The sequence below is a fragment of the Bos indicus x Bos taurus genome, chromosome 3, assembly GCF_003369695.1.
Source record: "Bos indicus x Bos taurus breed Angus x Brahman F1 hybrid chromosome 3, Bos_hybrid_MaternalHap_v2.0, whole genome shotgun sequence".
In the NCBI taxonomy this organism is placed as follows: Eukaryota; Metazoa; Chordata; class Mammalia; order Artiodactyla; family Bovidae; genus Bos; species Bos indicus x Bos taurus.
This window is the reverse complement of record NC_040078.1, coordinates 6,116,671-6,260,849: the sequence shown is the minus strand read 5'-3', so window position 1 is coordinate 6,260,849 and position 144,179 is coordinate 6,116,671. Positions and strand designations below refer to the sequence as shown.

The following is a 144,179-nucleotide window of genomic DNA, read 5'->3' as shown; positions in this document are numbered from 1 at the left end:
GTCTTCTGACACCCCACACTATGTTTCTTTAAAATCCTACTCCCATGACATACTCAAGGTATTCCTATCCTTGGAGTGACAGTCAGGACTGCTAAAACCAAACTAAATCTAGTGTTGGCATCACCAGCTTAGTCAGCTCACTCAGCTGCCTCCTTCATTGCAACATCCCCATTGACATTTGGACTCAGTCTGTAGAATAATTATAGGTGGCAGGTGGGGCAGTCTCCACACCTGCCTCTAATTCTATTCCCCTAATTGAAGGCTCTTCAGCACTGATGATTGAGAAATAAGTTGCGTATTCAGTGACCTCATCACTAAAAATAAATGTTCAAAATAGGCTCCCAGCACTATTAATTCCTTAGCATGAAATCTTACAGAAAATTTGAATCAGATGAACAACCCTAAGTATAAATGAAAAGATTCATGCAAAGCAAAGGAATAGTTAAAGCAAACAGGGAAATAAAGGTAAATGTTTAAGGCCATATTTTAAAAATAATAATAACTTTAACTTACTCAGGGCTTGTATTTAACTTCATACTGGAATTTTGTGTTAAAAAGCAGTGACATTACTTTGCCAACAAAGATCCTTATAGTCAAAGCTATAATTTTTTCAGTAGTCATGTACAGATATGAGAGTTGGAACATAAAGAAGGCTGAGTGCCAAAGAATTAATGCTTTTGAATTGTGGTGTTGGAGAAGACTCTTGAGAGTCCCTTGGTCAACAAGGAGATCAAACCAATCAATCCTAAAGGAAATCAATCCTGAATAGTCATTGGAAGGACTGATGTTGAAGCTGAAGCTCCAATATTTGGCCACCTGATGCAAAGAGCCAACTCATTAGAAAAGACCCTGATGCTGGGAAAGATTGAAAGCAGGAGAAGAAGGGGATGACAGGATGAGATGGTTGGATGGCATCATCAACTCAATGGACATGAGTTTGAGCAAGCTCCGGGAGATGGTGATGGACAGGGAAGGTTGGCATGCTACAGTCCATGAGGTTGCAAAGAGTCAGACACGACTGAGTGACTGAACAACAACATCAACATTGGAATTTCTGTTTTACGTATGTTATCCCATTCAATTCTTCCAATATTTCCACTTTGCAGATTAATAAAGCTTATTATATTTGAGTGAGGTTGAGTCATTTGCCCAAAATCTCATGATTTATTAATAGCAGAATTGAGATTAAAGTAAGGCCAGTTTGAAATTTGAACTCAGAGCTCTTCTGGTGTTAATGAGTCCTAATGGCTGTTCCCTCAAATTATACTGCTTTTAATAATCACTTCAAAACCTCTCTAATAAAGAGATATCAGTATTCTGGGACCTTATGTGAACTTTTAGTCAGTCCTATGTAACTGGCCTGGGACAAAAGAAAATTCTTGACTGAAGCAGAAATTGGGGAAGCCTTACATAAATGACAGATTCCCAGGCTCCAACTCCAAAGATTTGATAGTCTAAGGATGGATACTATGAAAAATCTATATTTAAAAATCTCTCTAAATAGTCAGTTTGGAAACCACTGATGTAGGGTAATTAGCTTAGAATCAGGAAACTAAAATTAAACAATCCAATCAAAAAAATAAGTTCCTACCACTCTCTATATCTTAGTTTCCCCATTGGTAAAATGAACTTAATAATTTATTATGGAGAACAGTATGGAGGTCCCTTAAAAAGCTAAAAATAGAGTTACCATATGATCCTGCAACCCCACTCCTGGGCACATACTCAGCCAAAGCTGTAATTTGTAAAGATACATCCAGGGATTCCTTGGCTGTCCAGTGTTTAGGGCTCTGTGTTTCCACTGCAGGGAGTACAAGTTTGATTCCTGGTTGGGGAATTAAGATCCCAAATGCCACACAGCACAACCAAAAAATAAAAATAAAAAAGATATACGCACCTAAATGTTCACTGCAGCACTATTTATAGCCGCTAGGACACAGAAGCAACCCAAATGTCTATCAACAGAGAAATGGATAAAGTAGATGTGGTATATACATACAATAGAATATTACTCAGTCACAAAAAAAAAGAATGAAACAATGCCATTTGCAGCAACCTGGATCAATCTAAAGATTATCATATAAAGTGAAGTCAGGCAAATATCATATAATATCACTTGTGTGTGGAATCTTAAAAACTGATATGAATGAACTTATTTACAAAATAGACTCAGGCATAGAAAATAAATTTGTGGTTTCAAAAGGTGAGAGTGGGGGAGTGGGTGAGAAAGAAATTCAGAGTTTGAGGTTAATATATATACAGTACTGTATATAAAATAGATGAACAACAAGGATCAACTGGTAGCACAGTAAAATATACTCAGTGCCTTGTAATAACCTATAATGGAAAAGAATCTGAAAAAATATATGTATGATTGAATATCCATCTATCTATATACATATATATATATATCTGAGTCACTTTGCAGTATACCTGAAAGTAATACAACATGGTAAACCAATTATATTTCAATTAAAAAAATGATTTAAAAAGATCAAAAGAACATAAAACAAAATATTGAATTAAACTATAATAAACTGTTTATTTATATGCAAATATTTATAGCACTTTTATTTTAATAGGAAAAGAATATTTTTTTTAAAAAAGTGGTGGTGTTACACCTGGCTGCTTATTCTTTTATTTATATTACAATCAAAATGAAAACACTGATTCTTAAGAATTTTCTCAAAAATAAGTGAGTTGAAATTCAATACCTGGTGATATTTCTCTAAATTCACACTTTCACTTTATTGGCTTTTAAGAATTTATTTTTCTTTTTAATGCCAACATTCTTATGCATTTTGTAAAATTTCTATATTATTCAGCACTTGTTCCTTTGGAGTTTGTTTAGTATATCTGGTACACCATAGGAGAATACAGGACTTTCCTTGTAGCTCAGCTGGTGAAGAATCTGCCTGCAATGCAGGAGACCCTGGGTTGGGAAGATCCCCTGAAGAAGAGATAGGCTACACACTCCAGTATTCTTGTGCTTCCCTGGTGGCTCAGATGGCAAATAATTCACTTGCAATTTGGGGGACCTGGGTTTGATCCCTGGGTTGGGAAGATTCCCTGGAGAAAGGAACAGCTAGCCACTCCAGTGTTCTTGTCTAGAGAATTCCATGGACAGAGAGGCCTGACAGGTTATAATCCATGAGGTCACAAAGAACCGGACATAACTGAGTGACTTTCACTTTATAGCAACTTTTCACTATTTCCTTCCAAGAAGCAAGCGTCTTTTAATTTCATGGCTGCAGTCACCATCAGCAGTGATTTTGGAACCCAAGAAAAGAAAATATTTCACTGTTCTCATTTCTTCCTTTTCTATTTGCTATGATGTGATGGGAGCAGATGGCATGCTCTTAGTTTTTTGAATGTTGAGTTTTAAACCAGCCTTTTTACTCTCTTCTTTCACCCTCATCAAGAGGTTCTTTAGTTCCTCTTCTCTTTCTGTCATTAGAGTGGTGTCATCTGCCTATCTGACATTGTTGTTATTCCTCTCAGCAATCTTGATTTCAGCTTGCAATTCATCTAGCCCAGCATTTCCTGTGATGTACTCTGCATAGAAGTTAAATAAACACAATGATAATATACAGCCTTTTCATACTCCTTGCCCAACTTTGAACCAGTCTGTTGTTCCATATAGGTTCTAACTGTTGCTTCTTGACCTGCATACAGATTTCTCAGGAGACAGGTAAGATGATCTGGTATTCTCATCTCTTTAAGAATTTTCCACAATTTTGTTGTGATCCACACAGTAAAAGGCTTTAGTGTAGTCAATGAAGTAGAAGTAGATATTTTTCTGGAATTCTCTTGCTTTTTCCATGATCCAAAGAATGTTGGCAATTTTATTTCTGGTTCTTCTGTCTTTTCTAAACCCAGCTGTATGTCTTGAAGTTCTAGGTTCAAGTACTGTTGAAGCTTAGCTTGAAGGATTTTGAGCATAACCTTACTAGCATGTGAAATGAGCACAAATGTATGGTAATTTGAGTGTTTTTGGCATTGAACTTCTTTGGGATTGGAATGAAAACTGAGCTTTTCCAGTCCTGTGGCCACTACTGAGTTTTCCAAATTTGCTGTCATACTAAGTGCAGCACTTTCACAGCACCATCTTTTAGGGTTTTAAATTGCTCAGCTGGAATACCATAACCTCCACTAGCTTTGTATATAGTAATGGTTCCTAAGGTCTGCTTGACTTCACACTCCAGGATGTCTGGGTCTGGGAGAGTGACCATACCCTTGTGGTTATCTGGGTCATGAAGATATTTTTTTGGATAGTTCTTCAGTGTATTCTTGTCACCTCTTCTTATTCTCTTCTGCTTCTGTTCTATGCTGCCTGTGTCATTCTTTGATGTTTTCCTAAATTCTTGTTCATATTCTCTTTAAAAAAAGAGTAAAGCTTTTGAAAGCAGATCACCCATGAAAGTTTCTTCTGTATGCTCCTTAGCTCTAAAACAGTGGTACGTATATAGAGTAGTGCTCAGCAAATGCTTTAGTGTCATTTATTCACAAATAGAATACTTTAAAATATGATGCTAATTAAGGTGTGTCTCATGCAAGCAGCAGAATTCATCTGAGGTGTATTCCCTTCACTGCAGAACTCTAATGTCTTGGAGCTCAGTTATATTATTCTCTGGGAAATATAACACAAGAGCCGTGCAGATGTTCAATAAATGTTTGCTTGTCAAACAAAGGGAAATTGAATGCAAAGATAAGAGAGAGAAATATGAAAAGAGAGAGAGAAAGAAAAGATACATAAAGAAGAAAAGAAAGGAAGAAAGAAGGAAGGAAAGTCAGTTGATTTAATCCCTTATTGACTTGTGAAAATAGAATTTCAGAGGGAAAGTGTGTTCTTGGTTCCCAAGGAGGAGGGAAGGGATGGAGCTGGCATTTGGGAGTAGCAGATGCAAACTAGTATACATAGGATGGGTAAGCAAAAAGATTCTACTGTATAGCAGAGGGAACTATATTCACTACCTTGTGATAAACCAAATGGAAAAGACTATGACAAAGAATGTATATATATATATATATATATATATATATATATATATATATATAACTGAATCAATTTGTTGTATAGTGGAAGTTAAAATCAGTTCAGTTCAGTTCAGTCTCTCAGTCATGTCCGACTGTGATTCCATGGACTGAAGCACGCCAGGCCTCCCTGTCCATCACCAACTCCTGGAGTTCACTCAAACTCATGTCCATTGAATCAGTGATGCCATTCAACCATCTCATCTTCTGCCGTCCCCTTCTCCTGCTGCCTTCATCTTTCTCAATGTCAGGGTCTTTTCAAATGAGTCAGCTCTTAGCATCAGGTGGCCAAAGTATTGGAGTTTCAGCTTCAACATCATTCCTTCCAATGAACACCCAGGACTGATCTCCTTTAGGATGGACTGGTTGGATCTCCTTGCAGTCCAAGGGAGTCTCAAGAGTCTTCTCCAACACCACAGTTCAAAAGCACCAATTCTTCAGCACTTAGCTTTTTTTATGACCCAACTCTCACATCCATACATGACTACTGGAAAAACCATAGCCTTGACTAGATGGACCTTTGTTGGCAATGTCTCTGCTTTTTAATATGGAAGTTAACACACAACATTGTAAATCAAATCTACTTCAATAGGGACACGTATGCTGCTACTGCTAAGTCACTTCGGTAGTGGCCGACTCTGTGCGACCCCATAGATGGCAGCCCACAAGGCTCCCCCGTCCCTGGGATTCTCCAGGCAAAAACTCTGGAGTGGGTTGCCATTTCCTTCTCCAATGCATGAAAGTGAAAAGTGAAAGTCAAGTCACTCAGTCATATCCGACTCTTCGCGACCCCATGGACTGCAGCCTACCAGGCTTCTCCGTCCATAGGATTTTCCAGGCAAAAGTACTGGAGTGGGGTGCCATTGCCTTCTCCAAGGGACACACATACAGGTTGCCAATTCATGTTGATGTATGGCAAAACCATCACAATGTTATAAAGTAATTATCCTCCAATTAAAATAAATAAATTTATTTTATTTCATTTATTTATTTATTTTTTTACTTTACAATATTGTATTGGAGCGGGGTTCAGGATGGGGAACACGTGTACACCCGTGGTGGATGCATGTTGATGTATGGCAAAACCAATAAATTGATTTTTAAAAAGCCAAAGAGAAGAAGCAGGATATAAAAGAATTTCAGAGGGTAAAAAAAAGGCAAATTAAGGAAATGTAAGGAGGGTACATCTAAGTCAGAAATGTTGATATAATGTGCTTGTCAATCATTTGGTATTCAAATGAAACACACTGCTTAAATATACATTAGAGAGGTTCGTAAAGAGGTGTTGTCAGATAGCCTGCTTTACTGAAAAAGGTGAATTGGTTTTCTGAATTTTGTTTTCTCAGATCACTGGGAAAAAAAGTTTTTCCAAAGATTCCAATCAAGCAGATGTACTTTGGTATACAAGATTCTCTCTTGTATTTAGTTATTCTTTGCCTGAATTAACTTATTCCAGGAACTGGACTATTCTTTTAGGCACATTGTGAGGTTACATGGATTCTTTTAGGTGATAGATTGCCCTTTAATCAGTTATTTTTCTCACTGAGGTCTGCTGACTGCAAAGTAGGGAGAAACCCACTCAGGAGAATTGTCTTTATCAGCAAAACACACAAGCAAACTAACAAACAAAATCAACCAAACAAAAAAGTGCAAAAACTCTTGAATTCATTCTGATGGTTTTTCACTATCAGCGAGGGACAATGATGAAGACAGTATTGCTACCATAAAGATGTAGGTATGTTTATTACACAAGATGTCTCTTGTGTCTCTTGAGACATTGGAATGATGTTTTCCTCCCCAAACATCAATGTTCAAAATGAAATAAGAACCAAAAAAATAAAAAAAAGAAAGGAGAGAAAGAGAGCTTGGAGCTTGTTATCTTTATAAGCAGAAACAGGAACTATCATGAATCCTTTTTATTGCTTATAATTCATCAGTTTTAGTTTGGAATGGAATGGTGCAAGTAATGGAATAAAGATAGGCAGAACTTTAATCTACAATGAGTCATGAAGATGAAAAATGCTTGCTACCTAGGTCATTTAATGATGGCCAAATCATAATCCTTATTAGTTAGAAACATTTCTCAATTTCACTTCTTTAAATAGGCCCAGAACGTTCTTGATATTCATATCCACAAATTAATCATTGACGTGAAGGTAATGTTATAGAGGCACAAGGTGGAGATTTAGATTCTTGTCCCCATAATACAAAGAACTCCTTACCTGCAGCCCAAGAGAACAGGCAGAAAAAGAGAATAGATAACGCAATCCATACTTTGCAGAGACTAGTCACAATTTATTTAGAAAAAGATCAGAGATGGGCAGAGAAAATAGTTTTAAGAAATCTTTCAAAAATATCCATGTATACTGGAATCAAAGAAGGTAACTGAAACTTTCTAGAGTTCCCTGAGAATGAAAATATTTAATTCTTTGAAAGGTATAGGGTGATATACTTACATAAGGTGCTATTGATAAGGTTATAAAGAATGGCTAAGTACTGGATGACCTTAAGTGGAGACATCCTGAAGTTGAAGTATAAAATCTAGTGCTATTTCTAAACTAGACACTAAGAAACTCAACTCACAGTGTACTAATGGAACCATCAGTCATATAACAGCATGGCCCCTCCTCCCCTCCATGCAACAGGACACATCAAATAAACAAAGCCAATCAGACTCTGTCACTTGAATTTTGAGCATGAAAATGTCCATGACCTCTGCTGCTAGGAGCTGTGAATTTTCTCTGGTCCTGAACTTCTTTTTAAATTAATTTTTATAGAAGTATACTTGCTTTACAATGTTGTGTTAATTTCTACTGTACAGCAAAATGAATCCATCATATATATCCATATATTTCCTCCCACTTGGACTTCCTTCCCAATCAGGTCATCAGAGTGCATTTAGTAGAGTTCCTTGTGTTATACAGCATGTTCTCATGAGTTATCTATTTTAAACACAGTATCAGTTGTATACATGCGTCAATCCCAATCTTCCATTCCCTCCCACCCCCACATTCTCCTTGGTATCCAAATATTTGGTCTCTATGTCTGTGTTTGTATTTCTGTTTTGCAAATAAGATCATTTATACCATTTTTCCATATTCCATATATATATATACATATATATATGCACATATAAATATACATACATATATATATATACATTAACATACTATATTTTTCTCTTTCTTACTTCACTCTGTATGTCACTGTTAGGTCCTTCCACATCTCTATATATAACCCAATTTTGTTCCTTCTTATGGCTGCATAATCAAAGCTTAGTTATTCAAAGTACTCAAAGCTCTTCGATTCTATAAACAGTATAGTATTTCTGATACATTCTCTCTGAATCTCAAGTTTGCCGAAGTTGATTTCTAATCTTTAAAGCCAAAGGCCACCGCTGGTGATGATACTGTCACTGGCAGAAATGTGTTCTGGCAGTGGAAATGCATAAAAAGTTTGCAAACTCTTTACTTAGTTTTCGTATGTGTACTTGAAGTAAACTCTGGCAATGTAGTTTCCTTGTTTCTTGCACCAGGGAGGCAGTTCTTGGAACTTTTAAATTGCTCATTTATTTCTAGATCGGTTAACTTTTTCTGTGTGACAACCCACTTCAATATTTGAGAATCAGTGATTTAAAACAACAATTATAGGCATATCTTGTTCAGTTGTTCTTTATTGCACTTCACCAGAGAAGACAATGGCACCCCACTCCAGTACTCTTGTCTGGAAAATCCCATGGATGGAGAAGCCTGGTAGGCTGCAGTCCATGGGGTCGCTAAGAGTTGGACACGACTTAATGACTTCATTTTTACTTTTCACTTTCATGCACTGGAGAAGGAAATGGCAACCCACTCCCGTGTTCCTGCCTGGAGAATTCCAGGGACGGGAGAGCCTGGTGGGCTGCCATCTATGGGGTCGCACAGAGTCGGACACGACTGAAGCGACTTAGCAGCAGCAGCAGCACTTCACAGATACTGTTTTTTCTTTCTTTCTTTTTTAACAAATTGGAGGTTTGTAGCAACCCTATGCCAAACGAGTCTATCAGAGTCATATTTCCAACAGTGTCTTTTCACTACTTTTGTATTTCTGCTTTGCAAATAAGATCCTTTATACCATTTTTCCAGATTCCACATATATACATTAATATATGATATTTGTTTTTCTCTTTGTCACATTTCAGTAATCCTCACATTTCAAACTTTTTCAATATTGCTTTATTTGTTACGGTGATTTGTGATCAGTGATCTTTGATATTACTACTACAGCTTTCTAAAGGTTCAGATGATGGTTAACATTTTTAGTAATAAAATATTTTAGGCATACACATTTTTAGACATAAGCTATTGCCTACTCAGTAGACTACAGAGTAGTGTAAACATAACTTTTATATGCACTTAAGGTGAAGCAGATCTTAAGGTGAAAGTGAAAGTTGCTCACTCGTGTCTGACTCTTTGTGACCCTATGGCCTATACAGTCTGTGGAATTCTCTAGGCCAGAATACTAGAGTGGGTAGCCCTTCCCTTCTCCAGGAGATCTTCCTATCCCAGGAATTGAACCCAGGTCTCCTGCCTTGCAGGTGGATTCTTTACCAGTTGAGCCACAAGTGAAGCCCAATAATACTGGAGTGGGTAGCCTATCCCTTCTCCAGCGCTGGGAAACCAAAAAACCGTGTGACTCCCTTTGTCAAATATTTTCTTTATTGCAGTAGTCTGGAACCAAATCCGCACTGTCTCTGTGGCCGGCCTGTATTTTTTCTCACCTGATGCTGGTGGAATTGCTGGGGGTCCTCTGGTCTAAACCAGGCAGTTTTACTTGTCCTCAGGTTGCATATTATGTCTAGGTCTTCTCTGCGTACCTTCCTCCTTCTTGAGAAGTAGGCACTCCACCTGATGTTCTTCTCATGGAGATGGCAGAAGTGTAAAGTGACAAGATCCACTTTACAAATACATTTCAAGCCTTTTCCAACATCTTATACACTAACATCACATTGGTCAAAAAGTCACATGACCAAAGCCATGTCAGGAAGCCAGGCAGGGAAGTATACTTTGTCTATAGTGGAAGGAAGAAGGGGACAAATATTTGCTGTAGAGCAATCCAAATCATCACATTACACCTTTCGCTCATATTTATCTTCCACACGTAAAATATGCTCACTCCATCCTAAAATCTTAAAAGTCTTGTGTAATTCTAGCCCCAAGCTTGAAGGTCAGAATCTCTTGATCTACTTCATGTTAAGATAAGGTTCATCTGATTCCATAGGTCTATAAATTCTTGGACAACCTGCTCTCCACACATATCAGTATACAATGAGATATGGATATAATAACTGTAATAAATACTCCGATTTGGAAAGAGAGAGAATAAAAGGTCTACAGTAGTGGCTGGCCAGGAGAAATTCTGAGATTATACTAAGCAAACAGCCCATGTCCCTCTCCACTGAGGGTAGGCAAGTTCCTTTATTCGATACTAGGTCACTGTTTTCCACAGCTCTTGGGTACAGCCTCTGAGGCTTTTTTTTTTTTTTTTTTCTTTTCCAACAGCTCTTTGGTTATTTCTAAAAGAAGGTGTAAGTTAATCTGCCCTGCCACTGAGTAACTTTCTCTGCCTGTTTTCCATCTGTAGAAAATTCGGAACATGGAGATCTGTTTACTTATTAAACAGCATCAACCTGTTTTCATTCTAGGTCAGCAGCACTTTTAGCAATACCACTGTATTAAAATTATATGGGTTTTCTAAGTTGGAGTTGGGCACCAACTCCATGATGCCCAAAGCACACCTACAGCTACTTTTAGATATGGCCCATTACTAGGCAGAATTACTGCCACTTCAGGTGCGTTAAACTGGTGTGGCAGCATGTCATTAAGCCTTGTATTACCTACTTGTTTCAATGATGGAAACCTAATTTCCAGAGTTTTAGGGGGAATAATAAAAATCCACAAGTAAATACCTTCTACAGTGCCTGCCACACAGTAAATGTTCCGTAAATGTTACTTAGCAGTCCATTCTTATTTAATTTGATTTTTAAGTCCATCTCTTATGAATTTGGTATAATATTAGCAGACATGCCCTTAGTAAAATATTGCCTATTAGTCTATCATCCAAAAAGAATTGATAAAAATGAAAAATTTGTATCCGCAGAGCTGAGAACTAGACCACTATTATGGAAGTACACCAAGATGCCACCTTTACAGGAGCAAAGTCCCAAACTACCTCACTCATACTTTGCAACACTGCTGAAAGTCAGCAAGACACTTCTAAAGGAAGTTCATAAATTTGCATTTTTGTACCCTCTTGGGCTTTACATTTTTAAAACAGTGTCATAGTCTGATTTTTAACTCTAAAGGATTAAATCATAAACAAAACAAAAATTGCCAATTTGTGCAACTGAAAAGAGGATGCTGATAAACTCCAGAAGGAAGACACAAGAGTCTCTCATCAGATGACTTCATTAATGTGGGCATAAATGTTGGTCACTTTCAGTGTGAATGATGGTACTTGCCTTACAGTGTTTTTGCAGAGATTGAATAAGTTATAAACTAACACGTGCCTAACATAGGACACCTGGGAACACCTTACAACTTACCTTCTAGTCATGATACCTTGAAAAGTGAAAGAACTATGTTTCTCACTTCCCTTTGCAGTAAGTCTAAATGTGATTTGAGCTCCACCAGTGAGATGTATTTGTATAAGTCTTTGATACAGAACGGAGTTACAAAGAGAAAAAGGATACAGGGCAGTCATGTTGCTGGCAAGGATCATGGTAACGGTGGTATAATTATGCATCTAGGACCGCTGGTGTGACTTTCCTGATTCGGCAGTTTTCTGTTCATGGCAGAGATAGGCCGTGAATCTAGAGGCCATGTCAACCAATGTCATGCTTCTCTAATTCCCTAAAAGTGGGAGACGTAGCAACTGTTCCTTGGCAGGCCAGTTCTCTGGTGTGGGATTCATAGCTGTTTTTGGAAGCTCAGCTCGAGTTTGTGTCTTCAGCTCTGCCAATGTTTCTGTGAAATATTTGTGACCATTTGCAAGTCCAGTTTTGCTTAAACCAGTCATCAGTTCAGTTCAGTTTAGTCGCTCAGATGTATCTGACTCTTTGTAACCCCATGGACTGCAGCACGCCAGGCCTCCCTGTCCATCACCAATTCCTGGAGTTTACCCAAACTAATGTCCATTGAGTCAGTGATGCCATCCAACCATCTCATCCTCTGTCATCCTCTTCTCCTCCTGCCCTCAATCTTTCCCAGCATCAGGGTCTTTTCCAATGAATCAGCTCTTCACATCAAGTGGCCAAAGTATTGGAGTTTCAGCTTCAGCATCATTCCTTCCAATGAACACCCAGGACTGATCTCCTTTAGGATGGATCGGTTTGATCTCCTTGCAGTCCAAGGGACTCTCAAGAGTCTTCTCCAACAGCACAGTTCAAAAGCATCAATTCTTTGGCACTCATCATTCTTTATAATCCAACTCTCACATCCATACATGACTACTGGAAAAACCATAGCTTTGACTAGATGGACCTTTGCTGGCAAAGTAATGTCTCTACTTTTGAATATGCTGTCTAGGTTGGTCATAACTTTCCTTCCAAGGAGCAAGCATCTTTTAATTTCATGGCTGCAGTCACCATCTGCAATGATCTTGGAGCCCCCCAAAATAAAGTCTGTCACTGTTTCCACTGTTTCCCCATCTATTTGCCATGAAGTGATGGGACCGGATGCCATGATCTTAGTTTTCTGAATGTTGAGTTTGAAACCAACTTTTTCACTCTCCTGTTTTACTTTCTTCAAGAGGCTCTTTAGTTCCTGTTTGATTTCTGCCATAAAGGTGGTGTCATCTGCATATCTGCAGTTATTGACATTTCTCCCAGCAATCCTGATTCCAGCTTGTGCTTCATCCAGCCCAGTGTTTCTCTTGATGTACTCTGCATATAAGTTAAATAAGCAGGGTAACAATAAACAGCCTTGACATGCTCCTTTTCCTATTTGGAACCAGTCTGTGGTCCCATGTCCAGTTCTAACTGTTGCTTCTTGACCTGTATACAGATTTCTCAAGAGGCAGGTCAGGTGGTCTGGTATTCCCATCTCTTTCATAATTTTCCACAGTTTATTGTGATCCACACAGTCAAAGGCTTTGGCATAGTCAATAAAGCAGAAATAGATGTTTTTTTTCTGGAACTTTCATGCTTTTGTGATGATCCAGTGGATGTTGGCAATTTGATCTCTGGTTTCTCTGCCTTTTCTAAATCCAGCTTAAACATCTGTAAGTTCATTGTTCATGTATTGCTGAAGCCTGGCTTGGAGAATTTTGAGCATTACTTTGTTAGCGTGTGAGATGAGTGAAGAAGAACTAAAGAGACTTTTGATGAAAGTGAAAGAGGAGAGTGAAAAAATTGGCTTAAAGCTCAACATTCAGAAAACTAAGATCATGGCATCTGGTCTCATCACTTCATGGCAAATAGATGGGGAAACAGTGGAAACAGTGGCTGACTTTATTTTTCTGGGCTCCAAGATCACTGCAGATGATGATTGCAGCCATGTAACTAAAAGATGCTTACTCCTTGGAAGGAAAGTTATGACCAATCTAGACAGCATATTAAAAAACAGAGACATTACTTTGCCAGCAAAGGTCCATCTAGTCAAGGCTATGGTTTTTCCAGTAGTCATGTATGGATGTGAGAGTTGGACTATAAAGAAAGCTGAGCACAGAAGAATTATGCTTTTGAACTGTGGTGTTGGAGAAGGCTCTTGAGAGTCCCTTGAACTGCAAGGAGATCCAACCAGTCTATCTTAAAGGAGATCAGTCCTGGGTGTTCATTGGAAGGACTGATGTTGAAGCTGAAACTCCAATACTTTGGCCACCTGAAGAGCTGATTCATTGGAAAAGACCCTTATGCTGGGAAAGATTGAAGGCAGGAGGAGAAGGGGATGACAGAGGATGAGATTGGATGGCATCACCGACTCAGTGGACATGGGTTTGGGTGTACTCTGGGAGTTGGTGGTGGACAGGGAGGCCTGGAGTGCTGCGGTTCATGGGGTCGCAAAGAGTTGGACACAACTGAGCGACTGAATTGAACAGAACTGAACTGACTGAGATGAGTGCAACTGTGTGGTAGTTATGAGCATTCTTTGCCATTGCCTTTCATTTTTTTCTTTTAACCATTTATCATTTATTTATTATTATTTTTTACTTTACAATATTGTATTGGTTTTGTCATTGCCTTTCTTCGTGATTGGAATGAAAACTGACCTTTTCCAGCCCTGTGGCCACTGCTGAATTTTCCAAATTTGTTGGCATATTGAGTGCAGCACTATCACAGCATTATATCTTAGGATTTAGTGGTTTTGAAAACCCTGATAAATATACTGCACATTATAATGCTAGTTATATCTGAAGATATGTTTCTTGGAAAGCATCTTTTTAGGGAAAAAAAAAATCCATGATTTTCCATTATACCAAACACCTCAAATCATGAGATATTGAATACTCAAATCCAGATGACCTATAAATCATGGAATATCTGACAAATGATTTCATTTTTCTGAAATTTAAGCTATTTATCTATGGAATGTTGCTAATAATGTCAATATAAAGTGTTTTCCATTATTCAAAGTCTATAATTAACTATTTACTGTCAAGTGTTTTAGACACTTCATTTGAACAAGATAGGCCAATACCTTTTCTTATAGTTGCTTAAGCTTTAATGTTAAAAAGGATACAGTTAAAAAAATAGCAATTAAAATGAAAATAAGTGTTTAGAGAATAAAAATAAGTCAGAGAAGTAGTTACCGTATGACAGGGAAGGGGCATGTGGATCTTGTTTTATAGACTGTGATCAAGGAAGGCTTCTTTGAGCTAAGACCTGAAGGATGCGAGGAAGGAAGAATGAAGCTTTCTGAGAGTGCTTTGGCAGAAAGAAAGCAAGCTTTGCCCATTTAAGGATCAGCTAGAGGGCCAGTCTGACAGGAATATGATGAGTGATGGGAAGAATGATTAGCAATGAGACTAGATTGATTGGTAACTCTAGGCCAGATCACAGTTCCCAGGCCATTGAAAGGTTTAAATTTTACTGGGATGGAAAATCAGATATAATATGTACATCCCCTTGCCTGGCACATTGGAATTCCTTGTTTGTTTTCCCTCCACAAAATATCTTAGTTAAATCTCTATGGTGTAAGGATACATCATAGAGAGTAGGCTTCCAGGTTTGAAGACAGGACTTTTTGTCTTTCTTTGTATTCTTCTCCTTGCTCTCAGAAACTATAAAAAAGTTGCTCATTTTCATTGACTACCAAATCTTTTTTCTTAAAACAGACCATTCTTTAATAACTGAATGAATATGAGAAAGAAAAGTAGATGAAATCAACTTACATGAAATTAAAAGAAGTTGATGTCATGCTCTAGGCTTGCAATAAGCGACACTTCACAAAAGAACAACCTTGATAAATGTTTGTAGCATGAGAGAAAAGTGATTTATCAGCCTTCTGGCTAAGTAAACAGACTTCTGGAACTGCATCTCGGACACAGAGCAGACCCAGCTATCTCCTTGCCTACCCTCCCTCGTGGACCTCTCCATGAAGCCGTTCTTTCCCTCTCGCTGCTCCTTCTTTCTGGATTGAATGTCCCCCATTTTATCTGGCAAAGCCTTTACATTTTGTTTTTTAAATAATTATGATCTACCTTCAGTGCCTCCTTCTCTGTGAAGCCTCTTCTGATTCCCAGGGAAGAGTTCATTAGTCCCTCTATCTGTTCTCATAACATTTCCTACATATCTTTATTTAAACACTTAATTGTCTTTCCTGTCTCTCATGAGCCTATGTGCTCCTCATGACAAATTTATGTCTCATTCTTATGTATTTTCCAATCATTAGTCCAGTGTTTGACAAATATATATGGAAGGAAGGAAAGAAGGACAGAAAGTTATATTTTTGTTGCATGATTTTCCAATGTTTTTGAAAGAGTTACAATATATAAAACTTTTAATAAAAGATAAAATGTAAAGAAAGCCATAAACATAAGTGGATATTTTGATGATAATGAAATATTGGAGATAGAACATTCTTAGTAAGAATCACATTTTTATAAGAAGTAATATTTATTTTAGAAGATCTTATTCTTAGCTCACTCTGCTTAACCTTATGCTAAATTCCCTAAGATGGAAGTGGATAGCATATCTGTATGTTTTTTTAATGATAAACAGGAATATTTTACTTATCTTTATTCAAATAAAACATTGATTTGAAGAATCTGATTTGCCTATTGAGAAACTGAGTCCTGGTTATCTAATCAACTGATATACTGGCAAAGGTAATAGAAACAATATCCACTGAAGTACAGCTTTCTTTTCTCAAGTTGTTTTGTCTGTTCTGAGCTTTATCTCAACTAAACAAAACCAAAGATCTGAAGAGAGCCAGAACAGTGCTAATAATAGCACAAGTCACATTTATATTGACTTCTTTCTGGAATATTAGTAGATCAGATATACTAACCTAACATTTTTTGAAAAGAGGAAGCAGATTCATAAAGATTACTCTGTCTAAATTATATAGAATAATTCTGTTCTAGAATAGTACAGATAAGCATTTGTAGAGCATTACTATGCGCCTAAATTTTTCATTAACTTTTCATTGTTAGTTTTATAGTAAATACATTCCTCATTTTAAACATACTGCTTTTAGCAACACATTTTCTCCATTTCTAGCTATTAGGCAGGGTTTAAATTGGCTCTGGTGATAGTCTTAAAGAAAAAAGACTGCATAAGATTGAAAGAAAAAGTAGGTGTGGTAAGATAAATGGAAATGACTCAAAAAAGATGGGAAGTTCTAAAAATGAGTACTAATAACGTGGTCATTTAGTAATATCAGACACATGGCAGAGTTTTCTGGGAAAGAATGACTAAATCCTAAGAAGTTTCATACAACTAAATTTCAAAAGGTTCCTTATAGTGGCATTTGTCATGGCAAATTCAACATAATTTAAGTAAGTTAAATCCTGTGTAATATCTAGAAATCAGTAAGGTGTCATTACCAAGCTGATAGTTCTATTTTATCCAGCCCCTTCTGGCTTGCTGACACACATAGCCAAGTGTGAATGTCGGTCAACCATTTTCTACAGCCTCATCCTTTACAAACTGTAAAATGGAAGAATACAATTTTTCCCTTCTGGATACTTATGATTCCTACTTACTGTAATTAATGGGCTATGAGAATTTTGTAAAGAACTAACTTGTTATTTGAACCAGGAATCATAAAAGTAGAAATTGGCAGAGAGTTGTCATTCAGTGAGCAGCAGGGAGTGTAATGTCTCATTTTGGCTTGGTAGCAATCCCACTGCAGAGAAAAATGTTATCCTGAAGCTAAGAAAGAGCTCACTGATGATAAATCCTTAAGTGGTAAAATGATCTGGAATGACTAAGCAGTTCCCATGTAATTACAAGAGTGCTAAGCACTTTGGCAAGTATGATATTTCATGATTCCTGTGTTAATGAGGTTAATATTATTTTCTCCAAATTATAGAAATTCGAACTGAGGTTCAGAAAGACTAATAACTTGATGGAGGTCACAGGCAAGAGGGCAACCCTGGGTATAGTCAGATGTATGGTGTACACTTGAGGAGAGATGATTTTATATGCACCAAAGGAAAAGTTGCTATGGTCTGATAATCCAAAAATTTTCCATGAAAAATGACTCAGGAGAGAAAGGAAGCAAATGAAAGGTAGCAGTGTAGAAGTTTATATAAGGCATATGAAAGGATTCTCTGGAGAAGCTGCTAAGTCGCTTCAGTCGAGTCCGACTCTGTGCCTCCCCATAGACAGCAGCCCACCAGGCTCCCCTGTCCCTGGAATTCTCCAGGCAAGAACACTGGAGTGTGTTGCCATTTCCTTTTCCAATGCAGGAAAGTGAAAAAATAAAGTGAAGTTACTCAGTTGTGTCCGACTCCTAGCAACCCCATGGACTGCAGCCTACCAGGCTCCTCCATCCATGGGATTTTCCAGGCAAGAGTACTGGAGTGGGGTGCCATCGTCTTCTCCGTCTCTGGAGAAGAATGACTGAAAACTATGAAGTTCCATGGTGAACTCAACATGATTCTGGAGATGAACCTTAGTTATATAGATTCTGAATAGACTGGTCAATGACCTGAGTGAGTTCAAGTCAAAAAAGGGCTAACTTGCATTAACAGAATTAACATAAGACCTGGAGAATTCCACTGGACTGCACAGTCCATGGGATGCAAAGAGTGAGACATGACTGAGCGACTTTCACTTATCCTTACTTATCCTTATCACTTATGTTTATAAATCGAATGCCTACCAACTTATTGCAAGGTTTATTAGAATAAGGCTTTCATTCTTGCCTGATTGGAATATTTCCTCTCAAAGACAAGGAAAAATAAAAATGCCAGAAAACTCAAAGAGCAGCTAAAATTTTCTGTTGCTCTCACCTCCACTTTTCTGTATGTTCTATTAGGCTTACGTTTTATAGTCAGTTCTGTCTCACAGTTTATTCTTTCAACAGTTAATTACATAAAATATTATTAATGCTATTGTTGTATTCTCCTGTACACCCCAGCCAGAAGGAAACACAATCACTTGTTATTGAATTCTATAAAATCAAAGTGAAACAAAAAGATAAACAAGCCTAAAGGACAAAAATGTGTACTTGAGAACTTACTGAAGGAAAAAGCAGAGACATTACCTTGCCAACAAAAGCCCATTTAGTGAAAGCTATGGTTTTTCCAGTAGTCACGTATGGATGTGAGAGTTGGACTATAAAGAATGCTGAGCACTGAAGAATTGATACTATCGAGCTGTGATGTTGGAGAAGACTCTTGAAAGTCCCTTGGACTACAAGGAGATAAAACCAGTCAATCTTAAAGGAAATCAGTCCTGAATATTCATCAGAAGGATTGATTCTGAAGCTGAAACTCCAATACTTTGGCCAACTGATGTGAAGAACTGACTCATTGGAAAAGACCCTGATGCTGGGAAAGATTGAAAGCAGGAGAAAGGGATGACAGAGGATGAGATGGTTAGATGGCATCACTGACTTCATGGACATGAGTTTGAGCAAGCTCTGGGAGTTGGTGATGGACGGGGAATCCTGGCCTGCTGCAGTCCATGGGGTCACAAAGAGTTGGGCATGACTGAGTGACTGAACTGAAATGAGGAGGCAGATGGGGTTTTCAATTCAAGATTATATAAAATTGAAAGTCTATATATCACTATACTTAAAACACTTTGGCCACTCCACTAAACATCCCAATAGTCCCCTTTCTTCTCTACTCTCTTTTCTTCTTATTACCCTAGTAATCAAACTTTGCTCTCTGTTGATGCTAATTTTTATTAATTTTTTAAAATTACACAGATGGTATATTCATATAGCCATCCTTAAAAATCACAACACAGAACATTAGCATAAAAATATCCACACCCCAAGTCACTGTTTCTTTTTTTAAAATTTGTATGTGTTTTTCATCTTTGCCAGTGACTTACAATTTCATATACCTTCATATTACTAATTAATATTGTGTCATTTCAGTTTCAAGAACTCCCTTTTGACTTTAACTTTTAACTTCCCTTTAACTTTTCTTGTGGGGCTAGACTAGTGGATGAAGACAAAAGTCTTCAGCTTTTATTTGTCTGAAGAACTCTTTATTTCTTCAATTCTAAAGTAAAACTTTGCCAGGATGAGCATTCTTGGTTGGCTTTTGTTTTCTTTCTTTCAATACTTTGAATATATCTTCCCACACTCTTCTTGCTTACAAGGTTTCTGCTTTAAAAGTCTGCCAGTTTCCTTATGGCAGGGAGAGTGGGTCCCTTGTAAGTAACAAGTTGCTTTTTTCTCAATGCTTTTAAGATTCTTCCTTTGTCTTTAAATTTTGACAGTTTAATTATAATATGTCTCTGTGTGGGTCTCTCTAAATTCATCTCACTTGGTACTTTTTGGATTCTTGGATCTGCATGTCTTTTCTTTCCCCAGGTTAGGTAAGTTTTCAGCCGTTACTTCTCTGAATAAGCCTTCTGGCCCTTTATCTCTCTTCTCTCCTTCTGATATCTCTATAAAGTACACATTGATCCATTTGATGGTGTCCCATAATTTCTTGAAGGTATATTCATTCTTTTTTTATTCCCTCTTCTGTTTGCTTCTCTGACTTGATGAATCCCCTAGCCCTGTTGTGGAATTCAGTGATCCAGTCTTCTAATTTTTCTAATCTGCTGAATTTTTCAGTTCAGTTATTGTACTCTTCAGCTCTGTGACTTCTGTTTGGTACTTTTAAAATAGTCTTTATTTCTTTGTTTATGCATTATTCTCCTGATCTCAGTGAGCAACTTTATGACTATTATTTCAAACTCTGCATTAGGTAAATCACCGATCTCTGTGTTATTAACATCAGTTTCTGGAGATTTATCTTGCTCTTTTGTTTGGAACACATCCCTCTGTTCTTCATTTTCCTTGACTCTCTGTGTTGGTTTCTGAGCATTAGGTAAAAAGCCACCTCTCCCAGATTTGATAGACTGGTCTCATCTAGAAGATGATCCTTGTTAATCAGACTGGCTCAAGCTCTGCTGCCTCTCAGAACTTAGAGATTGTCCAGGCCATCCATTGTCTTTCTTTTTAGTTGGCCCCCAGCGGTTGAAGGTATGTCAGGATGTGTCAATATCACAAGAGAAGGATCATAGCCATGGCCTAGATGTAGGTCAATTAGAAGGCAGATCTTCGGACAGCATCTGGGAAAATATGCAGTTAAGACCCTTCCGTGGGAAAATTAGGAAATGAATGTTTCTGACTTCTTCTTCTGGTGAGATCAGGAATATAGCCACAGAGATGGCTCTTGCAGAGAAAAACAGAGTTAAAAGATGAGTCTAAGGTTTTGGTGTAAGTAAAAGGGTAAGTAGCAATATCACTCATTAAAATGGGAACACTTAAGGAGGGGTACATTTGAGAAAAAAATGTCTGACATATGATTTTGGCTTTATTAATTTTAGACATCAGTTTTTATATGTAAAAGCAGCATCTTCTATCAGTTGAAGAAAGTTGATGGTTGAATAATTAGGGGGACAACCAAGCCACATGGCAAAAGACAAAGTCTATATTGTACCTTATACCTGGATAAAATCCAAATGAATCAGAGTTTAATAGAAAAAAAGTGAAATCATAAAAGCATGAGAAGAAATGATTGGATAATTAGATCATATTTTAAGTTAGAGAAAGTCTTTCTAAATGTGACAGATTTTATCTTTAAATTTCCAACACTGTCAACATTTCTGCTTTAGCAGATGCATTCAGCTTGGCTTCTAAACCTCCATTCCATACTTGACTTGTGCAGCTTAGGGATCCTTCACTGATTTGGGAAAAATTGAATTCAAAATTTTAGGCTCATTTGGCTGAAGTCCATGGCATCATAAAGAGTGGAGCATGACTGAGTGACTGAACTGACTGAAGCTTAGAACATTAAAGCCTAAAATTAGAGAGTACGTATTCTTTTCAAGCATCTTGGAAAATCGCAAAAATGTACTATATGTTAGGATATAAAATGAATACTAATACATTTCATTGAATTATTTTTATGAACACTGCCACTGTGGAGTACAACATCTGTTCCCACGTGACCCAGGAGCCCAAACTGTGACCCCAGACAGCCTGGGAGTTCAGGTTATGGCATTTCTGATACATGTAACTTTGTTTACAGCCCGTTCAGCAGCTGGATAGTCACAAGCAAAAAAATAAACCTGGACATCTTACACCACAAACAAAAAGTTGACTCTGAGTGGATTAAAAACTTAAATGTAAGACTTAATAAAACTCCTAGAAGAAGACAGAGGAAAGGCACCTTGGCAATGGTCTTGACAATGATTTTTTGGATATGATACCAAATGCACAAGTAACAAAAGCAAGGATAAAGAAATTGTACTACATCAAACTAAAAAGTTTCTGCACAGTAAACAGTCAGCAAAAGAAAAATGCAACTTTTTCCCCTAATAAAACATTAATATACATTTTAAAAGATGCTCAAACTCAATAACACTTAAGGAAATAGAAATTAAAACCACAAATAGCAATTCCTACCCTAAAGATAGGAGGAGGGAATGGCAAACCACCCCAGTATACTTGCTGTGAGAATCTCATGAACTGTATAAAAAGACAAAAGGATATGACACTGAAAGATGAGTCCCCTAGGTCAGAATCTGTCCAGTTTGCTACTGGGGAAGAGTGGAGGACAACCACCAATAGCAGCAGAAAGAATGAAGCTTCTGGGCCAAAGCGGAAAACGATGTTCAGTTGTGGATGTGGCTGGTGATAAAAGTAAAATCCGATGCTGTAAAGAACAGTATTGCATAGGAACTTGGAATGTAGGTCCCTGAATCAAGGTAAACTGCACATGGACAAGCAGGAGATGGTAAGAATAAACATCAACATCTTAGAAATCAGTGAACTAAAATGGACAGGAATAGGTGAATTTAATTGAGATGATCATTATATCTACTACTTTGGGCAAAAATCCCTTAGAAGAAATGGGAAAGAAAGAAAGAAATAGAAAGAAAGAAATAGGAGAAAGCCCTCACAATCAACAAAGAGTCTGAAATGCAATACTTGGGTGCAACCTCAAAAATGACAGAATGATCTCAATTCATTTCCAAGGCAAGCCATTCAACATCACAGTAATTCAAGTCTATGCCTCTACCACTGATGCTGGAGAAGCTGATCAGTTCTATGAAGACCTGGAAGACCTCCTAGAACTAACACAAAACAGGATGTTCTACTCATCACTGGGGACTGCAATGCAAAAGTAGGAAATCAAGAGATACCCGGAGTAACAGACAAGTTTTACCTTGGAGAACAAAATGAAGCAGGGGAAAGGCTGACTGAATTGTGATGAGAGAATGCACTGGTCATAGTAAACACCCTTTTTCAACAACACAAGAGACAACTTTACACATGGACATCACCAACTGGTCAATATGAAAATCAAGTTGATTACATTGTAGATGAAGCTGGAGAAGCAGTATATACAGTCACCAAAAACAACACCTGGAGCTGACTGTGACACAGATCATCAGCTCCTCACAGCAAAATTCGGTCTTAAATTAAAGAGACAGGGGAAAACCACTAGGCCAGCCACTGTTTGACTTAAATCAAATCCCCTATGAATATTCAGTGGAAGTGATGAATAGATTCAAGGCATTAGATCTAGAAAACAGTGTGCCTGAAGAACTATGGATAGAGGTCTGTAATATTGTACAGGAAGCCGCATACAAAACCATCCCAAAGAAAAAGAAAAGCAAGAAGGCAAAGTTGTTATCTGAGGAGGCTTTACAAATAGCTGAAGAGAGAAGAGAAGTAAAAGCAAGGAAGGGAAAGGTACATCCAACTAAATGCAGAATTCCCAAAAATATCAAAGAGAGACAAGGGCTTCTTCAATGAACAGTGCATAAAAATAGAGGAAAACAAAAGAAGGGGAAAGACTAGAAATCTCTTCATGAAATTTGAAAATATCAAGGGAACATCTTTCCCAAAGAGGAGAACAATAAAGGACAGAAATGGTAGAGATCTAGTAGATGCTGAGGAGATGAAGAAGAGATGGAAGGAATACACAGAAGAACTGTACAAAAAAACATCTTAGTGAACTGGATAACTATGATGGTGTGGTCCGTCACCCGGAGCCAGACATTCAGGAGTGTGAAGTCAAGTGGACCTTAGGAAACACTGCTGTTAGTAAAGCTAGTGGTTGCAATGGAATTCCAGCAGAGCTATTCAAAACACTAAAGGATGATGCTATCAAAATATTCCATTCAATACATCAGCAAATCTGGAAGACCACTGGACTGGAAAAGGTCAATCCTCATCTCAATTCCTAAGAAGGGTAGTACTAAAGAATGTGCTAACCATCAGACAATTGCATTCATCTCCCATGCTAGTAAGGTCATGATTCAAATCTTGCATTCTAAATGTCAGCATTATGTGAACCAAGAACTTCCAGACATCCAATTTGGGTTTAGAAAAGGCAGACACACCAGAGATCAAGTTGCTAACATTTGCTGGATCATAGAGAAAGCAAGGGAAACTCAGAAGAACATCTACCTCTGTTTCACCGACTATACTAAAGCTTTTGAGAGTGTTCAGTTCAGTTGGTTAGTCATGTCTGACTCTTTGGGACCCAAGGACTGCAGCAGGCCAGGATTCCCTGTCCATCACCAACTCCCATAACTTCCTCAAACTCATGTCCATTGATGACAACTAATCATCTCATCCTGTGTTGACCCCTTCTTTTCCTGCTTTCAATCTTTCGCAGTATCAGGGTCTTTTCCAATAAGTCAGTTCTTCATATCAAGTGGTCAAAGTTTTGGAGTTTCAGCTTCAGCATCAGTCCTTCCAAAGGATATCCAAGATTGATTTCCTTTAGGATTGACTTGTTTGATCTCCTTTCAGTGCAAAAGACTCTCAAGAGTCTTCTCCAACACCACAGTTCAAAAGCATCAATTCTCTGGTGCTTAGGTTTCTATATAGTCCAACTCTCACATCTATATATGACTAATGGAAAAACAAGTTAAGTAAGCAGGGTGACAATATACAGCCTTGATATGCTCCTTGCCCAATTTGGAACCAGTCTGTTGTTCCATGTCCGGTTCTAACTGTTACTTCTTGACCTGCATATAGATTTCTCAGGAGGCAGGTCAGGTGGTCTGGTATTCCCATCTCTTTAAGAATTTTCCACAGTTTGTTGTGATTAACACAGTCAAAAGCTTTGGCATAGTCAATAAAGCAGAAGTAGATGTTTCTCTGCAACTCTCTTGCTTTTTTGATTATCCAATGGATGTTGGCAATTTGATCTCTGGTTCCTCTGCCTTTTCTAAACCCAGCTTGAACATCTGGAAATTCACTAGTTCATGTACTGTTGAAGCTTGACTTGGAGAATTTTGTGCTTTATTTTGCTAGCATGTGAGATAAGTGCAATTGTGTGGTAGTCTGAACATTCTTTGGCATTGCCTTTCTTTGGGATTGGAATGAAAACTGACTTTTTCCAGTCCTGTGGCCACTGCTGAGTTTTACATATGTGCTGCCATATTGAGTGCAGCACTTTTGCAGCATCTTCTTTTAGGATTTGAAATAGCTCAACTGGAATTCCATCACCTCCACTAGCTTTATTCATAGTGATGCTTCCTAAGCGCACTTAACTTTACATTCCAGAATGTCTGGCTCTAGGTGAGTGATCACACCACCATAATTATCTGGGTTATGAAGATCTTTTTTGTATAGTTCTTCTGTGTATTCTTGCGATCTCTTCTTAATATCTTCTGCTTCTTTTAGGTCCATACTATTTCTGTCCTTTATTGTGCCCATCTTTGCATGAAATGTTCCCTTGGTATCTCTAATTTTCTTGAAGAGATCTCTAGTATTTCCCGTTCTTTTGCTTTCCTCTATTTTTTTGTGTTGATCACTTAGGAAGGCTTTCATATTGCTCCTTGTTATTCTTTGGAACTCTGCATTCAGATAGCTATATCTTTCTTTTTCTCCTTTGCCTTTCACTTCTCTTCTTTTCTCAACTATTTGTAAGGTCTCCTCAGACAACCATTTTGCTTTTTTGCATTTCTTTTCTTGGGGTTGGTCTTGATCACTGCCTCCTGTACAATGGTTCTTTAGGCACTCTATCAGATCTTATCCCTTGAATCTGTTTGTCATTTGCACTGTACAATCATAAGGGACTTAATTTAAGTCATACCTGAATGGTCTAATCGTTTTCCATATTTTCTTCAATTTAAGTCTGAATTTTGCAATAAGGAGTTCATAAACTGAGCCACAGTTATTTCTTGGTCATGTTTTGCTGACTTTATACAGCTTCTCCATTTTTTGACTGAAAAGAATATAATCAATCTGATTTCTTTTTTTTTTTCCTTCACAATACCTTTCTTTTTTAAAAAAAATTTATTTATTTATTTTAATTGGAGGCTAACTACTTTACAATATTGTGATGGTTTTTGCCATATATTGACATGAATCAGCCATGGGTGCACATGTGTTCCTTATCCTGAACCCATCTCCCTCCCCATCCCATCCCTCAGGGTCATCCCAGTGCTCCGGCCCTGAGCACCCTGTCTCATGCATTGAACCTGGACTGGCAATCTATTTCACATATGATAATATACATCTTTCAATGCTATTCTCTCAAATCATCCCACCCTCGACTTCTTTCACAGAGTCCAAAAGTCTGTTCCTTACACCTGTGTCTCTTTTGCTGTCTTCAATATAGGGTCATTGTTACCATCTTTCTAAATTTCGTATTTATGCATAATATACTGTATTGGTGTTTTTCTTTTTGACTTACTTTGCTCCATATAATAGGCTCCAGTTTCATCCACCTCATTAGAACAGATTAGAATGCATTATTTTTACCTGCTGAGTAACATTCCATTGTGAATATGTTCTATGGCTCTCTTATCTGTTCATTTGCTGATGGACATCTAGGTTGCTTCCATGTCCTGGCTATTGTAAACAGTGCTGTGATGAACATAGGGGTACATGTGTCTCTTTCAATTCTGGTTTCCTGGGTCAGTATGCCCAGCAGTGGGATTTCTGGTCATATGGCAGTTCTATTTCCAGTTTTTTTAAGGAATCTCCACACTGTTCTCCATAGTGGCTATTCTAGTTTGCATTCCCACCAACAGTGTAAGAGGGTTCCCTTTTCTCTGCACCCTCTCCAGTATTTATTGTTTGTAGATTTTTGGATAGCAGCCATTCTGACCGGCGTGAGATGGTGCCTCATTGTGGTTTTGATTTGCATTTCTCTGATAATAAGTGATGTTGAGCATCTTTTCATGTGTTTCTTGGCCATCTGTATGTCTTCTTTGGAGAAATGTCTGTTTAGTTCTTTGGCCCAGTTTTTGATCGGGTTGCTTATTTCTCTGGAATTGAGCTGCATGAGATGCTTTTATATTTTTGAGATAAATTCTTTCTCAGTTGCTTCATTTGCTATTATTTTCTCTCATTCTGAAGGCTGTCTTTTCACCTTGCTTAGTTTCCTTCATTGTGCAAAAGCTTTCAAGTTTAATTAGGTCCCATTTGTTTACTTTTGCTTTTATTTCCATTACTCTGGGAGGTGGGTCATAGAGGATCCTGCTGTGATTTATGTCAGAGAATGTTTTGCCTATGTTTTCCTCTAGGAGTTTTATAGTTTCTGATCTTACATTTAGATCTTTAATCCATTTGAGTTTATTTTTGTGTATGGTGTTAGAATGTGTTTGAGTTTCATTCTTTTCCAAGTGGTTGACCAGTTTTCCCAGCACCACTTGTTAAAGAGATTGTCTTTTCTCCATTGTATATTCTTGTTTCCGTTGTCAAAGATAAGGTGCCTGTAGATGCATGGATTTATCTCTGGGCTTTCTATTTTGTTCCATTGATCCATATTTCTGTCTTTGTGTCAGTACCATACTTTCTTGATGACTGTAGCTTTGTAGTATAGTCTGACATCAGGCAGGTTGATTCCTCCAGTTCCATTCTTCTTTCTCAAGAGTGCTTTGGCTATTCGAGTTTTTTTGTATTTCCATACGAACTATGAAATTATTTGTTCTAGTTCTCTGAAAAATACCATTGGTAGCTTAATAGGGATTGCATTGAATCTATAGATTGCTTTGGATAGTATACTCATTTTCACTATATTGATTCTTCCGACCCACAAACATGGTATATTTCTCCAACTATTAGTGTCCTCTTTGATTTCTTTCACCAGTGTTTTATAGTTTTCTATATATAGGTCTTTTGTTTCTTTAGGAAGATTTATTCCTAAGTATTTTCTTCTTTTCATTGCAATGGTGAGTGGAATTGTTTCCTTAATTTTTCTATTTTCTCATTGTTACTATATAGGAATGCAAGGGATTTTTGTGTGTTAATTTTATATCCTGTAACTTTACTCTATTCATTGATTAGCTCTAGTAATTTTCTGGTGGAGTCTTTAGGGTTTCCTATGTAGAGGATCATGTCATCTGCAAACAGTGAGAATTTTACTTCTTCTTTTCCAATCTGGATTCCTTTTATTTCTTTTTATTCTCTTATTGCTGTGGCTAAAACTCCCAAAACTATGTTGAATAGTAGTGGTGAGAGTGGGCACCCTTGTCTTGTTCCTGACTTTAGGGAAAATGCTCTCATTTTTTTCACCATTGAGGATAATGTTTGTTGTGGGTTTATCATATGTGGCTTTTATTATGTTGAGGTATGTTCCTTCTATTCCTGCTTTCTGGAGGGTTTTTATCATAAATCGATGTTGAATTTTGTCAAAGGCTTTCTCTACATCTGTTGAGATAATCATATGGATTATATCTTTCAATTTGTTAATGTGGTGTATTGCACTGATTGATTTATAAATATTGAAGAATCCTTGCATCCTTGGGATAAAACCTGCTTGGCCATGATGTATGGTCTTTCTTATATGTTTTTGGATTCTGTTTGCTAGAATTTTGTTAAGGATTTTTGCATCTATGTTCATCAGTGATATTGGCCTGTAGTTTCCTTTTTTTGTGGCATCATTGTCTGGTTTTGGTATTAGGGTGATTGTGGCCTCATAGAATGAGTTTGGAAGCTTACCTTCCTCTGCAATTTTCTGGAAGAGTTTGAGTAGGATACGTGTTAGCTCTTCTCTAAATTCTTCACGGGTAGATTTCACCTGTGAAGCCATCTGGTCCTGGGCTTTTGTTTATTGGAAGATTTCTGATTACAGTTTCACTTTCCATGCTTGTGATGGGTCTGTTAAAATTTTCTATTTCTTCCTGGTTCAGTTTTGGAAAGTTGCACTTTTCTAAGAATTTGTCCATTTCTTCCACGTTGTCCATTTTATTGGCATATAATTGCTGATAGTAGTCTCTTATGATCCTTTGTGTTTCTGTGTTGTCAGTTGTGATCTCTCCATTTTCATTTCTAATTTTATTGATTTGATTTTTCTTCCTTTGTTTCTTGATGAATCTGACTAATGGTTTGTCAATTTTATTTATCCTCTCAAAGAATCAGCTTTTGGCTTTGTTGATTTTTACTATGGTCTCTTTTGTTTCTTTTGCATTTATTTCTGCCCTAATTTTTAAGATTTCTTTCCTTCTACTAAGCCTGGGGTTCTTCATTTCTTTCTTTTCTAGTTGCTTTAGGTGTAGAGTTAAGTTATTTATTTGACTTTTTTCTTGTTTCTTGAGATATGCCTGTATTGCTATGAACTTTTCCCTTAGCACTGTTTTTACAGTGTCCCACAGGTTTTGGGTTGTTGTGTTTTCATTTTCTTTCATTTCTATGCATATTTTGATTTCTTTTTTGATTTCTTCTGTGATTTGTTGATTATTCAGAAGTGTGTTGTTCAGCATCCATATGTTTGTATTTTTCATAGTTTTTTTTTTTTTTCCTATAGTAGACATCCTATCTTACCACATTGTGATCAAAAAAGGTACTTGAGATGATTTCAATTTTTTTGAATTTACCAAGAGAAGATTTATGGCCCAGGATGTGATCTATCCTGGAGAAAGTTCCGTGTGCACTTGAGAAAAAAGGTGAAATTCATTGTTTGGGGGTAAAATGTCCTATAGATATCAATTAGATCTAACTGGTCCATTGTATCATTTAAAGGTTCTGTTTCCTTGCTAATTTTCTGTTTAGTTGATCTATCCATAGGTGTGAGTGGGGTATTAAAGCCTCCCATTATTATTGTGTTACTGTTAATTTACCTTTTCATACTTGTTAGCATTTGCCTTACAAATTGCAGTGCTCCTATGTTGGGTGCATATAGATTTATAATTGTTATATCTTTTTCTTGCATTGATCCTTTGATCATTATGTACTGTCCTTCTTTGTCTCTTTTCACAGCCTTTGTTTCAAAATCTATTTTATCTGATATGAATATTGCTACTCCTGCTTTCTTTTGGTCTCTATTTGCATGGAATATCTTTTTCCAGCCCTTCACTTTCCGTCTGTATGTGTCCCTTGTTTTGAGGTGGGTCTCTTGTAGACAGCGTATATAGGGGTCTTGTTTTTGTATCCATTCAGCCCATCTTTGTCTTTTGGTTGGGGCATTCAACCCATTTACATTTAAGGTAATTATTGATAAGTATGATCCTGTTGCCATCTACTTCATTTGTTTGGTTTTGAGTCTAAAGAAGATCCTTTAGCATTTGTTGAAGAGCTGATTTATTGGTGCTGAATTCTCTCAGCTTTTGCTTATCTGTAAAGCTTTTGATTTCTCCTTCATATATGAATGAGATCCTTGCTGGGTACAGTAATCTGGGTTATAGATTTTCTCTTTTATCACTTTAAGTATGCCCTGTCATTCCCTTCTGGCTTGAAGAGTTTTTATTGAAAGATCAGCTGTTATCCTTAAGGGAATCTCCTTGTGCGTTATTTGTTGCTTTTCCCTTGCTGCTTTTAATATTTGTTCTTTGTGTTTGATCTTCATTAATTTGATTAATATGTGTCTTGGGGTGTTTCGTCTTGGGTTTATCCTTTTTGGGACTCTCTGGGTTTCTTGGACTTGGGTGGCTATTTCCTTCTGTATTTTAGGGAAGTTTTAATCTATTATCTCCTCAAGTATTTTCTCATGGCCTTTCTTTTTGTCTTCTTCTTCTGAACTCCTATGATTCAAATGTTGGGGCGTTTGACATTGTCCCCAGAGGTCTCTGAGGTTGTCCTCATTTATTTTAATTCATTTTTCTTTTTTCCTCTCTGCTTCATTTATTTCCACCATTTATCTTCCACCTCACTTATCCCATATTCTGCCTCAGTTATTCTACTGTTGGTTCCCTCCAGAGTGCTTTTGATCTCAGCATAATTATTGCATTATTCATTATTGATTGACTCTTTTTTAATTTCTTCTAGGTCGTTGTTAAACTTTTCTTGCATCTTCTCAATCCTTGTCTCCAGACTATTTATCTGTAACTCCATTTTGTTTTCAAGATTTTGGATCATTTTTACTATCATTATTCTCAGTTCTTTTTCAGGTAGACTCCCTATCTCCTCCTCTTTTGTTTGATTTGGTGGGCTTTTGTCATGTTCCTTTACCTGCTGAGTATTTCTCTGCCTTTTCATCTTGTTGAGATTGATGTGTTTGGGGTGGCCTTTCTGTATGCTGTAAGTTTGTGGTTCCTCTTTATTGTGGAGGTTCCTCCCTGTGGGTGGGGTTGAACAAGTGGCTTGTCAAGGTTTCCTGCTTAGGGAAGCTTGCCTCTGTGTTCTGTGGGTGGAGCTGGATCTCTTCTCTCTGGAGTGCAATGAAGTGTCCAGTAGTGAGTTTTGAGGTGTCTGTGGGTTTGGTGTGACTTTTGGCCGCCTGTATTTTAATGCTCAGGGTTATGTTCCTACGTTTTTGGAGAATTAGCTTGCTATGTCTTGCTCTGAAACTTGTTGGCTCTTGGGTGGAGCTTGGTTTCAGTGAGGTATGGTGGTTTTTGGATGAGCTCTTGTCGATTAATTTTCCCTGGAGTCAGGAGTTTTCTGGTGTTCTCAAGTTTTGGATTTAAGCCTCCTGCCTCTGGCTTTCAGTGTTATTTTACAGTAGCCTCAAGACTCCTCAATCCGTAAAATACTGATGATAAAACATCTAGGTTAATAGTGTAAAGATTCTCCACAGTGAGGGACACCCAGAGAGGTTCTCAGAATTACATGGAGAAGAGAAGAGGGAGCAGGGAGATATAGGTGACTAGGAGGAGAAAGGGGGAATCAAAAGAGGAGAGAGCAATCTAGCCAGTAATCAATTTCCTATTTGCTCTCTATACTCTGAGCACTCAGAGAGGTTCACAGAATTACACAGAGAAGAGAAGAGGGAGAAAGAAGATAGAGGTGACCAGGAGGAGAGGAAGGGTAGTCAAAAAGAGAGAGACAGATCTAGCCAGTAATCAGTTCCCTAAGTGTTCTCTACAGCCTGGAACACCCAAAGAGATTCACAGAGTTGAGTAGAGAAGAGAAGGGGGAGGGAGGAGATAGAGGTGACATGGCGGAGAAAAAAGGAGAGTAAAAGGTGAGAGAGCAATCAAGCCAATAATCACACTGCTAAGTAAAAATAGGTACTGAAGGTTGGATTCTTAAAGGTACAAAATTGATAACAAATACCAAACAGCAAAGATTAAAAATCTTAAGTAGAGGTTAGACTCTCAAAAAGACAATATTCAAAAAAAAATTGCAAAAATTATTTTAAAAATATATGAAATTTGCTTTAAAAATAGGGTCTTTTTTTTGCAAGGTGATAGTAGATTTTAAAAATGAAAATTAAAGGAGTAAAAAGAACTTAAAAATTAAAAAATTTAAAACTAAAACAATGATAATAGTAAAATATATCTAGGAATTTCTCTGTAGCTGTTGAGGGCAGTGTGGGGTCAGTTCAGTTTCAGACATTTCTTTATTCCAGCTTATACTTCTTCTCCAGGTCTATAGCCCCTTCCAATGTAGTCAATACTAACTACAGGGTTTTAATCTGTTGCACCTGTCACTTCCAAGGCGGTTCCCTCTTCTTTGTTTATTTTGGCTTCCTCTATTTGCAAGTCTCTTCAGTGTCTAATTTCTGCCCTGACACAAGGAGGTGAAGGTGGTCATTTATTTAGGCTTGCTTGTTCAATTGTACTGTGGGGAGAGACGGACACTGCAAACAAATATCACTGGCGTTGTGTCAGGTGTTCTCACAGTGTCTGGGCCACACTGGGCTTGCCCCCACTCATGGTGTGTGTGCTTTCCTGGTCTACACTGCTCAGGCTCCAGGTTGCTCTGCTGGGAACTGTCTAAAGCCGGCCCTGGTCTAAGCCACTCAGGTTCAGGTTCTTGGGTATTCCACAAAGGCACAGATTTGGTTGGGCCTGCGTTTTATGCCCTTCCCAGGTCCAAGCAGCTCAGGCAACCAGGTGCTTGGTGAGCGCACACTCCCCAGGTATGTGGTGCATCTTATCACCTCCCCCACCCCAGCTGCTAGGTTTCCTGGGTGCGCAGTGGGAGTGCCGTCTCAGGTCTGCTGTGTGTCTCCTCTGGGGTACTGATCTCTAGCTGCAGCCTGCCTGGTGGATGTCAACCGTCCAGGATCCCAGGAAGACTTGGTTAGCAACTGGGAGCCTGCTTGCAGTTTGGTGGAGGATGCCATCTCTGGGCAGAGTTTGCCCCTTGACTTCCAGCTCTGGCTGTTGCCCACCTGCCTCCCTGCCTCCAGCGGCAGATGGGCTGGTCCACAGCTGGCTAGCTCTCCTCTGGTATTCACTCAGTCCATTGTTTTATGAGAGGGCCAGCAGTGCCTTAAGTTAGAGCTTTTTGTGGGAAAGTTCTCTCTCTCTCTCCTCTTTTTTTCCCCCCTCTCTGGCTATCTCACAGTCTGGGTTGCTGTCTCACGTTAGTTCCCTCAGATTGTCCTCAGGGCATTCAGTCCCAGTCTTTACCCTAAGCAATGCAGCCCGCACCTCCCTGTTCAGCCCCCACTTGCTGGTGGCAGATGCGAGTGTCTGGGCTACTTCTCTGGGAGTTGTGGTTAGGTGCATAATCTGTGGGGTTTATTAATTTATTTTTCCTCCCGGTTACATTGCCCTCTGAGATTCCAAAACTCCCCACAGACTGGCCAGTGAGAGGTTTCCTGGTGTTTGGAAACTTCTCTTTTACGACTCCCTCCCTGGGACAGGTCTCCCTCCCTAACTCTTTTGTCTCTCTTTTGATCTTTTATATTTTGTCCTACCTCCTTTTGAAGACAATGGGCTGCCTTTCTAGATGCCTGGTGTCCTCCGCCAGCGTTCAGAAGTTGTTTTGTGGTATTTGCTCAGCATTCAAATGATCTTTCAATGAATTTGTTGGGGGAGAAAGTGGTCTCCCCATCCTATTTCTCTGCCATGTTCTCAATCTGATTTCTGTATTGACCATTTGGTGATGTTCATGTGTGGTGTTCTTTTGGATCGTTGGAAGAGGATGTTGCCATGACCAGTGTGTTCTCTAGGCAAAACTCTGTTAGCCTTTGCCCTGCTTCTTCTTGTACTCCAAGGCTAAATTTGCCTATTACTCTAGGTATCTCTTGGCTTCTTACTTTTGCATTCCAGTCCCCTCTGATGAAAAATAAATCTTTTTGGGGTGTTAGTTCCATAAGGTCTTGTAGGTCTTCATAGAACTCTTCAACTTCAGCTTCTTCAGCAATACTGGTTAGGAAATAGACTTGGATTACTGTGATATTGAATGGTTTGCCTTGGAAAAGAACAGAGATCATTCTATTGTTTTTGAGATTGGACCCAAGTACTGCATTTCAGACTCTTTTCTTGACTATGAGGGGTACTCCATTTCTTCTAAGTGATTCTTGCCCACAGTAATAGATATGGTCATCTGAATTAAATTCACCCATTCCAGTCCATTTTAGTTCCCTGATTCCTAAAATGTCAATGTTCACTCTTTTCATCTCTGTTTGACCACTTTCAATTTACTTTCATTCATGGACCTAACATTTCAGGTTGCTATGCAATATTGTTCTTTACAGCATTGGACTTTGCTTCTGTCACCAGTCACATCCACAACCGGGTGTTGTTTTTGCTTTGGTTCTGTCTCCTCATTCTTCCTGGAGTTATTTCTCCACTCTTCTCCAGTAGTATATTGGACACCTACTGGCCTGGGCCATTGTTTTTGACTTTTCATACTATTGATGGGACTCTCAAGACAAGAATATTGAAGTGGTTTGCCATTCCCTTCCCCAGTGGACCACGTTTTGTCTGAACTCTCCACCATGACTCATCCATATTGGGTAGCCCTATATGATGTGGTTCAGTTTTATTGAGTTAGACAAAACTGTAGTCCATCTGATCAGTTTGCTTAGTTTTCTGTGACTGTGGTTTCATTCTGTCTGATGGATAAGGTTAAGAGGCTTATGGAAGCTTCCTGATGGGAGAGACTGTGGGGGAAACTGGGTCTTGTTCTGATGGGCGGAGCCATGCTCATTAAATCTTTAATCCAATTTTCTTTTGATGGATGGAGCTATGCTTCCTCCCTGTTTTTTGACCTGAGCCCAAACTATGGTGGAGTTAATGAAGATATTGGCCACCTCCTTCAAAAGGTCCCATGCATGCACTGTCTCACTCAGTCCCCCTGACCCTGCAGCAGGATACCACCAACCATGCCTCTGCTGGAGACTCCTGGATGCTCACAGGCAAGTCTGGGTCAGTCTCTTGTGGGGTCAATGCTCTTTTCTCCCGGGCCCTGGTGCGCACAAAGTTTTGTTTGTGCCCTCCAAGAATCTGTTTCCCCAGTCCTGTGTAAGTTCTGTGATCATATCCCACTGGCCTCCAAAGTCAAATTCCTTGGGGATTCTCAGTCCCTTTTCTAGATTCCCAGGTTGGGAAATCCTTTGTGGGTCCTAGAACTTCTTAACAATGTGAGAATTTATTTGGTATAATTAAATTCTTGCAATGTCATAAACATCAGATGGCAGAGTAGAAGGATGTGCAATCATCTTCTCCCATGAGAACTTCAAAATTACAACTCACTGCTGAAAAACCGTCAACAAGAGAATGTTGGATCCCTCCAAGAAAAGATACCCGATGTTCAAGGACAAACGAGAAGCCCCAACAAGATGGTAGGAGGGGAAAAACTGTATTGAAATCAAACCCCATACCTGCCAGAGATGCCCAGGGGGCTCAAACAAAAACTTGTGCACATCAGGACTCAGAGGCCCCACAGAGGCTGAGTCAGACCTGCCTTTGAGTGTCTGAGTGTCTTCTGCGGAGGTATGGGTCAGCAGTGGCCTGCCTCAGGGACAGGGGCTACGGGTACAGCAGACCTGGGTCACATAGTGTGTGGCATAAGCCCTCTTGGAGGAAACCTCACCACAGAGTCACCGAGCAGATGACCAACAAACGGTAGAATAATTATACTGAGTAAATTGACTGTGTGGATCATAACAAACTGGGAAGCTCTGAAAGAGATGGGGATACCAGACCGTCTTACCTATCTCCCGAGAAACCTGTATGTGAATCAAAAAGCAACAGTTAGAGCCCTATGTGGAACAACTGATTGGTGCAGGATTGAGAAAGGAGTACAACAGGGCTGTCTGCTGTCACCGTTTGCTTAAATTATACACTGAGCATATCATGAGAAATGCCAGGCTCGATGACTTACAAGCTGAAATCAAGATAGGTGGGGAAAATATCAACAACCTCAGATACACGGATAATACCACTAGAATGGCAGAAAGCAAAGAGGAGCTAAAGAGTCTGTTGATGAGGGTGAAGGAAGAGAGTGAAAGAGCCAGGTTAAAGCCAAATATTAATAAAACTAAGATCATGGCATATCCAGCCCCATTACTTTATGGCAAACAGAAAGGGAAAAGTGGAAGCAGTGACAGATTTCCTTTTCTTAGGCTCTAAAATCACTGTGAATGGTGACTGCAGCCATGAAATCAGAAGATGATTGCTTCTTGGCAGGAAAGCAGTGACAAACCTGGACTGCCAGAGACATCACTCTGCCAAAAAAGGTCCATATAGTCAAGGCTATGGTCCTGCCAGTGACCACCTACAGTTGTGAGAGCTGGACTGTAAGAAGGCAGAGCACCAAAAAATCGATGCCTTTGAACTGTGGTGCTGGAGAAGACTTTTGACTGTCCCTTGGATGGCAAGGAGATGAAACCAATCAATCTTAAGGGAAATCAACCCTGAATACTCATGGAAGGACTGATGCTGAAGCTGAAACTCCAGTATTTTGGTACCCTGATGGGAACAGCCAGCTCATTGGAAAAGTCCCTGATTCTGGGAATGATTGAGGGCAGAAGGAGAAGAAGGCATCAGAGGATGATGGCTGAATGGCATCACTGATGCAATGGACATGAACTTGGGCAAACTCCAGGAGATGGTGAGGGACAGGGAGGCCTGGTGTGCTGCAGTCCATGGAGTTGCAGAGTCAAACATGATTGGGAGACTGAATAACAACAACAAAAACCCTAAAGATTAGCAAGACTTAACTCACCCAATATCAAGGATTAGCAATAATTATCAAGGGGAAAAGAAACACATACATTGCTTTTTTTGGATTATAATCTGGGACAACCACTTTGGGAAACAATTTTGCATCATTTATGAAATTTTAACATTTCCATAACCAAACCGCTGGTTATAAACTTTCAGTTTCAGCGTTAGGCAAGTTACTGTGCATGTGAATCAAGATGTGTAAACAAATATTACTATAGCATTATTCATAGATGCAAAATAAGTAAATGCACAGAATGATAATAAGAGAAACAACTCAAATGTCTATCCAGATTCAAATGGATAAACAAATTATAGTACTTTCCTTGTAATATAATATTATATAGCTGCTGCTGCTGCTAAGTCGCTTCAGTTGTGTCTGACTCTGTGCGACCCCATAGACGGCAGCCCACCAGGCTCCCCTATCCCTGGGATTCTCCAGGCAAGAACACTGGAGTGGGTCGCCATTTCCTTCTCCAATGCATGAAAGTGAAAAGTGAAAGTGAAGCCACTCAGTCGTGTCTGACCCTCAGCGACCCCGTGGACTGCAGCCTTCCAGGTTCCTCCATCCATGGGATTTTCCAGGCAAGAGTACTGGAGTGGGGTGCCATTGCCTTCTCTGTATTATACAGCAGTCAAAATCAATAAAACAAAGCTATATGTACCAGCACATTCTCAAAAGTATCATTTAAGCAATGGAAAAACAAAACATATTATTCCATTTATATACATTTCAATAACATAAAACTAAACAGTGTTTTATTCATATATCCATAAGTGATAAGCTTGTGAGAAAAGCAAAGAGTAATTAACAAAATTTTGTGTTATGATCATTTTCCTTCTAACTTATTTCTGTTCCAATTATTATATACTTTCAGATCAATTTCTAATTAGAAATTTTTTTCTGTAATTTTAAACTTAGTATATAATAGAGGTTCCCAGATGGCACCAATTGCAAAAAAAATTGCCTGACAATGAAAGAGATGTAAGAGATGTGGGTTTTATCTTGGGTCAGGAAGATCCCCTGGAGGAGGAAATGGCAACCCACTCCAGTATTCTTGCCTAGAGAATCCCACGGACAGAGGAGCCTGGAGGGCTACAGTCCTTAGGGTTGTAAAGAGCTGCCCAACTGAAGCGACTTAGCACACACATATACAATAGAAGTTATAAACTGTATAAAGTTTATTTGTTACCCCTCTTTTCCCAAAAATAAGGTTTAAAATAAGATGTAAAATAATCAAAAAATCAAATTATAGGGAGGATAACTGAGCCTGGAAGAACGAAAACTTGGATGAAAACATAAAATTAACCCTTGGGCAGATGTCATATGGCAGAGAAGGCAATGGCAACCCACTCCAGTACTCTTGCCTGGAAAATCCCATGGACGGAGGAGCCTGGTGGGCTGCAGTCCATGGGGTCTCGAAGAGTCCGACACCACTGAGCGACTTCACTTTCACTTTTCACTTTCATGCACTGGAGAAGGAAATGGCAACGCACACCAGTGTTCTTGCCTGGAGGATCCCAGGGACGGGGGAGCCTGGTGGGCTGCCGTCTATGGGGTTGCACAGGGTCGGACACAACTGAAGCGACTTAGCAGCAGCAGCACCAGATGCCATATAGAGGAATGAGTGCTCTGATTTTCCAAACATAGTGCCTTAGAAGAGAATTAGAATGAAAATCACAGAGTCATAGTAGGTAGATAGTGGCTATTTTTTAAAGTGTGTTTGTATATGTTGAACATGTATGTATTTTTAACAACAATAGATTTCAATATTTACAAATTATAAATACAATTTAAAATATAGAGATATAGTCTGATATTGTTTTCCATTTTTTAATTGAGCTATTCATTCTCTTGCTGTTGTTTTTCAGTGTTCTTTATATATTCTGGATACAGTCCTCTATCAGATATATGATTTGCAAATATTTTCTCCCAGTCTGTGACTTGTCATTTCATTCTCTTATGTGGTTTTAAACATTTGTGTGATCTGCCTTGGTGTCTCTTTATTACTTTTTAATACTGGCAATTTCCTAACCCTTCCTTACTGGTAGTTTCAGTTTTCTCAAATTCTTTTGGTATAGTTTCATTTGCGTGCATAGTCGCTCAGTCATGTCCAACGCTTTGCAACTTCTCCAGGCTCCTCTATCCATAGAATTTCCATGCAAGAATACTGGACTTCCTTCTCCTGGGGATCTTTCTAAACCAGGGAGCAAATCCATGTCTCCTGTATCTCCTGCATTGGCAGGCAGACTCTTTACCACTTGAGCCATCTAGGAAGCCCTAGTTTTTATGAAAAACAACCTATTAGCTTTTTTGATTCTAGAAAGAATTTTTGTTTCCTGTTATTTCCTGTTCCAAAATTCATTTTACTTACTTCTGTCTACATTCATTAAGTTTACTATGCTTTTCTACTTTTTTTTTTCTTTTTTGAGATACATGCTTAGACCATGATTATTTGTCTTTTGGACATTCTTTCTGCCATACTAGTATAAGCACCTTAAGTTGTCAATTATTCCATGAGCACAGAATTGGCTATATTCCACAAACTTTTATATCATAATTTTGTAACTATTCACTTAAAATTCATTCTAATTTGCACTTGACTCTTTTTTTTTTAACTTTTGAAAAGAAGACAACATATTTCAGGCTATCAAAAATGTGATATTCATATTTGTCCTTTGTGTTTGATCTTTGTTAATTTGATTAATATGTGTCTTGGGGTGTTTCGCCTTGGGTTTATCCTGTTTGGGACTCTCTGGGTTTCTTGGACTTGGATGATTATTCCTTCCCCATTTTAGGGAATTTTTCAAATATTATCTCCTCAAGTATTTTCTCATGGTCTTTCTTTTTCTCTTCTTCTTCTGGAACCCTGTGATTTGAATGTTGTAGCATTTAATATTGTCCTGGAGGTCTCCGAGATTGTCCTCATTTTTTAATTCATTTTTCTTTTATCCTCTCTGATTCATTTATTTCTACCATTCTATCTTCTAATTCACTAATCCTATCTTCTGCCTGTTATTCTACTATTTGTTGCCTCCAAAGTGTTTTTAATTTCATTTATTGCATTATTCATTATATATTGACTCTTTTTTATTTCTTCTAGGTCCTTGTTAAACCTTTCTTGCATCTTCTCAATCCTTGTCTTCAGGTTGTTTATCTGTGATTCCATTTTGATTTCAAGATTTTGGATCAATTTCACTATCATTATTCAGAATTCTTTATCAGGTAGATTCCCTATTTCTTCCTCTTTTGTTTGGTTTGGTGGGCATCTATGCTGTTCCTTTACCTGCTGGGTATTCCTCTGTCTCTTCATCTTGTTTAAATTGCTGAGTTTGGGGTGTCCTTCCTGTATTCTGGCAGTTTGTGGAGTTCTCTTTATTGTGGCATTTCCTCACTGTGTGTGGGTTTGTACAGGTGGCTTGTCAATATTTCCTGGTTAGGGAAGCTTGTGTCGGTGTGTTCTGGTGGGTGCAGCAGAAAAAGAAATAAAAGGAATCCAAATTGGAAAAGAAGAAGTAAAACTCTCACTATTTGCAGATGACATGATCCTCTACATAGAAAACCCTAAAGACTCCACCAGAAAATTACTAGAACTAATCAATGATTATAGTAAAGTTGCAGGATATAAAATCAACACACAGAAATCCCTTGCATTCCTATACACTAATAATGAGAAAACAGAAAGAGAAATTAAGGAAACAATTCCATTCACCATTGCAACGGAAAGAATAGAATACTTAGGAATATATCTACCTAAAGAAACTAAAGACCTATATATAGAAAACTATAAAACCCTGGTGAAAGAAATCAAAGAGGACACTAATAGATGGAGAAATATACCATGTTCATGGATTGGAAGAATCAATATAGTGAAAATGAGTATACTACCCAAAGCAATCTATAGATTCAACGCAATCCCTATCAAGCTACCAACGGTATTCTTCACAGAGCTAGAACAAATAATTTCACAATTTGTATGGAAATACAAAAAACCTCAAATAGCCAAAGCTATCTTGAGAAAGAAGACTGGAACTGGAGGAATCAACCTACCTGACTTCAGGCTCTATTACAAAGCCACAGTTATCAAGACAGTATGGTACTGGCACAAAGACAGAAATATAGATCAGTGGAACAAATAGAAAGCCCAGAGATAAATCCACGCACATATGGACACCTTATCTTTGACAAAGGAGGCAAGAATATACAATGGAAAAAGACAATCTCTTTAACAAGTGGTGCTGGGAAATCTGGTCAACCACTTGTAAAAGAATGAAACTAGAACACTTTCTAACACCATACACAAAAATAAACTCAAAATGGATTAAAGATCTCAACATAAGACCAGAAACTATAAACCCCTCGAGGAGAACATAGGCAAAACACTCTCTGACATACATCACAGCAGGATCCTCTATGACCCACCTCCCAGAATATTGGAAATAAAAGCAAAAATAAACAAATGGGACCTAATTAAACTTAAAAGCTTCTGCACAACAAAGGAAACTATTAGCAAGGTGAAAAGGCAATCTTCAGAATGGGAGAAAATAATAGCAAATGAAGCAACTGACAAACAACTAATCTCAAAAATATACAAGCAACTCCTACAGCTCAACTCCAGAAAAATAAATGACCCAATCAAAAAATGGGCCAAAGAACTAAATAGACATTTCTCCAAAGAAGACATACAGATGGCTAACAAACACATGAAAAGATGCTCAACGCCACTCATTATCAGAGAAATGCAAATCAAAACCACTATGAGGTACCATTTCACACCAGTCAGAATGGCTGCGATCCAAAAGTCTACAAGCAATAAATGCTGGAGAGGGTGTGGAGAAAAGGGAACTCTCTTACACTGTTGGTGGGAATGCAAACTAGTACAGCCACTATGGAGAACAGTGTGGAGATTCCTTAAAAAACTGGAAATAGAACTGCCTTATGATCCAGCAATCCCACTGCTGGGCATACACACTGAGGAAACCAGAAAGGAAAGAGACACGGGTACCCCAGTGTTCATCGCAGCACTGTTTATAATAGCCAGGACATGGAAGCAACCTAGATGTCCATCAGCAGATGAATGGATAAGAAAGCTGTGGTACATATACACAATGGAGTATTACTCAGCCATTAAAAAGAATACATTTGAATCAGTTCTAATGAGGTGGATGAAACTGGAGCCTATTATACAGAGTGAAGTAAGCCAGAAAGAAAAACACCAATACAGTATACTAATGCATATATATGGAATTTAGAAAGATGGTAACAATAACCCGGTGTACGAGACAGCAAAAGAGACACTGATGTATAGATCAGTCTTATGGACTCTGTGGGAGACGGAGAGGGTGGGAAGATTTTGGAGAATGGCATTGAAACATGTATAATATCATGTATGAAACGAGTCGCCAGTCCAGGTTCGATGCATGATACTGGATGCTTGGGGCTGGTGCACTGGGACGACCCAGAGGGAGGGTATGGGGAGGGAGGAGGGAGGAGGGTTCAGGATGGGGAACACATGTATACCTGTGGCGGATTCATTTCGATATTTGGCAAAACTAATACAATATTGTAAAGTTTAAAAATTAAAAAAAAAAATGCCAGCAAAAAAAAAAATGTGATATTCACAAGGATACAAGTGAATATTAAAAATAAAAAATAAAGTAATATCATTTGTCCATTTCAGTTTTGCTTGACTGTATATGCTTTGGTATGAGGTGTTTTTTTCCCTAATACCTTAGTAAATGGTGTACTTAGTCCATTTTGTTCCAAGAGTTATTGTACATTGTCGTTTCTTAATTTCTAAGCAGGTAAGACTATGTTGGTAGGGTTTTTGTAATTCATTTCCAATTTCATGTGTTTTATGATAAAAATGTAATATGTACACATATTTCTTTCTCTTAAGTGTATATCATATATAAATGTGTATTGAAAAAAAAGATACTTTATGTATAGGAGAACAAAGGTAAAGTTGATTGTTGCTTTTTTATAAGAAGCTAAGTAACCAAAAGACAATGAAAAAAAAATTCAACCTAGAATTCTCTTTCAAAAGAAAATGTCTATCAAAAATTAAGGTATTTCTCTAATAATGAGCAATGTTGAGCATCTTTTCATGTGTTTGTTAGCCATCTGTTTGTGTTCTTTGGATAAATGTCTGTTTAGGTCTTTTCCCCACTTTTTAATTGGGTTGTTTGCTTTTCTGATATTGAGTTGTATGAGATACTTGTATATTTTGGAAATTAATTCTTTGTCAGTTGTTTCCTTTGCTATTGTTTTATCCCATTCTGAGGTTTGTCTTTTCACCTTGCTTGTAGTTTCCTTTGCTGTGCAAAAGATGTAAGTTTAATTAGGTCTCATTTGTTTAGTTTACATTTATATGCATTACTTTAGGAGGTGGGCCATATAAGATCTGCTTTGATTTATGTCATTGAGTGTTCTGCCTGTTTTCTCAAAGAGTTTTATAGTTTTTGGTCTAACATTTAGGTATTTAATTCATTTGAGATACCACTCACACCAGTCAGGATGGCCATCATCAAAATGTCTACAAACAGTAAATGCTGGAAAGGGTGTGGAGAAAAGGGAACCCTCTTGCATTGCTAGTGGGAGGGTAAATTGATATAGCATTATGGAGATTCCTTAAAAGACAGTATGGAGATTCCTTAAAAAACTAGGAATAAAACCACCATATGACCCAGAGATTTCACTCATAGGTATATATCCTGAGGAAACCAAAGTTTAAAAAGACACACATAACCCAGTGTTCATTGCACCACTGTTTACAATAGCTAGAACACGGAAGCAACCTAAATGTCCATTGACAGATGAATGGATAAATAAATTGTGGTACATATGTACAATGGAATACTACTCAGCCATAAAAAGGAATGAATTTGAGTCATTTCCAATGAGGTAAATGAACCTAGAGCCTATTATACCAAGTGAAGTAAGTCAGAAAGAGAAATATAAATATCATATACTGATGCATATATATGGACTCTCAAAAGATGGTACTGATGAATTAATTTTCAGGGCAGCAGGGGAGAAACAGACATAGAGAAGAGACCTATGGACACTGGCATAGGGGAGGGGGGAGAGGGTGAGATGTATGGATTGGGTAACATGGAAATTTACAATACCATCTGTAAGATAGATCGCCAATGGGAACTTGCTGTATAACTCAGGGAACTCAAACAGGGGCTCTGTAACAATCTAGAAGGCTGGGATGGGGAAGGAGGCTTGGGAGAGAGGGGACGTGGATGTCCCTATAGCTGATTCTTGTTGATGTATGACAGAAAAGCACAAAATCTGTTAAACAATTATTTTTCAATTAAAAAAATAAATAAATTGGTTTCAAAAAAGGTTAAAAAAAGAGAACACATGTATACCTGTGGCGGATTCATTTTGATATTTGGCAAAACTAATACAATTATGTAAAGTTTAAAAAAAAAAAAAGCTGACAGACTTAAAATCTTCAAATACTTACTACAAGAAATGCAAATAGATTTCCTCAGACAACTCTTCTAAACAAAGGAATAAAGACCACCAAAAATAAGAAATAAGTGGGCAAATATAAAAGTGAAAGGAGATACTAGGTCCATCCATGTCTCTACAAGTGACACAATTTTATTCCTTTTATGGCTGAGTAATATCCCATGGTATATATGTACCACATCTTATTTATTCATTCATCTATCAATGGACATTTAAATTTCTTCCATGTCCTGGTTATTGTAAATAGTGCTGCAATGAACATTACAGAGACATGGATGAGCCTAGAGTCTCATACAGAGTGAAGTAAATCAGAAAGAGAAAAACAAATATCATATGTTAATGCACATATATGGAATCTAGAAAAGTGTTACAGATGGACCTATCTGCAGGGCAGGAATAGAGACTCAGATGTAGAGAATTAACATATGAACAATGCAGGGAGCAAAGAGGGTGGGATGAATTAGGAGATTGGGATTAACATATATACATTATCACATGTAAAATAGATAGCTAGTAGGAAGCTGTTGTATAGCACAGAGAGCTCAGCTTGGTGCTCTGTGATGACCTGGACAAGTGGTATGAGAGTTGGGAGGGAGGTCCAAGAAGGAAGGGATATATGTAATCACTGCAGATGGTGACAGCAGCCATGGAATTAAAAGACACTTACTCCTTAGAAGAAAAGTTATGACCAACCTAGATAGCATATTGAAAAGCAGAGACGTTACTTTCCAACAAAAGTCCTTCTAGTTAAGGCTATGGTTTTCCCAGTGGTCATGTATGGATGCGAGAGTTGGACTGTAAAGAAAGCTGAGCGCTGAAGAATTGATGCTTTTGAACTATGGTATTGGAAAAGACTCTTGAGAGTTCCTTGGACTGCAAGGAGATCCAACCAGTCCATTCTGAAGGAGATCAGCCCTGGGATTTCTTTGGAAGGAATGATGCTGAAGCTGAAACTCCAGTACTTTGGCCACCTCATGTGAAGAGTTGACTCATTGGAAAAGACTCTGATGCTGGGAGGGATTGGGGGAAGGAGGAGAAGGGGATGACAGAGGATGAGATGGCTGGATGGCATCACAGACTTGATGGACGTGAGTTTGAGTGAACTCTGGGAGATGGTGATGGACAGGGAGGCCTGGCGTGCTGCGATTCATGGGGTCGCAGAGTTGAACATGACTGAGCGACTGATCTGATCTGATCTGATACCTAATTCACCTTCTTGTACAGCAGAAACTAGCATATTATAAAGCAACTCTATCCCAACTAAAATATATACATAAATAAATAAAGTTAATCTTTATTGAATTAAAAAAAAAAGGGAAAGTAAGAGAAAGAAAACAAAATGGAAACTTTAATCATAAGAAACCTGGAGTGGATATGATACAAAGTATACTATAAGACACCCACTCCTGAGTTCTTGCCTGGAGAATCCCAGGGACGGGGGAGCCTGGTGGGCTGCCATCTCTGGGGTCGCACAGAGTCAGACACGACTGAAGTGACTTAGCAGCAGCAGCAGCAGCATACTCTAAGGCAAAGAATAATACTGGATATAAATAGAAACATTTTACAGTGATAAAAATGTCAATTTTTCAAGAAGACATAGCATTCCTAAATATATGTATACCTAATAATAAAGGTTTAAATCATGAAGCCAGCAATAACAGACTCAAAGTTAATAATATAGTCTAATACTCATCACTCAATAATTAGAATAAGTATACAAAACAGTAAAGGTATAGAAAGTTTGGACAATATTATCAATAAAATGTCTTCTCAGAAAAATATATTGTCAGTGAAATAAAAGGGCAAGACTATATCCCAGGAGAAAATATTTGAAATAATTATAACTGACAAATAAGTTACATACAAAATATAAAAAGAACTCCTATATTTCAATAATAAAGAGCAAACAGCTCAATAAAAGCAAGCAAATGTTTTGGTACGTGGTACCATGTCTGTCACCAAGGAAGATAAGCAAAAGGCTAATAATTATATGAAAAAAGTACCCATCACTATTAGTCATCAGCTAAATAGCTAAAATCACAATTCACCCATTAGAACGGCTAAAATTAAAAAATAGTGATACTAATTATTGATGAGAATCTGGAGCAATGGGATCTCTCATAGGTTGCTGATGCACATCTTGCAACATTTTAGTGAAAGTAAGTGTCATCCTGGGGTTAGATTTTTGCAAGTGGTGGTTTGGTGGCTTAGTCACTAACTTGTGTCCAACTCTTGTGATTCCATGGACTCTAGCCCATCAGGCTCCTCCACCCTCAGCATTTCCCAGGCAAGAATACTGGAGTGGTTTTCCATTTCCTTTTCCAGTCAATCTTCCTGACCCAGGGATTGAACTCAGGTCTCCTGCACTGCAGGCAGATTCTTTACTGACTGAGCTACCAGTGAAGGCCTTAACTGTGCAAAAGAATCTGGGAAAATAAAATGAGCTCAGAATTTTTAACTCCTAACTTAATATTCACATGCAAGATCTAAAAATTATATAACTTCTCAGACTGGCTTTTACCTCCTATAATCACAGATCCTAAAATTCTGAAAATCAAACCATATCTAACACTGTAGATGGTTGAATTACAATGCAAACTGAATCTTCAACTTCACAAGTCTTAGCTGTTAAAGCTAAGGCATTTATTGGGAAGGAATGGAATTCTGAAAATTGAGATGGGGATATAAGGGCAGATCCAGATGAAGCCACAGCTCAGTTCAGTTCAGGTGCTCAGCTGTGTCTGAGCCTTTGCAACTGCATGGACCGCAGCACACCAGGCCTCCCTGTCCATCACCAAATTCTGGAGTTTACTCAAACTCATGTCCATTGAGTTGGTGATGCCATCCTCTGTTATCCCCTTCTTCTCCTGCCTACAATCTTTCCAAACATCAGGGTCTTTTCAAATGAGTCAGCTGCTTGCATCAGGTGGCCAAAGTACTAGAGTTTCAGCTTCAACATCAGTCCTTCCAATGAACAGTCAGGACTAATCTCCTTTAGGATGGACTTGTTGGATCTCCTTGCAGGCCAAGGGACTCACAAGAGTCTTCTCCAACACCACAGTTCAAAAGCATCAATTCTTTGGCACTCAGCTTTCTTTATAGTCCAACTCTCACATCCATACATGACTACTGAAAAAACCATAGCTCTGACTAGACGGACATTTGTTGGCAAAGTAATGTCTCTGCTTTTTAATATGCTGTCTAGATAGGTCATAACTTTCCTTCCAAGGAGTAAGCGTCTTTTAATTTCATGGCTGCAGTCACCATCTCCAGAGACTTTGGAACCCCAAAATATAAAGTCTGCCACTGTTTCCACTGTTTCCCCATCTATTTGCCATGAAGTGATGGGACTGGGTGCCATGATCTTGGTTTTCTGAACGTTGAGCTTTAAGCCAACTTTTTCACTCTCCTCTTTCACTTTCATCAAGAGGCTCTTTAATTCTTCTTCACTTTCTGAAATAATGGTGGTGTCAGCAGCATATCTGAAGTTATTGATATTTCTTCCAGCAATCTTGATTCTAGCTTCTGCTTCATCCAGCCCAGCATCTCTCATGATGTACTCTGCATTTAAGTTAAATAAGCAGGGTGACAATACACAGCCTTGATGTACTTTTTTCCTATTTGGAACCAGTCTATTGTCCCATGTCCAGTTCTAACTGTTGCTTCCTGACCTGCACACAAGTCTCTCAAAAAGCAGGTCAGGTGGTCTGGTATTCCCATCTCCTGAAGAATTTTCCACAGTTTATTGTGATCCACACAGTCAAAGGCTTTGGCATAGTCAATAAAGCAGAAGTAAATGCTTTTCTGAAACTCTCTTGCTTTTTTAATGATCCAGTGGATGTTGGCAATTTGATCGTTGGTTCTTCTGCCTTTTGTAAAACCAGCTTGAATATCTGGAAGTTCATGGTTTACGTACGGTTGAAGCCTGGCTTGGAGAATTTTGAGCATTACTTTACTAGTGTGTGTGATGAGTGCAATTGTGCAGTAGTTTGAGCATTCTTTTGCATTGCCTTTCTTTGGGATTGGAATGCAAACTGACCTTTTCCAGTCCTGTGTCCACTGCTGAATTTTCCAAATTTTCTGGCATATTGAGTGCAGCACTTTCACAGCATCATCTTTTAGGATTTGAAATAGCTCAGCTGGAATTCCATCATCTCCACTAGTTTTTTTTTCTAGTTATGCTTCCGAAGCCCCACTTGACTTCATATTCCAGGATGTCTGGCTCTAAGTGAGTGATAACACCATTGTGATTATCTGGGTCATGAAGATATTTTGTACAGTTCTTCTGTGTATTCTTACCATCTCTTCTTAATATCTTCTGTTTCTGTTAGGTCCATCCCATTTCTGTTCTTTATTGAGCCCATCTTTGCATGAAATGTTCCCTTGGTATCTCTAATTTTCTTGAAGAGATTGCTCATCTTTCCCATTCTATTGTTTTCCTCTATTTCTTTTTTTTTAAGATTTATTTTATTTTATTGTTTAACTTTACAATATTGTATTGGTTTTGCCATATATCAAAATGAATCTGCCACAGGTATACATGTGTTCCCCATCCCGAACCCTCCTCCCTCCCCATACCATCCCTCTGGGTCGTCCCAGTGCACCAGCCCCAAGCATCCAGTATTGTGCATCAAACCTGGACTGGCGACTCGTTTCATATATGATATTATACATGATTCAATGCCATTCTCCCAAATCATCCCACCCTCTCTGAGGAGGGCTTTCTTATCTATCCTTGCTATTCTTTGGAATTCTGCATTCAAATGGGTATACCTTTCCTTTTCTCCTTTGCTTTTCACCTCTCTTTTTTTCTCAGCTATTTGTAAGGCCTCCTCAGACAGCCATTTTGCTTTTTTGCATTTCTTTTTCCTGGGGATGGTCTTGATCCCTGTCTCCTGTACAATGTCATGAACCTCTGTCCATAGTTCATCAGGCACTCTGTCTATCAGATCTAGTCCCTTAAATCACTTCCATTGTATAGTTGTTAGGAATTTGATTTAGGTCATACCTGAATGGTCTAGTGGTTTTCCCTACTTTCTTCAATTTAAGTGTGAATTTGGCAATAAGGAGTTCATGATCTGAGCCACAGTCAGCTCCCGGTCTTGTTTTTGCTGACTGTAAAGAGTTTCTCCATCTTTGGCTGCAAACGATATAATCAATCTGATTTTGGTGTTGGCCATCTGGTGATGTCCATGGGTAGAGACTTCTTCGAGGCATGTAATTTCAAGTACTGTGTATCTTCCATTTTCTCTTCCTACCACACCCAATTTTTGTTAATATCCCACCCCCCTGTAGAATCTCACTGACTTCTACTCCCCTCCAGTTTTCTTTATCAACCACAGACTATCACCTATGCGTCCCTGGGTAGTTTACATATTCTCTTTAAAAACACTTTTTTTTAAAAAAATTTGAGGGTAATTGCTTTACAGTGTTGTGTTGGTTTCTGCTGTAGAGCAATGTGAATCAGCTATATGTATACATATATCCCCTTCCTCTTGAACGTCCCTTGTACCCCCGTATCCCACCCCTCTAGGTCATCACAGAGCAGCAAGCCTAGCTCCCTAGTTTCATAAACACAAAGAAGTCATAGGCTATGCGTATTAGGCAACCAGAGGTTACAGAGATTTTCCAAGACAGTTGCCATTTCAAGTATCCTGTTCTATTTCCCAAAGTACACTTGTCAGACTACGTGTTCTGGTTTAGGGGTTAGAAAGTACATTTAGTCCAGCTAAGATGTAATTCAGCCCAGACAGACCAGGTTTGTATAACCTTGGTAATGTTAACAAATCAGCAGCTGTAGAACCTTTCATTCCTAAGCTTCAGAGGACAAACTGCTGATCCGGAGGCATCATGGATCAAATCACATACTGCCTAAGAAAACTTCTCTGAAAATGGTGGCCTAGTAGGATAAAAACAAAAATCCTGGTCTGATCCTTATGGACATTTCAGCTTATGAAGCCTTTGACAGCACTCCCAGCAGTGACTGTGGCTCCCTGCTTCTCTGGACGTTAACATTGTTCTGAATGAGATTATAGCACTTACTGCAGATGTTTTAGCTCAGTTCAGTTGCTCAGTTGTGTCCAACTCTTTGCAGCCCCATGGACCATAACACACCAGGCTTCCCTGTCCATCACCAACTCCCAGAGCTGCAGTTGTTTAATATACACTTATTTACTGAATTCTATGTGCCAGGTCCTATGCTAGTTAGGAATACAGATATGGGTTAAACCTAGCCCCTGTTCTCCTAAGGGCCTGGGATCTAGACGGGGGGTATATGCATTAATAGAGTTCCCAAAGGTAACAAGTGACATGGTAGAGATCATGAATGTAGAATCCTAGAAGAAGGAGTCCCCAGCTTGGTATGGTAGAGCACAGTGGGTGAATTTGATCATGTATCCATACCACATGGTCACTACCTTTTATCTTCTACATGAATGAGCTCATCAAAGAGGTCTACACTGCACACAACCACATCCATCCTCTTCATTCCTAATGCCTTCTCCCCAGCTTTACCCAACTGAGCCATTTTTAAAAGACTCAGCTTGAGGGCCACTTACGAGTGGTGTTATTCTGACCACACCTTCTACAAAATAAGACTAATTCCCTTTGCTTAATATTTTCTTTCTAAAACATTGATATTGATAATAAAATAATTTTTGATAGGCATTTTGCCCAGCTCTTTCTGTCCATTATCATAATAGCCTCAAGAAATAAACAAGAGATATCTGTTAGCATTCCAGTTTTGAAAATGAGACAAGAGACTTAGTAACTTGCCCAAGAGTGTAGTGTTTCTTATATTCATATAAACTATGAACTCTATGACTTATTTAATTGTGTAACCCAAGGAACATAGAATAGGACTGTGCCTATGATAAATTATAATCGTAACAGATTTTTGTGGAAAGAAATTAATGATTGGATGCTAGACAAAAGTGAAGCTCAATTCACCTTCATGGTAACTTTGTGAGGTGGGTGTGGGGAAATTGACAGGATGGTGCCAGTCAGGTTCTCTCACCCCATGCTCTCATGTCCTCTTGCCCCATGGTCTGTAAACAGTGATTTTGCACAGTGATGTAATGACTGAGATCATCTGGAGCCCTAGGCATGTGCATCACAAGGTACTCGCTTGGCCGTGGACTGCTGTGTGCAGTTCACCCTTGTGAGCTTCACCATGAAAGCCCTGGCTGCTGCTGCTTTGGGGCTACATTGGAGTGACATCATGTTTATGTTATATGAAGTTATGTTATGGCTCCATCATGATTATGTTGTGACTGCTGCTATGGTTGCTGAGTCAGCCAGGAGAGATACTGTGTTATGGCTGCCATGCCAGCCAGGAGAGAATAAATGTGTCTGAAGTTCCTATTGCTCCTTGAGTCTCCTTCCAGTCTCTTAGCTCATGCCTTGCTTACCCTGGGTTCAGGGAAGAGTGCGGACAGCGAGAACAGGGAGACAATTGGTCCTGTGAGCAGGATCAGCAGTGCAGTAGGGAAAGCACATGCCATTATCCCCACTTTACAGTTGACGGAGATTAAGTAATCTGCCCAAGTCCCACAAGCAGAAAAGGCCAGACGTCCATCTCAGGACTCCTAGCCCAAGACCTGTATCCCACCATTCCTTCATCCTGTTAAAGCAGCAGATGCCTTCTCATTATGTCTTCACATGTCCAAAAGCAGAGTAAAGTTATGCCAACACTAAAAAATCAAGCTGAGTTCCAGGGTTTCATTATCTGTGATCTCCTACCCCCAGAATTTTGAATGTTATATTAATTAATCACAAATATTCATCAGTCACTCACTGCTCTCAGTTTTGGGCTGTTAAGAAATAGTCCTGGCTGAAAAAGACTTCCCTGGTGTAGAGCAAATGGCATCTGACCAAAACTCCTTTTGGTCCCTATATGTGTGAGTCTGCTTCTTTTTCGTTATATTCACTAGTTGTATTTTTTAGATTCTACATATAAATGATATCATACAGCATTTGTCTTTGTTTGACTTATTTCTCTTAATGCAAGGTCCATCAAGTCTGTTCGTGTTGCTGAAAATGGCAAAGTTTCATTGATTTTTATGTCTGAATAGTATTCCATTGTCTATAACACATCTTTATTCCTGTACCTGTTGATAAACACTAAAAATACTGTAAACTAGTGAGTATAACAAAAAAGAAGCAGAGTCACAGATATAGAGAGCAAACTAGTTGTCACCAGGGGGAAGGGGGGAGGGGGAGGGGAAGAGAGGTAGGGGGAGGGGCAATATAAGAACAGAGGATTTAGAAGGTACAAGCTATTTGGTGTAAAATAAGCTACAAGGATATATTGTACACCATAGGGAATGTAACAAGTATTTTATAATAACTATAATTGGAGTATTTCCTTTAAAAATTGTGAATCACTGTATTGTACACCTGTAATATATTATACATCAACTCCATTTCAGTGTAAAAAAACTCATTTTGGGTTTTTCAGTTCTTGATAGGTCATCACTAAAGGATTCTTTAGAAAATAAGTTTTTACCACTTTTAATAGACTTTTAATAAGTAATAATTGATTACTGCTTCCTTAAGTTAGAGAGATCAAACTCTTCAAGCAGGGGTGGAAGAACATTTTTTACTAGCGAAAAAGCTCAAGCAAATTTTGATGTTCAAGGTCTGTGACTTCATCATTCGTGATGATGGGGAAACAGTGGAAACAGTGACAGACTTTATTTGGGGGGGCTCCAAAATCACTGGAGATGGTGACTGCAGCCATGAAATTAAAAGACGCTTACTCCATGGAAGAAAAGTTATGACTAACCTAGACAGCATATTAAAAAGCATAGAAATTATTTTGCCAACAAAAGTCCATCTAGTTAAGGCTATGGTTTTTCCAGTAGTCATGTACGGATGCGAGAGTTGGACTATAAAGAAAGTTGAGCGCTGAAGAATTGATGCTTTTGAACTGTGGTGTTGGAGAAGACTTGAGAGTCTCTTGGCCTGCAAGGAGATCCAACCAGTCCATCCTAAAGGAAATCAGTCCTGACTGTTCATTGGAAGGACTGATGTTGAAGCTGAAACTCCAATAATTTGGCCACCTGATGCGAAGAGCTGACTCATTTGAAAAGACCCTTATGCTGATAAAGATTGAAGGGGGGAGGAGAAGGGGACAACAGAGGGTGAGGTTGTTGGATGGCATCACCAACTCAATGGACATGAGTTTGAGTAAACTCTGGGAGTTGGTGATGGACAGGGAGGCCTGGCATGCTGTAGTTCATGGGGTCGCAAAGAGTCGGACATGACTGAGCAACTAAACTGAAGAAGGCAAAGAGAAAATCTAGGCATTCTTCAGGATAAATCAACCTGATTTGAAGTTAAAAGGAGGGAGAATAAAACTAAAGAAGAAAGGAAAAGGGAAACACCAAGCTTGGTATTGACAGCTATCATCTATCCCAGTGTGGTCCCTTTCTAGCTGTGTGACCACAAACTTATCACTGACTTGCCTTGAGTATTACTAGTTCCTCAGAGAAAAAATTGGAGTAAAAGTTCTGATATCATAAAATCATATATATAATCACCAAGAATATAAGCAAATTAAATTTGATGTAAGATGAAAGTTGTATTCTATTGTATTTTTCAAACATTTTATTTAAATATATTTTATTTACAAAGGTGTGTTAGTTTTAGGTGTATAGCAAAATGATTTATTATATTCTTTTCCCTTATGGGATATTACAAAATACAGAGTATAGTTCCTTGTGCTATACAATAATTCCTGTTGGTGATCTACCTTATACATAGTAGCGTCAACCTTCTAATTTCTCCTTGCCCACCCCTTTCCCCTTTGGTAACCATAAGTTTGGTTTCTATGTCTATGGGTCTATTTATGCTTTGTAAATAAGTTCAGTTGTATCATTTTTTTTTAACAATTCCACATATAAGTGATATCATATGATATTTGTCTTTCTCTGTCTGGCTTACTTCACATAGTATGATAATCTCTAGGTCCATCCATGTAGCTGCAAATGGCATTCTTTCATTTGTTTCATGGCTGAGTAATATTCCATTATGTGTGTGTATATATATATATCACACACAATGAAATATGTATATTAACATATATATCATATGCTCTGTATACATTCATCTGTTGATGGACATTTAGTTTGGAAAGCTGCGTGATAGAAATTAAAAAGTAGAAAGGAGTCAAAGAAGAGGGAAAAAAGAGCAAGGTCAAAAAAGACAAGAAGAAATGAATCCCAAAAATGATGTAATCTGACCTCAAATGATATAATCTGACCTCAAAACAGAATTGCTCATGCCAGAGATACCTACAAAGACTCTAAGGAAGGAGAAATTGGAAGTAGGAAGCTATGTAATCTCATATGTAGAAATGATTTGAGAAGTTAAAGAATACATCCAGATGTGAGCAGTGACTACACACTAAAGCAATATAACCCATCACTCAATATCAGGTTTACGCAAATGGTCATAAAAGTATAATATCAGATATCAGTCTAGAGGTCCAGGTTTAGGGAAATTTGACAGATGGCCCAGCTGGCTGAAATCTAAGAACACCTTTTTAAAAAAAGGGACCAGGCAGAGGCATTATAAATAAACCTGACCACAGACTACAGAAAAATATTCACTCCTGTATCCTTCTCTTTTTCTTATCCACTTACAAAAACTATGACTTTATTAATGTTAACCTCCAAAGAGGAAGATTGAAAACGAAAAATTGTATTTTTTACATGCATACACATTCACCCATGAATCTTCAATAAAGATCACAAAGACATTATTCAAGATTTTCATTCTATTACCAAACCCCAAAATATGCTTTAATGCTGAGTTTGTTAACTCCACCCTATGGAGTCTGGCATAAAAAATGAGCTCCAAAATAGAACCAGAAGATTCCTACTCTAGGCTCAGCTATGCTGATGCTAACTGTGTGACCTTGCTAAGCCCTTTAGATTTTATGAGCCTCAGATATCTCATATGTAATGTGACCATTTAAATTTTACCTACTTTAACCACTTCATAGAGTTATGATGACAATCCAGTGAAATAAGGTTGAGAAAATCTGTACAACAGCATTTATTATTAGGTCGTTGAGTAGAATATTGAGTAGAATATAGTACTGAAGAGGCTAAAGTATCTCATGTATTTGGTGGGCCTGATTAAATTATATTCTAGACTCTCAAGACACACAGATGCTAAGGAATAAGATATGGCCCCAGCCTTTATTCAGGTCCCAGGGATTGGCTGGAAGAAGGGAGTAATGCGGCTGAGATAAGGACATATTCTTGATTTTTCTTCTGGCTATCCTACAGAACTGCTTACTTTCTCTGCTCATGCCTCTGATGATTGGCATTAGCGAGACATATCAAGGAGCCAACTAACCTGAATGAGACCAGGAGAAAAGAGCCTTAGTTTACAGATTTCAAAATCTTTTCATGCATAATATTTTATTTACTCCTCACCACCTCTTTGTGTTATAGAAAATCTAGGTAGTCCTGCTTTTGCACACAAGAGCCTCAGGGAGTTACTTCTGCTGCCCAAGATGGTATAAAGGAAGAACCTAGCCTACAGCTCAAATTTCCTGATTCTAAACCATATATATTGAGCCAACAAGAAAGAAATGATGGTTGTAACTAGAAAAGCCATTTTTTTTCATTTCTAAAACCTAATACTATCTACACAAAATTTTCTGAAGTTTGCACTCATAGTTCAAAAAAGGCATTGATTTAGTTTTTACCAAAATATGCCATCTGTATCTTTAAAAACCTCTTGAAGTCTATTGCCTATCTTGAGGAGCTAAGATCAGAGTAAACACTTTCATTTGAATTTCAGATGCCTTTATCTTCACCATGCAGACACTCAAGAGGTAGCCAATAAATAAAACAGAAGGTCCCTCACACAAGCTAAAAATATATACTCTTTTGCGTCTTCTACCTATTTTTGTTCATTCTCAAAGGACTCAGTTGAGAATATTTGTCAAGATAAGACACATGCAACCCTCAAATGCCAAAAGGGTGAGATTAGCCTGCTCTTCCAGTTTCTCTCTTAAAGTGAAACAGAAATGTTATTAGAATGAAAAGTCGCAATAGCTATCCACCATTAAAAACTCAATAATTACCCATTTCTTTTCTCTGTTTTTATTTTTTTTTTTAACTGTTAGCAAATTGTCTGGGATTGTGCAGGAATAAAGAACCTAAGAGATGTCTGACCTGCTTACACGGAAAATGAGCAAAGCCAGAGAGCCAAGGAAATTCAGTGCATAGCTGCCTTGAAAGAGATGAGTAGGCGGCCACCTATCTGGAAGGGTCTAAGGCAACAGGTCCCAGAGACTTCCTGTCTGTCTTGGTGCCAGCCTCCCTTCCTCTCAGACTTGGTGTTTATCACATTGGACACCAAATGTGATGGGTTGTGGGAGGAATACTGTTTCTGGAGGGCATAATTAAAAGCCAAATCATTTCCTTTCATGGATTGTCCAAGGAATTTGGGGAGAAAGGGGCATCAGAAGTTTTCATGTCCATACTTTTTCAGAAGTTAAAATACGAGACCTTTGCTTTTCCAACACTTGTCAAAGAAGAGAACCTCCTAACTGTTCCACATAATTATCCTATCCAGTCTTTAGGGACATGTCTTTGATGGGTGTAAAGGAAGTTTCCCAGGGAAGATGATATCTCTACTCTAATTCTTTAAAAACATGTAGGAGTTAACTAGGTGATACAGAGAGAATCTGAGGAACGTACTGTCCCATAAGCCTACAGCATATGGAAGCATGATGAACTGGAGTTCTGCAAGATGTCACCCAAGATTGACTAGTCTGGAGAATTTTGTGTATTAGGCTAAGGATTCAGGATACTCTTCTCTAAGGCAGTGGCAAGCCAAATTTTAGAGTTACAACACATTTTTAAGAGTAAAAGCAATGTGTAAGGCATCCATATGAGAGGATGTAATACCATTACCTATTAATTTAAAATATTTGAAATGACAAGCTAGGAAACTCAGGTGTGTTTCTAAGTGAACTTGTATTTGCTTTTAAAACTTGAGTATTTGAAACAGCTCAGCAGATAAAGAATCTGACTATAATACAAGACACATAGGAAACATGGGTTCAATCCTTGGGCTAGGAAGATTCCCCTAGAAGAGGAAATGATAATCTACTCCAGTATTCTTGCCTGAAAAATCTCATAGACAGAGGAGTCTGGCGGACTCCCTTAAGGGTAGTGTCATCTGCATTTCTGAGATTACTGGTATTTCTCTCCCAGCAATCTTGACTCCAGCTTGTGCTTCATTCAGCCTGGCATTTCACATGATGTGCTCTGCATATAAGTTAAATAAGCAGGTGACAACATATAGCCTTGATGCACTCCTTTCTCATTTTGGAACCAGTCTGTTGTTCCATGTCCAGTTCTAACTGTTGCTTCTTGACCTGCATGCAGGTTTCTCAGGAGGCAGGTCAGGTGGTCTGGTAGTCCCATCTCTTGAATAATTTTCCACAGTTTGTTGTGGTCCACACAGTCAAAGTCTTTAGCGTAGTCAATGAAGCAGATGTAGATGTTTTTCTGGAACTCTCTTGCATTTTCTATGATCCAACAGATGTTGGCAATTTGGTTCTTCTCTCTTTTCTAAATCAAAATGAAACATCTGGAAGTTTTCAGTTCACATACTGTTGAAGCCTAACGTGGAGAATTTTGAGCATTACTTTGTTAGTGTGTGAAATGACTGCAATTGTGTGGTAGCTTGAACATTCTTTGGCATTGCTTTTCTTTGGGATTGGAATGAAAACTGACCTTTTCCAGTGCTGAGTTTTCCACATTTGCTGGCATATTGAGTACAGCAGTTTAATAGCATCATCTTTAGGATTTGAAATACCTCAGCTGTAATTCCACCACTTCCACTAGTTTTGTTCAGAGTGATGTCTCCTAAGGCCCAGTTAACATCGCACTACAGGATGTCTGTCTCTAGGTGAGTGATCACCCCATCGTGATTATCTGGGTCATGAAGATATTTTTTGCATAGTTTTTCTGTGTATTCTTGCAATCTCTTCTTAATATCTTCTGCTTCTCTTAGGTCCATACCATTTCTGTCCTTTATTGTGCCCATCTTTGCATGAAATATTCTCTTCGTATCTCTCATTTTCTTGAAGAGTTCTTTAGTCTTTCCCATTCTGTTGTTTTCCTCTATTTCTTTGCATTGATTACTTAGGAAGGCTTTCTTATCTCTCCTTGCTATTCTTTGGAGCTCTGCATTCAGATGTTAAAGGAGTAGTTGTTAAGCATGAAGGATATCTGTTTGGGAAAATTATTATAGGGATAATGGAAAGGAGTATAGTGGCTCATATGATAAAGAATCCGCCTGCAATGCATGAGACCCAGGTTCAGTCCCTGGATTGGGAAGATCCCCTAGAGAAGGGAATGGCTACAACTCCAGTATTCTTGTCTGGAGAATCCCATGGACAAAGGAGCCCGACAGTCTATAGGCCCATAGGGTCACAAGAGTCAGATATGACAGAGCAATTAACATTTTCACTCTTTATAATTTTGAGAAGTTTTTCTGGACTAACCCTACCCTACCATTTCTCTAGTATCTTGCAGTTCTTTGATAGTAACTTTAAGAACACCTATTATTATAGACATGTGAATAAGGCATAACATGAATATTGTTTCAAAGGAAAAACACCGCAGGATGCGAACCAGATCCTCTGTAAGTAGTATGTCGTTATCCAGACACATAACTTTGGACTAATCATTTCAGCTTAATGGGCCTCAGTTTTCTCATCTTTAACACAAAGATGGAGAAGAATAATTTCTGAGGACAGCAGAGTGGCTTTTAGTGTGTGTGACCTATGTTACTGGACTGGTTATCCCAGGCAGTTCATCGATCTGACTGACGAGGCAAGAGGATGCCCCCTCTGCTCCCAGAGCTTCAAGTGCTTTTGCTCCCAGCCCCCTAGCTGCTGGTATCTCTGCTGAAAGGAAGCTTTGTGGAGAGAGGAGGACTGGACATTTATAAATTAATTTATTTTAATTGGAGGATAATTGCCTTACAATATTATGATGGTGTTTGCCATGCATCACCATGAGTCAGCCATAGGTATAAGGTGTCCCCTCCATCCTGAACACCCCTCCCATCTCCCAGCCCACCCTATTCCTCCAGGTTGTCACAGAGCACCAGCTGTGTGTGCACTGCATCATACATGGAACTCACACTGGCTCTCTATTTTACATATGGTAATGCACATGTTTCAATGTTACTCTCTCAAATCATCCCACCCTCTTCTCCCACTGAGTCCAAAATCTGTTCTTTACATCTGTGTCTCCTTTGCTGCCCTGCACATAGGACTGTTGGCACTATCCTTCTAGATTCCATATATATATATATATATATTAATATATGGTATTTGTCTTCTTCTCTCTGACTTACTTTATTCTGGATAATAGGCTCTAGGTTCATCCACCTCCTTAGAACTGACTCAAATGTGTTCCTTTTTATGGGGACTGGACTTTCATCCTGAGCATAAGAGAAGATTTGTAATGTCTGTTCCAGTTCTGACATTTTCTGAACCTGAATTTTTCTTGTCACCCTGAAACCATGCCTCATAGACATGACAGAATCTGATGGTTAACAGGCATTCTTGAGCTGGTCTTGCAGAGCAACTGATACTTGTTAAAATTCCTCTGTGTGAGGTGGATGAATCTAGAGCCTGTTATACAGAGTGAAGTTAAGAAAGAAAAAGACAAATATTGTGTATTAATGTTTATATACCAGCTTCCCAAATGGCTCAGCAGGTAAAGAATTTGCCTGCCAGTTCAGGAGATACAAAAGAGGCAAATTTGCTCCCTACGTCAGGAAGATCCCTAGAGGAGGAAATGGCAACCCGCTCCAGTTTTCTTACCTGGAAAATTCCAAGGACAGAGGAGCCTGGTGGGCTATAGTCCATGGGGTTGAAAAGAGTCCAAAACTCACATATAGAAATCTAGAAAAATAATACTGATGAATCCACTTGCAGGGAAGGAATGAAAATGCAGAATGAACTTGTGGACCCAGTGGGGGAAGGAGAGGGAGTGATAAATGGAGAGAGTAGCACTGACGTATGTACACTATCGAGTGTAAAACAGGTGACTGGTGGGAAGCTGCTTTATAACCCAGGGAGCCCAGCCTAGTGTTCTGTGAGGACCTAGAGGGACGGGACTGGGAGAGGGGAGGGAGACCCACGAGGGAGGGGATGTATGTATAATGATGACTGATTCACGCTGTTGTATTGCAGAAACCAACACAATATTGTAAACCAATTTTCCTCCAATTAAAAAGTAAATTAAAAAAATCCTTCTGCTTGTAAACTGCCTTTAAGCTCACCTTAGGTTATTTTTTCCTTCTTTTGCTTCCCCTGCCCCTTGTCTTTTTTTTTTTTTTAAGTTTATTTTTAGCCACACCAAGAAGCATGTGGGATCTTAGTTCTGCAACCAAGGATGGAACCCATGCCCCCTGCAGTGGAAGGGCCAAGTCTTAACCATTGGACTACCAGGGAGTGGAAGTCCCACCATCCCACCCCAGTCACCACAGCCTTTAAATTGTATGCTTTCACAACTTCATATAGCCTCGGGAATTTGGAGTCAGCTCTTGTCCAGTGCAACTCAGTTAAGGGTAGTTGGGGGCCACTGACCCTAAAACTGGGCCTGTGCAGTTGTCTGATGAATGTCATTGTGACATCAGAGGGCTGGAAAACTCCAGCCTCAGATCATGAGAAGCACCTCCATCTTGAATATGCAGAAGTACATAAATAAGATATGCTGTGCAGAACACTGATTACTTCATCTTTTCCATAGGTCCAGCCACCTTTCCCCATGCCTAAGATCACCCTGCTTATCCCATAAATATCCCAACTCTCTCCCTTTCAAGGAGATAGATCTGCAACTTCTTTTCTCATTTCATTGCTTAGTTGCCTTGAGAATAAACTCCTTGGCCACAAACTTTGGAATCCAATGTTTGGCTTGCAGAGTGTTTGATAAAGAGAACTAGTTGGGTAACAATCCCTGTTCTTGTGGTCAGTAGAATTGTGAATGAAGCTCAAGTAGATACTATGGCTTTCACTGCTAAATTAAAAAGTAATAAAAATATATTCAGTTAAAAGAAATAAGCAAATATCAACCTCTGTTCATCTTTATGCATTGAATCCCCTAGGCTCTAATTCCTCTTTAAGTGTCTGTGATGTTTTCAATGGTACAATCTGAGGTAGGAATCTATTTCTCATAGGTCACAGACAGGTCCTTCCTGTGGCAGACAAGGCACCACTTCTTCAAAATATAATGAAGTCTTCCAAAGTCACCTGCAGGAGGTGACTGCCTGTCTCACCCCTGCCTATCTGTCTCACACCTAGGATTCTCTCAAGCTGAGAGTACTTTGAAAATGTGACCTCGTTAAATAAGAGACCTGGCAGCCTGGCCATGTGGGGCTGGCTGCCAAGAACTGAGCAAAGACTGCCTCCTCAGAAGCTTGATGGTTTAATACAATTTCAATCCATGTTTTTAATTGTTTCAATACATTTAAACACTTGAGAAAGTAGAAATTGACTGAAAAGTGGAAAAGCATGGAATTTGAACTAGGAATTTGCCAAATAAAAACTAATTTAAGTGTAGAATGCACTGAGGCACTGGGGAGCCATCTGAAGAGTTAAAGGTGTTTGGAAAGTGGTTTGTGAGCAAAATAATTTTCAAGATACTCCTGATTCAGAAAATGTAAACTTAGCAAAAGATTTTGGAGACCACATAGCTTGGGGAATATGGCTTACATCACTAATAGGTGATAGAATGGACTACCACTAGGGCAGGGGTGAATTTATCCAGTTTTATTCAAATTAGAATCAGCGATCTTAATGTTCTGAGGGGTGACATGTGGGTCCTTTGGTCTAGTGAACTGACAGGTATCTGAGAGGCAATCTGACCTCTAAACTTTATTCTGCCACTGATTCACATACTGACCTGAGACATCACTTAATCTTTGTGGGGGAGACTAAAGTATTAGTGATCTTTGCTCTAATAATGCTTCTCAGAAAATCATCCAAGATAATGACAATAAAAAACGGAGAATAGATGGTACTGAAATGATTCAGAGTGATAATATTTACATTCAAGCATCTACATTAAATATACCTGCTATATTGGAATTGTTAATGAGAACTTACCAAGCAGGCATTCTCTAACCTCTCAACTCCTCTCTCCCACTCTCCCTTCACATGAATTCTCATCAGTTTCTTTCTGTAAACTCATTTTATTTATGCCCCTTTTCTGCATACAAATTTCCCCTTTCACCCAGTCCAGTCCCGCTAGTTGTATAATCTGAACCCATTACCTAAACTATCTGAGCACCAAATCTAAGGTCATAGAATTGAGCTGTTTGCAGTGGCTCATGGATTTTAGATCTTTCACAAGTTCAGGAAGAGAAAGGAATAAATATACTCACTATTTCAGGATCCAAATGATATAATGAGCTGAGTCAGTGCTAACAGAGAATACTTACATCAGTAAGTTGTTGCCATCTGAATCCAAGGGAATGTAGTGAACAGTTAATGAATATCAGACACTTTGCTATCTCTCTTTCTGAGTTTTGCATGTCAAGCTGTATTACAGTTGATGTTTATTAGGAGAGGGATATTCCCACCTGTTGTTGTAAGGAGCATAGTGAATAAAGCAGCCCATCTTAAGGGAGAGTTTCACATCCAGAATGTTCAGGAGTCAAGAAGGAATCAGAGACTGTTATATAGATACATATTTAATATAATAAATGTGATTGTGGTTACAGATACATATTTGGTGCTTTATCAAGTAGTATGAGTTACAGAGTACACAACACGTTGGATACAAAATTTGAAGATAAACACAATTGTTCCTAAATGAAAAACATGGGATACATGCTGATGAATGGATTTCCAAACTTTCATTTCCACTCTTTTCTCCAGGCTGGTCTCCTGAAGATGAGTTGCAAGTTGTAGCAGTCTTAAAAAAAACTCAGTCCCCCAAATTCTAATAACATGTAATATGAAAAGAACTTTTGGCAAAAATTATCCAGATTACTCCTCTCCATTGGAAAAATTTGCAACATTTCCCACTGTTTTGTTTATGCCTTAGTTTATACATGTTTCTAGATAGGGAGTTAAATGCTTTAATTGTATTCATTATTAGATAAATGTGGTTAGACTCAATTATTTTAAATGTATCCTTATGCCAGAGGAGAAGAGAAATGGAGACATAGGTGTGAAAGAGAAAGGAAAATTTTCTCAGGTGAGAAAACAAGAGACTTATCAAACTAGATGTAAATGTTGAGTGAATTTTTATCTTCTCTACTAGAAGATAAAATTATTGTTAAACTGTGAGGTGAGGATAATATTCCAAAGTTTGGTTATCTGTCTTTTTCCCTTTACTGTCTGCTGTGAGTTTCCATTCAAAGCTAATAGTGTCTTAGTTGGAAGACTTGATCTTTTCAGTTACAGGATGTTGGGGGAAGCCTTTCTTTTAATATTTATTGCTCTGATCTGCCACATGACCTGTTTGGGTGAAAATACATTTAACACAGGGAGTGGCTGCTAAATTGTTAAGGAGCCTTGTCCAAAGCAACTATTAAACACACACTTGTCTAATAGAATGGAGAGACTGGAAAACCCATAAACCGAGATTTAATAAGACCTCATGTCCAGAACCTACAGAGAGTTGTCTGGCCCTTGGGTTTGGACATTCAGATATTAGAAACTGAGTTCTCCATGCTCTGCTCTCTGGCACATGCAAACCCACTGGGGAAAGGATGGCTTCCGTGTTTCTTCTTTTATCTAATCCAAACTCCCTAGGATTTTAAAATGGAGTTTCACATCTAGCTTCATTGTTACTCAAGAAATGCCTTCCTGCAAATCTTGGTGGTGACACCAAAAAGTTATTTGATTTTCAATCAAGTGGAGTTGCTCTTAAATGTTTCCTAGTGAATGGACTCACCTTGTAGGTAAGTTTAGGCACTTACTTCTTCACCACTTCTCACTCCTCCTTTCCCCCCTTTCTTTTCTCATGACCCTATTTGTACCAAACTTGCTAAATTACTGGGAAACAAAGAAAATGACTACTAGAAGGAATGATTTCAAGGGTAAAAATCATTTCCCTGAAATATAAATAGCCTTTGAAATGATTCTCAAATTATCAAATTTGTGATGGGACAGATAGATTGAAAAATCCCTGACAAAGAATGTTTATTAGTTTACCAATTGATTTGTTATACCTTGTGAAATAATAATAACTCCACTCTGTTGAAAGGGGGTGTATACAGAGAACAACAACCAAGCAAAATTAATGGCTCTATAGAAGGCAAAAATAAAAACAATTTCTTTAACAAATTCTTCTCTTTATGCAGTAAAACCTGAAATATGCTTAAAGCGTAATTTGTACAGTAGAGAATGAGCACATGGGTGGTTTTGGGAGTGGGGCACAAAATGTGTTTATAAATTTGCTTCTACTGATTTGAAAGCAAAATTACTGAAACACATCAGTTCTACATTTCAGAAGGTGTCTGTGTGTGTGTTGGTGGTTGCTCATATGAACAAGCACTGAGTTAGCAGATAAACATGGAACACAGTCTCCTAACTTATTCCAGAATAGATAGTCTTCCTCTTTGTTCTGGTCAAATTTGGATACTAATCTGATGCCAAGCTCAAACTATATCAAACACAAGCAGAGAGACAGGGCGTGGGGGTTGCCCGGCCTCCCTAACCTTGGGTTTCTCTCAAAGATGAGAAGCATGTACTCCTGTTCCCATCGACCACCTCTCTACATCCCAGATCTACACAGGACTGTGTTACATTTTCTCCAGGGAGGAACATATCAGCACCAAGGGCTCCTCCACTGAGCTTCATACTTAACTGGGCAATTTACTCTAGGGAGATTGCAGAGGAGGGGGAGGAGGGAAAGGAAGTGATAAACAGACATTACACATTCTTTTCCTGGAAAGATCACCCAGTTTTCCCAACTTCCCAAAATTTAAAAGAATGCTATTTTGTTTGTTTTACCATGGAAATTTTTGGTAGTTCAGTTTTTTCTCTTCTAAGTTTAAAAACACTCTCAAAATATGTCAAAGAACTTTCTAGGGCGACGTTTACATGCTTGCTCTTTCATTTGGGGCTGTGATATTTATATTCCTTTTAATTTTTTACTTAGAAGAGTGTCTGATGTGTGTGTTTATCCTGCTTTAAATTTAAAATCATGTTTACATTTATATTACATGTCACCAGTTGACTGCAAGGCATTCGTGCTTCTTGTAGCCTTCACAGCTCTGCGCTCCTGGTGCTTTTCCTGCTTTTTCTGCCTCCTGTGTTTTCAGCTTATGAAAAGGCAAGGCCCTTTTTATCCTCCACTGACAAGTCTACCCACTTACATAGGATGTGCAGTCAATTTGTGAATACGGTAAGCTTGAGTCTTTGTAACATCAACCATCTTGGTGAACTTTCTAGTCTCTAGTCAGTTCTCTGGGTGTTTGTAAACATTTGGTTACTTCAAATAATATGAATAAAAGATTTGAAATTTTAATGACATCAAAGTTCGATGCACGATACTGGATGCTTGGGGCTGGTGCACTGGGATGACCCAGAGGGATGGTATGGGGAGGGAGGAGGGAGGAGGGTTCAGGATGGGGAACACATGTATACCTGTGGCGGATTCATTTCAATATTTGGCAAAACTAACACAATACTGTCAAGTTTAAAAGTAAAATAAAATTTAAAAAACTGTTTAAGCATTTCAGAAAAAACCTAGATTCTTTGGTTCTTACATTTTCTAGCTGCTTGAGCAAGTATAGGATTGGTGGTTTTATACCCCTTTGGGGCAGCATAGACAGATGCTGAAAAAGGTCATGCTGGGAATTCTTGTGAATTGCTTGTCACTCCCACACAAATAGACATGGTGAGAACTTATCTTTCATGCTCTCAATGTTGACTGGGCCTGTCAACCTCTTGACAACGGAGTTTCTTTGAAGTGAGCAATATTGACACATATGAATGAACTCATACCAGACTAGCAACTGTTGGCACTAGACCCAGTCACTCCAACCCATTTTCAGAGTTTGAAATGGCAAGTATTCAGAAAGGGCACATTAGTCTTTGAAATAACAAAAATAAGAAAAACCCAACAAATGTAGTCAGTGTTTACTCCAAGAATACAGTCATATAGTTGCTTTACTTTCAATATTCTTAGTGAATAACTGAATTAATAGGTTACAGATGTGTGAAACTAGGAGTTTTGTAAATGAAAGAAAGAAACAAAAGGAGGAAATACAAGACTAAACAATGTAATCTTCTACTTAAACATTTAAGATGTTTATTAATCCCTTAAAAATCACTTTTTTAATTAACTCACTATCCTCACTTAGTTACCCTCATACACAGTTGGTCTCTTTATTACTAGATTATGTATTGCTTAGTCAAATCTACTAAAGATAATAAAAAATGCTAGTAAGACTTATAATAATGAAATACAGCATTAAAAGTTTAAACCTACTAAAAATTGGCTATATGTAAGGCATGTACTGGTGATGGACAGGGAGGCCTGGCGTGCTGCAATTCATGGGGTTGCAAAGAGTCGGACACGACTGAGTGACTGAACTGAACTGAAGGCATGTTAGGGGTATAAATGTGTGTTTTGACTATAATACAATTCACTACTATGGTGAGCAAAATAAGGAGGGGAATGAGCAGTTGCTAGAAGATCAGATCATTTTGCAAAATGCAGGGTACTGTAAAACTCTATCTCACTTAGAAAGTCTCTGCATTTAGTCAAATTAAGTTTTCTGAAGATAATTAGCTATTTTGAAGATAATCATCATGTACTTAACAAACCGATGGCACCATCGGACAACTACCCCTTTTAGGTTTGACAAGATTTCTCCCTTGTAGTATACAGCCCTCTTGATATTGAGGAGGAAGACCACTGCAATGAGCAGCACGTTTGTGTTTTACATGATTGGAGTAAGCAATTTTGGAATTTTGCACTCACACAAATTTTAACTAATTTGAAAATGGAAACCTTGGGCCTACTTTTAGAGGCATAGATACGTTTATAAAGCAGTCCATTGGCAATCTCAGGTCACTGATTTAGTACAGAATTTGGTAACTTTATGTGTGGGAAGGTCTGAGGGAATTATAAGAAGCCCCATGGATTGTGTTCAGATTGATTTTATATAAACACAATATATTCTTGGCTGTATCTCTTGTTTATAATCTCTAGTTAACACAAAGATGGTCTCAAAGGAAGACCAATGTTTTGAATGATGTATTTGCTTAAAAAAATCAAATAGTGGTTGCCTCATAAAATGCCTACCACATTTTACTAACCAAATTCAGAAAATAATGAGCGGCCTTCCTGGATCAGAATTAAGACAACAAATGAGATCAATTAATCTCACTTGAAATTGGTTTTTCCACGTCCATATTCTTTTTCATCCCAATTTAGATGGCAATCCATTACCAAGTGGAACCACATTCAATGATATCATATTTCTGCTTTATGTTTCCCTAAGTAGAGTTTTTCTGTTGTTCGGACTGAGTTTCACAACAGCCTACAAGAGTAGAGCTTAACTGAGAACAGGGGCAGGAAGGGGAAACTGGAAAAGGAAGACATTGGGGCAATAGATAATTATCCAAAACAATGTGGGCAAAAGAGTAAGCAACCCTCCCTGGGGCTTTCCATCTAAGACTCTTTGAGCAAGCTGCTATAGGAAGATATGTGGGTTGCTGGAAAGTGCAGGGTGATTATGGGTGAAATAACTCTCAGGATGATTCTCACAGCCTGACTGCATTGCTACTTGATGAACTCCTGATAAAATTCAGAGCGCACAAAGCGAGGCAGCGAATCCTTCTCCATCAGAGCATGGATTCTTTTCTGGGCCACGTCAAAGCTACTTGGGGAAGGCTCCACCAAATTCTTCACTGTGATTTCCTTCGTGAAGTGATCAATATTCACCTGTGAGCCAGAAAACAGGGATCACTGAGTCAGCCCAGGTTGTGGGATTTGAGGAGGGGTAGGGAGAAAAGTGTTTCTCACATAACGCATGAGGGGAAGAGAGGCATAGGAAATTAGAATAGCTTATCACTTCTATTTTATATACAGTAGGGTAAGGCAGCTGGTGCTTCAACAAATGCATGACTCAGATTACGATCTAACCAGTATTAGGCACCCAGTGTTAGAAATAAACAACTCATTCAGGCAGACCTCATATAAGCTTCTCAATAACCCTAAAAAATGAGTCTTTCCTTTTCTAGGCGAAAGACAGATAGATAGGGACTTCAAGATCACAGAGCTAATAAATGTATTTGAAGGCAGAGACTCAGAATTTGAATCTAGGTATCCTGCTGCCTAATCCCATAGTCTTCCTACCACAGCAGTTGGTTTCACATCTAATGGGGAGAAAGAAGAGAGAGAAATCAGGGATCCAAGACTTTATGCGTGTCTCTAGAAGAATAAGGAAACGTGGTTTTTTCCTGAAACAAACAAAGACACGTGGTTTTAGCACAACATTCATAACAACAGCAACTGATATTTATTGAGTATGAGAACTTTACTTTCACCAGCCCTGCGCTGTGAACTCCTTGAGTCTTACAACTCTGAGAGGCAATACTGACATCCACATCTTACAATTGAGGAGCAGAAGACTTAAAGCGATTTGCCCAAGATCATAAGGGGTAGTTAGAAGATTCAAAAGCCCAACAATGTTGCTTTTGCCCAGGAGACTGGAGTGTTGGGAGGCATCATGGCTTATTTGGCCTGAATGCAGGGCCATTCTACACTGTATCACTCCCAGGGACATCATTCATGCTAGGGTCCATGTGAATGGTCCCCTGGGCTTGTGCAATGTACAGCCTGCCTGGGCTTGCCTGAGTATGATTTGAGAGAAATCATTGTTTATCATGTTGTTATTCCAATGACTCTTTTACCTGAGTGTACAGAAGAAAGAAACAAAACCCAAATCAACCAATGGTTCTGAACTGAAACATTAGGAAGTGTTTGGGTCTCTCCTGGGCTGCTAAAGTTTCTTGATACTGAGAAAAGCTATCTGGGCTCAAAGAATTATGGAGTGTCTTTAGGTCAGAGTCAGGGACAAAGGTGTGACTGGAGACAGCCAGGCCAAAACAGACATGAGTGTCTGTGATCGAAGGTCCAGGACGAAGTGAGTTGAGGCTATGACGTGCTTTCCACAGGTGAGAGCAACCTGTGTGTTTTATGCGGGAATGGTGGAAGACTTCACAGACTGTGCTGGAAACGGCCTCAAAGGTGAGGTAGTCAGATGTCTGTCTTCAAAGGTGAAGACTCCAAGATCCAAAGAGGTCAATTTATATGCCTACAAACAGCTAATGAGGAACAGTCTGTTATTCTTCCTGCCACACTAAAGCAATGCTTCTTCCTTCTCTTTAATATATACTGAACTAGATGAGCAGCCAGACTGCTCATCAGCCAAAATAGTTGAAAATTTTAAAGCTAAAAATTATAAAATCTCTAACAATTATAAAGCTATCTATTAATCCTATTTTTTAAAGAATTGATATGTTTTTTAAAGAAGTGATACATATTTTAACCTCTCTAATGCATAAATGGGAGAGGACAATGGCACCCCACTCCAGTACTCTTGCCTGGAAAATCCTATGGATAGAGGAGCCTGGTAGGCTGTAGTCCATGGGGTCGCTAAGAGTCGGACACGACTGAGCGACTTCACTTTCACTTTTCCCTTTCATGCATTGGAGAAGGAAATGGCAACCCACTCCAGTGTTCTTGCCTGGAGAATCTCAGGGACGGCGGAGCCTGGTGGGCTGCCGTCTATGGGGTCGCACAGAGTCGGACACGACTGAAGCGACTTAGCAGCAGCAGCAGGTATATATACACATCCCACACACATACATGAAATTATTACAATTAAAGAGAATTGAGAATTAAAAAGCTTTAGTTAGAAACTTGCCCAAAGTCATACGTCAAGAAAGGTCTGGAGTTGGTATATCTGCATCCATTCATCTCACAAACATTCACAGAGTATTTATTATGTAACAGGAGTGGGATTTACATCCCTCTGATGCTCAACTCAGAGAATGGAGGCCAAAATTATTTTAATTAGAGCCCAACGTCCTTATAATGAAGGCCATCATTTGTGTGTTCTAGTAACTCAGCAAGGGTTTTATTTATTTTGAAACTCCATTCTTAATTTCTCATATTCTCATGATACCCATGAGTGTTCTAGTAAGGAACTTTGAGAACAATGTTTTCCTAGAGCTCAGAGCAGCTAGCAATAGCCTGGATGCATCTCCATCATTTGCATATACTCAAATCCTAGACTTCTGTGAAGAGGAATGAAGGTGGTAAGAAGATAGGTTGGAAATGGGAAATCAGTCAAAGTCAGGAAATTGTGTCAAATTTAATACTAACAGTACATTAATGTCCTTGGTAACATCACAAATAGAGGTTCCATGCTGACAGAACAGGCCAGCAGAAAGGCCATTAGAAGTAGGGGAAAGCCAATACATATGCATGGGGTGTGAGACTGAGGGGTAGAAGAGGGGATCTAGGGAGGATTCCAAAATTCCCTCAGTAAGACTAAACCCAGGTGCATGCTAGGATTCTCACTTTCTCAACTTGACCAGTAGTACTCTATACTCTGCTCCTCACCTCCACCTCCTATGTCATGGAGGTGGCTCATCTGTTGGCATTAGGTATATAATCTAATTTGATTATTAGATTATAATAATCCATTCAGATAAAGTTGCCCTTTAAAAAGGATCAGTGATGAGTAATGCATTACCAAAGGAATACGTCTCAAATGATAGAACCTCAAGAGTCTAGAACACCTGTGAGAGAAAAAAGATATTAGGGTTTCCCTCTCTCAAATCATCTTAAGTTAATTACTGCCTGCCTAAAGGGTTTGCTCAGATTACCTCTGTACCTGACCCCAAATTTTGATGAAATGTTTGATGTCCAGATTGGATTACAGTGTGCAATGTGAAATCAGTGACCTGACCAAAACACGATGAATGGGTCTTGCTGAGGCCATCCTGAATTCCACAAAAAATCTTTTCAATTCAGTTTTACAAATAGGAAAGGGCAGATAAACTGCCCTAAAACCTCTTTGAAATCAACACACATCTTTAAGAGTTAATTAATATTGTATTGTCCTCCAACATCTGTAGCACTGTTACCATGTGATCATTTGGTTTTCATGAGTAGAAACCTTGTCCAGATCAGAGAGTAAATGAAAAAGCCCTAGGGGAGACCAGGGGGTGGTGGAGAAGGGGATGGAAAAGAGAGAATTTTCACCAAAAAAGAAAAGGAAGGAGAAAAGGAGAAAGGGGAAAAGGTGAAGTAATAGAAACATTTATCAGACATTAATTTGTTCAAATGCTGAGATATGTATTTTCACATCCACTGTTTGATTTCATCCTCACAACAATCCTGCAAAATAGTCTTCATTATCCTCATTCTCCCAAAGAAAGAAACTAAGTTCAGAGAGACTGAGTACTTCACCCAAGATCATACAACCTGTATTATCCTCATTTGTGATTACATGCTACTAAGAGAGACCCATACTGCTTAGAAAGTGGTCTAAACAGAGTTCAAGTTCACATCTGCTTGATTGTATTGCTCTCCCTTTGCATTCAGTAGGTGTTTAAGAAAGGTGGCCCACTTTCAAATAGGAATTACCTTTAGTTGCCCAATGTATTGTAGATGGAAATCCTTCCTGGGAAGTGGTTGAGCTGACCCCCATTGACCACTCTCACCCACCTTCCAGTCAGGACCAACCTCTTTAGGAGCCTCCACTTGGATGAATTCTTCATAAATTTTCTTTGCTGTCTCAGCCATCTTGACAGGGGACTTGATCTTCTTGTAATCTTCACAGGCCATCCAGAACTCAAGATTCTCCTCACTGAATTCAGACTTCAGGAAACTTTTGAAGCTGGCCAGTCCATCTAGCAAGGAAAAAGGTTATTTGAGGAAATGTATTCTATCTGATCTGTATCTATATCTGTATCTATCTGTATATCTGTATATATCTATATGTATATCTGTATCTATCATCTGTCTATCACTATATGCAATGTTGTAGCCTAGGTTTATTTGTAACACATTTCTGTTATTTGCGTAAGAACCTTACTAAAGTTAACTCATTTGTTAACCATTACAAACCTAAGAGGCAGAGACTGCTATATCCTATTTTACAAATGAGGTCAGACAGATCAAGTAACTTTCTATTAGTTAACCAGCTGGTAAGTGGCAGAGCTGGGATTCAAATACAGACAGTCTGTATTTGGGTGATGAAAGTTTAACTGTACATAGCATTGAGGAACATTGTGAGCACTAATGCCATTCTGGATACTAACCAGTTACCAAAAAGAAAAAAATACACTGAAAACTTGATTTGGTAGTGTAAGGAATATTAATGTTTACTCTCATGTATCAACTACTCAGTTTTTTTCTTTCTAAAATTGATTTTTGGAACAAATACTATGTTCCAGGAATTATGGTAAGTAAAATAGACATGCTACTTGCCCCAGTGAAAGATTCTGGGGAGGTAGAAAAGAAAATGATGAAACACATACAAAAAATGTGTGCACAACAAAAGAAAGCAATATGAAAGATAGTAAGAGTAGTAAAAGGGTCCTAACCTGATTTTACATTTAGAGAAGGCCTATATGAGAAAGTGAGACAGGAGACCTGAAGGAGGAGTGGTAGGGCCCTGATGAAGGGGGCCCACATGTAGAGCAGTTACTACACCCATCAGTGAAACATCAGTCTTTAACACATATTAAATTAAGTGTAAGTATGACTGTTGTGGTTCTGTTTTCAGAGTACCGTTGCTCATGTAGAATATATTTCAGCTTGTAAACCCAGGTCTCTCTGCATTGAGGGCAGATTCTTTACTGTCTGAGCCACCAAGGAAGCCTATATATATATATATATATATATATATATATATATTATACAAATATGTATATTAGAGATTCTTGGGTCTGATCCTTTTGTTTTCTTTTTCTTTATTCTAACCTTGTTCTGCCGGAGAAGGCAATGGCACCCCACTCCAGTACTTTTGCCTGGAAAATCCTATGGATGGAGGAGCCTGGTAGGCTGTAGTCCATGGGGTCGCTAAGAGTTGGACACAACTGAGCAACTTCCTTTTCACTTTTCACTTTCATGCATTGGAGAAGGAAATGGCAACCCACTCCAGTGTTCTTGCCTGGAGAATCCCAGGGGCGGGGGAGCCTGGTGGGCTTCCATCTATGGGATCGCACAGAGTCGGACACGACTGAAGCGACTTAGCAGCAGCAACCTTGTTCTGCAGCTCTAAGCTCCAAAGTGGTAGATAAGTTGAAGGCAAGGTCAGGAATTAGGAAGGCAATGAAAATGAACAAAGGAAAAATCATTTTATATCTTCAATATTTTCCTCCTTTTAAAGGTGACATATAGATAGATAGTTAGATATATATGTAGCTAGATAGAGAGATATAGATAAATAGGTAATTGATAAATAGATAGATACTTTTTTTAACCCCAATTCTAACAAATCTGTATGTACTGAGAGAGAATCCACACACATTTATTATGTAAGGTAAGTGGACTTCTAAAGGAAGGAGAGAAAATTTTAGCTCCCCACAGACTATATCAGAGTTACAGGCACGCCTGGCCTGGCGTTTGCCTCCCAGGCTGAAGGCTGGACTGACTGGAACCTCAAGGTCTACATTTCCTCTAACTTGTCCCTCATCAGAAAACACTTCTACAATTCATTAGTTTTACTTGGAGAACATAGTCATGTACTGAATTCACTTCCTTTGACCTAATTTCTATTTCCATTCTTCTTGAATATTTCTCCCTACTTCTTTTTATAGATTCTAACTTTCATTCATTAGTCATTGCCCAATACATCAATTTCAAACAATATGCAAAAAATATCATGATTAAGCCAGAAATATAGCATTGTCAGTTTTCAATTTTCCTTCTATACATTTTGTCTTTATATCCCTCACAGTTCCCAGCAATTGCACTCAGTTTTAAAGAAACAGAATTGCTGAATTATAATTAACTTGGATTAGAGTCACTGACAATTCTGGATCCAAACAAGAAACTTTGCATTTTAATCCCTTCTCCCTGTAGTTAATATAAAAACATTTCTTTTTAAATTGAGCAACACCTAAAAATACACTGGGGAGTGATGGTAGGTATGATAAACAATTTTCTCTAATAACTGACCTAGAAGAATTGCTTTAAAACCACTTAATAATGTTCACCAGAATAAGATCAGATATATTTTCCCTCACTCCTGCCCATATTTCCAGCACTATGTGATTTCATAAGCCTTTCAGGTATGACTTAAATCAAATCCCTTATAACTATACAGTGGAAGTGACAAATAGATTCAAGGGACCAGATCTGATACACAGAGTGCCTGAAGAACTATGGACAGAGGTTCGTGACATTGTACAGGAGGCAATGATCAAGACCATCTCCAAGAAAAAGAAATGCAAAAAGGCAAAATGGTTGTCCAAGGAGGCCTTACAAATAGCTGAGAAAAGACAAGAAAGGAAAGGCAAAGGAGAAAAGGAAAGATATACCCATTTGAATGCAGAGTTCCAAAGAATAGCAAGGAGAGATAAGAAAGCTTTTCTCAGTGATCAGTGCAAAGAAATAGAAGAAAACAACAGAATGGGAAAGAGTAGAGATATCCTCAAGAAAATTAGAAATACCAAGGGAATATTTCATGCAAAGATGGGCTCAATAAAGTACAGAAATGGTATGGACCTAACAGAAGCAGAAGATATTGAGAAAAGGTGGCAAGAATACACAGAAAACCTATACAAAAAAGATCTTCATGACCCAGATAACCACGATGGTGTGATCACTCACCTAGAGCCAGACATCCTGGAATGTGAAGTCAAGTGGGCCTTAGGAAGCATCACTGTGAACAAAGCTAGTGGAAGTGCTGGATTCCAGTTGAGCTATTTCAAATCCTAAAAGATGATGCTGTGAAAGTGCTGCACTCAAAGTGAAAGTGAAAGTGATGTCGCTCAGTCATGTCCAACTCTTTGCGACCCCATGGACTGTAGCTCACCAGTCTCCTCCATCCATTGGATTTTCCAGGCAAGAATACTGGAGTGGGTTGCCATTTCCTTCTCCAGGGTTTCTTTCTGACCCAGGGATCGAACCTGGGTCTCCTGCATTATAGGCAGATGCTTTACCATCTGAGCCACCAGGGAAGTCCATATGCACTCAATAATTTGCTGCACTCAATATGCCAGCAAATTTGGAAAACTCAGCAGTGGCCACAGGACTGGAAACAGTCAGTTTTCATTCTAATCCCAAAGAAAGGCAGTGCCAAAGAATATTCAAACTACCACACAATTGCACTCATCTCACACACTAGGAAAGTAATGCTCAAAATTCTCCAAACCAGGCTTCAACAGTACATGAACCATGAACTTCCAGATGTTCAGATTTAGAAAAGGCAGAGGAACCAGTGATCCAATTGCCAACATCCATTGGATCATCAAAAATGCAAGAGAGTTTCAGAAATATATCTACTTCTGCTTCATTGACTACATTAAAGCCTTTCACTGTGTGGATAATAACAAACTGTGGAAAATTCTGAAAGCGATGGGAATACCAGACCACCTGACCTGCCTCCTGAGAAATCTGTGTGCAGGTCAAGAAGCAACAGTTAGAACTGGACATGGAAAAACAGACTGGTTCCAAATCGGGAAAGGAGTATGTTTATTGCTTATTTAACTTATATGCAGAGTACATCATGAGAAACGTTGGGCTGGATGAAGCACAAGCTGGAATCAAGATTGCCGGGAGAAATATCAATAACCTCAGATATGCAGATGACACCAACCTTATGGCAGAAAGTGAAGAAGAACTAAAGAGCCTCTTGATGAAAGTGAAAGAGGAGAGTGAAAAAGTTGGCTTAAAACTCAACATCAGAAAACTAGATCATGGCTTCTGGTCCCATCACTTCATGGCAAATAGATGGGGAAGAAATGGAAATAGTGACAGACTTTATTTTGGCGGCTCCAAAATCACTGCAGATGGTGACTGCAGCCATGAAATTAAAAGACGTTTGCTCCTTGGAAGAAAAGTTATGACCAACCTAGACAGCATGTTAAAAAGCAGTGACATTACTTTTCCAGCAAAGGTCCGTCTAGTCAAAGCTATGGTTCTTCCAGTGGTCATGTATGGATGTGAAAGTTGGACCTTAAAGAAAGCTGAGCACTGAAGAATTGATGCTCTTGAACTGTGGTGTTGGAGAAGACTCTTGAGAGTCCCTTGGACTGCAAGGATATCCAACCAGTTCATACTAAAGGAAATCAGTCCTGAATATTCACTGGAAGAATTGATGCTGAAGCTGAAACTCCAATACTTTGCCCACCTGATACAAAGAACTAACTCATTGGAAAAGACCCTGATTCTGGGAAAGATTGAAGGCAGGATGAGGAGGGGACAACAGAGGATGAGATAGTTGGATGTCATCACCAACTCGATGGACATGAGTTTGAGCAAGCTCCAGGAGTTGGTGATGAGCAGGGAAGCCTGTTGTGCTGCAGTCTATGGGGTCACAAAGAGTCGGACACAACTGAGTGACTGAACTGAATGAACTGAACTGATGTGTTATCATTTAGTGACACAGGAATCAATAGTACATGCTGAAAGAAGAAATAAAGACTGAGTTTTCTCTCTGTCATCCTTAAAGTTTTTATTGTTCCTTGAACAAAAGGTGTCAGTTAGTCTCTGCCTAAATGAGAAAACTCCCAGGCACTTTCCAGCTGCTGGGAAATGACAATATGAATGAAGTCTTATGAGCTCCCACACTATCAGGTCTAAGACTGCAGAGGAAGCAATAACTTCACAGAATAAGTGTAGGGCAAATTAACTCTCATTAGCCTCATGTCCCCATAACATAGTGATTCAGGCGTTCTGAATCACCCTTTCCACATCTTTGAAAAAGGTAGGGCTAAAATTCTAGTCCTCCAAAACATTGTTATTTATGACCTGAGGATACATTCCAGGATGCCACAACAGTAACATTTACCACATTACCAAGACATCCTAGACAGGGAATGAGCTCAGAAAATAACATTTCCTGGATTCACGTAAGAGAAGTGATCACTTTTTTTTGTTTGTTTTCCCATGGGATTATTTGCTACTATGACTCTTTCTCCCAGAATGCTGTTGATTATCTGAGTTCAAGATTCGAGTTTCACTTATCTTTGCCCCTCTTTCAAAAGTATCCCACCTCTTAGTGTAAATCTGTGGATCTAATATTTAATAAAGGTTCAAACTGAATAAAATAAGACTCACTGAGATAAAAATTTCCTCCTATGTCTCAAAACTGAAGAGCACAAACATTAAGGAAAAATAAATTTACTGATTATGCTATTGCTGCAGTATTTTATTTCATGGGCAAGTTACCTAAACTCTTTCTGTCTTGGTTGCTTTTTCTGAAAAATACAAATTGTTTGCATATCTAAGTGCTAAAATTATTGAAATCATTAGATAACCTAGTATATGCACAATGTATAGAACAGTGACTGAATAATGAATGTAAGCTATTGCTTTTTTATAACTATTGCTTTAAAGAAAGTTGTGACTACTAGTGAGTAAGATGATGATAAAGAACAGCCAGACAAAAGAAGGGAGAAAATTGGAAATCAAAGAAGAGAAGTAGAGGAGAATGCAAAGACAGAAACAAAAAGAGGAGCCAAATCCAGGCTATTCCATTCCCCATGCAAGAGTCCAAATCTCAAAGATGTTTCAAGAAAATGTTCTGACCTTTTGGAATTCCTGGGGCAAAGAGATTCACATAAAAGTTATGTGGCTACTGGGCTATGTTTCATTCTTTCTCTGCTCTTAAAAATAGTCACATGGAAGAGTTTAATGTCACTGTCTCATTTAAACTCCCACATGCAATCTGTTTTTGTATTTAAAAAGCAGTGCATCAGTTATGTGCCCCATGGACCTTCAAAAAGAAAACAGATGGTTCTGTATATAAAACTGAAGACGAAAACATAAGAAATTGGTGTTTTCTCAGAACAGAGTCAAATACACTTGGCAATTAAAAAAGATTTTGAATAGGTTATTAGGTAAGGCCTATTAGGTTTTAATAGGCTTAATATAATCAGTAAAAAATAAATAATTATTCTGTACACAACACAGTATTGTAAATCAATTATATATCAGTAAAGAATATTTTCTTAAATAAAAAAATAATCTTGTGGAACAGATTGAGTAGCAGCTTAACGGTCTTACTTTTTTTAAAGGTTTGGTACCAATTGATTTCATTTTCACTCAAAAAAATTTTAGTAAAACATGGATTTAAGGAAGGCTTGAGGGACTGTATCAATGATGAGAATCAATATCCTATATCAGCACAAGAGAATGTCAAATGTTCCTCATAAGTCAACAAACATGACACTCTCTGAGGTTAAATGATTTAATTTATCAAACATGCAAAAAGAATCATGTTTCTAGTGCATGTTTTTCAAATGTATCTTTCTTTATTACCTACTCTGAATCAATCATAGCTAATGTCAGAACCATAATAGTTCTGGTTATAGACCATTGGTTTTTGCAGATGCAAAGAATATCTCATAAGAACTGAATTGCCAAAGTTTGGCTTAGTTATTCACAATGCATGAAAGTTAGTGTCTGGGGAAATATGTCAAAAACTGTCTCTTTTAGTCTAATGGTGTTGGGGTAGAATTACTTGGGCACGCCTATCATTTCACTGGTCCTTCTTTAGAAATAGACAGAGAGAAGCAGAGACAAAGGGGCAAGAGAGATAGTGTCATAGAAGCAGAGATCGATGGGAAAAGGGAAAGACAGAAAGGAAGAGGGAGACAGAAACGTGTAACAGAGAAACGGAGGCAGGGAGGGAGAGGCTGTCCTGCGTGCCCAGGGCACCACCTCCTGTAGGGTCTGGCTCTTTTTCATTTCTCTGAGACCTCTGTATCCACACCAGAAACACTTTTTATTATTTGTGCTGGTTTGAATGAATAAATACCCTTTCAAGGAAAGACTTTCGACTGGAACAGTTATCAGATGTTTTCCCAATTATTACTTGGGGAAATTGTCCAAATCTTAAAAGTATTAGTTACTTAAGAAGATAATGATGTGGAACTTAAGATTATACACACACACATATATACTCAAGACACATACATAGTATATATAATTTTAAAATATTATATCAAATTAAATAAAATGTGAATATTACATATACATTTGCACACACATATATATGCATATACATATTTCCCCTTTAGAGGCAAAAAACATTACTGCAAGAATGTCGGATCTCAAGCTCACACCATGGAAATCAACTATTTGCAAGCTGAAAAACTTCAGTCCCAAAATGCTAGGTGTTAACACTAAGTGCCTCTGGCTTAACTTATTCTATTAGTTCTCTATCTCCTAAAAGCCTGAAATATATAAACATGTGGCCCTAAGGATTAGTGTGGCTGAAAGGATTGTGAATGGGCATATAAATTTATATCTTTCTCCTTAATAGCTTTAAAAACATGACAACAGTTCTTCTAATTTTGTTTATTGATAGTAGCAATAAATATCTGTACCCAGGGTATGCATAATTCATTTGTCAGGTATTGGCCCAAAGCCACAGGTAACACAATAAGTCAACTGATAAACATAAATATTTTTTTCCTAGTTGACTTCATGAAATTTCTGTGTGCCAGAAGGATAATGAAGTCAACATTAACCCAGTTATTCAATAAATGTTTGTTGAACACTTTATATGCACAAAGGAGAAAAGGAAAGATATAAGCATCTGAATGCAGATTCCAAAGAATAGCAAGAAGATGAGAAAGCCTTCCCCAGCAATCAATGCAAAGAAATAGAGGAAAACAACAGATTGGGAAAGACTAGAGACCTCTTCAATAAAATTAGAGATACCAAGGGAACATTTCATGCAAAGATGGGCTCGATAAAGGACAGAAATGGTATGGATCTAACAGAAGCAGACGATATTAAGAAGAGGTGGCAAGAATACATAGACCTGTACAAAAAATAGCTTAATGACCCAGATAATCATGATGGTGTGATCACTCACCCAGAGCCAGACATCATGGAATGTGAAGTCAAGTGGGCCTTAGAAAGCATCACTACAAACAAATCTAGTGGAGGTGATAGAACTTCAGTTGAGCTATTTCAAATCCTGAAAGATGATGCTGTGAAAGTGCTGCACTCAATATGCCAGCAAATTTGGAAAATGCAGCAATGGCCATAGGACTGGAAAAGGTCAGTTTTCATTCCAATCCCAAAGAAAGGCAATGCCAAAGAATGCTCAAACTACCGCACAATTGCACTCATCTCACACGCTAGTAAAGTAATGCTCAAAATTCTCCAAGCCAGGCTTCAGCAGTGCAGGAAGCATGAACTTCCAGATGTTCAGGCTGGTTTTAGAAAAGCCAGAGGAACCAGAGATCAAATAGCCAACATCTGCTGGATCATGGAAAAAGCAAGAGAGTTCCAGAAAAACATCTATTTCTGCTTTATTGACTATGTCAAAGCCTTTGACTGTGTGGATCACAATAAACTGTGGAAAATTCTGAAAGAGATGGGAATCCCAGACCACCTGACTTGCCTCTTGAGAAACCTATATGCAGGTCAGGAGGCAAAAGTTAGAACTGAACATGGAACAACAGACTGGTTCCAAATAGGAAAAGGAGTATGTCAAGACTGTATATTGTCACTCTGCTTATTTAACTCATATGCAGAGTACATCATGAGAAACGCTGGGCTGGAAGAAGCACAAGCTGGAATCAAGATTGCCAGGAGAAATGTCAATAACCTCAGATATGCAGATGACGCCACCCTTATGGCAGAAAGAGAAGAGGAACTCAAAAACCTCTTGATGAAAGTGAAAGAGGAGAGTGAAAAAGTTGGCTTAAAGCTCAACATTCAGAAAACTAAGATCATGGCATCCCGTCCTATCACTTCATGGGAAATAGATGGGGAAACAGTGGAAACAGTGTCAGACTTTATTTTTGGGGGCTCCAAAATCACTACAGTTGGTGACTGCAGCCATGAAATTAAAAGATGCTTACTCCTTGGAAGAAAAGTTATGACCAACCTAGATAGCATATTGAAAAGCAGAGACAGTACTTTGCCAACAAAAGTCCATCTAGTCAAGGCTATGGTTTTTCCTGTGGTCATGTATGGATGTGAGAGTTGGACTGTGAAGAAGGCTGAGCACCAAAGAATTGATGCTTTTGAACTGTGGTGTTGGAGAAGACTCCTGAGAGTCCCTTGGACTGCAAGGAGATACAACCAGTCCATTCTGAAGGAGATCACCCCTAGGATTTCTTTGGAAGGAATGATGCTAAAGCTGAAACTCCAGTACTTTGTCCACCTCATGCGAAGAGTTGACTCATTGGAAAAGACTCTGATGCTGGGAGGGATTGGGGGCAGGAGGAGAAGGGGATGACAGAGGATTTGATGACTGGATGGCATCACTGACTCGATGGACATGAGTCTGAGTGAACTCCGGGAGTTGGTGACTGACAGGAAGGCCTGGCATGCTGCGATTCATGGGGTTGCAAAGAGTCGGACACGACTGAGCGACTGAACTGAACTGAACTGAATCACTTTGTAGTACAGCAGTAACACAACATTATAAATGAACTATACTTCAATAATGTAAATTTTTTTAAAAGTCAGAAGTTGATAATATTGAGAAAGTTTCAAATTAATGACTTTGGTGCTCTGCCTCCAGATATTAGATATTGATTCTATCACAGGTAAGCAGAAGATGACCTCGCCAAAAACAAGACAAAAAATGTTGTTTGTGTACATTTCCTCATACATTCTTTGCCACCTATTCTATGTCTATGAATCTTGATGGTCCCGTGGGAAATATTTTTTAAATCCTTATTTTCGCAAAGCATTGAACAAAGTTTCATATTCAATTTTTATAGTGAGAATGGAAAAATGTGAGTTAGATAATTTACATAAATACTAGTTTTAGGGAGAATGATTCAAGATTTTTGTATTACCGTGCACTTCCTGTTGTGAAATTATCCAGATGAAAAAGACTAACTCCTGGATGTCAATGAGTTTATAATCTGTTATAGGAGGAAGATGCTGTGATCAGAGCACGATGCAGTGAATAACAAGTAGTGGAAAAATGTGCAAACTAACTGTGCTGCAAACTCAGAGGGAGCATAAATCATTCTGGATGGTCAAGGAAAACTAGGCATTTAGTACTTAGATTCGCTCTAGTGGGAGAGGAGAATTTCAACTGATAGAGATACGAATACAAAATCTTCTCGTCAAAGGGATGACACATAGAAATGGAGGGGAGAACAGAGCAGTTTGACTGCAGACCAGCAATAATAGTTACTATGGAGAATTCTAAGAACTAGAAATTTAAACTCGATACTTCCGACCTTGGGAGTCAGTAAGGATTTTGCATTGAGAAAAGGCAAATAGTGCTCAGGTGTGTTGGTATTAGCTTGGAGAGGAGATCTTGCTTTCGCTTTTGTCATGTCTTGAATGAAGATACAAAAGGCATGCTGCCAGAAGAGGAAAATAAGGTTCAGAAAGGTTAACAACCTGTGGCTGGTTCCAAAAGCAATTAATAGCAATTTGAAATACCACCCAACCCATGCCTCAGAGTTTAGTGATATGTACACTGATACACCCAATCCATATCAAGCCATTCTGAGCCCAAGCTGGAAGATGAAGTGTCTCTATTTTACTGATGAAAATTTTAAGACGAACAGAGGTCAAACTACTGGCTCTGCTCATTCAAGTAAGCAGGACAGATGGGAATACAACTTGTACTCAGGAGCCCTCCAGACAACTCATTTTCACATTCTCCCAAGGTGAGCTAGATAATCATACTCCCTTGGCATCCTTCCAAAGTTGAAGAAATATCATAATTTGAGAAGAAGGCAGTGGCAACCTAAAGCTGCCCATTTTTTTGGCCTCTTTCCCCTGACCTTTATAAAAATAATTCAAATTTACGGTTGTTCTTTTTTCCCCAAACTTACAATTGTTCTGCAGGAGCTTGTCCAGGGAATCACGCCACTGCAGGGCCTCGTCCAGCGAGGGTCTAAATTAAGCATTAGGAAAGAAAAAAGGAGACAGAAAAAGCTGCATTAGAAGAAAGTTAACCACATACACCAACAATGACTTGGACCCGCTTTTCTTTGAAATGTTATAGTTAATGACATTCTCAGAAAAAGAGAGTTACAGTTGTTTTATTCTGATCAAGTGAGTTTGATGAGCTGGGTTTGATTTCCTACATCTATGTTGCATATTTTCATCTTTGTTGAACAATGTGGTTAGGGCTGTCCCTTTTCAGAATCAGAGTGTATTTGTCATGAAGCTGTGTCTTGATATTCTTGGGTATCCCATGACAGGGTCTCCAATTGTGGTCTTTTCTTTCCAAATGTAACTGAGTAAAATCCAATTTTCCTACTATGGGTCTTGAACTCATGTTCCCTGCTTCATCAGGGCTACACTTTAAACACCAATTTAATCCACAGAGAGCATTTTTTTTCTGATCTTTGCAGGATTTATTCATTTTAAACATGCCTTTTCTCCCTAGCTTACAAGGAAATCTGCTTATTAAAGCTACAGAACTCCCAGTGGGAGATTATATGCTGACAACCAAGATTTTAGAATCCAATAAAAAATAGATAAAACTGAATCTCAAATAATACAAACAAATCATCGGTACAAACTAAAGCATGCATTTAAGAAGAAGTTTGTACTGCACATTTATAACCAGGGGCCCATGAGGCTCAGCCCTAGCCTGAGGTCACTCAAAGAGCATTTCTTTCACATTGACAGCCAATTGCCATCTCACTGGGGCTGATGGAAGATGCAAGGTGTGAAGCTGCCTCCTGGTGGAAATATTACCATAGCAGGTCTACACTGAAAAAAATCTGGAATCAAAAAAAAAATGTGGGGGGTACTTCTCTGGTGGTCCAGTGGTTAAGACCCCGTGCTTCCAGTGCAGGGAATGCGGTTAGATCCCTAGCCCGGGGATGTGGTTCGATCCCTACTAAGGTCTCATATGCTGCATATCATGGCCAAAAAGTTTTTTTTTTTAATGCAGGTGCATTTTCCTGCCCAAACAGAACAGGATAATTTTTTTTTTTTTTTTAAGATTTACTCTTTCTGAAAAGTGGTGAGACTGTGAATCAGTTCAGTTCAGTTGCTCAGTCGTGTCCAACTCTTTGTGACCCCATGAACCACAGCACACCAGGCTTCCCTGTCCATCATAACTCCCAGAGTCCACCCAAACTCATGTCCATTGAATCGGTGATGCCATCCAGCCATCTCATCCTCTGTCGTCCCCTTCTCCTCCTGCCCTCAATCCCTCCCAGCATCAGAGTCTTTTCCAATGAGTCAACTCTTCGCATCAGGTGGCCAAAGTACTGGAGTTTCAGCTTCAGTATCAGTCCTTCCAGTGAATGTTGAGGATTGATTTCCTTTAGGATTGACTGGTTGGATCTCCTTGCAGTCCAAGGGACTCTCAAGAGTCTTCTCCAACACCACAGTTCAAAAGCATCAATTCTTCGGTGCTCAGCTTTCTTCACAGTCCAACTCTCACATCCATACATGACCACAGGAAAAACCATAGCCTTGACTAGACGGACCTTTGTTGGCAAAGTAATGTCTCTGCTTTTCAATATGCTATCTAGGTTGGTCGTAACTTTCCTTCCAAGGAGTAAGCGTCATTTAATTTCATGGGTTCAGTCACCATTTGCAGTGATTTCGGAGCCCCAAAAAATAAAGTCTGACACTGTTTCCACTGTTTCCCCATCTATTTCCCCAAAAGTGATGGGACCAGATGCCATGATCTTTGTTTTCTGAATGTTGAGCTTTAAGCCAACTTTTTCACTCTCCTCTTTCACTTTCATCAAGAGGCTTGTTAGTTCCTCTTCACTTTTTGCCATAAGGCTGGTGTAATCTGCATATCTGAGGTTATTGATATTTCTCCTGGCAATCTTGATTCCAGCTTGTGCTTCTTCCAGCCCAGCGTTTCTCAAGATGTCCTCTGCATATAAGTTAAATAAGCAAGGTGACAATATACAGCCTTGAAGTACTCCTTTTCCTATTTGGAACCAGTCTGTTGTTTCATGTCCAGTTCTAACTGTTGCTTCCTGACCTGCATATAGGTTTCTCAAGAGGTCGGTTAAAATAAGCCAAAAATGGGAGTAACAGATCTGATTAAGTAATCTTTAGTGGTTTAATTTTCCTGACTAGAAACACAGATGTAATGAATCAAAAACTCAACAAGAATTCCTTGGAAATTTATATTTAACAAGAAACTACCTTCTCACCTCCCTTTTTCTTCTGATTAGTATAAAGGAACACAGGGAGGAGAGAGGAGAAATGACATGAGGAAGGAATTACAAGCATGCCCCTATATTTTTCTGCCTCATTTTATTTCTAACCAGAAAAGGAGCTATTTTCTACAAGTCAATAACTCCTCTGGGCTCTTCTATATTACCTCATACTGAGAATTTTTCCTTTGCATATACTAGTTTGTACCTACATCTTTTTCACAAATGGCCTTATCCATCTTAATTTTTTCACTACAGTGGGTTTAGTATTATGCATATGACACCCACCAAGTGTTTATTGATTGCTGACAGAAACAAGAAGACATTAAATAATTGAACAAAAGAAACAGAGCAAAGGAAAGACTGAACTGGCTTCTGATTTTATAAATACCTTTGTAAAATGAAGTCGCCTTCCTGTCCTCCGTCTCCTCAGGCTAGTGTGGAGGGGCACAGGGAGAAGAAATGGCAAGAGCAGGCGCACCAAACTCAGGCACGTTACCACATCCAATTTGTCTCAAATGGTCTTGCTAGAATGAGGCTAATGGTCACTATCAACAGCACATCACAGCCAAGATTAAATTCCTGAAAACGATGTGTGCAGAACTTGCTTGGGGGTAATATTAGTCCAAATTGATTCAAGGACACAGTCAAGCAGAACACATCCCCCACAGCATGAAGCCCAGTACTCTGATTATCAGCCTAGGAGGTGCCACAGGTTCATCCTGTCCTGATTCTCAGAATTTGCCATTAAGTCTGACTTCTTTGAAACGAGATAGGTGCAGATCTAAATGACCAGTAAGTATCCTGGTTTACAAGGTCATTGCTGACCACAGAGAGTGGGCACGGAGTTTCTGTCTGTGGATTTGGAGGAGAGGAGGAAACCAGTCCAAATGAAAGGCAAGATAAACATTTATAGAGATGCTTAACTGTTTTATAATAGCCAGTGTAAATACCACTTGGTCCAGGAAGTGATGATCTCAACTGGAAGAGCTCTCTTCCTCTACTGAACTCTTATCACGTTTACTTTTTGAATCTTCTACAAGGCAATGATACTCACTGCCTAGATGAGCATACTCACTGCCTAGATGCCATAGCCTGTCAGTCACAGAGAGATTTTTCCATTCTACTTGCTGATGGTGCATTCCCTGCAGTATTAATCTACCCTGCAATATGCATGTCAGATTAATGCATAAATTAATAATGGTTCAGTTTGCCCAAGTTTAGTCTAATTGATGAAAGCTACAAATTACCCAAAAACTTAGAGTACAAATATTTTAGCCCCATGAACTGTGACTATAGTTATAAGCAACTCTGGCACTTCCTTAACTAGAACCATGGGAGAATATTTTATTCTCTCTAAGCACTGGTGGTTTTCTTTTTTATTTTCTTCATAGAAAAAAAAAAAAAAAAACTACATAGTCTCTGGCACATATTTAAAGTTGCTTTATGGTGTTCTCGCTCTTGACAAGAAAAATGAAATCCAGGTTATTTATTGGCATTTAAGTGCCTGTTCAGCTCTCCCTTCTTTCCTGCAATATGTCTGCTCATGTCCAGCCTCAAGTTCATAGACATTTATTGAGGTTTCACCCCAAGACCAACAGTGACCTGAGCACCGTGGATGGGGATACATATAAACACACCTGCCACTTTTTGATGTCTATTCTCTTGTCAGACATTGTGCATCCATGTTTAATCCTCACAACAAAGCTCACTCTGCAGTTTACCAGGCTGGAGTATGTGTAGGACACCACTTTCTAATTGTTCTGTCCTATGCAATCAGTCCATTCTGAAGAAGATCAGCCCTGGGATTTCTTTGGAAGGAATGATGCTAGAGCTGAAACTCCAGTACTTTGGCTACCTCATGCGAAGGTGAGGTGACTCATTGACTCATTGGAAAAGACTCTGATGCTGGGAGGGATCGGGAGCAGGAGGAGAAGGGGACAACAGAGGATGAGATGGCTGGATGGCATCACTGACTCAATGGACGTGAGTCTGAGTGAACTCCGGGAGTTGGTGATGGACAGGGAGGCCTGGTGTGCTGTGATTCATGGGGTTGCAAAGAGTCGGACACGAATGAGCCACTGAACTGAACTGAACTGATGCACAGGCTAGGGACTTTTACATGTACAGGTCATTCTAGAGTTATAAAGTGGTAAAACAATAACAAAAACGTAGGTAAAAATTAGTGACCTTGACAGAGAGAAAAGGAACATCTAGAATATAAAATAAACTATAAAAATATCTACATCATCTCCTGAGCATTTTGCAATTGATTATTTCATGAGCCATGATAACAGTTATTGTAAGCTATATATTCATGGTTTCATGACATGTTTATTGTTCATTATGAGGACCTGTAGTGGAGTCTTAGGGAATGCTCACATATAGAGGGAGGGCAAAAGTGGGAGCCCTTAGAGAGAGAGAGGGCAGGGGGAGAATTTAAAGTTAGAAGTTAAGGAGGAGAGATTTAAGACGGCCAACTGGTGAGCAGAGTCAAATTCGGCCCACAAGTCAGGAGTTAGCCCTTAATGATAACAGTTTCAGTGAAGTAGTAAGGTTTCGACCTGATAAAGGGAGTTAAAGAAGAAATGGAAAGCAGTGATTTTCCATTCCTAGAGTTATCCAATGAAAGCAAAAGGAAGGGATAAGAATAGAAGAGGTGACATGCTTGTGGCTGGGGGTGGCAGGGTGCACGTTTTTCAGACTGGAGCATGGTACTTGTTTGTTTTTTGGAAAACAGTCCAGAGGGGGAAAAAAGCAGTCAAGAGCACTAAAATGGTAACAGAAGCTGGCCTTGGGCAGGAGGGATATAGGCAACTTTTTTTCTATTTTTTCCAATGGTTCAATTTTTTTTTTCTAATGAGAGGAATGAAATTGTATTTAAAATAGAGAAAATGCTTTTTTAAAAGGGATTGCTTTTTTTAAAAGATGAGAGGAGTTAAAAATACCTTCCATCCGGAGAAAGTCTATTTTCTCCTCTGAGGTTTATTTTCTTCTCCTTGAGAACAACGTGGGTAAAAGGAAAAAAATACAGAGAATCTTGAAAGTGAGGGGAACAGAGATCAGTTGAGCTCATGCAGAACACAGTCTTCTCCTGCTAGTAAAAAGGCATGGAAATGTGCCAAATATAAGGTGGTGAAAGGGGTTTAGGAGTTTGGCAGAAGATGGGAAAGCTTTGTAGTGGTCACTGTTAAAAATGCAGTAAGAGACACACAAATATTCTCTAAGGATAAGAAGGATTTTTCCCAAACAATTCAAACTTCTGGAAGAAAAAGGGGGCTGGAAGACAAGAGAAGAAAATAATCCAGTAAATGTGAGCCTCAGGTTTTCTTCCAAAACTGCTTCTCCCTGAATCCCTGTTCAGCCAAATATTTCAAGTATCTATGTGGGATATTAAAGCGGAGAATCAAAGCAGGAAATGTAGCACTATATTTATTTTTTAAAAGTTAATTCCAACAGATCAATAACCTCCACACTGTTTATTTTGAAACAGACTTTTTGATCTTCTGCTATAATGAAATATGGTTCTTATTCTCTCCCGGTGCTTGGTTCCTGCTCTCTACATTAAATTAACTTCCCTTTTTCTAAATGCAAAAAACTCAATTATGCCTCACTTCCGGTTTGGGATCACTTTGAAGTAATAAAAGGAGGAGAGTGGAAATATCCACTTAGACTGATGAAAAAAAATTTTTTTTGAAAGGAATAACCCATCTCTCTAGCTCCCAACCAATCCAGCTACATTAGTGGAAAGGTCATTTGGAGAAAAGATTGTCCAATTTATACAAATGTTAAATTTTAAAAGAAATGGAGGTTCAAAGGCATTCCTCTATTTTTACCACACTTCTGTGATCTCTGCAAAGCTTTTAGGTAGTAGAGTGAATGGTCTTGAATACATTTAGCTCTTCTTCTCACTTTCCTTTCTTGATTTTAGGGGTGTCATTGTTTTAAAGAGAAGATGGAGTGCATTTGTCTAGTCAGTCATCGGCTGTGTATTTAGTGGGCCAACAGTAAACACCGAGAATTCTGTGAGTAGTGATGTTGCTGCTGCTGCTGCTAAGTCACTTCAGTCGTGTCCGACTCTGTGCGACCCCATAGACAGCAGCCCACCAGGCTCCCCCGTCCCTGGGATTCTCCAGGCAAGAACACTGGAGTGGGTTGCCATTTCCTTCTCCAATGCATGAAAGGGAAAAGTGAAAGTGAAGTCGCTCAGTTGTGCCCGACTCTTAGCGACCCCATGGACTGCAGCCTACCAGGCTCCTCCATCCATGGGATTTTCCAGGCAAGAGTGCTGGAGTGGGTTGCCATTGCCTTCTCCGGAGTAGTGATGTTAAGTTACAGTAATATCAATGAAATTGTGGATTAGGTCCACTGCTGTAACATCTTGAATCTTTGGAATTATAGTTTCCCTCCTTGCCTAAATATGTGGGGGTGGTGGCGGAGGACTGCAGAAGTCCTATAGAAATATTAATTTATGGACTAGGGAAGAGCTGTTTGATGTGCTTTAAATAGAAGCATCTGGTCAAGTATTCATTCCTGCACCAAGCAACAGTCTTCGTTTCCTCTGTGGGACCTTGAAGGGACAATGTGTTGGAGAAGAAACTATTAGACTTAATTGTTTCTCTTGATGCCAGCCTCTTCTTGAGTGAACTGTTCCCACTTGTATCTCCCTGCTGAGGAAGCAGTCTTGCATTTTTCCTGAGCAGGTGAGCATCCGGTCATCATAATTAATTGGATCAAGAATGCTTACCTCACCCAAGGACAGCAAGTGAACAGGTATTTTAAAACATACTTACGATGTCCCAAGATGAGGTCTTATCGTTTTTGTTTAAGCATCCTGCCAGTAAGCAATATTATGCTCCATATACAGGAGAGTGTAAAAAAAAAAAAAAATCCTGCTTATCAATACAAACCAACTCTCTGAGGACTCTTATAATTCTTGATGAGTCACTGAAGGGAGTAGTTCTACAGAGGGATGGTTCTCTCCACTTGAAGAATAGCCATCCTCCAGAAGTAGAGAGTGGAATCCATAATCATGACTCACTTCTGGGTCTTGGCTGGCTTCTCCGGCTTCTCATTGTATGGAATGACAAGGTCAATGGCAGATTCCGGCTTTTGGAGGAGAATTCCCAACTTGATCTTAATCTCCTTGGCCCTGAAAAATGAGACATATGAGGGGAAAAGAACGCTGCATCAGCATAGCGATCTAAAAAAGATTTCTTTGCATATCAGAGAAACAAAAATGAAGAAAAAACCATTTCACTGTGGTGGTGGAAAGAATACTAAAATAGAAATTGGGTTACATAAATTCTAATAACATTTATCAAGCTCTTAATACATCCCTGGATAATACGTGTTATCTCATTTTAATCTCAATTGTTTCATATGTATTTTTTCACATATGTAGCAGACAGTATAGTATTCCCACTTTACAGATGAAGAAACTAATGACAGAGAATTCAAATAACTTAAGATAACCCAGCCAGTATGTGATAGAAATGGACCTCACCCCAAGCTGTCTGATTTTAAATTCACAAGTGCAACTCACTGTATTGCCTACCAGGGCTCTGGTCCGGGCTCTGGTCCTACCTCTGCCACTAATTAGACACGTAACATTTGGAAAAAGGTAATCATTTTTTTTTTTTTTTTATTGCCAGACCTCAGTTCCCTCATCTGTAAAATAACAGTTAACCTAGATGTTTCCTTTAGCCATTTCCAGCTATAAAGTTAAATTATTCTGCTTTATGATTAATTCTCTATAAAATGTTCTTTTATATGCATTTGATTTTCTGCACCCCCTTGCCCATTGTTCCACAGTGGCTCTTGTAGCAGCATCGTCTATGCAGAAAGCCTTCAGTAGATGAGTATTAATTATCAATGGACTGACTGTAACAGCATTATACTACTCCTTTCTGTCTTCAACATTTTAGTGAATACATGTGGTCCGAAGTCTGGGTACTTCTCCATCCTAGGATACAACTCTTTTTATGCCCAGTTTCAAAACTAACTTCCTAAATTACTCACTATTTTCTCACAAGTCTGAATTTATAAAGCACCAAGCAGATCTTAAAAATGAATCCATATGACAAGCCATTGTATATTGAGAGAGACCCAAAAAGCTGTCCTCTCACTGCCACCTTAGCACTTCACTCATGCTTTTAAGATATGGTTTATCATATTGCAGGACTTCCTGGTGGCTCATCGGTGAAGAATCTACCTGCGGGTATAGGAAATGCAGACTTGATCTCTGTCTGGGAAGATCCCCTGGAGAAGGAAATGGCAAGCCACTTCAGTATTCTTGTCTGGGAAAATCCTACGGACAAGAGGAGCATGGCAGGCTACAGTACACGAGATTGCAAAGAGATAGGCGTGACTTAGCGACTGAACAATTATCATATTGCATTATGGTTACTGACTTATGTGTCTGTTTCCCAAGCTGGATATAAGACCTCTTTGCAGGAGGGAATTGAGTCTTAAATACCTTTTAACTCCAGTGTATAGCACGAAGCTTGGCAGCATAGTCAACTTTCAAAAATATTTGCCAAAGTGAACTAAACATATCTTGATTTTTGTTCCTTACAAATCTGCTAACATTTATCTCCCAGTCAATGCTGATCATAATCAAAGTCTCAGAGAGCTGTAATGGGATTGTGAAGTCATGTTGTGGTCTGATAGAATTGTGTTACTATAAACACACTTTCTTCATCCATTCACGTGAAAATGGTACTGAGGCAATTAAAAAATATAAAATACATGAGATTAGCAATTATGGCCACTAGGGAGAAAAAGGAAATATACTGTATAACTTTATAAAATCATAGATAATCAATCATATCATAGGTTCCTTTAGTACAGTAAATGTGATTTTGGAATTATTGGTCACTCTCACAGTGTCTCTTCCTTTTCAGTTCTTCCTGCTTCTCTTCTTTCCCTGGGACCCACTGTCTGGCATAAACCAACTCAGGTACCACACTATAGCAGCCTGAACTCAGCTGTGTACAACATTATGGCTGAACTGAGAATGTTCTGCTAAGCGAGCTTATATAAAACATGAGAAGAAGAATAAGCATCAGTTTGATTCCAGACTTTCTAAGTTGCTTAAATTATCTAATGTTTAGTTTTTTGCCTAGAAACTGGGACTAATAAAATAGTACATACTCATAGAATTTTGTGATGATTTAATACACTAATGCATGTGAATCCCTTAGAGCAGCATTTGGCATGTAATACTGCTGCTTCAAAGTTAGTTCTAACTACACAATCATTCTTTTCCAGCCAAATTCAAGCCATGTTCCCTAGCTTTGAGTACCAAAGTAAAATATTCAAAAACTTCCCACATGTTACTAAGAATTAATACATCCACTTCCTCCCATATTCTACCTCTAGAGACAAGAACTGCCAATTTTATATTTATCTGAAGGAAGAAAACAGTATTTGGCTGTGAAAATGCTGGCCGTGTGTGTGGCTGCCCTCTGCTGGCCAGTGTGTAGAACTACAACCAGAAACACTAGGCTCACCTTTTCATCAAGACAGGATAACCTACTTAGACCTTGAAGAGTTCCATCCAGGATACCTCTCCTCCTGGTCCCATAAGCCCCTCACTTCCTGACCATAGGAGAAGGCATGAAGCAATTGTTTCACTTGACCCAATAGTTCACTCACCAATATTTAGATAAAGATTATCTGTGCTGTGCTTATTTGTGTCCGACTCTCTGCGACCTCATGGACTACAGCCCAACCAGGCTTCTCTGTCCACGGGAATTCTCCAGGCAAGAATGCTGAAGTGGGTTGCCATGCCCTCCTCCAGGGGATCTTCCCAATCGAACCAAGGTCTCCTGCATTGCAGGCAGCTTCATTGCCATCTGAACCACCAGGGAATGGTTCTCATGTTTTGCTTTTCCCACCTCTCAACTTCTATATCTTTTTCTCTTTTGCTCCACTTGCATTTGTAAAAAGGCAGAGAGATATTTGTGTTTGATTGCCTAGTGAAAGAGTAAGCTGGACACAAAGAGGTTATTAGAATGAAGGTGTTGAACATTTTCAGATTTCGTTTATTCATTCCTAATTTGCTCCTTGATCGTGTTTACTGTGGCATCAGTATGTAGAAAACAAACACTCAGAGAGATTTGCCTTTACCTGCAAGGTGCTGACAGCCTATTGACGTCTCAAGCTTGTGAACAAGAACAGTGGCTGTTCAAGAAGAAGGCAGCAGAGCATGGTGGAGGAGCCCAGCACTCACGAGGAGGAGCCAGGAGGGCTTCTCAGAAAAGGCAAGGGTGGAATAGCAGTCAGCAAGGTGGGCGAGAAAAGGCTGGGACTTCCGGGGTAGGAAGAGAATGTTCATATCATTTGAAAGCATTAGTCGCTCAGTCGTGTTCGACTCTTTGTGACCCCATGAACTGTAGCCCTCCAGGCTGCTCTGTCCATGGAATTCTCCAGGCAAGAATACTGGAGTGGGTTGCCATTCCCTTCTCCAGGGGATCTTCCTGACCCAGGGACTGAGCCTGACTCTCCCACGTTGCAGGCCGATTCTGGACTGAGCCACTAGGGAAGTCCATTTGAAGGTATGCAAAAGTGCTTATCCATTGCTTGAGTGTAAAGTAACTGGAGAGAGCAGAAAGCAATATTGATGAAGTCTGTTCACTCTGTCTCCCCTTCCTGATAGAAGGATGGATGAGAGAGGAACCTCTGTATACTATGCAGCCTTCAGCAAATTCTGTATGAAAGACCGAAAAGAGGTAAAATTATTGAAAGTTGGCTTCAAAGAGGTGGCATCCTATCTTATAAACCTGTTTCAAATTTTTCTTTGCTAACTCTTTCAGATGCATTTACTCATTTAAAAATACTGTCTATAAACAGTGGTTAAATTCTCCCAGACATCCTACAAAAGCCTTTTAAAACCAGAGTGAATCAGAACCCTTGTACAATTTTATCTATATCATTATTTAAACTTGTCTTTTTGAAAGATAGTCTGGAAATCAACTGCAATTTATAATATTGCCTATAGAAAATCATATTTCACTTCCTCAAAGTAGAGAAACACACGAGAACATAAAATTCCTCTTTTCCTCATACTTGCCCTGGGGATGTAAGGGAGAAAGGAGATGCAGTGCTTCAGAAAATACTTCTTTCTATGTTTAGTGTAGGTTCCAATGTATGATGTTAAAATGTCAGGGCACTTGAGAAGTCTGTTTGATTGAATTAGGGTTTTGAGAGAATACAGAGAGTGAATAATATTACTGTTTTTCTTATAAAACAATAAAAGTTTAAAAGCTGAACAGTTCAACTGATGCTGAGGTATAAACCACTTGAAATACCTTACTCTTTTTGGAAGAATAAACAGCGTTACTACATTTGTTTTTCTCAAGATTCCTGGATTACTTTCACCCCTTCTTCCCCACCATAATGACACACACAGATATGGGAATGAAACAACAACAACGGGAAAATCAAGCAGAACAAAAGCTCAAACCTTTCTATTTATTTTCCCCTTTAAAACACAAGGCTTCCCTGTGGCTCAGCTGAATCTGCCTGCAATGTGGGAGACCTGGGTTGGATCCCTGGGTTGGGAAGATTCCCTAGAGAAGGGAGAGGCTACCCACTCCAGTATTCTGGCCTGGAGAATTCATAGACTGGATAGTTCATGGGTTTGCAAAGATTCAGACACGACTGAGCAACTTTCACTTCACTTTAAAGGCAAGCTTGAATGTATCTGACATTCATTTAATGTCAAAACAACTCCATCCAGAGGAGGAAACTTTCTAATGTGACTTCACCTCAGTCCTTGGCTCTATTTGACCGCCCACCAGGCAGTTTTCCTAGCTTTATTACATTAAGGCTTGTTAACAGGAATCAAGTCATATCGCCTCTTGTCTCACCCCCAACCTTGCTATCTTTGGTTTTACAAAGAAAAACTTGTTTTGAAATAAAATCATTGGAAATGCCTGGGTGAAAATTTTAATTAAGGGTTCAGAGGAAGATAATATTTTCCCTAGATTACTCACATTACTGATTTCAAACTGAAAAGAGTTTGAATAATTGTATGGTTGTGAAATTTTAAATCCGTCCCTTGTGTGGGTATGTTTTCAGAAGGCCCTGGGCCGCTTCAGTCCTTCCGACTAATTGGTGAATTGAGGGAAAGCTGTTACCTTAAAAGGTGAGTAAGTGTGGAAAACAGTACAAGCAATCACTAAAACAAAAATGTAGCAGAATAAAAATGCATATTTTAATTATGTTCAAATAAACTCTGTCAATAACCAACTATATATAAAGTCCTGTGCTGGGTGTTTCAAGGGTTACAAAGACGTCCCTTGTCTAAGAGACACGTGGGACAGGTGAGTGTTAGACACATACGTGTAAATTATTTGCTACATACTTTGCTAATCATGGATAAAAGTGGAGGGGATATATTAAAAAAAAAAAAAAAAAAAAGTAGGCCCTAGCCTCAAGGAGCTCCAATGTGATAACGTGAAAACCATATAATGGCAGGCACGTGCTCCAACAGCTGCTCCTACTGTATTCTCTAGAGCCCTCTGTATTGTTCATTTGTGGTCTTTGTCAATTTACATTATATCTCTGCATATTTATTTGAGTACCATCTGTCCCTCTCCCACTAGAATGTCAGGTCCCAAGAGGGTTAATATCTGTTTTGTTCACAACTTCAGGTTCAGTACTTAGCCCAGGGCCAGGCACTTAACAGGCCTGTAATAAGGATTTACTATGTAAAGCGATGAATCAGTAAATGAATGAATAAATTGCTAGGTTATAGTAAAACTGCATTTTGGAGTGGGTGGGTGAAATCCTGGGATGAAGCACAGAAGAAGTCATCAAGGACTAAGCTGTTTCTGCTTTGGTTAACTGGGGAGAGGTTAGAGTCATTAAATGACTAGAAGGTCTCTCACTGAATTCAATTTCTGTCTGAGAAGTTGGAAACAGACAAGTGAGGGCTCAAACTGAGTCTGCTCTTCAGTCCCTCACACCAGGTAGAAAAGGCAGGCAGAGTAATTACAGTCATTAACAGTCTGACTAGAATCCATTATGAGGCCACAGTTTATCAGGTTTTACTTAAACAGAAGTAGCCGCGAGGCACGGACTAGTTCTGAGGTTGGATGTATGTTTTAAACAGCCAGGAAAGAAGACAGGATGGAAGAAAATCAGGAAGTATAGGACAGGATTTTACAATACATTTCCAAAAGAAGTGTTCTAACCTGTCCCCTATCAAGGACAATCCAATTTTAAGCCAATCCAACTTAGATCTGTGTTGCAGACTTATATTTGTGCTGCCGGACACAGGAAGGTGAGCTCATCAGTGAAGCACGTCTGTTCCCTGCTGCTGCCTCCTGAAGAAACACTACAAACCTTGTTTCTACAGGGGCAAAAAGGACATGACCTTTCTTGGTTCCAAAAAGAAATGTAATAAATACCCATGAAAGATAAATAAAAGTTCCTCAAGCACTGATTTGCAATAAGATCACAGCTGGAGAGTACTGGCAACCGGATCTGAAAGCAGAGGAATAAAGGAGCTCTCTGAGTTCTTGCTGCCGAGATCCGAGTCCTGTAGACAGAACCCCAGCAGAGGCTGATGGAGAGAAGGGGGCCCAGGGTGTGTGTTCACTGTGCTGAACCCACCCATAGAGATTCATTTGGTTCAAGACTGGACAAGCCCTTGTTTCAATGAACAAGCTGTTCATTGAAAACTTGTTATCAGTAGAGTTTGTCTCTCATGAGAGACAAGGGTGATCTTGAAAAACCTCAGAAGAACATAAGGAAATATCACTGGAAAATCAGGTCAATTCTCAAACTCCACAGGATCCCCCTTAAAATCAAGATTGATTCTCACGTGCAGGGAGAAGGCCCTCCAGGGTCATTTTGGTGGAAAGAGAATGTATAATTTTGGCATCTACCATTTTCCTGAAATAACCTTCTTCTATCTGAACTAAAGAAAATCCACTCGTTGCTCATCAGAAAGTGGAAGAGTAATTTACTAATGCACTGAGATACCATGTTAAAATATGCATTTATTTTTTTACCTGACATATATTATTAATATTATACATTGTGGAAAATGACTCTGGGTTACTTAATATGAAATACTCCTTAGTGGTCCAAATGATAGAATGATGAAGAAAATGCTAAAGCATACACAGTATTATTATTACTTATGCATTAGGATATAACTCCAAAGTGACAGCTCCGTTTCCAGACACAATTGAATCATCCTTGGTAGCGCTTTAAGTTCTCACTTATATTAAATCAGTTAAATAGCCAGCACTGTCACACTATAAGATGGCTAAAAAAAAATTGAATTGACAACGTCAGTTGTGCTCAATGGATACATAATACATTTGTCTATTGTAACCTCTCAACATTTAATGTTTTCTGATCTCTTCATTGGGCTTCCCAAGTGGCTCAAGTGGTAAAGAATCCACCTGCTAATGCAGGGGACCCAAGACATTGGTTCGATCTCTGGGTGGGGAAGATCCCCTGGAGAAGGAAATAGCAATCCACTCCAGTAACTGTTGCCTGGAAAATCCCAGGGACAGAGGAGCCTGGCGGGCTACAGTCCATGGGGTCACAAAGAGTCGGACATGACTGAGCACACACACATGCACACATGCACACACGCACATACTTTCAGTAAGTTCTCGTAATAACAGCTACTTTCATTCTAATGCTCAAGTTCTTAACTGCCCCAGATTAACTCAGCATCAGGGCCCTAGACAGGCAACTGCAGTAACAGACTATGGACCTCGTCTACAAGCTGACTGACTTTATTTCATAGATTCACATTGAGATAGAAAAGACTGGCCTTAGTAGCTTCTCCTTTTGCTCACTTATTTATTCAACAAATTAAAAGTATGTTTATTAAATGCTTGCCATGTGCCATAGACTATTACAGGTTTTGAAATTCTTGTGAAACATAAAGACAAGATCTTCTCACAGAGTTTACGTTTCAGTGGGGTGAGACAAACACAAAATCAGGAATCCAAACAGTGAAATGAAAACTTTCAGCTGCTTGTAATTGCTACCGTGTGACACTGTGTAAGCATTAGCTTCAACTATTTGCCCTAATTGCAGTGGTCAGCAGGCTTTTGAAAAAGCCCACGGGGTGGCTGCTGTAGGTGCCTTAGTTGTCCTTACAGAGGGCAGACCCCATCAGATGCCTTGTCAATTACCAGAGCACGTTAGAAGTGAGTTTTTACTCATAGATTTGTTCATTAGAGAATGGGCTCTCTACAGTCACAACGATAGTCAAGTCATTTGTACTGGTGATACTATTGTGGAAACTCACATCCACCCCATAGAAAGGCTGCTGCTGCTGCTGCTGCTAAGTCGCTTCAGTCATGTCCAACTCTGTACGACCCCATAGACGGCAGCTCACCAGGCTCCCCCGTCCCTGGGATTCTCCAGGCAAGAGCACTGGAGTGGGTTGCCATTTCCTTCTCCATGCATGAAACTGAAAGTGAAGTTGCTCAGTCGTGGCCGACTCTTAGCAACCCCATGGACTGCAGCCTACCAGGCTCCTCCATCCATGGGATTTTCCAGGCAAGAGTACTGGAGTGGGGTGCCATTGCCTTCTCCCATAGAAAGGTTATAAGGATGTAAATAGCTCTTCCCTCTTATAGATGGCAGCTGTGACTTCATTCCTAAGTAGTCCTATATCCCCTTGATTCAGAGGTTTCTTGTTGACTGATACCAGCTACAAAGGTATTAGAATCCCACCTCAGGGGCCTCCCTGGTAGCTCAGGGATAAAGAATACACCAGCCAATGCAGGAGACAGAGGTTCTATCCCTGGTCTGGGAGATCCCATATGCTGAGGAGCAACTAAGCCCATGTGCTACAAATACTGAGCCTGTGCTCTAGAGACGTGGAGCCCCTGTGCCCCAAGTACTGAAGCCTGCGCACCCCAGAGCCCATGCTCCACAGTAGGAGAAACCGCTGCGATGAGAAGCCTACGTGCCAAACTAAAGAAAAGCCTGCAGCAATGAAGGCCCAGCACAGCCAAAAAAAAAAAGGATCCCAGCTCAGAATTTTATTGTCAGGGTGAAATTTTCCTGCAAGTTATAGTCAGAGCACAAAGAATAAGCCTTTATTAAAAGTACAGAACAAGTTGTGTACATATTTTGCACCAATGTTAACAATTATATGCCTAAGTAAGTATGGAACGTTGGGTTTCATTATACATATGATGATCTTGCTTTTATAAGCTGGTAGTGAAGCTGTGCAGAAAGAACTAAGCATCATCCACCACTAACCAGTAATAGCTAGCTACAGTTATCTACAAGAAGAACCTAAGAGTGACAGGAATAAGTTGATTTAGACTAGTTTTCAACAGCCACTTAGAATCTATGGCACCTTAGGCAAGTTATATAATGTCTCTTGGCCTCAGTTACATCATCTGCAAAATGAGGAAAACATTACTACGTATGTGCTGTGAAAAGTTTCCATGTGGTATGTATGAGATGATGCATGCAAAAGTTAGCTCAGTGCCTAGCACATACATGGCATGCAATGCATGGCAACCATCATCATTATCTCTACTTATTTAACACCCATCTTGTTTCGCCTAGTATTACAGTTTATAGCAGTTACTTTTAACTTCTGGGATATTAGTATTTGATTTCATTAAGCTCCTTTTCTCTTCATGGGATGAGTGAATTATATGCCCTAAACACTACTTTCCTGGTGAAATCACAAAGATACTAAAGCCTGAGAACTGGGAAAAGTCAGAAGCAATTTCTGGTGACTCTATACTGGGGAAGATAGAAGGAAAGCTCCACGTTGAAAGCCAGGAAGATATTTGGGCTGCAAAGCAATGATGAAAACAGAAAGTGAGGCCCTCACTCACTTAGAGGCAGTTGGGGAAAGTCTTCCTTTGTTTGTTCCCTGTCGGTCAAATGCAGGCTGGGCATGGGAAGATCCATAGAGCCTGATGATGCGTTCTCTTCCTCGGTCACTTGAGGGAGAAACACATTCTGTCTCTCCACACCCCTGATATTTCCACGTGTCACTGGACTTTCATTCTAATCACATGATCCCTGAATCTAGGTGCAAGGACTCTAGCTGTGGGCAAGAGTTCCCTCCTCATGGTACGCAGGCAGAGAACAAGTGGTCTGCAGCAACTCTTAAAGATAATCGTGATAACATATAAAATGTTAATGAATTGAGGTGTCAGTTCATGCTTTTCTATACTAATAGTTTTTCTTCTGACCTTCAAGATTGTAGGTGCTTCTTGAAAGGATTTGTGCTTTCTTACTTCTGAAGGAATTGTGCTGTAAGGCCCAAAGCAGATATTGATTGAAGATAATATCTCATTTCTAGCTTTTGTTTTCCAAGACCCTAAACTCTCTGGGGAGATACACAGGCTTGATCCTCAAGAGAAATGTTGCTTTTGATGAGTGATAAAGAAAGAGGCAGAGAAACAGAGGGGAAAAGACAGAATCTTTGAGACAAGTTTACAGGACTCTGGTTTAGGGTTCTTTAGCTGATCAACACCCCCACTCTCCCCTGCCACACACACACATTTGTGGGACTCCAGGGAAATGCCAGTATCACAGACAGGGACAGCTATATGGTGCTCATAACGAGACGACCTTTTTAGTCCTGGAGCTCCCGGCTTCACTCAAGCTAATACCCAGACACAAACAAGATTCTTGGAATGACTTCAGGGCATTATGATGCTTCAAAAAAGAACATTGAAACATGTAAAATATCATGTAAGAAACGAGTTGCCAGCCCAGGTTCGATGCACGATACTGGATGCTTGGGGCTAGTGCACTGGGACGACCCAGAGGGATGGTATGGGGAGGGAGGAGGGAGGAGGGTTCAGGATGGGGAACACATGTATACCTGTGGCAGATTCATTTTGATATTTGGCAAAACTAATACAACTATGTAAAGTTTAAAAATAAAATAAAATTAAAAAAAAAAAGATATAAATAACGATGTTGTTGTTGTTGTTCAGCCACTAAATTGTGTCTGACTCTTTTCAACCCTATGGACTGTAGCATGCCAGACAGACTCCTCTGTCCTCCACTGTCTCCTGGAGTTTGCTCAAATTCATGTCCATTGAGTCATAAATAATGATATCTGCCTTTTGAAAATTGTTCAAAAGTCATCCTTCTATAAGTGTGAAAAAAAAAACCCTTAAAAAAAACAGGAAGCATTCAAGAGAACTTACTAACCATATGGTTGATGAAACCATGGAAACTGAGCTAAATGTGGCCAACTTTCCATTGCTGAAGAAAATTCACCAAGAAAAGACAAAACCAGCTGTTGTGGATAAGCTCTAAGTCATATGACATCTGGATCAGTCCAGATGATTTCATAAGATACTTTCCAGATCTCGAGTTCCTTATTGCAGTCACAAGCAACATGTTGGATTGTGTTCAATCTTTCCCCTGCCCTTGGCAGAGAAAATACCCAACTCCTAACTGTGGCAAAACTCCCATCTCAAGTTATATAACTGAAAGAATTTGCCAAGCAAGTAGGCTACAGGTCAAAGAGGCTGTTATGAGAGAGAAAGTGAAGTGAAACTCTTCCCAGGAGAATCTGGCTAATGCCAAAATTAAGCAATTTTTTTCCTAAAAGGCATTAGCCAGTATAGCACAGTGGTTAAGGGAATGAAGGCTGAAGTCAAACTGACCAGATTTATCTTACTATGTGTATGACTTTTGGCAGATTTCTAAACCTTACCTTGCTTCAGTTTTCTCATCTATAAACTAGAGATACTAATGATACCTACCTCAAAAGTTTTTCATGGTGAAGAAATTAGTTATTTTATATGAGATGCTTATAGTATTGCCTAGCACAGACAATGGAATCCATAAATGACAGGGACTATTATTATTATTTACTAACTCCTGTGCTAATGAAGGAACATGTCTAGCTTATTTACACACAAAAAAGACAACTGTCAACATATAACAGTAGGAAGGAAACTTAGGAAAGAGTGAACAGTAACATTTACCATTGACTAAACCCTGTTTTCAACTCTGTCACTAATTTGCTGGGTGAGCTTAAGAAATTTGGGTTCTCTTGTCTTCAGTCAAAAATAAGGAGAGAGGAAGGAAACAAGTTTAGTGAGAAAACCTGTAATATCTTCTTTAGCTATTATAAACTAAGACTTCAAGATTATCATACTCAACATCTTGAGAATATAAATGAGAAAGCCAGGACTTGAGATGTGAAATGACTTGTGAATGGTACCATGGATTCCTTTTCTCTTCCATCCTCCTTCCCAACATCTCATCAGTTCAGTTCAGTTCAGTCACTCAGTCGTGTCCGACTCTTTGACACCCCACAGACTGCAGCGCACCAGGCCTCCCTGTCCATCACCAGCTCCCAGAGTTTACTCAGACTCATGTCCACCAAGTCACTGATGCCATCCAACCATCTGATCCTCTGTCATCCCCTTCTCCTCCTGCCTTCAATCTTTCCCAGCATCAAAGTCTTTTCAAATGAGTCAGTTCTTTGCGTGGCCAAAGTATTGGAGTTTCAGCTTCAGCATAAGTCCTTCCAATGAATATTATCCCAACATCCCATGTTTATCTATAATTAGAATGTTCTCCTTCTCATAATTTACAAAATCTGTGATTCACATTTGACTGTCTTCTTCATTTCCAATAGCTAATCGGTCACAAATGTTGTTCAATCTTCCTAGAAAATTCTTTTACGTGTGCTTTTTCTTCTCCATATCTAAATTTAGCACCTTTCTCCAGGCCTGAACTAGGATTCCCACCTCACCATTTCCATCTTTCTACTTGAATGTATCCTACACTCACTACCAGAGTACAATTTTCTCCTTGTTTGTAATGGCTTTCTAGTATTTACGATGATTCTCAAACTTGAATATGCACCCCAGTCACCAGCATGTCTGGTTAAAACACAGATTTCTCAGACTCATCCCAGAATTTCTCATTCAAGAGGTCTGAAGTGGGGCCAAATATATAAATTCTCTGCTCCCAGGACCACACTTTGGAGTATCTCTGATCAACTGTATCAATTTCAAACATCACTTTCTAAGCTTCTTTCCCTTAGTTCCCCAAAACTACTTGTGTACCTAATCCCAATGGCCAACTCTTTAACCCCCAAGCACACAATCTCTGCCTTCTTCCACTCATGTGATGATTAAAACTCTTCTAATGATCGAAGACCAAAACGATCTCATTTTTTAAATCCTGAAACCTCCGTAACTACTCCAGTCTGTAATGATTTATCTCTTCTCTAACATCAGATCACAAAACAGAGGCATATTTGATGGAGCTTACAGAGCTTTTAATTTGCTCTTCCCTTGTTTTAAAAGTAAAAAACTAAGGTTTGTATAAGATCTTATCCTTAGATCTCCAGTAAGTTATGGAGCAAAGGATAGAATGCTTTTCTTCGGCTGAACTTATGGACAGAACATTTTCACCCAATTACTCTAGTTTCTCATCAATGCATATCTAAGAGTTCCACGTATATGTACTCCCAGTGAGATAATAAGCTCATTGATGGTGGGGGCCATTTTTTACTTCCTTGGTTTCCCAAAGCATCTTGAAAATAATTAAGTACTTTAAAGTTGCTTTAACTCCTAGGATGGTGTAAAGGATAAAAGTACAAGTATATACTAGTTTGTTTATATTATCTTACTTACTAGCTAAGTGACTTTGGGCAAGTTACTTAAATTCTAAGCTTCCAATTTTCTACATAAAATTGATAATATAGTTGATAATATAGTTGATTAATATATTGATAATATAATATAGTGATAATATAGTTCCTACCTCATTTATGTGTATATACATATGTCTATATATGTTGATCATTTGCTCAGTCATGTCCTATTCCTTGCAACCCCATAGACTCCAGCATGCCAGGCTTGTATTTTACACTATCTCCTGAAGTTTGTTCAAAGTCCTCTTGGTTGAGTCGGTGATGCCATCCAACCATGTCATCCTCTGTCCCCCCCTTCTCCTCTAGCCCTCAATCATATATATCATTCCCAAGCATCATATATATATATATATATATATATATATAGAGAGAGAGAGAGAGAGAGAGAGAGAGAGACACACACACACACACACATAGACATATATATATATATGTGTGTGTGTGTGTGTGTGTGTGTGTGTATAATGGAGCTAAATATGTCAAGGCATTAACATGTTTAGGAAAGAAATTTGTGTGCTAAGTTGCTTCAGTCACGTCTGACTCTTTGTGACTCTATGGACATGTAGGCCGCCAGCCTCTGTCCGTGGAATGCCCAGGCAAGCGTAGGTTGCCATGCCCTCCTCCAGGGGATCTTCCCGACGTCTCCTGCATCAGCAGGAGGGTTCTTTACCATTAGGGCCAACTGGGGAGCGCCTAGGAGAGCTCTTACCACATATTAAATATTCCTTAAATATTTCTTATTACTATTACTGTTCTACCATGTTTGTTCTACTATCCTATCACAGAAACTTGCACCTGGCTTTTGGAAAACAAATGCTTATTAAATAAATAGACTAGAATAGAATTCAACAAAGATCCTTTTGACTGACATACAAGATATGCTCCTTTCAGAAGGTTTCCACCTTGAAATAATGCAACTCATTCTGAAAGCACAGAGAATATACATTTCTGGGCAACGATCCCACAGAGAGACAAAGAAAGCAAATTGGAAGGCCTTTGCTGCTGCCTCCCACAGCTCAGAGTTATATTAGAATATCACCAGCCTTGTGCTGCTATTTTAAAATGAAAAAAATAATAGTATTGTTTTTCCCAAGAACTGGTTACACCCTACCCAAGGATTCCCATGGAAATTGAGAAAATTCCCATGGTTTTATGGCCTGTCTCTGACATAGTCATCGCTCAGAGTAGGTTATTAAGGGTAATGAGATAGTGGAGAGACAAGACAGACAGAGTAGAGGGCTTTTTTCCCACCTCTTTGACCTTCAATTTTCTGTCTTATTCGAAATATTGTTGGCAGGATTTCTGGACTTTCTGTAATTCATTTTGGAAGCCAGATAATAAACAGTGGGAAAATGGTCTTCAAGTTGAGGAAGACAGAAATTTGTGGTTTATTTTGAGTTCCAAAGGTGGAGGGGTCAGAAGCCATTCCCACGAGAGCCTCTCTGAACACTGGTGTGACCGTGGCTTTTGAACATCTCCATCTCATTCTGCTTTAAATTATAAAGAAGGACTTTCTAGAATGAAATTTTCTAGCTGTCCATGGACTCTAGTGGTTTTATATCTTACAAAAGCAGGAAATAAAGGTGGCAAAAAGGGGTACTGGAAAAGAAGGGAAAGAAAGAGGAGTAAGTAAAATTTACTTAAAACTTAATGAACATAAACATATAAATAACATCACTTAGTAAACTATGATTCTCAGAATTAATGTGTCCTCTGGTAATGAATTTATACAATAGACACAAATTCATTAGCTCAGATTATAAGAACACTTGGTCATTTGTCTTTGCCAAATTATTATGTGTGCAGCATAGCAATGACATAACCATGAGGAGTAAGAGGACTGTTACTTGTCTGAAGTATAGAAGTACATTTCAGACCATTTCTTCTCTCCTTCCCTCAATATATTGTAATAATACCCTATTATCTCAAGATTTCTAGTTTTAAGAGTTATCTATTTATTGCTTCACAAATTCATTTATCCATTCACTTATCATACTCTAATTGAGTAACCACTGTGTGTCAGGCACCATACCACACAGTAAGGAGAACGCTTTACAAAATTAATAAGAGATTGTTCCAGACCTTAAGCAGTTCCCATTTTACAAAGAAGATGTGTGTACGGTTGCCCCTGGTATGCATGGAAGACTGGTTCCAGGGCCATCCCCACTTCCCATGGATATCAAAATCTGCAAATGCTCAAGTTTCATATAAAATGGTGTGGTACTCACATATAACCTATACATAATCTCCTATATACTTTAAATCATCTCTAGATTACTTATATTACCCAATACAAAATACATGTCATGTAAATAGTTGTGAATACAATAGAAATGCTATGAAAACAGTTTGCCAGCATGCAGTAGATCCAAGTTTTGCTTTTTAGAGCTTCCTGGATTTTTTTCAAATACTTAAAAAAAAAATTATTGGAGTACAGTTGATTTACAATGTTGGGTTAGTTTCAGCTGTACAGCAAAGTGAATCAGTGATATGTATACACATATCCACTCTTTTTAATATTCTTTTCCCATATAGGCCATTAGAAAGTATTGAGTAGAATTCCCTGTGCTATACAGTAGGTCCTTATTAGTTATCTCTTTTATATATATAACTGTGTCTATGTCAATCTCAGTCTCCCAATTTATCCCTCGCCATAGTAACCATGACTTTGTTTCTTACATCTGCAACTCTATTTCTGTTTTGTAGATAGGTTCATCTGTACTTTTTTTTTTTTGATTCCACATATAAGTGATATCGAATGATATTTATCCTTCTTTGTCTGACTTACTTATTACTTTCTCTGTCTGACTTACTTTCTCTGTCTGATTCCCTGATAGGTTGAATCTGTAGAAGCTCCAGGGACTATGGGCCAACTATATACATGGATTTATTTGGGTGCAGCTATGACATGGTGCGGAGAAGGTAAGGGCAAGCCACTCCAGTACTCTTGCTTGGAAAATCCCATGGACGGAGGAGCCTGGTGGGCTGCAGTCCATGTGGTCGCTACTAGTCGGACACGACTGAGCGACTTCACTTTCACTTTTCACTTTCATGCATTGGAGAAGGAAATGGCAACCCACTCCAGTGTTCTTGCCTGGAGAATCCCAGGGACAGGGGAGCCTGGTGGGCTGCTGTCTCTGGGGTCGCACAGAGTCAGACATGACTGAAGCGACTTAGCAGTAGCAGCATGACATGGTGGAATGGTCCCAGGTTTGAAACTGGCACACCAGAACTCAGTGTATCAGTGTATGGAGTGTATCATCTGACCTTGGGCCAAACATTTAATTCATCTGTGTTTCTTTGTTGGCAAAATAGTGGTGTTGATAATATCTACCTTGCAGGGTTCGAATAAGAATTAATTTAGGTCACGTCAAGTACCCAACCAAATTTGAATCTGAGGAAAGCTGCTTAGGAAGTGATATAAAATACAAGGGAGATGAAAAAGCTCTGAGAGTTCAGTGGATGGAGAATCAGTTTCTCTTTGAGGGAGAAAAGAGAAGGCTTCTCAGAGGGTTGAGGTTTGAGGACATATGATTTAGCTGGACTCCTGTGTGACCAGGGAGGAGAGGTTATTTGTTTGGATCCCCAAAGCAGGTGCTCTTCCCCTGTCCTTCTCCCAGGTCCCCCAGAGATCCTTCCCAAAGTTTAATATGGAAGTCTCCATCTTCCTCATATATTTTCTAAATGTTCCAAAGAAACTTTTGAGGTCCATGCATATATCACAGGGGCATAATCTTGGAAACTTCTTTCCAGCATCCTTAGAGCATTCCCTCATTTTTCTCCCAATGAGCAATGAATTCTGATCTGAGGTATTCATGCATCGTGACTTGGTGAATAGGGATTCCTCCAACTGTGTGTTTATTGAGTTAGGAGTTACTAAGTTAGAAGTCTATATGTCAACATTTAGTTATCTAAATTTCCTCCCTGGACAAGTTATTCTTCTCTAATCTTGCTCCTTCTCTCCTAGACCCCAAAGCTCAAACTAGACATAGGGTCCTGTTGGCTTCATTATTATGGTGTAACTCTCTAGGAGTTATTATCTAGGGTCTTTTTTTTTTTCTCTAGAGTCTTGCATATAGCATTTACAGTTAGATTTTTTTTAATCAAATTAATTTGGTAACTATAAAACTATCAGGAAAGTCAGGATAAGGTGTTCTGACTTGACATCATCTGAGATTTCCCAAAGGAGAAGACCAGGTAAGACCAGATAAAGAGGAATAACCTCATTACCTACCCTAGGCAAACATATTCTGTCCGTAGTCCATTTGCTCCATCAACCCCAGGCTCAGAGGTGTTACCTGTGATCCTCCTTCTCTCCTGCTCCCTCTTACCTGCTGTCTCATTTGCTGTCAATTTTTTTTTTTTTTTTTGCAATGTGTCTTTCCATTTGTGTCCCTTTTCCATACTTCTTGTTTAACTCTGTATGGAGATGAAGGTAGTTTGTGGATGCAGACTCTTCTGATTTGGCTGCAAGGGTCTCTCAACATAAAAATAACTAAGAGAAATCATACACTTAGAGAAAGCACATGCTCCCCAGGTAACTAAATGTTTTACTGAATCCATATAATATATAACCCTATTTAGTGTTTATAACAATCCTGAGGGAAGTATAAATATTGTTTCCATCTTGCACTGACAAAAGGGAGTCACAGAGAGATTAAATGATCTGCCCCCAAATCACCCAGTAAATGAGTCAAGCTCACTTCAACTCCTGAGCTCTTAATTACTATGCAATATCACCTCTCTTATGAGTTCAGATGTTGTCATTGGCAGCTATAGGCATAGTTTTGTTAAATCATTTTTTTTCTTAAAGACTACAGTTTGTTTCCTAATCAACACCCTTTTGAAAGATGATGGCTTGTGTAAGAATAGATATTTTTAAAGTGTAGAAACAAAATTCATAAATTAAAGTTCATCAGACCAAATGAAATGAAGATGATAGGTAAATCCAGAGACCTTGAAGTATCTGCAACTGTAACTAGCTATGTGGTCTTGGACAAGTCACCAAAAAGTCTGGTAACATCACATCACATCTCAAGGGGCAGAATCTATGAATCTGGATCACTCAGACTTTATTATGTGTATACACATAATCAAAATTGTGCTAGATTCTCAATTCTACAACTGTCACAATTGTTGGTTGTCTTTGCTCATCTTGTCTTTTTCATTCTCTTAAGCTGGTATCCATCTGACAAAATATATTCCTTAAGTAGCTAATGAAAGCTACATATTCCTTTCCTTCAGCTGCAGTCCAGCCATCTGCACTCACATGTCAGCATAATTGCAAACAACAAGACCCTGTCTGAACCAGGAAGGGAGGCAAAGGTTAAGCTATTCTTAGAGGATCTGGAAGATAAAAACTAGAAGGCAATTGGAAAAAAAGTAATTTAAGGCTTTTCAAATGGTCAAATTTGAATTTTAAGACAATCCCAAGTTACAGAAAGTGTTTTTCTTCACTGTTGCCAGCTAAAGGAAAAAGTGTAAAATTCAACCCTGTGAAGAGAAGAAAAAATCCCCATTGATCTACAATGAATCCGTATGAAAGAAAAAATTGCTTCCTCCTAGACAATACAGACACTTTCAAGCTGTCTACATGGATCTCTGATTTCAACCAAGTTATCTTTTCTCCAAGTCATAAAAAAATCAGGTGTGTGGGGGTGTGCACATGTGCACAAGCATGCGTGTGTGTGTCCAAGTGATATACTATTTGGTCTTGGGGGATTCAGAAACAAAGTCCAAGACTCTGGAAACTTGTAATCAGAAAGCACCAGACCTTAGACAGTGGACTCTTCTGGGAAAGTCTGCAAGTCTTGGGACGCATTGTTGACCTTGTCCCAAAGTGCACAGGTCATTCAGTCCCATGCTCCTGTCGACCCAGATATCTCTTGAAAACTATTACTTAAAATAAGTTGCCAAATATAACAAACTACTTTGTTAATGAAACATCTTGATTCCTTCTAAACTTCCTGAATTCTCACAGACAAGTGCCTCATCAAGAAATATATGGTCTTCACAAAATTTGTCAAACAGTAGTAGCTTGACGAAACAACTCCACTCAGTTCACTAGCAATGCTGAGCACTTACGCAGTTTATCACTTTACGTTTTTCAAGTATTATATTTTGTCTCTTCTCTTCTTCTGAGTCTAATATGATAGTTCTAACATCTTTCTAGAATGTAGAGTTTAAGAATCTGAACACTATTTTATCTAAAGGGTTAGGTATTGTTTTGAGAAGTGTCTGGAGGAGCAGTTGGAAAAGAGAAAGGAAAGCATGCAGAATATAGAATAATGGTCTTAGCCTTATTTGCTGTTTATAAAGCCTGCTGATTATCAGGTATCTATGACCAAAGCATTAGCTGAATCTTTTCAATATTGCAATATTTCCTTTTTGAAAGAGAAGAAATGTCCGGCCAAGGTATTTTATCTCAGCATGCCAACTGAATAGTATGCTTTGCAAGGAAATACTTCATCTGGACTTTGCAAGAGAACGATGGTCAGGGTGATTAAGCCCAAAGTCACATGTGCCTTAGCTGTGTTGGTGATGCATGCATGCTATGATTCAGCTGGCCTCATCTATATATTTTCCAAGAAAGGCCCACTTTCTAATGCCTGGCTACAGGTAAGGTATATGTCCTCATTCTAGTCAGAAATTGCAGTCCCTGTGCATTCATGTGCCTGACCTGGATTCATGCCATCAGAAGCAGTATTCATGCCACTTTGAGAACTGCCTGTACTCCATGATCTACTCAACTGGTAGATGAGAACTGGCTCGTTATATAAAAGCCAAGAAACCCCGATTCACCCTTCTTATTGCAGCCTTCCTAGTGGCTCAGATGGTAAAGAATCTGCATACAATGCAGAAGACCCAGGTTCGATTCCCTGGTCAGGAAGTTCCCCTGGAGAAGAGAATGGCTACCCACACCAGTATTCTTGCCTGGAAAATCCCATGGACAGAGGAACCTGTTGGACTACAGTCCACGAGTTTGCGAAGAGTTGGACACAACTGAGCAACTAACACTTGATTAACACTTGAACTTCACTTCATGGCAGCCTCAGGATGGAAACTCACTGTTAAGTCAAAGGATGAGTCTCTTTCTGGGCAGCTTTCAGAAGAGCCTGAGTGGGCCACCAATTCCACTCCCTGGAGAAACACGTGACACAGTGTGAAGGCGTCAGGAGCACCGTGCACCAAAGGTGAGGTGTGTTTGTGTCTTTACTTCACTTTTCCTCCCCGATCTTGAGGAACTTGTACTCCAGAGATAAGAGAGAACTAAATTAACTGTAAGCAAAATACCCTTGAACTACAAGGATTTGAACTGCACAGGTCTACTTAGACGTGGATCTTTTTCAGTAGTAAATACTACAGTACCACACCATCAGCACAGAGTGCTGAGTCAGCAAAGAGGCAGAACCATGGATCCAGAGGAGCCAGTGGATTTTTCATTCCAAGGAGGTTGGTACCCATAACCCTCGAGTGGTTCAGGGGTCAACTGCACAAGAATTTTAGATTGTTAGAATCCATGATCTCTGACCCTAATTCACCCTTGAATTGTGTAAGAAACCAAAACCATTTGTTTCTTTCATGGAATTCACCAAAATAAAGACCAAGTCACTTTTCACTACTTATATGTTTTTCATAAACTAGGAGTTTATTCTGAATTTGGTACAAATAGTTTTTAAGAAACACAGGGTACTGAACTTAGCCATTGAGATCCAAGTGACTAGAACAAAAATGTTACTTTTAATTGGTGCTTTCAAGCTATAATACATTGAGAAGTTAGTTCCCAGGCCTTTCTGTAGGACCTGAGAAGTGTAGAAAATTAGAATAAAAATACAATCTTTCTTCAGAATATACAGTGTCCAAATCAAGAACAATGAAGTAGTGGAGCTGGAAGGAGTGCAGAGGACTATATAATTGGATTTCTCAGTCTTTTACAAATACAATAATGAGGAGGAGGAAGGGAGGGACTGATTCATGACTTGCCCTCTGCTATTTAGTAGAACCTAAGGTTACAGCTCAGAATCCCTGGATTCCCCACCCAGTATCATTTCCACATGTCACATAGCCTTTTATATTTAATTGAAAGTAAAAAGAGAAATAAAAGCAGGAAACCAGTTGATCAGGAGAGATTGAAGAGGCTTTGAATCAATCTCAGTGTGTGACCCTGGGGTCTCTGTGGTATTGGTGCCTGGGTGGTGACTTGGGGTTGTTCATTCAGTCTTGAGGGGAGGGTGACTTGTGTCTGAACCTCAGGATTCAACCTCAGTTCAACAGTACCTCAGGGAAGATGGGCTAATTTCCTCACTGTTCAGGAGTAGAATGGAGAAAGGATTTGTGCCCCAGCAGGCTTGCAGCCCTGGGTGTGGTGTGCTACACACAGTAGGAGCTTAATAAACATGATTTGATGTAGAAGAGTCAAAAGGGAGCCCAGGGAGAAGCTTCCTGCAATGACTAATGGAATGTGAGAGGTGGGTGTAAGGGCACCTGAGACAAACCCTCAGGTCGGCTTGCTTAAGAACCGTGGGTGCCTCACTGCACGCCACTCTATCAAACCACTCCAAACTAAGACAGCTAATGTGTCCCTGGCTTCCAGGTGGTGCTAGTGGTCAAGAACCCACCTGCCAATGCAGGAGACATAAGAAACGTGAATTTAATCCCTGGGTCCGGAAGATCCCTGGAGGAGGAAATGGCAACCCACACCCATCAGGTGGAAGACATTTGTCTTGCAGTTTCTAGAGGTCCTTAAAGGACATTTGCAAGAAGTGCCTTTCTGCAGTTAGAGCCCAATTAACTGTAGAAAGAACACTAGCCTGAGACTTCCCTGGCAGTCCTGTGGTTAAGACTCCATTCTTTCAGTGAATGAAATTGATTACTAGTGTTTATCAGTCTAATAATAAAATTTAATAGCAGCCCTCCAAAATGTGTGACCCTCATTTAGACTCTGAGGGGTCAAACAATCCAACTACCAAAAGATCACTGAGGATATTGGGATACTTACTGAATATGTAAGGATATTAAAGAATTGTTAATTCGTCAGTATAATCATGGTTTTTAATGCTTTGTTAAGAGCTCTGCAAAGGGATACCTGCTGAAAGAATTATAGGCGAAATGGTAAAAATAGTATACTATTATGCAAACTCATTGTTATTGTTTTTAAAAATGAGATTATGATTTTTTTTCTGACTACACATAAAGAAGGAAGGGCTTCCCTGGTGGCTCAGACCATAAAGAATCTGCCTGCAATGCAGAAAACCAGGGTTTGATCCCTGGGTAAGGAAGATCCCCTGGACGAGGGCATGACAACCTATTCCAATATTCTTGCCAAGAGAACTCCATAGACAGAGGAGCCCGGCAGCTAAAGTCCATAGGATCTGAGATGAACACGACTGAGAGACTAATACACATACATATACACACACACAGAGAGCAAGAAGGATGGAAGGAAATTTGATAGTTAATAGTCATCCACCTACAAAAACCTAGTTACCTTGTATTATTTCATTTATTATATATGGCATCTCTCCTTAACAAGATAAATATCCTCATTTATGGATAAGGATATGAAGCTCAGAGAGGCTTAGATTTTCAAGTTTATACAACTAAGGAAGTAATAGAGGTGGAGTTACCACATCCATTTTTTGTACTCCACTACATTGCTGATGTTAAGGCAGGGAATATAGACTGTGAATTTACATCCTTTCTTATGCTGGATTTTCTTTAATATCCCTGAAATGTGTAAACTTAGGAGCTATTTTCTCAGTCAAAAACAATTAGGCTTTCATGGTCTTTATCCTCTGGGTGACTCAGCCTTTAAAACGGAGTGCAGGTTTAATGTTATCTAATGAACTTAAAGGAAGAAAGATATAGGAATCTGTTATCTTCTGGCCTCCAGCCACATTCTGGTTCCTGTTACTAATGATTGATCCTGACTGAACTAAGTAAAGTTTAGTTCCTTTCCTTTCCGGCCAGCAGGACAGACAAAAGCTATTAACACTGGCCCCAGAAATATAAACTCATTCCCTAGATATCATCTATCCCATAACAGTCTTTGCTAAAGAAGGAGAAACAAATTAGATTGTCTTTCAGGGATCCTTCTAAATTTAAGATTCTGGAGTCTAAAAGTGTTGTGTATTGGTGTTTCAACATAGCCCAGGCCAAATGAAAGAAATACTAAGAAGAGGCAACAGTTGGAATACAGATTATAACTCCTTAAAGAAGCTGGGACAGGAACAGCATGAGAAACAACAGTGATACAATTTCATGAGGTTTACCAGAGCTAAAAGCTATCATTAGAAGCAAAAAAAAAAAAAAAAAAAAAGATTCACCTGTTTAACAAGGGTTTTCCTGATGAAATTATAGAAAAGCTTTCCCCCCACCACGTCCAATCTCATCCAGTGCCCCTTAGCAGGAATCCCTCTTTATTTTACAAGATACTCTCTTTACCCTATTTCAGCCTAAAAGTCACTGCTACTGTCCTTCTCAATCCTTTTGGAAACAGAGAAAGCACCAAGACGGCCTGCAAGCAGGTTTTTCTCTACTTGCTGTACATTTATATGTGGATTCTTTTGACAAAATATTTATTAAGTGCCTACTACTTTCCAAATACAGATTATCTTTTTAGTAATTGAAGTCTTTAGGCAAAGGAAGGGAAAATCTTTTTCATGAACAGATCTTTTCAATCTTCAGATTCGGAGTGGATGGGCACTAGGTGAGTCCCAAGGAGACAGTATGAAGGACAAGCTGCGCAGGAGGTTAACTGTGATTGGAAATTCAAAATTGTCTCCTTACTTGCCTGGGAGAGACAGTACGGATTGCACAAAGATGTTACAACATCAGTAAGACTCTCTGGACCTTCTCACCCTTTGCACATGCAGACCTGTTCCTTAGCCTGGAATGTCTTTCTTCTCTCTTCTTCCTCTCTGGACCTAACCAACTCCTTGGTCCTTTCAGGCTTAGCTCTCAAACCTTAGGCATCAGTCCCCTGAGACTTCTTACAGTTTTGCATGACTACCCAAAGCTCTGTTAGCTCCCTGCCCACTTTCTCCACTTTTATGCTTCTTGGCACTCAATTCATTTATTCCTCCGTAGTTGGTCTTAGCAGAGAGTTACTTTATTCTTATTCATTTCCCTTGTTATTATTTTGTCACTAAGTTGTGTCTGACTCTTCTGTGATCCCATGGACTGTAGCCTGCCAGGCTGTTCCATACATGGGATTTCCCAGGCAAGAATACTGGAGTGGATTGCCATTTCCTTCTCCAAAGGATCTTTCTGAATCAGGATCAAACCCACATCTGCAGTGGCAGACAGATTCTTTACCCCTGAGCCACTAGAGAAGCCCAGATTTATCTCCCTACCTGAATTGCAATTTCCCAGAGAGATATTTTATCCTTATGCCTATGGCAAGTATGGAGGTTTGAAAAGCAATCCAGAGAAACAGTCAAAATCAGTAAGAATTGAAACAAAGTTTTTCTTAGGGACACCTCCTCCTTATTTTATTATACACTTTATTCACTTCCTTAAGATTACAGAGTTTCTCTGAAATATTTGCCAGTAAGTCACACAACTCTCTATCAGCAACAGCAAGCTTCAAATTCACACTTGTTTCCAAAGAGCATGATCTCAAACTCTACTGTCTCTTTAGGCTTCCTTGATGATCCTATGTCCATTCTGACTCATTTATCATTTATTCAAGTTCATTGCTATGGCGTTTCAATTCTTTATGTACTTTTATCTTTTCTCTATAATTTGCCCAAGGATTTGCTAATGCCTTTGGAAAAAGCTGTATTTACTTAATTCTGTGAACCCAGGAGTCTTGATCCATTCTATTTGTTGCTTCTGTGTGGCTTGAAAACCTTAAAAGTTACTTGATTAGGCACCTTTCTCCTCTAAATTGTCAATACTTAGATCCACATAAATTAAAGAAGATGGGGGAAAACTGGATGTTTAGTAAAATGATAATAAACAACTAGATGAAGCATCACTTCCCCCATTTACTTTCTATAGTGCTGAAATTCCCAGCATTGTCATATACTTGAGATGACCAGAAGCACCCGTGTGAGCCATGGATTAAACACACTCGTCATTAGCAACCCACAAAAATCAGATGTATGTCAAATACGTCAAACTCTTCTATAGAGGAGAGTTTGTGATACTTTATTAACAGTTCGGGAAAATTCTTGGTCAGTAGTTGCTGTCTTCATTACTCTTTTACTCCCCTTTATTTAGTAGAGATTGTAGATTTGGTATCAGGGGTAATCAACACCACCAGACAAAAATAATAATAACCACATTGGTTGCTTTATATAATGGTAATAACTTCTGGGAATCATAATAATACTTTTTATTTCAGAAGACTTTCATGGTTTTCTGAAGAGCAATATTTAAAAATTAAACTTGTTCAGAGACATTCAAGAAACTTAAAATGAATGAATTTTTAAAAGAAGCCTAAAAGTCATAGTTGAATATCACTGGTAAAAATAAGTCTTTCAATTGATTCAGCTCTTTCCTTTTCCATTGACTTTCTAATATTCCCACACATACAGCATTAGGTTTCAGTATAACAGAAGGTAAAAGTTGTGGGGTGGTGGTCATTCATTTCTCAAATGTTTATTGTAGGTCTTTTTAAATATATAAAAATATCTGAGGCCAACTTTGAGTTTTAATGACTAAGAGTCTTAAAACTCTAAATAAATAGTAGAAGAATAGTTTCTACAAATACATCAAAGTTGACTCTGGCTTAATGCTTTCTTAAACATTGAGAAAGAACTGTTTTCTAAAGCTTCCCTTACATGAAGTAAATGTTGCTTTTTTTGTAAGTCAGAGTCTCACTGAGTAGATTACTTCTGCCACAGCCATGATTTCAACACAGGGTTGAATTCTTGATGATTTTCACTAATTGACTTCTAAGCTTTCAGAAAGAAATAAATTAAGAAAACCTTCCCTTTAATTGCAACTCTCATTAGTCACTGAAACCAGGTGTATCTCACTTTATTTAAGTTATAGAACACCTAATCCAAAGTTCATTTACTAAGAAAGAAAATAGAAATTCCAGGAAAGTGAAATAAATTGCTCATGGACACAAATTAGTTAATGACAAAACTAAGTCTGTTCCTTACTCCCTAACCTTTCCGCTATGAGTAGAGCCAAGGAAAGCAGATTTGGAAGGATTTATTCAAGTATCATTTTCCCCTTAGAATAAACAATCTTTCCATAAATATTTCCTAACAGCTCCAAATCATGGCTGTGGCAGAAGTGATCTACTCAGCGAGACTCTGACTTACAAGAAAGTAACATTTACTTCATGTAAGGGAAGCTTTAGAAAATAGTTCTTTCTCAATGTTTAGGAAAGCATTAAGCCAGAGTCCACTTTGATGTATTTGTAGAAATATCTCCACAATTCCACTTCTCCAAATCACTCATTACAGGTAGCACTTAATTGGAAATATGACTGCAATGGTAACAGATCATGAAAAAATATATATAATATGACACCATAATTGCAGGATTCTACCATATACCTTAAAAGTTTCAGGTAATCTATGCAAAAAAAGCTTGCTCCTTGGTTGCTCTTTAATATTCAATGTGAACATTAGTTATATCCTGAAGCATGAGAATTTACTGTGACTTAAAAAAATTGTAAAGTGAATCAATAACAATGTAGGTAGTAAATTAATGAATCAGATATGAAACAGTTATAGGAATCAATTTAAAAAATGTTCAATCCATGTGTCTAAGTAAACATTATGCATATGTATAAGAACAAATAGGGAAATATTAGTAACACTGCCAAACTTTCAATACAATTTATTGAGTATTCACTAAATGCCAAGCAGTAGATCGTACGATCACACAGTGACCAGCAGATCATGATTTAATCATTCTGAGTAGAGAGTCCATCAATTAATAAGGTAAGATTTATCCATTACAGGAAAGTACATGATTTCAAACAATAAATGGGCTAAAGATATATATTAAAATTGTGGTAAAAGTCAGATATGCAATCTCAGAGTTGAAAAAATGGAAAAAGAAAGAATTATGCATCATGTCATGTTCCAGGAAGAGTCTTTCACCCCGGTGTTGTGTTTTGGGCTTTCTGTAGAGTCTGAGGTAGTCTGAGATCAGTAAATGGTATCCAGCAATGAAACCTGTCTTCCTCCCCAGGTTTGGTCCAAAGGCCAATATCACCCACCTACTTACCATCTCACTACTAATTACTGAAGTCCTACTTCTCTTTTTATATATATATATACACATATATATATACACATACATACATCTTAAAAAAAAAAATCTGTGCTTTTGACAGTACAAAGTGAGAGTAGGCTTTATTCCCAGTCACTTATCAGTATTGTTGGAGACAAATTACTTTGTTAGGATGTTACCTCTTTAAAATCATTTTGAGATTATTTCTAAGGTTGAAGTCGTCAAAAAGAAAACCTGAGCTCATTAGAGACAGAGTATAGATCTACTGAACAGCACAACCTTCTTAGGCAAACATTGCCACTGCCTTTAGGAATGAAGTTAGGCTGTACAAGGATCATCTTTATTTCCTTTAAATAATGTAGGATCAAACAAAATGTAATCAAATTCATTCTTAAGAAAGGAGAACCCTACTTCTTTGCATCAGGTAGGACTGTTGGGTTAAATTCTCTAACAAGTCAGATGCTTCTTCTCCTTAAGTTTACTTAGTCTAGATACTTAGGATTCCCTCTAGAATATTGTCCAGTCTAAGGATAATCACAGAGCCTCAAAGGCATTCCTCTATGTCTAAAAAAAAAAAAAAAAAAAGGCACAATGTTAGCTGATAAATAATCTCTACATCCCAAGGACTGTCTTCTGTCCAGCAACCCAGCTTCTTCTGATGGTATCCAGCCAGAAGACAAAGAGCAGTGAGAAGTCCTCTCTGCTTCATTGCAAAGCTGAGTGTTCCTCTCTGAGTTCATGTACATTAATAAAGGTTAACATTTATGCAGTTCTGATATGTGCCAGACAGTGTTCTGAGAGTTTCACACACAGTAATTCATTCAGCCCTCGTAACCAGCTAGTAAGATAGACACACAGACCCATTTTACCAGTAGGGACCCTGAGATACAGAGAGTTCAAATAAGTTGCCCAAGACCACACAAATAGTAAGTAATGGAACCAGGATTCAAACTCAAGCAGTTTGATGTTGGAATCCATGCTCTTAACCATACACTTTTGAGTCTGCACAAGCACCTATAAAATAGGAGGAAATCCTTGGAGGAAGTGATGTTCTGGATACAAACGATGTATGCTATGTCTCATATTGTATCAGTCTCCTAGCTCAGATCTTTCAAAACTTTGTCGTTTAACAGAGGAGACAATTCCCAGTCTACAATCAACCACCTGTTTTGCCACAAACCACAGTGACCCCTGAGTGAAGATTCTCCTTATCTCCATCTCTTAAACCAAAATAACTCATTCTCACCTTTCCAGGCATGAGTGGGGCAAGGCTGCAAGTCCTTTGCACATTTTGGCAAGTGGCTTAGCTCCTCAGCTTTGAACACAAGTCCTTATCAGCAGAGCAAGTCTTTGAAAACTTCAAAACCGTCTGAGACTGCCTTTTTCTCCGGGGAATATATAGAGGCTCTCTTCCAGCCCTCTGTCACTCTGTGGACCAATCCAGAGCCTTAGAAGAAATTGCAAGCTGGAGAGCAACAGCGCTTGTGTGGGAGGTGGAGGCTGGAATCTTTCCTCTGCGGCAGGCACTGCCACATTAGGTTTTCAACTGCTCTTATCAGAACACTGCTGCCAGAGCAGGGGTAGGCCCTAAACTGTGCACAGGTTGTTCATGCTTTAACTCATAAATTTGAACCCATCACAGCAAAGATGTGGTTTTTGTTATGAAGCAGAGTGCTTTGGGCTACTTCGGATGTGTCAGTCACAAGATTGTTAGGACTACAAGGGCCCTCGCAGATCATGTAGCCCAGCTTTGTTCCACAGTACAGGAAACAGTTTTAGAGAACTCTGGGGGACATATATGTGAATCCCTACGACGTGCCAGGCACTGAGCTGGATGCTGGAAATTCAAGTGAAAAGGTACTCTATGCTCTCAAGATCCCAAACGTCATATAAATATGGTATAAGTGAGTGATGGAGGCAGGCCCAGAATGCTGTGAGCTTTTAAGCACCAGAAAAGAAGATTTTTTTGGAGGAAATAACACCTGAGCTGAGTGATGAAAAGATAAAATACCTTACATGATTCTATCTACTATATTTTATCCTCTGTTCTAATTCTGTAAATGATCTTCTGATTGTCCTTTTACTTTGATGACTAGGTTAGGTTATTCTCTGGAGTAACACCCCCATGGACCCACTCATCCTTGGTTGGGTTTATCATGCTTTCCCCTTCAACATTTTCCTGTTTCCTATCATTCAAGGATTATTTTCACCAAAATTTACCTTCTTTGTGTTTCATCCTGTTAGGATTCAAGGGGCTAATACATTAATAAGTGCATGCCTGCTAAGTTGCTTCAGTTGTGTCCCACTCTTTGCTACCCTGTGGATTGTTGCCTGCCAGGCTCCTCTGTTCCTGGGATTTTCCAGGCAAGAATACTGGAGTGGGTTATCATGCCCTCCTCCAGGGGATCTTCTGGACCCAGGGATTGAACCTGTGTCTCTTATGTCTCCTGCATTTGCAGGCAATTTTTTTTTTTTTTGCTACTAACACCACCTGGGAAGCCCTGAATTTATCATTAGTATGTAATGATATTTATTATATCATATTATATCAATAGTGTAATGATATTTATCATTAGCATGTAAATGCAGATGGCTAAGGGGTTAGCAAGAGTCTAAGGTAAAAATAAGCAGCATCATATAATCTGTAAGAAAAGCTCTAAACTTGGAATTAAAGGTGATTCTCATAACATTCCACATTATCTGAAATTGTTTTAAACTGTTTTAACTGTTGATCAGAACCTGTAAAGTCAATATAGTATATTATAACCTGGTGCTTTAAAGCAAATAAATAGAATATAATACACAAATATTCAACTGCATTGTGTGAAGAAAAGACACTGTTTTCTGAAATTTTTGCTTTAATTAACCATATGTGTGAGTAGGATCATTAGTTAAACTGTATCTCTGACTATAAATAATGATCATAAAGGTTTGAAAGCTATTACTCTATACCGTACATTATTTTAGATTTTTTAAATGTGGACCATTTTTTAAAAAGCCTTTATTGAATTTATTACAATATTGCTTCTTCTTTTTTTTTCTTTAATGATTTGGTTTTTAGGCCAGGATCCAACCCATACCTCCTGCATTGGAAGGAAAAGTCTTAACCACTGGGCCACCAGGGAAGTCCCTACCATACATTTTTAAAAATAGGGAACCCTATTGTAGTCAATTCTGACTTTGCACAACATCAGGCACATAGACATTTACAAAGATTGCTTCAACTAAATACAGCTGTCCAAGTTCTGCCATTACTGGCCACGCAAACATCAACAAATCAATTAATCTGAGTGATTCAGTGTTCATAGAAATATAAACACTGTTATTGATGACTGAGTCTCATAATAGGAATATGTGTAAAGCTAGCAGAAGAAACTCCTTAGAGCCAAAGCCTAAATTACTGTTTGATACACAAATGGCCTAGAGGAGAAAATAATATGAAAAAAATTAATGTAGAACATTGGAGAGTGATGCTTTGGCTAGGGCTGAAGTTCAAAGCAGGTTTCTGACTATCCCAGAAGAGTGATGAGTGGAGTTATTCAAAACTAAAAATTATATCTATCATTGTAAATCATGAACTAGAACACAAAATGAAAAAAAGCGAACTCAAATAGAAATAAATCCAGCACATATTTGTTTTAAAAACTTCATGAGGAGGGCATGTAAAAGAGTTTGCTCATTGTATTAGGGTTCTGAGGAGATATCCACAGAGATGTGTTATAAGGAATTGACTCACTTGATTCTGGACATTGAGAAGTTCCAAGATCTGCAGTCAGAAAGCTGAAGACCCAGGAGAGCCCAGGTATGTGCTAGTCCAGAGGCCTGAGAAGCAGAAGCAATGGTATAAGTTCCAATCTGAGTCCAAGTCCTAGTCTGAAGGTAGGAGATGATCCATGTTTCAATGAAGACAGGAAGAAAGGATGAAATGTCCCTTTCTCCACTTTATGTTCTATACAGGCTATCAATGGATTGGATGAGGCTCACTCATATTGGGGAAGGCAATCAGATTTACTCCATCTTCTGATTCAAATGTTCGTCTCATTCAGAAACACCCTCACAGATACACTCAGGATATTTGACCAACTATTTGGGATCCTGGTGGTCCAGTCACCTTGACATATAAATAGAGTCATCAGTTCAGTTCAGTTCAGTTGCTCAGTCGTGTCCGACTCTTTGTGACCCCATGTATCGCAGCACGCTAGGCCTCCCGGTCCATCACCAACTCCTGGAGTTCACTCAGACTCACGTCCATCGAGTCAGTAATGCCATCTCATCCTCTTTCATCCCCTTCTTCTCCTGCCCCCAATTCCTCCCAGCATCAGAATCTTGTCCAATGAGTCAACTCTTCACATGAGGTGGCCAAAATACTGGAGTTTCACCTTCAGCATCATTCCCTTCAAAGAAATCCCAGGGCTGATCTCCTTCAGAATGGACTGGTTGGATCTCCTTGCAGGCCAAGGGACTCTCAAGAGTCTTCTCCAACACCACAGTTCAAAAGCATCAATTCTTCGGTGCTCAGCTTTCTTCACAGTCCAACTCTCACATCCATACATGACCACTGGAAAAACCATAGCCTTGACTAGACGGACCTTTGTTGGCAAAGTACTGTCTCTGCTTTTCAATATGCTATCTAGGTTGGTCATAACTTTTCTTCCAAGGAGTAAGTGTCTTTTAATTTCATGGCTGCAGTCACCATCTGCAGTGATTTTGGAGCCCCCAAAAATAAAGTCTGATGCAGCTTCCACTGTTTCCCCATCTATTTCCCCAAAAGTGATGGGACCAGATGCCATGATCTTTGTTTTCTGAATGTTGAGCTTTAAGCCCACTTTTTAACTCTCCTCTTTCACTTTCATCAAGAGGCTTTTTAGTTCCTCTTCACTTTCTGCCATAAGGGTGGTGTCATCTGCATATCTGAGGTTATTGATATTCCTCCTGGCAATCTTGATTCCAGCTTGTGCTTCTTCCAGCCCAGCGTTTCTCATGATGTACTCTGCATAGAAGTTAAATAAGCAGGGTGACAATATACAGCCTTGACATACTCCTTTTCCTATTTGGAACCAGTCTGTTGTTCCATGTCCAGTTCTAACTGTTGGTTCCTGACCTGCATATAGGTTTCTCAAGAGGCAGGTCAGGTGGTCTGGTATTCCCATCTCTTTCAGAATTTTCCACAGTTTATTGTGATCCACACAGTCAAAGGCTTTGGCATAGTCAATAAAGCAGAAATAGATGTTTTTCTGGAACTCTCTTGCTTTTCCCATGAGCCAGTGGATGTTGGTAATTTGATCTCTGGTTCCTCTGCCTTTTCTAAAACCAGCTTGAACATCAGGAAGCTCATGGTTCACGTATTGCTGAAGCCTGGCTTGGAGAATTTTGAGCATTATTTTACTAGCGTGTGAGATGAGTGCAATTGTGGGGTAGTTTGAGCTTTTTTTGGCATTGCCTTTCTTTGGGATTAGAATGAAAACTGACCTTTTCCAGTCCTGTGGCCACTGCTGAGTTTTCCAAATTTGCTGGCATACTGAGTGCAGCATTTTCACAGCATCATCTTTCAGGATTTGAAACAGCTCAACTGGAATTCCATCACCTCCACTAGCCTTGTTCGTAGTGATGCTTTCTAAGGCCCACTTGACTTCACATTCCAGGATGTCTGGCTCTAGGTGAGTGATCACACCATCGTGATTATCGTGGTCATGAAGATCTTTTTTGTACAGTTCTTCTGTGTATTCTTGGAGAAGGAAATGGCAACTCACTCCAGTGTTCTTGCTTGGAGAATCCTGTGTATTCTTGCCACCTGTTTTTAATATCTTCTGCTTCTGTTAGGTCCATACCATTTCTGTCCTTTATTGAGCCCATCTTTGCATGAAATATTCCCTTGGTATCTCTAATTTTCTTGAAGAGATCTCTAGTTTTTCTCATTCTGTTGTTTTACTCTATTTCTTTGCATTGATCACTGAGGAAGGCTTTCTTAAATCTTATTATTTTTGGAACTCTGCATTCAGATGCTTATATCTTTCCTTTTCTCCTTTGCTTTTCGCTTCTCTTCTTTTCACAGCTATTTGCAAGGCCTCCCCAGACAGCCATTTTGCTTTTTTGCATTTCTTTTCCATGGGGATGGTCTTGATCCCTGTCTCCTGTACAATGTCACGAACCTCCATCCATAGTTCATCAGGCACTCTATCTATCTGATCTAGCCCCTTAAATCTATTTCTCACTTCCACTGTATAATCATAAGGGATTTGATTTAGGTCATACCTGAATGGTCTAGTGGTTTTCCCTACTTTCTTCAATTTAAGTCTGAATTTGGCAATAAGTAATTCATGATCTGAGCCACAGTCAGCTCCTGGTCTTGTTTTTGTTGACTGTATAGAGCTTCTCCATCTCTGGCTTCAAAGAATATAATCAATCTGATTTCAGTGTTGACCATATGATGATGTCCATGTGTAGAGTCTTCTCTTGTGTTGTTGGAAGAGGGTGTTTGCTATATCCAGTGCATTTTCTTGGCAAAACTCTATTAGTTTTTGCCCTGCTTCATTACGTATTCCAAGGCCAAATTTGCCTGTTACTCCAGGTGTTTCTTGACTTCCTACTTTCACATTCCAGTCCCCTATAATGAAAAGGACATCTTTTTTGGGTGTTAATTCTAAAAGGTCTTGTAGGTCTTCATAGAACCGTTCAACTTCAGCTTCTTCAGCATTACCGGTTGGGGCATAGACTTGAATTACTGTGATACTGAATGGTTTGCCTTGAAAATGAACAGAGATCATTCTGTCGTTTTTGAGATTGTATCCAAGTACTGCATTTTGGACTCTTTTGTTGACCATGATGGCCACTCCATTTCTTCTAAGGGATTTCTGCCCGCAGTAATAGATATAATGGTCATCTGAGTTAAATTCACCCATTCCAGTCCATTTTAGTTTGCTGATTCCTAGAATGTCGATGTTCACTCTTGCCATCTCCCGTTTGACCACTTCCAATTTGCCTTGATTCATGGACCTGACATTCCAGGTTCCTATGCAATATTGCTCTTTACAGCATCGGACCTTGCTTCCATTGCCAGTCACATCCACAACTGGGTGGTGTTTCTGCTTTGGCTCCACCCCCCTTCATTCTTTATGGAGTTATTTCTCCACTGATCTCCAGGACCATATTGGACACCTACTGACCTGGGGAGTTGCTCTTTCAGTATCCTATCATTTTGCCTTTTCATACTGTTCATGGGGTTCTCAAGGCAAGAATACTGAAGTGGTATGCCATTCCCTTCTCTAGTGGACCACATTCTGTCAGCCCTCTTCACCATGCCCGCCCATCTTGGGTTGCCCCAAGGGCATTGCTTAGTTTCATTGAGTTAGACAAGGCTGTGGTCCTAGTGTGATTAGATTGACTAGTTTTCTGTGAGTATGGTTTCAGTGTGTCTGCCCTCTGATGCCCTCTTGCAATGCCTACCATCTTACTTGGGTTTCTCTTACCTTGGACATGGGGTATCTCTTCATGGCTGCTCCAGCAAAGCACAGCCGCTGCTCCTTACCTTGGACGAGGAAGGGTAATCATTAGTCCTTGCCAAATCAAGGGGGAGATATAGTAAAAACCATCCCACTAATCCAGATTAATGTTAGACAAAGTAGATTGTAAGAAACAGAACAGATGAATGGATAAGAAAGCAGTGGTACATATACACCATGGAGTATTACTCAACCATTAAAAAGGATACATTTGAATCAGTTCTAATGAGATGGATGAAACTGGAGCCTGTTATACAGAGTGAAGTAAGCCAGAAAGAAAAACACCAATACAGTATACTAACGCATATATATGGAATTTAGAAAGATGGTAACAATAACCCTGTATACGAGACAGCAAAAGAGACACTGATGTATAGAACAGTCTTTTGGACTCTGTGGGAGAGGAAGAGGGTGGGATGATTTGGGAGAATGGCATTGAAATGTATAATATCATATATGAAATGAGTTGCCAGTCCAGGTTCGATGCACGATACTGGATGCTTGGGGCTGGTGCACTGGGACGACCCATAGGGATGGTACGGGGAGGGAGGAGGGAGGAGGGTTCAGGATGGGGAACACGTGTATACCTGTGGTGGATTCATGTTGATATATGGCAAAACCAATACAATAATGTAAAGTTTAAAAATTAAATTAAAAAAAAAAAGAAACAGGGCACTGATGGAGGCAAAGACAGTCAAGTTTGAATAATCATGCCTTTCGATATTAAATTTGACACAAGTGGACGAAAGTTACTGAGCTTTATTTGCACGCAGGTGTTAACTTGCTCAGTGATGAATTCATATGCTGAAACGACAACATTCAACATATTCAGCTCTCTCTCTCCTCTCTCCCTCTATATCTGTCTCTGTCTGTCTCTTTCTCCCTCTCTTCTCTAAAACCACTCCTTGCCACAAACCATATACAAAAATAAAACAGATAAAAAAATCCACATGTAACTGCTAGAAGTATAAGACTTCGAGAGAAAAACAAAATAGAGTCATAGATGTAGGAAAAAAAAAAAAAGACAGCTATTGGGGATGAGGGGAAAAGGGAGGGGAGGGATAAATTGGAAGACTAGGATTCATACACACACATAGTAAAATATATAACTGTGCTATAGAGTAGGTCCTTATTGGCTATCCATTCTAAATACAGCAGTATGTACCTGTCCATCCCAAACTCCCTAACTATTCCTCCCCCCACCCTCCTCCATTACCATAAATTTGCTCTCTTTGTGACTCTGTTTCTGTTTTGTAAATAAGCTCATTTGTATCTTTTTTTTTGTTTAGATTCCACATACAAAGGATATCATACAATATTCCTTTTTCTCTGAGTTACTTCATTCAGTGTGACAAGATCTAGGTCCATCCATGTTTCAGCAAATGGCTCAGTATTACATAACAATCTAAATGGGAAAAGAATTTGAAAAAGAGTAGGTACATGTATGCTTGCATGCTAAGTCATTTCAGTCCTGTCCAACTCTTTGTACCCCAAAGGACTGTAGCCCACTAGGCTCCTCTGTGCATGGAATTCTTCAGGCAAGAATGCTGGAGTGGGTTGTCATGCCCTCTAATACTCAATCTTCCTGACCCAGGGAACAAACACATTCTCTTATGTCTCAAGCATTGGCAGACAGATTCTTTACCTGTGTTACTTCAGTTCAGTTTAGTTACTCAGTTGTGTCTGACTCTGCGAAATCATGGACCACAGCATGCCAGGCTTCCCAGTCCATCACCAACTCCTGGAGCTTCCTCAAACTCATGTCCATTGAGTCGGTGATGCCATCCAACCATCTCATCCTCTGTTGTCCCTTTCTCCTCCTGCTTTCTATCTTTCCCAGCATCAGGGTCTTCTCAATGAGTCAGTTCTTCGCATCACATGGCCAACGTATTGGAGTTTCAGCTTCAGCATCAGTCCTTCCAATGACTATTCAGGACTGATTTCTTTTAGGATTGACTGGTTGGATCCCATTGCAGTCCAGGGGACTCTCAAGAGTCTTCTGCAACACCATAGTTCAAAAGCATCAGTTCTTTGGCACTCAGCTTTCTTTATAGTCCAACTCTCACATCCATACATGACTACTGGAAAAATGATAGCTTTGACTAGATGGCCCTTTGTTGGCAAAGTAATGTCTCTGTTTTTTAACATGCTGTCTAGGTTGGTCATAGCTTTTCTTTCAAGGAGCAAGCGTCTTTTAATTTCATGTCTGCAGTCACCATCTGCAGTGATTTTGGAGCCCCCAAAAATAAAGTCTGACACTGTTTCTGTTGTTTCCCCATCTATTTGCCATGAAGTGGTGGGGCCAGATGCCATTTTCTTAGTTTTCTGAATGTTGAGCTTTTAGCCCACTTTTTCACTCTCCTCTTTCACTTGCATCAAGAGGCCCTTTAGTTCTTCACATTCTGCCATAAGGGTGGTGTCATCTGCATATCTGAGGTTATTGATATTTCTCCCGGCAATCTTGATTCCAGCTTGTGCTTCTTCCAGCCCAGCGTTTCTCATGATGTACTCTGCATAAAAGTTAAATAAGCAGGGTGACGATATACAGCCTTGATGTACTCCTCTCCCAATTTGGAACCAGTCTGTTGTTCCATGTCCAGTTCTAACTGTTGCTTCCTGACCTGCATACAAAATTCTCAAGAGGCAGGTCAGGTGGTCTGGTATTCTCATCTCTTGAAGAATTTCCCACAGTTTATTGTGATCCACACAGTCAAAGGCTTTGGGATAGTCAATAAAGAAGAAATAGATGTTTTTCTGGAACTCTCTTGCTTTTTCAATGATCCAATGGATGTTGGCAATTTGCTCTCTCGTTCCTCTGCCTTTTCTAAATCCAGCTTGAACATCTGGAAGTTCACTGTTCATGTACTGTTGAAGCCTGTCTTGGAGAGTTTTAAGCATTACTTTGCTAGCGTGTGAGATGAGTGCAATTGCGCAGTAGTTTGAGTATTCTTTGGCATTGCCTTTCTTTGGGATTGGGATGAAAACTGACCTTTTCCTGTCCTGTGGCCACTGCTGAGTTTTCCAAATTTGCTGGCATATTGAGTGCAGCACTTTCACAGCATCATTAAGATTTGAAATAGCTCTGCTGGAATTCCATCACCTCCACTAGCCTTGTTCAATATGATGCTTCCTAAGGCCCACTTGACCCCACATTCCTGGATGTCTGGCTCTAGGTTGGTGAAGAACTATGGACGGAGGTTTGTGACATTGTACAGGAGGCAGGGATCAAGACCATCCCCAAGGAAAAGAAAAGCAAAAAAGCAAAATGATTGTCTGAGGACCCCTTGCAAATAACTGTGAATAAAAGAGAAGTGAAAAGCAAAGGAGAAAAGGAAAGGTATACCCATTTGAATGCAGAACTTCAAAGAATAGCAAGGAGAGATAAGAAAGCCTTCCTCAGTGACCAATGCAAAGAAATAGAGGAAAGGAACAGTAAAGGTAGCAAAACACCCAAAAGGAAATAATAAAGATAAAAGTTGAAGAAGAGGTGGTGAAAGAAAAATACAATTAACAAAAAATTGATTAGAAGTCACAATGTTACAGAGGAAATCCACTTATAAACTAATAAGATTAAATATTTAGGAACAAACTTAAGAAACATATAAAACTAACACAAGGAAAATTTTAAATATTTCTAGCAGACACAAAAGTTAAGTCTATCAAATGAAAAGATATTCTTCTTTTTGATCAGCATGACTCAACATTATAAAGGTGTCAGTTCTCCCTAAATTAACTTCTAAATTTAACACAATCCTCATAACAATTCCAGAAGGTTTTTTTTTTTTTAATGGAGTTAGCCAACTAGATACTAAAGTTCAACTTGGAAAAAATAAATATGTATAAATATCAGGACATTAACATACTATGTAGAGCCTCTATAATTAAAACAGTGTAGCATGGGTATATGAATAGACAAATATACAGGAAAAACAAAATAGCTCAGAAATAGATCCAAGTATGCTTGAAAATTAAGTATGAAACAAAGATATATCAAAACACTGGGACCAAAAGAGACATAATAAATGGTGCCAGACAGTTGGTTTGCCATTTGGAAAAAGATGAAATTAGATCCATACCTCATATTCAAGAGTATAGGTCAAATGGATTAAAGATCTAAAGGTACAAAATGAAGCCCTGAACACTAGAGGAAAACATGGGTGGATTGCTCTTTAACCTCAGTATAGGGAATGGCTTTACTAGTCAGTCAGTCAGTTCAGTCGCTCAGTCGTGTCCTACTCCTTGCGACCCCATGAATTGCAGCACGCCAGGCCTCCCTGTCCATCACCAACTCCCAGAGTTCACTCAGACTCACGTCCATTGAGTCAGTGATGCCATCCAGCCATCTTGTCCTCTGTCGTCCCCTTCTCCTCCTGCCCCCAATCCCTCCCAGCGTCACAGTCTTTTCCAATGAGTCACCTCTTCGCATGAGGTGGCCAAAGTATTGGAGTTTCAGCTTTAGCATCATTCCTTCCAAAGAAATCCCAGGGCTGATCTCCTTCAGAATGGACTGGTTGGATCTCCTTCTAACCAGTGTTCAAAATTCAAAGACAATAAAGAAACAAAATTGGTAATTTTTATACACTAAATAATAATAATGCTGCTGCTGCTGCTAAGTCACTTCAGTTGTGTCCGACTCTGTGCAACCCCATAGACGGCAGCCCACCAGGCACTCCTGTCCCTGGGATTCTCCAGGCAAGAACCTAGAGTGGGTTGCCATTTCCTTCTCCAATGCATGAAAGTGAAAAGCAAAAGTGAAGTGGCTCAGTCGTGTCCGACTCTTCGCGACCCCATGGACTGCAGCCTACCAGGCTCCTCCGTCCATGGGATTTTCCAGGCAAGAGTACTGGAGTGGGGTGCCATGGCCTTCTCCGAAATAAAAATAATAAGTCAAGATAAAAATCTCAAAACTAAAATCAAAAGAAAGTACAAACTGGGAGAAAATTTGTAGCACAATTCCCAAAGGGCTGATATTCCTAACCCCTATCATAAACTTTAAAATTGAGGACCAAAGAACCAAAACAAAATAGAAAAAAGAGGAAAAGACATATTGGCCTTTATTTTTCAAAAGTATTAAAGTCATGAAAAGAAAGAAAACTGACTACCATCACATACTAAAAGAGACAGGCCATGTGGGGTCCTGGCTTAGATCCTAGATAAGAAAAACAGCATTAGTTAGGACAACTGGAAAAACTCAAATAAGCTAATAGTATTTTTTCAATGTTTAAGTCCTGGTTTTGAACATTTTACTTGGGTTATGTAAGTTTTAACATTAAGAAAAGTTGGGTGGAATGTATATAGGAATACCACAATTTTGCAACTTTTTCATAAGACTGAGAGTATTTCAAAATTTAAAAAGTAGATTATTACGTATATATTCTAATCTTAATCCATTGCTTTACAAATATATTTTCCTCTTTTGTAGCTTATCATTTTGTCTGTAGTATATTTTGATTTTGTTGTTTACCTAATTTTTTCTCTACTTACAAGATTTTTAGTCATGTAAAAAGGCTTTCACTACAAAAAGTTCATAAAGATAATCTCCTATATTTTTGCTTATTTTTATTTTTGTTGTTTACAAATTTACTCCCTTATTAGCCTTATCAGAGAACTAATTTTAGTTAGTGGTGACCGTCTCTTTTGCTTTGTATTCTATTACTTTGTTTTTGTATTTTATTGCTTTGTATTTTCTATATTTTAAAGTTTGTTTTCTTGTGTGTATTTTTAAAACTGGTTTATAATTTAAATACTTGGATAATTCATATTTAGTTTTTCTTTTGTTTGAAGCCATAAATTATTTTCTAAATACTTGCATTATTTTCATTATATGTGTTAGTATGTTATTTGTCTAAATATATTTTTCATTATAGTATCCTTTTAATCCACGATTACGGAGAAATGTGAGTTTTAGTTTTAGTATTTTACTTTCTAGAAGCATAATTTTGAAAGAAAAACTTTCTATTTTGGGCTTTAATTTAACTCCATTATCAGTTCAGTTCAGTCGCTCAGTCGTGTCCGACTCTTTGCGACCCCATGAATCGCAGCACGCCAGGCCTCCCTGTCCATCACCAACTCCCGGAGTTCACTCAGACTCACGTCCATCGAGTCAGTGATGCCATCCAGCCATCTCATCCTCTGTTGTCCCCTTCTCCTCCTGCCCCCATCCCTCCTAGCATCAGAGTGCTTTCCAATGAGTCAACTCTTCACATGAGGTGGCCAAAGTACTGGAGTTTCAGCTTTAGCATCATTCCTTCCAAAGAAATCCTAGGGCTGATCTCCTTCAGAATGGACTGGTTGGATCTCCTTGCAGTCCAAGGGACTCTCAAGAGTCTTCTTTAATGCCACAGTTCAAAAGCATCAATTCTTCAGCGCTCAGCCTTCTTCACAGTCCAACTCTCACATCCATACATTATAGTCAAGATAAATTCCTTATCTGTTTGGAAAAATGTTTATTTTCTTTTTGTTGGGTATAGGCAAGGTTCAGTACCTCTCAATTTATTGTAATTATTCATTGTATTAAGTCTTTGCTCTGTTTACTTATTATGTCTATCAGTTCCTCGGGGGAGATATTTTAATACTTCCCAGTATAACAAGGATTTTTCAGTTTCGTCTAGTAACTGAGACAGTATTTGCTTTGTATATTATGAAACTATATTTTCAGAAGCCCGAAAAGTCATGATCGCTATACCTTTTGAGTGGTTTAAAAAAAATCTGTATGTAATATCTGTCACTGTTTCTTTTTTTTTTTTTCTTCCAATTTTATTTTATTTTTAAACTTTACATAATTGTATTAGTTTTGCCAAATATCAAAATGAATCTGCCACAGGTATACATGTGTTCCCCATCCTGAACCCTCCTCCCTCCTCCCTCCCCATACCATCCCTCTGGGCCGTCCCAGTGCACCAGCCCCAAGCATCCAGCATCATGCATCGAACCTGGACTGGCAACTCGTTTCCTACATGATATTTTACATGTTTCATTGCCATTCTCCCAAATCTTCCCACCCTCTCCCTCTCCCACAGAGTCCATAAGACTGTTCTATACATCAGTGTCTCTTTTGCTGTCTCGTACACCGGGTTATTGTTACCATCTTTCTAAATTCCATATATATGCGTTAGTATACTGTATTTATGTTTTTCCTTCTGGCTTACTTCACTCTGTATAATAGGCTCCAGTTTCATCCACCTCATTAGAACTGATTCAAATGTATTCTTTTTAATGGCTGAGTAATACTCCATTGTGTATATGTACCACAGCTTTCTCATCCATTCATCTGCTGATGGACATCTAGGTTGCTTCCATGTCTTGGCTATTATAAACAGTGCTGTGATGAACATTGGGGTACACGTGTCTCTTTCCCTTCTGGTTTCCTCAGTGTGTATGCCCAGCAGTGGGGTTGCTGTTTCTTTTAATAAATTTTGCTCCAAAATCTATATTATATAGTATTAACATTTCTATGTCACCTTTGCTTTGGTAAGTATTTGCCTATGCTCATAATTTTTGAGTATTTCTTTTAAATTAAAAAAAAAAGCATATCTCTGAGTTTCAAATTCAATAGTCTATGTTCCTTAATAATTGGCAGGTATAGTTTTTTTCCTATTGTGCTCAACAGTATATTTGAATGCATTTTTGCAATCCTATTTTATATTAACATTTCCTTCCCTTTTTAATCTTCTCTTTGAGACACAATTTCTTTTGTTTTTCATTTCTATTATACTTTACCTATTTAACATTTGTAGATTCTATTATTTTAATGGTCACTAACAGATGTTTAATATATATATAAAATAAATTTTAACAGTCTAAACATTACTTAGTATTTCTCTCTTCCCCCTCAAAGAAAATTCTTAGCTTCTATACACTATCTCCTTCTCTCATGTTATTATTTTATTGCTGAAAGAAGACAAAAAACCCACAAAACAGTAAGCTATTGTTTCCCTTAAAAGTATTTCATCGTCCCTATATATGAAAGTTTATTCTCAGGTCATGCTGATTTTTTTGGTCTATTGCTTTTCATCTCCTTTTTTTTTTTTCTTTATAATTCATTTTTCTCCTTTTTGTAGTTGTTCCAGCAAGGATCTGTGAGAGTATATGTTGAGATCCTCGTATTTCTAGGGAAAAAATGTTAGGCTGCTTGCAGAATTTTAGTTCACAATCTTTTGTACTGAGCACTTTGAAGATATTTACTTAAGTGTTTTCCAGATTCTATTTGGTGCTGATGCAAATTATCCTGTCAATGTGCTTACTCTGTTGTGAGCAGTCTCTGAGAGCCTTTAGGATTTTCTTCCATTTCAGTACAAAGGGTGTACTGTAGCTTTATTTATTTTTTTAAACTTTTTTTATTATTTATTTTTTACTTTACAATATTGTATTGGTTTTGCCATACATCAACATGCATCCACCACGGGTGTACACGTGTTCCCCATCCTGAACCCCCCTCCCACCTCCCTGCCCGTACCATCCCTCTTTCTGCTTGATAGCAAGGACTTTTTAAACTGACGTTCCATCTCAGTTCTAGAAATTCTCAGCCATTCTCTACATATTACTTCTTTTCTCAGTAGTCTCTATTCTTTCTTGAAGCTTCCTACAAACAGTGTTGAGCATCACATTCTATCATCCCTTTCTTTACTTCACTTTTATATTCTCCATCACTTTAAATTTCTGAGTAACTTTCTGAACTACTTTCTCAAATTTATCTTCCTAGTTCACTAAATCTGAATTTAGCTGTGATAATTCTACTACTTAACCTTAAAATGAGATGTTTTCTTTCTTAAAGTTGTAACAGTCATAAATTTAATTTCTATGATTTCTATTTGATCCATTTCAGTAACTATCTTAGTTCTAGTTTTATAGATACAATGTCCTATTCTATTGCCTTGCAATTTTAAAAACATCTTATTTTAAAGTATTTCAGTGGCCTTTCAGGGAAGCAGTATAACATAATGATTAAGAGCATACCTCCATGGAGGAGGAAATGGCAACCCACTCCAGTATTCTTGCCTGGAAAATTCCATGGACAGAGGAGCCTGGTGAGCTACAGTCCACAGGGTCGCACAGAGTTGGACACGACCGAATGCACACAGTAAGAGCATGTACTGCAGAGACAGAAGTGAAGTCAAAGTGAAAGTCGCTCAGTCGTGTCCGACTCTGTGCGACCCCATGGACTATACAGTCCATGGAATTCTCCAGGCCAGAATACTGCAGTGGGTAGCCTTTTCCCCAAGAGTTTCCTGGGGTTCAGATACTGCATTATGGTCAGGGTTTTATGTTGTCTGCCATGTTATGCTAGATGGACTGGTTTTATTTTTCCTTTATTTTTTACATGTGTCTATTTTTTAAAAATTGGAGTATAATTGCTTTACCATGCTGTGTTACTTTCTGATATACAAGGAAGTGAACCAGCTATATGTATACACAGATACCCCCTCTCTCAGAAACCCCGTCTTACCCACCTAGGTCAGCAGAGGGCACCAAGCTGAGCTCCTGTGCTATATGCCACAGTCCCTTATCTATTTCACACAGGATAGTGTGTTTATATCAAACCTAATCACCCAGTTTAAACCAGGTCTTGTCTTAATTTGGTAAGCCTGGAGGATGGAGTGGGGAGATGAACACTTTCTATCTGTATCACATTTATGAAAGATCTACACTAAAACGGCAGTGTTCCTGAACTCAGCCAGCAGCAAACAGAAGTGAGAGCTGTGTCTGCTTGTTTCAGGTTTTAGTTTAGTTGGTTGACTGAGAAAATGAATTGAAGCTCACCATTTCTGAGAAGTTGTGGGTGCAGAATGTTAAGAAATTTTCTAGTGAATAGGAGTTGAAGGGGTTTCCCAGGTGGCTCAAACAGTGAAGAATCTGCCTGCAATGCAGGAGACCTGGATTCGATCCCTGGGTCGGAAAGATCCCCTGGAGAAGATAATTGCTACCCACTCCAGTATTCTTCCCTGGAGAATTCCTTGAGCAGAGGAGTCTAGCAGGCTACAGTCAATGGGGTCTCAAAGAATCAGACACAAATGAGTGACTCACACACACACACACACACACACACACACACACACACACAGAGGAGTTGAAGATGTTGAAGCAATTAGTAGACTATTCTTTCAAGATGTTGAGGGTGATTGGAAGGGAGACAAATGATATGGTAACCTGAGCAACAATCAGTAAGAATTACTTTTCAAAGTATGAATGAGATATGAGCATGTCTACAAGGCGGCTAGTGGACAAGTTGAGGTTTGGAAAGAAAGTAGATCCATCTGAGATTAAATAGAAGGAAAATGAAAGAATGGTACTTCTGAGGGTATTGATGGCAAAGGGAACAGAAGATAGTGAGCCTTCTTTGTTAACCTCAATCTATCCACTGAGGAAGAAGCAAAGGCATAGACGCTGTGAAAAGATTCTCACTCATACTTTCCATTAGGTTCATGGAAGAATTAGAAGCAGAAATGCAGTATTTTGTTAAATTATTAAATATTTTTGTAAATTGAATTGTCTTTTAAGGATGGCCTCACTGTATCTAAACACAAGATAATTCATATGGAAACCCTAGCAAGCTCTTATTATGTATGTTGAATCAGAGGTAGAATGGAGTTGGGTGCAGACTCCACACTTTTTTGCCTCTAGAAGGCATTAAAAACAAGGAGTCCTACTTTGCTTCTAAAGGGAACAAACAGCATAGTTCTGTGAAAGCTGATCTTCTGGTATTAAACTTATGTAGTATTTTTCTTCAAGGTCAGTAGTGGCTGTTAAAATGGTTGTCCCTTTCCCTGGAGAACAGCATCTTCCCCTGACATACAATTTCTGTTGGAAGAACATTCTGTAAGTCCATGTTCTCACTACAAATATTATCCAACTTAGCAATGAAGGACATTAAAAAAAAAAAAAGCCTTTCCTGACCTTTCTGAGACAAAACAGACCTAATTCTCTTTCCACAAAATAAGCAGCATCTTCTAGATGGAGCACTAATCTTTCAATCCTTAATGTCTATCTTCTACACAAGTGTGTGTGTTTTGTATTTTGCCTTTGGTAACCACATCTGAATGAGGGATTTGGATAGATGACTTCTAAGTTCCCTTCCATTTCTAACATGCTCAGTTCAGTTCAGTTCAATTGCTCAGCTGTGTCTGACTCTTTGCGACCCCATGAATTGCAGCACGCCGGGCCTCCCTGTCCATCACCAACTGCTGGAGTTCACTCAAAGTCACATCCATCAAGTCAGTGATGCCATCCAACCAATCTCATCCTCTGTTGTCCCCTTCTCCTCCTGCCCCCAATCCCTCCCAGAATCAGAATCTTTTCCAATGAGTCAACTCTTCTCATGAGGTGGCCAAAGTATTGGAGTTTCAGCTTTAGCATCATTCCTTCCAAAGAACACCCAGGACTGATCTCCTTCAGAATGGACTGGTTGGATCTCTTTGCAGTCCAAGGGACTCTCAAGAGTCTTCTCCAACACCACAGTTCAAAAGCATCAATTCTTCAGCACTCAGCTTTCTTCACAGTCCAACTCTCACATCCATACATGACCACTGGAAAAACCATAGCCTTGACTAGACAGACCTTTGTTGGCAAAGTAATGTCTCTGCTTTTCAATGTGCTATCTAGGTTGGTCATAACTTTCCTTCCAAGGAGTAAGCATCATTTAATTTAATGGCTGCAGTCACCATCTGCAGTGATTTTGGAGCCCCCCAAAATAGACTCTGACACTGTTTCCACTGTTTCCCCATCTATTTCCCATGAAGTGATGGGACCAGATGCCATGATCTTCGTTTTCTGAATGTTGAGCTTTAAGCCAACGTTTTCACTCTCCTCTTTCACTTTCATCAAGAGGGTTTTTTGTTCCTCTTCACTTTCTGCCATAAGGGTGGTGTCATCTGCATATCTGAGGTTATTGATATTTCTCCCGGCAATCTTGATTCCAGCTTGTGCTTCTTCCAGCCCAGCGTTTCTCATGATGTACTCTGCATAGAAGTTAAATAAGCAGGGTGACAATATACAGCCTTGACGTACCCCTTTTCCTATTTGGAACCAGGCTGTTGTTCCATGTCCAGTTCTAACTGTTGCTTCCTGACTTGCATATAGGTTTCTCAAGAGGCAGGTCTGGTGGTCTGGTATTCCCATCTCTTTCAGAATTTTCCACAGTTTATTGTGATCCACACAGTCAAAGGCTTTGGCATAGTCAATAAAGCAGAAATAGTTGCTAGAGCTCTTTGAAAATGAAGTCGCTCAGTCGTGTCTGACTCTTTGTGATCCTGTGGACTGTAGCCCACCAGGCTCCTCCATCCATGGGATTCTCCAGGCAAGAATACTGGAGTGGGTTGCCATTTCCTTCTCCAGAGCTCTTTAAATCTGGGCAATTACAACAATCTGTGTCTCATATCCGTACTACAGTCAAGGATACTTGAGGCTCAATAGGGAACACACTTTGTCTTTGGGTTCCCCAAAACACATAGGATAGAGTGCTTCTATCAGTAAATCTGTTACTGAAAATATAAATGAATTAATTAAATAATGATAATACTTCTAAATAGCACAGCTTTGACCAAGGATAGCCTACATAGAATTAGAGAAAGAAAGGCCATTCTGGGTGGACAAAACACCTAACCACATGGCTTCATTGATGGAGCATGAGTTGCGGCTCATCTCAGCCTCCTTTATTGGTCATGTGCTCTTGTGCAGAATACATCCTCTATGACTGCACTGGGAGGCCCTGCTGCTCCCTACATCATCTTACCTCTCATGAAGCCAGAGGCGCAGGTGCCCTCATAACTCCTTTGTAGGCCTGCATGTAACTGAGGGGACAACTGTCCTGGGGACCATCATGCCACTAACATAAGCATCTAACCCACAACCACAAGGAAATATACAACCTTGTCTGAGTTACTGCTAGGGATCAATATCATCATGCCTCCTATCCCTCTGTACCTCAAGAACCTCCAGAAATAAAGCCTTGCCCTGCATCACTATTAACTTCATACTTTTCTGAACCAATCCCTTTTTCCCTTACAGTCACATCACTGGAACTTCCATAGCTCTGAATTTATAAATTGGCTTATTTTCCTTAAGCTTCTCTTACCATTAACTGTAATTTAACTTCTCAAAATCGAGGATTTTTATTTTTGCTATTGTAGTTTTGTTGTGTATCTTGTAGTTTTGTTTTGTATCTTCATATCCTTCATATCCATGTTTCATTTCCTATTTCTGACTTCAGGATCAGGAGATATCTACATTTTCTCCCTTACCATGTGTTGTTATTTCAAGATTCATATGCTTATGTGCTCTCACAATATCATCTGTCCTTTAAGACTCACATCTCCTGCATATAATACATTGCAGATGCTGCAAGTTGCCTATATATTACCTGTTCATTATTTTTTTCTCCAAAGCAGAAAACTGATTTCATATGAAGTATACCCAGATTTTTTAAAAATAATTTAAAAATTCCCTTGAAGCTAGATTAGCCAAGTCACATGGTTTTATCTAATATGGTGAAAACAGAAATCAATGGATAGAATTTGCAGGAACTCACTCAAGAAGGAAGCAGACTCAGCTAGATCTCTACTTTTGTGCCCCTTCTTTCCCTTCTTGCTGACTGTTGTGACAACTTCTGTCTACATGTAGCATTTAGTTGGCATTTCATCCTGATAACCATGAGGCAGCAGGCATGAGGGCAATAGTCAGAAGCTAAAAATGGCTTAAAGAGAAAAAAAAATCCTGTTGGTATCAGCTTAGAGAGCCTATATCCAGACTTCTTGTTATGAAACCAAAAAAAGCTCTTCATTTATTTGACCCATGTCTGAAGTTAAATAAACATCTAACTTCTCCGAGGACTTTGACAGAGGGATCACAGTCTTTCTCTAACATTCTGTGCCTTAATTCTAACCATCATTCATTGTGGTATCAATATCCAAGTGGTGGTGGTGGTGGTAGTGGGGCAATCAACATTTACACCTAAAGATTTTTTTAAACACATTTCTTATTAGCTGTCTCACTCCACCAAGTACTCACTCAGGATTTTGTCATGAGCCAAAACAGCACTACCCAAAAATCTAAAATCCCAAACTTCTTGTAGAACATTCCTGTCCTATAAGATTAATTGATCAAGCCATCCCATTAAAATAATCTTCTGACTTTGTCAGATCACCAAGCCATTGAACTCGTCACTGTATCACCAACCGTAAAATCCTTCCTCTCTTTACTTCCTTACTTTCCCAGGTTAGACTCTGTGAACCTGAAGTGTGACCACTCTTTGCAAACATTCTCAACACTATTGACTCCTGCTCCCTCCAGTGAATTCACAGGGTGAAACCTACATCAAGTGTTACCATGCACTTCAACATTCTTGAAGAGAATTCACAGATTTTCAAACAACGGAGGTAGGTTCCACGCTAATTTTGTGATCAACTTCAAATGGGTCCTCAGCTGTCCCCAGCAATTCCAGTAGGTCGTTCATTTCCCTACTTGCTGAAATAATTAAAGAATTGTCTTATATCTTCTCTTCAGGGTCTTGCATCTTATTTCATTATGGGGGGAGAGGAAGAACTTCAAGACTCCAGAAACTAACACCTTCATATTTCCCTCACCATAAGATGGTATGAAAAAATCCAAATAAGCTTATGGCCAACCCAATTCTTCCTCCTCGTTTAAAGCTCCCAGGGACCTTCCTCCTTCAAATAATCCCCCTTTGTCCTCCTCACCATCAGCCTCTCCCTTCCTACTGGTTCTGTCGCCTTTATCATATAACCAAGCTTCAGTCTCTCTCTCATCTTCACAAACCTTAAGTGAAGTGACAGTCGCTCAAACATGTTCAACTCTGCAATCCCATGGACTGGAGCCCACCAGACTTCTCTGTCCATGGAATTCTCCAGGCAAGTGGAGTGGGTTGCCATTCCCTTCTCCAGGGGATCTTCCTAACTGAGGGATGAAACCTGGGTCTCCCATGATGCAGGCAGATTCTTTACCATCTGAGCCATAGGGGAACCTATCCTTGATCTCAACTCCTGCCCACAGCTGCCTCTAACTCTCTCCTTCCCTTTTGGGTCAAAGTCCTTTAAAACAATTTTCTCCACACCCAATCTTCATACTTTCACCTCCTATTTTCTATTCACATGTACAGTTCTTTTAATGCTTTGTCATTATTTTTTCTTTTGAAAATGGGCTTAAATTTTTTAAAGACAACATAATATAGCAAACACTCATGATCTAGAATCAACAATTGCTAACACTTTTGTCTTTTTTTCTTTTTTCCAGAGTATTTCATGTTTTTTTTTTTTTTGCTTTGTTCTTTACTTTTTATTGATATACAATTGACATATAATATTCTATTGGTTTCAAATGTAGAACATAAGGATCTGATAAATATATTATGTGTGTGTATATATATATATATATATATATATATATATATATAAAATATCCTCTGAAGAAGGAAATGGCTACCAACCCAGTAGTCTTGCCCAGAGAATTCCATGGACAGAGGATACATACACAAACCAGAATATTATTCAGTCATAAAAAAGAAGGGAATCTTGTTATTTTGTGACAGCAAAGATGGACCTTGAGCACATTATGTTAAGTAAATAAGTCAGAAAAAGAAAGACAAAGACCATATGATCTCCATTATGTGTAAAATCTAAAACAAAAATCAAACCAAAATAAAACAAAATCAGGAACTTATAGATACAGAGAAGAAATTAGTGCTTGTCAGAGACAAGGGATGTGGGTAGGCTAATGGGTAAAAGTACAAATTTCCAGTCATAAAATAAGTAAGACCTGGGAATAGAATGTAATGTACTATAGCTAATAACACTGTATTGTATATTTGAAAGTAGTTAGGAGAGTGGATTGTAAGGGTTCTTTCTCATCATAGAAACAGAAAGGATAACTGCATAGTGATGGATGTTAATTAGATTTTATTGCATGTTTTGTTGTTTTAAGTGAATAAACCATCACAGGTAAAGAGGAAATCCCCTTTACTCTCTTCCCTAGACATTTTTTTATTACCTAAAAGGTCATTATGATGTATTTAGTTTACACCCAAATCATTTTTTACTACGTATAAATATGTGCGTGCTAAGTGACTTCAGTCCTGTCTGAATCTTTATGACTCCATAGATTATGCTCCACCTTTGTTCACAGGATTCTCCAGGCAAAAATACTAGAGTGGGTTGTCATGCCCTCCTCCAGGGATCTTCCTGACCCAGGAATCAAACTCAGTTCTCTTAAGTCTCCTGCATTGGCAGGTGGATTCTTTGCCACTAGCGCCACCTGGAAAGCCTACTACATATATATATATATATATCTTTTAATTTTTATTTTATATACTATAAAATAAATATCTCTATCTATACAAATATACAGAGAAGGCAATGGCACCCCACTCCAGTACTCTTGCCTGGAAAATCCCATGGACGGAGGAGCCTGGAAGGCTGCAGTCCATGGGGTCGCTAAGGGTCGGGCACGACTGAGTGACTTCACTTTCACTTTTCAACTTTCATGCATTGGAGGAGGAAATGGCAACCCACTCCAGTGTTCTTGCCTGGAGAATCTCAGGGACGGCGGAGCCTGGTGGGCGGCCCTCTATGGGGTCGCACAGAGTTGGACACGACTGAAGTGACTTAGCAGCAGTAGCATACAAATATATATCCATAAATAATCTAAATCTAGTTTTATGTATTTATTTTAAAATATACATAAAATGGAATGATTCTGAAACTTTTTTTTTTATCAGATTTAGACTTTTGAGGTTTCTCATGTTGATTCATATTTATTTACATCATTCACTGTAAATATTCCATCATGTGTGTTCAAAATTCACTTATTTGAGAGGCTGCATTGTATGGTAATTAGGATCAGGGGCTCTGGAACTAGGCTGCCTGGGTTTATTCCATGCACCTGTCAAATCCTAAGTGTGTGACTTTAGGCAAGTTACTTTAACACTCTGACATCAGTCACTCCATCTCTAAGATGTTGGCAGTACACACAGCTGCATTCTTTAATCAGATGAGGGTTAAATGAGTTACCTATGTGAAGCGCCTAGATCCTCCATGGCTTACGACAAGCACGCAATGCTGGTGTGACTGTAGGAAAGCAGATGGCACTCTCAAATTAGGATAATTGGACAAGGGCTCCCTTATGCAAGGGCTAATTATAGAAGTGTAGGCAGAGAAGGGAAGGGGTAAGGAACAGGACAGTCAGCCACTGGCAGCAGGAGGGCCTGTTAGTACTGCTAGGCCAGAACAAAAATAAATATATCGTTAAGAAACAGATTGTTACAAATGAATTGAAATCTGGCTCTGCTCCCTTCTCAGTCTTCTTCCTTCCCCTGTTTCAAGGGAACTGCTGATAGACCTTTGGTTTGTATCCAAACAATATTTAAAAACTTTTATATAGACATATATGCAGATACCTAAACCTGCTCAAAGAAAGAGGTCCCCAGAACCCAGGGTAGAGTTGTGTGATAGAGGTTTCCTTCTAAGAGGAGCCGGGTCCTTCCATTGGAGGACACAGCTTGGACTGCCTTCAAAGGGAGGGAACCGCAGAACTGTTTACTCTGACGTCTTTCTTGTCTCTTCCATCAGTCTCTTTCCAGGGTTCTCTATTGGCCAAACCCAACCAGAAGCCAAAGGGCAAGGAAGTCTCTTCTTTAAGGGCCAGTCTCCCAGGGCAGATTACATTTGGAAAGTGAGTAGAGTAAGCAAATGGCTTACTGGATTTGTCCTTCCTTCCCTTCCTCCTGTTTGTAAGGACAACCTGATACTGGAAGCAGAGCAACCATCATGCAACCTTGAAACAACCAAGGTGAGAACAGAAAAGAAAGTGAAAGTGAAGTCGCTCAGTTGTGTCCAACCCCTTGCGACCCCATGGACTGTAGCCTACCAGGCTCCTCCATTCATGGGATTTTCCAGGCAAGAGTACTGGAGTGGGGTGCCATTTAGTGAAAAGGAAAAGAGTCTGTGTCGCTGTTGACATCGCATGGTCATTATATCAGCCTGGATAGCCTACACCAAACTTTCTGCTATTTAAGAAAAACAAAACCCTTAATTAATTAATTGTAGAAC

The 144,179-nt window shown here is 39.0% G+C and overlaps 1 protein-coding gene across 1 annotated transcript; it reads right to left on the bottom strand.

Moving 5' to 3' along the window:
* Nucleotides 1-63,158: 63,158 nt before the first annotated feature.
* On the bottom strand, nucleotides 63,159-120,020 carry RGS5 (regulator of G protein signaling 5). Its single transcript, XM_027527148.1, has 5 exons — nucleotides 119,874-120,020; nucleotides 90,815-90,925; nucleotides 83,467-83,528; nucleotides 72,209-72,375; nucleotides 63,159-68,392 (listed from the first exon to the last, which is right to left on the bottom strand). Exons 1-5 carry the CDS (start codon nucleotides 119,915-119,917, stop codon nucleotides 68,231-68,233), a joined length of 546 nt encoding a protein of 181 aa, XP_027382949.1. The 5' UTR covers nucleotides 119,918-120,020; the 3' UTR covers nucleotides 63,159-68,230.
* Nucleotides 120,021-144,179: the final 24,159 nt, after the last annotated feature.

Bases quoted from the DNA above. Each gene is read 5' to 3' on its own strand.
- RGS5 (XM_027527148.1), bottom strand. From the start codon at position 119,917: ATGTGCAAAGGACTTGCAGCCTTGCCCCACTCATGCCTGGAAAG. The intron at 90,926-119,873 runs GTGAGAATGAGT...CTCATTTTTCAG, and splicing joins CCCCACTCATGCCTGGAAAG to GGCCAAGGAGATTAAGATCA. The intron at 72,376-83,466 runs GTAAGTTTGGGG...TTTCCTTGCTAG, and splicing joins CAAGCTCCTGCAGAACAATT to ATGGACTGGCCAGCTTCAAA.